The following is a 125,624-nucleotide window of genomic DNA, read 5'->3' on the forward strand; positions in this document are numbered from 1 at the left end:
ATTATTCATCATTTTGTGTGGCGAGGGGTTTTGTGAAGAAAACTGTCTGCATTTGTTTTACTGATTTCATTGATTTCTCATTTTAAAATTGCAGTTATTTTAAGTCCAAATATTTAGGAGAGTCATGGAAGGAAAAGGATAGCCTTTACAGCATTGGAGTAATTTTAATTTTAAAGACCCCAAAGCCCGGTGGTGTTGCTCTGGCCAACGTGGTCAAGGTAAACTCTCACTTGTGGTATCTATGTGTGTATGGGTATGGGTGTGTACGTGTGTATTTAATTGACAAACTTAGTGCGGACGTCTGAGCAAATTGCATTAAAGAGGTGAGAAAAAAAGCTCAGAATCTGAATAATATTGGCCAAAATCGGGAAAAGAGAACATTCAGAGAGAACGCATTATTTCAGTGTTGCGGAATAGGGCCCACTGATATATATATATATGTATGTAATATTTTGTATTGAAAAGACTGTATTTTTCACAGTTTCAATGCACTTTGTGACAGAGTCTATAAAGGGGAATCAATAAGCAATTGATCATCAAGTTTTCATTTAGTGCAGGAATGCTTTTTCTTTGTGCCGATGAACATGCAGTTAAACCAATGATGAATCATTCTATTTTCATTATTTATTTATTTATTTGTTTTGAATAATAACAATGTGTGGGAGTTTTTTCTTTTCAAAACTGATAGATAGCTTACACCCAGACTCTTGAAAGATGCTTGGATTGTATAATATATTCTGCTTTTATTTCATACCACTGATGCAAAGGCACATTCTTTAAAGAAGGGTGGCAAAACAACTGACATCATCCTGTGGACTGATAACTAGAATTCAGAAAGATAAGCAGGGCTGACTTCAAGGGAAGTTGTTACCAGAAAAAGAAAGAAAACAAAGACATTAATTATGTGTTATGCAATACTAACTAAATAAATTACTAGACCTCAATTACTAGGGCTTACTAGACATCAATTTAATTTTTGTGTTCTTTTTTTCCCAATAAGAAGCATGTAGTAAAAGCTTAGAAATATTTTAATTCTTGTTTTAATGTTTTAGTTCGCAAAATGACACTGTTTGGGAACAGACAAATCCCCATGGCTATCCTGCTAAATTGAAATCAAAGTCACCATTATAACACCAGGTTCCAGAGAGGGTCAATCAAATCTGAGGCCAGAAATGTAAAGATGTATGTTTTTTCTTATAGACAGGTGTCCAGTAGAATTTAAGAAAAGTTTTCTGAATGATGCTCAATATTCATTCTGAATCACTGGAAAATCCAACTATCAGGCTTTCCCTACTCATAACTCACATATATCATGCAGAGGTGGTGGAGTGACTGCTATTTATTAGTTCTCCTTCAGCTTAAAAATCTGGAAGTAATTTTTCCTCATTCTTATATGCACTTGAATGTGCACAGCTTGACTTAGCAAAAGCAATTGATTAATAATGAAATGCCATCACAAGAATAGTCCTCCAAACAATACAACTCTCATCCTGAAACAAGAAAATTAGAGCAAAAGTGGCGCAAGGTTCCAGCTCATGCTTGGTAGAGCCGATTCCAACTCAATGGCTAAAGAACCTCTTCCTGGGCGAAGCCAGCATATGCTCAAAATCATTAGCATTTCTGTATTAATAAAATGTGTGCTGCCCTGGAAGTGGCTGTTATTAAGCTGAGACTGAGGAAAGCTTATGTCAGTACTGATATTCTTTAAAAATAGACCTACCACAGACCTCTTTTTCCTTAGAAAAATTCTAGAAAAAGCTGTTGCTAAGCAACTCCGTACCTATCTTAATTCAAACCATATTTCTGAAACTATCCAGTCAGGATTTATATCAAATGATGATATTGAAACAGCACTAGTCAAGGTTGTAAATGATTGTGTACTGTACTCAATGCCTATACTTGCACTTACTGACTTAACTGTAGCTTTTAACACTGCTGGTCATGAGATCCTATTGGACATTATTGGACATCAGACTGTATTAAATCATTCTTATGCGGCAGGAATCAATTGGGTCAACTAGATTAATAATTTTCATGCTTCTATTACTGCTACAGGCTTAGCTTTTGAGGCTGACTTCCTGGTCTTGTTGAGAGGCGTTGCTCACTAGCGCCAATGTGGTTGGCTCCAGTATAGGTTTTTTAGCCATCCGTTTCAGTGCAAGTCAATGGTACCAAAACAGTCAAAATACAAAGTCAGTCATTTTTCCACAAAAACATGTAGTCGCAATTGGTGTTTGTTCTTTGTCTAATGTCTCCCCATCTGTTAAGTTATTAATATAAATCAGGGACCGTTTGCATCACTGTATGTCACTGTGGCTCAGGAGCTTAGTGCATGACCCAGACTTCATGATCATATAAGGGTCCCCCCTTTTCCCCACTGCACAGTCACAGTAACTTTGTCCATATTTTTTGACAGTCTTATGCGTGTGAGCCACTTAGAATTCCAAAAGGGACTTAAAACTGAAAATGTCTTCCAGGCTTTATGCCATTACACGAACAAAGGATCTAAGGAGAAACATAAACTATTGACTGGTGTCGGTCTTTTTTTCCCACCACTGGCACTCACTCATTTAAAATCTGTGGATGTTACTCACACCAGCACAGCTGCACTAGAAACTTTTGTTTTTCCGAAGAGTGGCAAACTATTACAGTTCCCCTAAATTCTTCTGTCTCACAAGCCCTATGAAAGGTGCAGTACTCTCTATACCCAACAAACCCAGATTCGCTGTTACACAAGACCGTTGTTCAGGGCGACTGCACATTGCGAATCACCAACCCAAATGAGGAAAATCCTGCTTAAAGAGGCAATGCCTAAGTAAACAGCAGCACTGCATTTACTAATGGACTTGGTTGCTGACATACCTGCTGGGGAGGAGCTTATGAACTAGTGAGAAACCTTCATATCAAAATATATTCATAAAAAGCAAAAAAAAAAAACAAGCGTGTAATATTTCTCAAAGGTGATATATGACGTCCCACAGGGACCAGTGCTATAGAAATAACCACCACAATGAATATTTTCCTTTCAACTGGACTTCAATCAATCTAGTTGAAATCAATATTCTCACCTGCACTGCATAGTGGAGGTTAGGATGGCAGTGCTAGCTTGTTGGCTACGCTAGCCAAGTAGCTTGCTAGATATTGTACTTCCATTTGTGATGTATGAGCATGGTTTGAAAGAACAAACAAATAAGTGCTATTTATCAGACCATTTAAATGTTACTAGTAGTGGCTTAAATTAATGAATTGGAATATAGCTTTATAAGACTGCATAAACCTTTTCAGTTCCCCAGCTGTTGTCATCCATGGGTAATGGTCAGTAGTTTGGTTCTTCTGCAGTAGTTTATTTTGTTTCATGCAAACCTGTGAATAAACCTTTTTTTGTTTGCATTAGTTTCAGTGGCTATTCAAACTAATTTTACTGATTATTATTTATAATGCAAATGATAATTTCACTTTTTTAAAGTGAAAATTTTACTATTGCCAGAAACATAGAAAACGATAAAGAAACAAAATTGATTTTGTAAATCATTCTGCTGTCTGTCATTGAATACTTGCAATATTCATACTATATATATATATATATATATATATATATATATATATATATATAATTTTTAGTATTATCTATGTAAATACAGGAGATGGATGACATTTAATTGAGGAAATTGATACTGAAAAGAGGTTGAATTAAGGAATTGGTTGTGAGAGGGGACAGAATTTGAGTGAATTGATACTGAACCATTTAATGGGAAACAAATTACACGAATTGATCCTGCCAAGTGTCTCCATTGATCTGGAGAAGGGACTGATGCCAGCCCTGAGGTGAATAATAATGAATGAATGATGTCAATCTTAAAAGAGAGTCAGCTCATTTTTGCACTGTGGCGTAAACCGGCTACACAAAGGTGGGCCCAGCCGATGTGCCAACTGCAACTGGAAAGCAGGGCCAGAGTATTCCCACCCTTTTTTTACCACTATAGCACAGGTTGTACCAATATGGCTGTTCAAGACTTTGGTGACCAAAAACTGACCTCTCACGTTTGACTGGTTTCAGGTTTGATGCCCATATTAAAATGTGGAGTAGCTTTTACCACTTGCAAAATAATTCATTAAAGGACCTTCAGCTGGTTCAGAATGCAGCTGCTCATGTTTTGACTAGAACAAAAAAGTATGAAAGTATGAACTAGCCCCAGTTCTTGCATCGCTTCATTAGCAACCCATTAAGTATAGGGCTGCTTAGATGGTTCTGCTTTAAACTTTCAATACAATGCATGGACTAGTATCCATGTGTGTCAGACATACTTCTACCTTACAAGTCCATTTCATTTTCAAAATGCAGGTTATCTAGTTGTCCTGAGAATTTCAAAGAACAGACGATAGGGCCTTTTCTTATGGAACTCTTCTACAATTGACTAACCTTCCAAACTCTTTAAAGGAATCAGACAATCTCAGTTTTTAAGTCTAGATTAAAAACGTACCTTTACAGTGGAGCTGGAAAGGCATGAAGCATGCAGGCGCAGTGTATTATGGAGCAATACATTTTATTTCTGTAACCTATTAACAGCTGGGACCCCATTTTCACACAGGCTCTTGAGGATGAGTAGGCTTCTTACCTTGTGGATTCTCTATCTCTGTCCTTGTGGTTATGCTGCCATTGGAAACTCTTGGCAGGGTCATATTTTTCTATTCCCAATCTGTATTTGTCTTCCACCCATAGCTGTTCTTTATCTCCCTATTCCTGTTCTTTGTTTACCTCTCCCACCGATGGGGCATCTTTCCCTATAGTCTCAAACCACTCCTGAGCCCTTTGTCTTATTCCTTTAGAAACAAGTTCATTTAAATTGTTGAAATGACAGACTGAAAGATAAAATGCATGAAATTTAAACTGCTGAATGATGACACCTAGTCACTGAAATTAAATCAACATTTGAACAGTGCTATGGTAGTGCTCCCCGATTGAACCCACAACCTTGGAATTGCACTAAGCTAAACAAGCATGCGATTACGATATTCTTCAGGGAAACATTCTGAATGAACTCAAACATCTGTTTTCAACAACTTTAAGATCTGGTTGTAACAAAAGTGTACAGCGACCCCCAGGAACCCAGTTTGAGAACCATAATGGCATGGGGTAGTATATGGTTCAAGGCGACAGTACAATGTAAACTAAGTATACACGTTACACAAGTCCAAGGAAATTATATAATGTATACTGTACGTGTCCTCTTAATGACTATTGTATATGTGCTTTGTAATGCTGACCTACAGCAGCAAAATTAATTTAACTGAAAATGGACAATAAAGTTAGTATATACTATAAGTATATTATGATCTGGCTGGTGAATACCAAGTCAATTCTGCTGTGGTGCTGTGTTTAAACAGTCTTCCCAGTCATTTCAATTTTGAAACAGTGCATCGATTTTGGTCAAATGCAAATCCAATCAGAGGTTATTCTGTAGCCAGTGCATGTATGCTGAAATATCATAAAATGACTTACAGAACAAAGGCATTCTGCCTCTCATAAAATTGCTAGTATTTTGAAAGAAGCAGTTTGTGAAAGTATTGTAATTATAAAAACTCCAGCTACTATTCACATAAACAGCACACAATCACACACATCATGCCATCTCTGGCAATGACATGGAGGCTGGAAAGAAAATACTACAAATGCCTCTTGTACATTTGGAAGATATTTAGCACCTACAGTCACTCAAGGAAAGTGAGGTTTAGCACTTGCGGATGCAGCTTATGATTCTGTGTTTTCTCAGGCATCTTAGTGAAGACATGTAGGGGCTTCAGGAAACCTCAATGGGTGGAGCTACAATGAGCTGTGGATAATGGCTCTGCCACACAAGTTCAAACCAGTGAGTCAATGAAGGCATGTTGGGGTCCACTCATCTGTTTTCATGAAACATTTCCCCATTGCTACAGTTTGGCCCAAAATATATTTTTCCCGCTCATCTATTATGGTAATTATGGGCTTTCCAGTTTGCATGAAAAATGCAAAGCATTTTGAAGGGGAGAAACAAATCTTTTGGTGACCGGTTTGTGAACTGTAAACATTGCAAAATACTACGCAAATAGCTTAATACACAACATCCAAGGTTAGGTACTACTGCTTGATGCAGATTTTAAAAAAATGTTAAAAAAGAAACGGTGCATGATCAGTTTATTCACATTTATTTTTGCTTTGAGTGCTCACAGAAAATTCGAACACTTCCAGCAGGAGTTTAATAGCAATTTTGTAAGCAAAGTTACATTCAAACTCTAAGTCAAATTGGTCAAAGCCTCTCCAGTATTTACAAAAGAAACAAAGACAAGATGCTACACAAACAATGCATGTTCTTCAAACTGTAAAGTACTGTCTGCTGTAATTAAAACATAGCACAGTATGCCAAGGTTGTTCCACTTATCACAGCTTAGTTTGAGCTCAGAATTGCTTCAAAGATTTCAGGAATACTTTATTTTTTTTAAAACTCATCAAATCGAGTGTTGTGGAAAGACAAACCTCGTGTGCTTTGAGATCAAGATTTGTACAATAGTCACAGTTAAAAACACCCTGCCGGTCATACATACTTGTACTTACACTTTATTAAGGTCATAAAACCAGCAATAAACAAAGCCTATACAAACTTGCATTTCTACATAATCACTGAAAAGTACAGATAATGAGAGAAGTGAAAAGCTCCTACAATTTAAATTCTTTCTAAAGCTAGTTCTTCAAGGGAAAGGTTATGGTCTCCCCGTATCACTGATGACCCAGTGTCATTCACCATATGGTGCACTTTACATAGATGACTTCATTTCCCGTTTAAGACTGCATTACCCATCAGTGTGGTGGATTCCCTGGCAAAAGGTATGCCACCTGAAATTGATATGCAGCCCACACATTTACACATTTCAACTTTCTGCCGACCTCTGTAACTGTAGGCACGTCCGTACATTTAATTTTTACACGTATAAAATTCTAAATATGCACACAAAAAAACAATACTGATGCAAAAAGGTACACGGCAGAACAAGGACGCAATTATTTTTTTCTTGTAGTACTCATCCAAGCCGTCCACACCTCCACCAATCGGAATGGTAGTAACACTGGATACAAACTGGGGTGTTTTGGAAGGGGTGGGGGCGGTCAAAACAACTTTAAAATTTCCCCGGCTTGTACATAAGTTTAAAAAAAAAAAAAAAAAAAAAAAACAGCACCTGGCACAACGCCAACGTACAAGCAGGGAACGAACAGTTCTTTGATTATCGGTTTTCATTTTCCGTTTTTTCCGTTTCCTTCGTCTTGTTCAGGGGGAGGGCCCATCTGCTCACTCTGCGCTGGGGGCTGCCTCTGGGCTGGCTGCGGTCTCTTCCGTTGAGGGCGCGGGATCCTCCTTAGCGGCCGCTTCCTGCTCGGCAGCTTTTGGCTCGGCGGCGGGCTCGTCTGTGGCGGCACCGTTCGCTTTCGTCTCCTCGCCCACTGGCTTCTCCGCCGCCGCCTCTGCCGTGGCCTCGGCCTCAGGAGCCGCTGCCGCCGCCTCTTCCTCGGCCCCCTTCTCTTCCTCCCCCTTGCCCTCCTCCCCGCCCTCGTTCTCAGCTTCCTCCTTCTTGGTCTTCTTGAAAGAGAAGCCACTGAGCTTGAAGGGCTTCTTGAAGGAGAAGCGCTTCTTTTTCTTTTTGTCGCCGTCAGAGGCCGCTGCCTCGTCTTCGGGCTTGGCTGAAGTCTCACCCTCGGCAGCGGGGGCGGCAGCCTCGCCGCTCGCCTTCGCGCCCTCCGTGCCCTCCTCTGCGGGGGCCGCCGCAGACTGCCCTACTCCCTCCTCGGCCGGAGCGCTCCCATTGGCCTGCGCCCCGTCCTGGCCCGCTTCCTCCGTGGCAGGGGAGGAGTCCCCGTTGGCTTTCACATGGCCGTTTTCCTGCAGAATCACAAACAATCCATGAAATGGCTTTACCAATCAAGAGTTACGCATTTCTAAAACAGAAAAGGCAATGGCAATCACCCTGTATACAGCTCTGCCATAATACAATCAGGTAAGAGCTATAACAAGCTCCTATCAAAGTCATAGCACACATTTATGCCCCACATAAAATTACACAAGGAAAAGCAGCACAATTGCTCATACCTCCAACGCAACCAGTTTTCATGCCTTTCATTTTCTCACCCTGAATCTTACTTGGTTCCATACATGCTCGCCTTTTAAAATCTCAGCTCCTCAGAACAAACTCTAGACAATGTAAAGTTAGTTTAGCTGGACAGCTGCCACAATTTCACCTGATTAAAAGCACACATATTGTAGTCTCCACTTCTGCTTGATACAAAACCCATCCATTTAAAAAAATCCAACTAAAATTAAACTCTTACAGGCCATGTCCTTCTCCCCGTTTGGTGAATCACACAGGTGATTACATTGTGAATAAGGGGTGGGGGGAATGGGTCATTCATTTAAATTCAAAATTAGCAGTACTCTACCAATGAGATTGGCCAAAAATGGAGCCAATTTCTAAGGCATAGACAAATTGAAGTCGACCATGTCATTTCGGAATAGGCAGCAATTATTGAACCTGAGACCAAGGTAAAAATATTAGAAAATACATACGACCGGCGTTGTTTTCAGGAAACCCTAACAAAATAAGCCTGCTGCCAAATTGGTCATTAAATAAACCAATAGCATTTTGAGAGCTGAATCCCCACCCTTTTTTCCACAGAACTACAGAGGACGGGCAGGGAAAATCAACAGGAAAAACCTTGGAATTAATGGAACGGTCAGAAGTCATTTCATATAATTGAAATGAAAAAGGGAGGAAGGCTGCTACTCGCAAGTACTTGACTGGGCCTAAATTTACTAGCCCATCTTCCCAATCTACCCTCTACTGTGGAGAACAAAAACTCATAATTAGTGCCAAACTAAACAACATCCATGAGTGCAAGCTTTACAAACAAGAAAACAGGAGGGATGGGGAAATTCAAACCCTTTTATTTTTGCTTCCCTTTTAGCAAATAACCAACAATTGCCACCCAAAAATCAAAACACGCTTATCAATTTACACTAGACAGTTATCAATCCATCCAGAGTTTCTCTGATCAGACCAATCATATACAATGAAAACCAACAGGGGCAACTAAATGCCACAAATTCCATTTCTTCTTTTGACCACAACTGACAGTTATGCTCGTTTTAATTAACTGCAAATTCTTATTTATGCAAAAATTATCAAAACAATCCACTTAAATATCTATCTAGCAGGACTTGCTGAAAAGTACCACTAGACAATTGTTCTCAAACAGAGCAGGCTATCAGTTCCTGAGTACCTTTGGAAAGGTTGGCGAATCACCATACAATTTTACACAGAAGCCAGGTAAATGGTAAATGGACTGCATTTATATAGCGCTTTTATCCAAAGCGCTTTACAATTGATGCCTCTCATTCGCCAGAGCAGTTAGAGGTTAGGGGTTAGGTGTCTTGCTCAAGGACACTTCGACATGCCCAGGGCGGGGTTTGAACCGGCAACCCTCCGACTGCCAGACAATCGGTCTTACCTCCTGAGCTATATCGCCCCTATAAACCATTAAACTAGATTTGCAATATAGCCTACTCAGGGTGCCAAGTTCCTCCTTCATTATTTATCCATTTTTGTTTTTGTAGCACCTGAGCCATACCTGGGCTGAATGTGTGGACTTCTTTTCCAGGTAAAATGGTTTCTATTAGTAAAAATCTCTTAATTCGGCTTAGGCTATATGGCAAAACAAGTTGGAATGAAGACCAAGGCAATTTTGACAGAATATGTGCAATGCAGTCAAAGCATGCAGTTTGACCACTGAATGTGTTTTGACACAGGAAATTTTGTTTAAATACAATATCATATTATAATAAACATTGTAGCATAATACCCATTTACACAGTTGGGAGTATACTCAAGGGTACAATAGCAGTGTCATACCTGGGAATCAAACATCACATCAAGTTATAAGCCCAGTTCCCCAATCATTATAATTAGCTTAAATCTATTGGTGAAATATCCCAGTAACATAAGACCTCTGCAATCCTGAATTCACACCCATCACACACTGCTCATTTTAACCAGTTATTGCAAGATAGGACATTAATGGCATTTGCAAATGCATTTGGGATGATTCTGGGTCCCTGGCCAGCAGAATAGACTGCCCATTTGTTTTAACCTGCTTCCGGTAAAATCCGGAATGGTTCAACCTGCTAGACCCCGAGTGCCATTTCCAGCCTGGCAATGAGAAACCAAGCTAGCTCCCTGCCAGGTTCCTGCTCCATAGGGTCCAGCATGGCTTAGCACCAAAAGGTTTCATCAGCTGTTTAGTAGGGATGGGTACAAGTAATAGATTGATAGACTATAGTAGTAGACTCTACCCTCTACAGTCATTATGGAGATCAAGCTGACAATGTTGTAAGTTTAATATTGTAATTTGTGGCTTGCTCTTAGAAATTTCTAACTTTATTTACCAAGTCAGACCAGTTAAGACAGTGATTGAACTTCTGCAGGTGCCACTTCACAGCCTTGCATCTATGGAAAAATAATGCACACGTCCCAGCCAATCAGAATACAGTATTCAGCCAAGCTGTAGTATTTGTTTGTCATCTCAAACAAACCACTTTGACATAATAGGCCAAGCATTAAGATGGAAAAACTTGGGGACTGAGGTGCATTGTGAGCATGCATTTTCTATAGGCTACAATGAGTGGTGCCGCCCAGCCAAGATGCGTTCTAATGACATTCTTCCCCATGTTAGGAATCTGACTTGGAGTACATTTGACTACTCAATCTGTGAAATTGAAAAAATAAATAAAAATCACAATCCCTACCATGACAGGATGTCAACCAGAAGAGACCAGAAATGCAGTTCAATAGATTACTCAATATGTCCACGGAAATTAATGTGAACGTGACGAGAATAAGTCTTACAAGCGGAAATACCACGTGCAGAGCACTAGTGACATTTGCAAACCATCATGACATGGGAGCGGATCAAAGCAGTGCTGAAAAACTAAGTGTGTAGGCTCATGCAGACTACACACAACAAATTGAGCTTTACAATAGCACTCAATTGCAGTACCACAAATTTGCTTAGAACTGGTGAACTGAGCCATACTTCGACAGTCAAAACGAAAGAACCCTGTTGGGACTTTTGCCTAGTTTACCACAAGAGGCACACAGATAATACTAGCCTTGTAGCAAGCAGGCAGCCAGTAGACTAGCTTTCTAGTGCCAACCATCACTTGCCAACTCTAGAACATGAGCCCACACAGCCACAACTATTGGCAAATTACATTGTGTTGAGTGAGTAAATTCTAAGAACCCCTTCAAACTAAGAGGCAGCTGCATGTACAACTATGTAACAGTTTAATAAGCATATGCAAATATGCCAATGCATTTCAGGACAATTTCCCCCATTTATGCTTTCTTCAGTCGTAAACACTGGCTGCCGATCAAACAAATCTAAGAATGACTCAAGTTACAGCAAAGCAATGAGATGTACAAGGTGAAGCAGCAAGCACAATCGTATTATCCTTTTGTAAAGACAAACAAACATGTTAATAAGTGAAAATAGAGCCTGAAGCATTAGAAGGATGCTCAATCATGTTTCCCAAAAGGGGGGAGGGGGGTCAGGGGCTGCAAAATCATTTGAACTAGCTAGCTAAGCAAACACATTTTCACTGAGGTTTTGAAGAATGTAAAATCAAAAATATTGAAACTACAACTGTCAGGTTTATACAATGAATATTTTTTTTTTAAAACATGAACAGCTACTTTGAATGTTTTCCTGGGTGCAGTGAAGTTAGATTGATTGTGCCCCCATCCTAATTCTCTCATCTCTCCGAGGTCCATATCCCATCCTGGAGAGCTGGGGGACATTTCATGAAGCAGAATTCCAGGGTTACCTGGATAACCGCACTGAAAAAAAAAAACCCAGAACCGCTTTACTTCAGTCCTCGTACACAATTTGGGAGGTTTTACTCAGCACAGTTTATCATGCCAACTCCGTAGCCCCGCTTTGAGAAAAAGGGCCCTGTGGTATGCTAGTTAGGCTACTTTTCACTTCCAAATCAGCCAATAAATCAGACCCATGAAGCCAGTTGAGGAGTTACCTGCGTAATCAGCCACTTTAATTGATCAAAAAGTGCCAAATCACAAAAAAATCAGACTCTGCAGCTCCCCAGAACCAGGGTTGTAGACCACTGCCCCAGTACCTTAGAAGTAACAAGGCATTGACATTTCAGCTAAAAGCCTTCAGAGCATGATGTGCGATATGATGAATACTTTCCAGCCAATGTTATTGTTGCAAGTCCTTTGGCCAAAAAAAAAAAAAAAAAAAATATGCAAGAGTGAAGTCCCCATTCCTAATGAATTAGGATGTGCTACCCACTATGCAAGCTAAGCATTTTTAGCAATTAGCACTGCAACTGTTCAGCATTATAAAAAACAGCTAACTGATTCATCTATCAGTCAACCTCATGCCATCTGTAAATAGAAAATGGTACCCAGAGGGATTACTGTCTAGAGCAGTCATGATTGTATTATCATGATTATCTGAGCCAACCGCGAATAATTTGCATACGTTTAATTTCATGAGCAGCGTTTTATTTTCAAGTTGTGCTCTCCATTGCATATTAATATTTATAATTAAATTCAAGCTCATTAATGAACTGCCTTCCACAATGTTTTTCCATGTTAGGTGTGGCCTACAAGAGTTTCAGCTCAAGCCATTTGAAATCTATGCGCAGCAAGAGAGCAGAGGGATAAACTATCATTTCAGAGGGTGAGCACACTCCGAGGTTTAGGACGCTCTACCATTTTGCTGACGACCATATAATTTTGATGTAGGCAGACTATTTAACTGAACAACATGCATTTAACTCCAACTCCAAATACAAATGCACCCATCTTGACACATTTCAGTAATGAAAGAGGAGAGCCCAATAACTCGGATGGGGCGAGTAGCAGTAAGGTGCCAATAGCAAACCTCAGGAACCACTCATGAATCCACCACCCAAAACAATTCGCCGAACTTTGAGTCCTAACAGCATTTACTTCAGGCCCATCACGGCAATTGGGCATTGCATAAGCAGTCGGGTGTTGAAATATGAACAAGTTGGCCCCAAATGGTGCACATTTTCTTAATGTAATGTGACAGTGAACGAAATGTGGCCCTACAATAGTTGAAAAACCAGCGATTAAGCCAATGCTGCAAACATTTGACAAGTAGCATGAGTTGCCAGGGGAAACATTTTCCAAATGGCAATAACCAAGAGAAAATTCTCTGCGACACGACAATTTAAGTACAGCATGTTAAGTTTAAGTGTGCCAAAGTAGAGTTTTTTTAAGTATGTGCATAGTCAATAAATGGCGCTCCATAAAATATGCATTACAGATTTAAATGGGCTTGTACTATAAATTGAATATAAAAACTATTGTTAATCACAATCATTTGTGAATTTATCGTCACTCAATTTAATGATTGTGACAGCCCTGTTTCCAAATGTTAGTTACCCAGGGTAATGTGGCAGCCATTTTGGATAAAAGTTCAATGACCAGCCAGGATGCTGGATTAACAGATTTATACGTCCCACTAATTTCATAAATTGTTGCATTGTTGGTGACCCACTACCTCATTCATGTGTCTTAAACTGATGCGCTCTCTAAACTGGTTAAATGTAGTAGTCATAGGCTAGGTTGGTTTACCAACCCAAGGATTAGGGTTAAAACAGACTGATGTAAAGCACATGCATTGGTGCAAAACCAAGCAGCTATATTTCCTTAAAAAGCAAGTTTAGTGTCAAAAAGTGCATCACATACACAGTATTAAACATGGGAGCTCGTCCCCACACAGCCATTCAAAACCCCTGCTAAGGGAGGCACATACTCATGTTATATTTAATGCCTGTTATTTTACTGAAATGGTTGATTCCGAGACAAAGCGTTGGATTAGAATGGTGAAAGTACCTAACCCTGGATGTTTAGAGGAATAGGGACTGCTGGTAAGATCACTCTTTTTAAATGCATTTCTAATTTAGACAGGAGAAATCATGAAGAAAGAATGACTTCGACCAATTAAGTACTGAGTAACAATAAAAACCAGCAGACACTTGCCACCCTGGGGCAGGGTTGAAGACCCCTGCATTAGGCCTGCTCCAAATCTCAATTTTAGCTCCGAGTATGCAATCACATTCCGTGGTCCGTTTTAAATAATCACAAAGTAAAATTTGTGATCTGAAATGCACAATTTAGTAAAACTTGTTTCAATTCAGCACTACCGCCTACTTCACAAAAAAAAATATTAAAAAGAATCATTGTTATAAGCTAAAATGAGACTTCTGATTGGAAGGTTTAGTTTTAGCACACCTTCTGATTCACCCAACACTTTTGCCGCTCTCCTGAGCTCGGCGATTACGACCCCGTAAATCCAACATGCTAATTTCTGAAATGCCACTAGGGGCGATCTGTCGCAGCCTATGCTCCCTCTTACTACCAAAAAAGCGCCGTCGACACAGATGCTCGTTAAAATAAATAAATCGACGTCGAAAGATCACGTACTACCGTCTGGTCCGGTGGCGGCCCACGGTTCTGGAATTAAGGGACATTTATTTTTTAATGAATGCTTTTTCAAACTTCAAACTAAAGTGCCTCAAAAAGGCGGCTCGTTTTGAGATTACATTATAACCAAGTGCCACAAAGCATCCCTCCGGTACAGTATCTGGAACAAAGGCGTGGTAAACTAGACTGGCAAGCCATTGTTGCAGTTGTGCGCTACGTGCACCTTCTGCCACTCCATTCTAGCTCACCAATGCTCTCGCAAATGTACAAGTATGGGATGGGTTTTTTCATAATCAGTGGGCTACTTACAAAAAAGATGCACAAAACTCCAACTGAGATGTACAAACCTCTAAAGAGAACTGCACTAATTTAGGATCACACCAAAAGAGGTTGCCAATTGAAAACCCATTGGTTATTAGAACACAGGAGGGGGGCATGCAGAACTAGGGAAGGGAAATTAATATTCCAGATTACCCCCCTTTCCACCAAAAGAAGTCATTACTGAACTTAATTAAAAATGTTTGATCTGTCAATCATGAAACCTGCAATAACCAATTTAAGTTTGCTGTTGCTTGACAAAATTAAGTAACGTGAGCCACCTTTGTGCGCTTCACAAGAAACCCGTGTTCGTTTGCTATAGAACACAGACAGTATTGCGTTGTGAGCGTAACCTGTGCAAATTCTTCAGAACAACCCAATTAAACAATATTTAAAAGCTTTCACCTGTCCATTTGTCTTTGAGGTTGAAGCCGCAGCCTCTCCCGGCTTTTCGGCGACGACTTCGCCTTTTGCAGCGGTCTTGGAGAATTGTGCCCCCATGCTTTCGTTCCAACAAAGAAACTCAACCGTTCCAGCAGATGAACAAAGACTACACGTTTCTATCCTTTTAGCAAATACACTAAAAGACCTTTCAAAGTCTTTCTGTGAATGCAAGCAAGATCCAACTGAAATAAGCAAAAGTGGACAAATTGCTAAATATACCGGGTAAAGAGTAATAAAAATTCCAGAATTGTGGCTGTATAGTTTGTGTGGAAAATGGAGAAATTTCCCTCGCCACTAATAAGATGCGGAGTACAACGCCCAAGTCCACAGATGAATGGGCATTCGTACCCGATGACGACATTCACAGACGGATCTAGCCAATAAAAACTCACACCGAAAGAGGGCGAGGCTTAGAAAGGGCGTGAACAATGGACATAGAAGATTGTACAAACCTGGGAAAATTAACTTGCCCGGCAACACAATTCAATTGAATGATCAGTTGACGGAATAAAAGACAACAGCAAATCGTTACGTTGGTTAGAATGATACAAATTAATTCTGTGTTCCTCATAGCCCTACAACGATTATATTCCATGCATGCAGTTTGCGTTTTACATGCATCATATACAATGTTCTTGGTGTTAATGGAATTTATCTGTAGTTATATTTCCTGGCGACAAATCCAGCACAAAGAAGCAGCTGGACCATGGAACAGGCCTCAAGGAATCTTAATTCGTGCCACGGACCGGTTCCAATTATTTTGGAAGTATGATTATTGTTGTTGGGCATACTTTCCTAAACTGTGTGTTTGTAGACTATCTCTAAGTTCTCACATGGACCCACAAATAATTCCAACGCATGCAACGAAGTCTAATTCGAACATGTATTAAAGGCCAATTTTCCATCTGACAACAATATAGGAACAACGGTGCAGAACATTGGTTTTGGAACTGGACTTATAGCCTAACTGGGTTTGAAGCTTAAGTTCCCAGGTGGTCTGCTGTATTCTTGAGCGAAGTAAATGAAGAGAATGTTTTGGTGTAAGTTTTCGATTGGATGAGGCAGTTTCTGTGTGTGAAGGATGTTTTAGCTATTTAGAGAAATTTCTGAAAATACACTGAAAGCAACTCAAGTAGCTTGTATAGCAACATAATGCCTCATGAGATGTCTTTATATTACCTGATTATTCTTCAAGACAAGATTTTGTTTAATATTTTCAGTTAGAATAATTTCTTAGAGCTCGTGCCAACTGAATTGTGAGTTAACGCTACATAATTAATCTTGACGTATGTATGGTCTCTGGAAACAACAACGTTGTGCAAACAGCTTTGGAGTTATTGTGCATTGTCTTGCTATAAAGTTTAACCAAAAAAAAAACCCCTGAATGTCCTATACCTCCCACAGTAAAGCTATCAGGTCATCAAAAACTGGCTAAAATGCCTCTCCTTGCACACACAACTGGGTTCCATTTAAGGCCATGTTGCAAACAAAAACAGTAGCTATAGTTACTACATATTAGAAGGTAAAACAGCTGTGGTGCTCATTTAAGTTTTTGTGGCTTCTCACAGCATATTTTTAGAATCAGAATCAGGTTTTATTGCCAAGTAGGTTTTCACCTACAAGGAATTTGTTTTGCTTTGGTGATGCTTTTAGTCATTTATCCTCAAAATGTTGGGATTGGGTTTGCTGGTTTGAAGCTACTGTAATGTTTTACTATTGAGGCTAAAGCCTTATGAATTGGACTTATGAGTCAGTGATTGACAGTATATAAGCATCTTCAACCACTGGCATTTGAATCAGAGACCATTCCTGTTCATTCCTTTTACTTGACAAGAAAATGTACCAAAGGGTGAGACCACCTCTTCCCACCAGCTTGACTTCCTCAAACTGTGATTTGCTGTTCCTAATGTTCATTGATGGAAATGCCAATTTCTGTCCTAAGCAAAGCAGAGTGATACATTTAATGTAGGAAGAAACTCCTAAATTAATATTTCCTTCATATTTTAACAAATAAAACACACACACATTTGAATTTTAAAAGTGCTTTCACATTTTAAGATTTATTACAGGGATCTGTGGCAAATGGGGCATAATTAATGCAGAAGACGTGCCCTATTAGCACAGAGAGGTTTAAAAAAAAATCAATGTTATATATCATCAAATTTTGCATATTGGCCAGAATTCCCCTGTAAATTGGTCAAGGACTGAGTGCATTGTGTTCAAATTGCATCTGTGCCTCTATATTTCCAATCCAAAGTTACAGTCAACAAACAGCGCCAGCTTCAAAACAGTATTTTTGGTCAATATGGGTGAGACTGTTTGCAAAGATTGTGAGTATTTCCACATGCATTAAGTCCTGGGAATGGGCCAGATGGTTTGCAACTGTTAATGATCTATTTTTCTGAATGGGCTCAAACATTTGTGCTATGTCTTCAGTATCTCTTTACATTTTAACAGTCAAACTCAAAACAAGTGACCTCCACTGTCACTGTAACCCCCAACTAGGATGTGCATGTTACTCCAGTTTTACCCCTGTGTGACTTTGTACCTGCATCTCTGGGAGAAGATCACAGCTCCCAGGTGGTTGAAGGAGAGGCCAGATTCTTGTGTGAGCTTGGAACTAGGCTTTACATACACATTAATTGTAAATTAAATGATTAGCTGTGTAGACTTGCATTTTCTCCTCATTCCGTAAGCAATATCCAAAACTAAAGATGGGTATGACGCTTCTTTGTACACTTTGTTCTATTAATTAATTAAAAATGGACATTTTCTTTTTTAAATTAATGAATAGAACGAAGTGTACAAAGCAGCATCATACACATCTCCAATGTTGGATATTTTACTCTTGCTTACAGAATGAGGAGAAAATGTCTGTCTACACAGCTAATCATTCACAGTTTGGTTTAAATTATATAAATAATTGAAAGCACAGGCATGAAAGATGATGAGTTGTTCATGCTTACTAAGTGTCAATGGACAAAATTGATCCGTTGTGTTTTAAATCTAGTCATTTATGTGCTAGCGTGCAACAAGTAGATCCCTTTGCTGTGTTAGAAAAGAGAAGAAGCTGAATGAACTGGATATGAAGAGAAAAATGATGGGTAGCACCACTCATATTCAACAATAACAAAATTCTTCTAGCTCATGGCTTTATTCAAAACATGTTTTGAACAAGGCCACAAAATAAAGTCACGAGCAAAAGGAATGGCTTATGTCATTGATGGGGGTGGGTTATGGATTATGTCTATCCAGCTTTTTCCATAATTGGAAGTATGCTTTATGATATTTTTTTTGCTCTTTCAGCAATAACTAAATTCTTCTAGCTTGTGACTTTATTCAAAACACATTTTGACAAAGGTCAGTACAGATGTTTTATGTTAAAGTCATGAGCAAAAGCACTGGCTCATGTCATTGTAGAGGGGAATATGGGTAACCTATCCAAGTTTTTCCATTAATGGAAACATTCCTTATGACAAATTATAATTCTTGGAACTGTACATTATTCCATGATTGTCTTGAAGTACCAGCTGTGCGTGAAGTGTTGTCCTCCAGTCCAGTCAAACTAGTGGACTGTGGAGATCAGAGGTGGATGGTCGAATATGCTGCCGAGGACACAGATCTACACTTTGCTTTTACAAAAAAGTAACAGTGATGGGACAATTTCTCACTACTTGGTTGTCACAACAGAGATTCAGAAAATGGTAAAAATAAAAAAATAAAAATTGGAACATTCTAAACTTATTCAGATCATTCTGAACCTCTGTGGCAGATTGGGGATTCAAAACTGGAGAAAACCTTTTTTTTTTTTTTTTTTTGAAAAGGGTGATTAAAACACCTAAATAATGTGCAACCCTCTCTGCCTTGTGAGTTGCACTACATTTCCAAGAGTATGTGGACACCTGAACATTACACCCATATGTACTTGTTGAACATCTCAGTCCAAAACCATGGGCATTAGTATGGAGTTGGGCACTGACACAGACCTCCTCGTTGCACTGGAGAATCCCACTGACCCAGATTCCGCGTTCTCTCACGGAGTCTCACCGCCGGGCCTGCTCCCCGGGCAGCCTTCACTGCGACGCCAGACCCAAAAATCCTCAGGGTGCGGCTTTCGCATGGGTGCTCTGACCCACATCTCCATGGCAACTGCTCTGCCATGCTTGAGCAGTGCGCTGGCGGCTGGCAGCTGGCTACTCTATATGACACGCGAAGCAGCCGCATGGCGAACAGCGTGCCAATCCCTTCTTACGTTGCCTTCAGAGCCCCCCAACGTCTCTCTCTCTCTCATGATGCTGCCTAAGCTTCCTTCTTTTTGAAAAGGGGAAAAAAAGGACAGAATCCTGTGTTGTAGTTTCACGCCCACGTTGTACTGTTGCACGGTGGAGCAAAACAGCACAAACAAGTGATGCAGTCAGGATTCTCTCTCTCTCTCTCTCATTCACTCAGTCATCTTTCCCCATCTTATCAGAGAAATGGTGGAAGCCTTTTTGAACTGTTGTGTTGGTAGGGCACATTAGCCCCTGCAGTCTTATTGACGCTTGGTGTCTGGCCTACACGGCCCTGGATACTAGCAACAGACTTTGTCTGCTATGTCAGTACAGACATTTAATATCTCTCTGAATTTAAGAGAGATATTAAATTTAATGTTCATTTAATATTAATGCCAAGCTTTCACGAAGCCTGTGTTACAAAGCTGTTGATATGATATGACATCTTTTAATGACACATTTATATTTATTTCAATCCATTTTTAAAAAACTTTTATTACCTTATTTTAGATTATTATCTTATTTATGTTGTGTCATTTTATTATTGTATAATTTATCTTACTTTAAATGTTACATATGCCTTTATATCATGAATTTATTCATACATTCTCATGCATTTTAATTGTGTCTGCATCTCTGTGGTCATTTGTGTAAAGTACATACACCACAATGTATGTATTTTTTTATTACTATTGCTGAAGCACTTTGAATCAACAAAACAAGTCTGATGCATTGTTCACATAAGAACAGTGAGATTCCAAAAGCAACTTGGAAGCACCTTAAAAATGGGGTGTTCAGCAATATCCCTGTCATTGATCAAGCTTTTTGGGAAATATTACATTATGTGTACAGGACCACACATTTTTCAAAACAATTACACTTGCAATTTGAGATATTTGGCCCATCAAAGCCAAATCCTCACTTCAGAATCTTTTTTCCCCCCTTTTACTGCAATTTGGAGTACAGTAATATGTGATAAAGTCCATAAATTACATAATTTAAAATTTATAATTTACTACATAATTTACATCACATTGTTTTGCTATTTCACCTGGGAATTGGACCTGCAACCTTTTAGACAGAAGTACCTTTCCCCAGCCACAACCACCATTTTACAGAGGCACTGGCACAAAGACAATTGAGAGAGGGAACAAAAAGGTCACCAGAAAACCAGGCCGGAACCCCAAAAAGCGTTCAAATGAGATTTAAATGATTCTGTCACTCTTGATTACCCCACAGTTTCACAGAAGGCTGTGGAACACAGTGACTTAAAGTTTTTCTTTTTTTACCTGATTCATGAAATATTTCTTCACCTTGTTGAAGCTCTTTGAAATCAGCGAGGTGCAGAAAGACAATACAGCTTTGCTTGAGGGAGACAGCAGTAGTAACACCAAGCATGTTGTGTTTATTTTGTTCCTTTCTCTTAGGAGAGCTTACACATAGCTCATACAATTTCTGTGTTTTTGCAAAGAATATTAAGGGTTTCCACCAAACCCTGGGGGGCATCAACACCCTGCCAACACAACAGCACATAGAATAATAATAATAACTATAACAACAAAAACTAGAGGCTGCAGGCAACCTCAGAGGTGTCCAAACCCTGTGAATTAAAAAAGCAAAAAAGAAATATATAAATAAATGTTTTGAATTTATGTGCATAGTTTGAAGATATGAGCTTCAGATGAGGCAGAATGTACACAAATAATGTGAAATGCAGAATAGCGAATCTTAGAGCATGCTGTACATGCATGCAGTTGCCACATCATGGGACCTGATGTGAGGTGGTGGCACCTCTCACTCTGATTTCTGTGAGTTAATTGACCCTGACGAGGGGCAGGTGTGTGAGTGCTATGGTGAGGTGATGGCACCTCACAGGCATTTGCTCTGAGTTAATTGTCCCTGATGAGGGTCAGGTGTGGGAGGCCTATATCTAGCCCCTGATTTCTGGGGTTCAGCGCAGACTCATTGTTTGTCATGCTCTTGGTGTGTAGGGGTGTAAGAATCGGCAGACGTTTCCGCATTGAGCCTAGCTGCCAAATTTGATCACCATTTAGTTTCTTCTCAAGCTGATTATCTCTTAGTGCTGTGGAGAACATTTTGCCCTCGTCTCTTTAGTTTTCCTTTTGTTTTCTACCCGCCACTCTGTTTTTCTAGTGGGGTTTTTCTTTCTGGGTAGCTACGCTGCGGCGGCGTTTCATTTCTTTTAGTTTTCTGAGTCCACTGACAGAAGTTTCAGTGAGTGGAGGGAGCGATTATTTAGCTCTCTTTATTATTTGGTATTTCCCCTGTCGCTTTCTATTGCTCGGCGGTTTTGTGGTTACCCCTCGGGGTTAACTTTTAGATCCCCTCGGTCCGCAATTGCGTCCCACCCTCCCCAACCGTGACACCTGATATGTTTAATGTGCAGTACCTGTAAGAGGTAACATTAGCTATCTCTGTGCAACATGTGAACTTAATGCAAGCTTCTGATCAGGAGAGATGGCTTGAATTAGAAAAAATGTGTAATCATCAAATTTAAGATGACCTGCAATGTTTGACCATACCCATGGAAATGGGATGACATTTTGAATGCGTGTGCAAAGTTTTAAGATTATATGAGCTTCAGATGATGCAGAACGTCTAAAAATTATGTGAAATTCATAATGGTGAGTTTTGGGCATGGCCAGCAGGGTGCACATGCCAGTGGTTATTCCTTTGCAACGGCTGTTGCCTCTGATGTTTGCTAAAAGCAAAAAAAGTTTGAAGTTTCTGCAAGACGTGCTGAGAGTCGGCCACATGCAGCAGCGAGCACGGTTTTCTTTTTTTCACAGTACAGCATATATTTGTGGGCGTGTCCAGAATACCGTACAAAATGCACACTTTGTTCATATTTCTGGTAGTCCCTGACAAAAGACACATGTACAAAAAGTTATAAGCTCCTCTAATTTATATTGTAGGATATAGAGAGGATTGTGAAAAATTCATGGTAAAAAAAGGCCTGTTTATAGATGGCAAACTTTAGGGGGTGTGGCCAGTAAAGCGGAGGTGGTAAAGCTTATTCCTTCACAATTCTGAAGCCTCTCTATCGAAAGTTTATGCCTGAGGTATTTAGAAAGTTCTGTGATGTATGCTGCAGGAGTCTTGTATTTTTAGAAAAGATAGAAAAACCATACCTTGGAGCATGCTTAAAAGCAAATGATGTACACTGAGGGGCGTGGCTTGAAGACTGTGGAAGCTACCAATGAATGCTTTCCAATTAAAGTTGGCCCATATATCTAGTTTAAGCATGCAAAAACAGAAAAGCCTGAAAAGTTCACTGGCAAACCCATGGGAAAACATTTAATTTGTTGCAGTTGAGCAAAGTGGCAGTATATAAATTCACAACAGATTAAGAAGGTACGAAAAATTATTTTGGCACAAACAATTATAATAATAGCTCCCATTCCTATTTTATTTTTACTTAGCATTTCTCATTTTTAGTTTTATCTAATGTGAAAAAAGGCATAAACTCGAATGAGTTTCTTGTAGCACAAAGAAAATATTTTGTTCAGTTGAATTAAACTGCAAAAATCGCCCATTCTGTTAATCTGTAGCTCTTTACATACAGTAAGAATTCTGTGTACTAAGTTAGTGTTATATTTTGGAGTAGCTGTGTGCAGGCTACGTGATTTCAACAAATAATCATTTTTATTCAACTTTGAATCTGCATTCTCTGTATCTTTACTGCATTCAGGACATAAAACTTTTGAAGAAAAAAACAGTTCAAATGTCATGTATTGAAGTTCCACTCAGTTTTAAAAAAATGTTTTGGATTTCCTCAAATTTCACAATTAAACTACACATTGAAATACCACTTCCACATTTGCAAAATCTGGATTTCCTGGGACTGAAAATATTACACCCTAGTTCTTACCCTTAGTAAAATAGCATTACATTGCATCTGTTTTGGTTACAGTTTGTATGTTAAGCACACTGTAACTCCATGCTGAGTTGGCCTCATGTATAGTCACAGGAGGCAGTATAACAAGCATTATTTGCTCATCTTGATTTTCCCGCTTGGTATTATAATATTCTGAATTGGTATGCACCTATAAGTGGTTTTATTTTCCCATTGCATTCCACCAGTCCCTACAGAAAACATATACTTCCTGTAAAAGCGTGGATGGGCTGGTTCAGGGGAGCAAAAGTCAGGATTATCAGACCCATGGTGTAGCACAGAGAAAAGGAAACAGATGTAATCCCACTCTCATGCCCCTCCTTCCCCTGCTCCGAAAGTATTTCTTCTTTAGAGTGAGGAAGACTGCTGTCGTTGTGTGTTTGAACACAATACTGAGGCATAATTATTACTTTAAAACATTCAACTCTGTATAAATATGTGAAAATGTAAACTATGTAGGGTTAGAGTTTATCCATAATTAAGCAGTGTGTTAAATTTACAAAATAACTAAATATAACACATTAAATAATTCCAGTAATTTGGGTGTGGTTGACTGTGCTTTTGAGATGCAATAACAGGGTAATGTAGGTTACTGTCAGAAATGACTTTTTGGCCAACACACAATAGGATTTAGCATCCTCCTGTGATGGGAGGGTTTAATTCAGCTGAGATTGCACCACCACTCACTAGTAACCCCTTGTCGATCAGTGCTTCTTGGGAAGGGTGGGTGGAAGCGAGTGGAGAGGAGGTGGGGGGTTAGATAACTGTAGTGGACTGTAGGGATGCATGAGATAGCAATAGTGGTGACACCAATGATTATGGAGGCAACACGTCCATTTTTATTATAATTTTCCCCTTTGCTAGATGCCCCCCCTCCCCCCATGTGGATGGTACCCAAGATGACTGCCCTTCTTGCCTATGCCTAGAACCAATCCAGCGATTGGGCCTTCCAATTTTGGGAAAGAAGGGGGAAAGCATAGAATTAAAAAAGAAATGGCCCCTTGCTGGCTTTTTGAAAGAAGCATTCACTTCCGTGGGAAAGTCTTCCATTCAAACAGTCTATCTGTCCTCGAAAGACTGTCTTTCAGGCCATTGCTTATTCTTCCTCTTTTTGGGTTAGATGGTGCAGGGGTGCATACAGAGAGACAAGCTGGCATTTCTGCTCATTTAGAACTTTCATGGTATGAGTTGAGCTGCTTACACTGGGTCAAAAATGTGTGAGAAAGTTTTGAAAGTTCTGAATGTTTTTCGGATGTGATTATGTCAAGAAGTCGTGCAAGAGCTTTAGGAGAGGTGTTGAGCATGTTGTTTTATTTTATGTATAAATACTAGCTCATTAAATTGCTCATATTTACAGCACAGTTCCACCCAATAATGGACCGAGATCCATTCACCAAGATCCATTTGTCAACGGAACAACAATAAGCACTGAAATGTGGTGACATTTTTTGGCTGGACCACAACAGCAGGGTCCGCCCGACAAATGTGAATGTCTGTGGCTGACTGACTGACTGAGTGAGTGATAAAGTTACACCGCGCATGTCTGTGATGTCGGCCATTTCGGTCTAGCCACATACTAGGTTTTAACCTGGTTTAGTTTTAGCTACCATTTAAACTGACTATGATGGGAAGATATCTAAATGAAGAAGAATAAACTAGGAGTTTAAATTGATTCGAGAAACGCATGAAAGAAGCTCATTGTAAGTCGTTTGGTACTACCCCCATAAACAGATTTTCTTTTCTTTTGTGAGAAATAGTTAGCCAGCTAACCGAATTTAACAACAAACATGTTATCGCCTTTATTGAGATCACACATTGTTAGATTTCAGGTAAAAGTAGAGTGGGTAATTTACAGACTTTTTGTCCCGCAAACATTTGTTTATCTTTTTTCCCATTGTGACTGATTCATTTTCGTGGCTTGCTAGCAAACTCTGCTCCGACTGCTACTGATGGGTGTGAAGCCAGGGTTACATAAAGTTAACGTTAGTCTATAGGTCCCAAAGTACCGTTTAATTATTGCGAAATATTTCGAACTCAAATTTTGTGTTTTCTAAAGTTTTCTTTTGTGTTTTCTTGGCTAGGTGGTGTAGTTAGTTGTCTGATGCTATTGTTAAGAGGGCAAGCGGTCTAATTTACTGTTGAGATTAGCCCAGTTTAATTTAGCAGACATTAACCTAATAGTGCTTTGTATTAGTCATGATTTAGCTGTGTACTTAAACCCAAAGTTAGTCTACAATAGATGAGTTTATGAATTAAGTTGGCAAGAATTCCGCAATCGTGCTGGCCTGTATAGATTGGATGGCTGATCTATTTATTTATGTAGACTATTTATTATATTGGAAAAGTATTTGCACTGAACTTTTTTTTTGCCTGGACCGCAACAGCGGGCCCTGCAAACGCGAACGTCTGTGAAGTTACACCATTGGTCGGCCGGTCCAGCCATATACTAGGATTTGACCTGGTCTTGTTTCCAAATATTTGATATGAAATTTCAGCAGATTGGAATGGGTCCATTTCTGAAAGTGACAATAATTTCATGCACACAAAAATTTAGTTTTCCTCACATTATATGTGTTTGTTGTTGTTACAACTTGTCACAACAAAGTCGAAGTGGGCAGGTGTGAAACTTGAATATGACTATTTAAAATGAATACTTATTTTGCACCAAGCAGAATTGCTGAGCTGATCCTTAAAATGGCACATTTATTTTTTTCTTTTACAGATGAGGATGTCTGCTTGAAGACCAAGACAATTGTCAAGATACTGCAGCAGAGGCCATTTTCACAATCCCATGGAAAAGAGGATAGCGCAGACATTTTTGTCCATCTCAGCTCAAGAGATTGGGTGTGGAGACACAGATGTGCAATGACCTCACTCGTATAGAATTCAGGGCCATGCTGGAAGTACAGTATATCTTGGCAGGGGCTATGTGACCTTTGACATCTTTCTTTGCTGTGTCTAATTCATTCTGCTGAGTTTGGGCTTACTCCCAGAATCTCTATTCTTTGGAGAGAAACAGCAACACATTGTTTCTTTAAAACGTGATATCCTGTGAAATCTTACTAATGAGACGGTTACATTAGTCATAGATAATGATGTTTGATATGAATTCTGTCACATTTTTACAAGTGAACTTAAATTAAAAACAGACGACAAAACATTTGGGTTGGTTGGGTGTGGCACATTTTGTTGAGCACTTTATAGAGACTTTGTCATTGTGCAGTTTTTATTTATAACACTTCCTTCTTTGTTGGGGTATGTTTTTGGTTGTTGTTCTGCATACATTGTGTATGGAAGTTTGTAGAGGCCATGCAATGTGTGTCATGCAGTTATTTTTTTGGTTCCATCATCCCAAAGATTGTTTTCTTATGATCATGAAATAACCTCTGACATCTGGATGCTTTGTGTGACGAACTGGGGACAGCATACGCTACAGTGAGCTCCATAATGTTTGGGACAACATTAATCAGTTCATGTGTGGTCACAGTGCACATTCTCAGCTTTTATATTTAAACAATTTAAACAGCTCTTATTTGTATTTTATCAATTTGGTTACACCATGTAGAAATGACAGCACTTTTTTATAAATTGTACCCTTTTTATACATACATAAAATAATGTTTGGGACATATTAATGTCACATAAATAAAAATAGTCATGTTTAGTACTTTGTTGCATATATTTGCAAGCAATAACTGCTTGAAGCATTTTCTCTTCACCATATGAAACACGTTCCAATTGGATTCAGATCGGGTGAATGACTTAGCCAGTGAAGAATTTTCCACTTTTTGGCTTTGAAAAACTCCTTTGTTGCTTTAGCAGTTTGTTGGGGATCATTGTATTGATGTAGGATTAAATGCCCTCTAATGAGTTTGGAGGCATTTGCTTGAACTTAAGCAGGTGAGTTGCTTCTGTATGCTTCAGAATGAATTCTGCTGCTGATGGGGGGGGGGGGGGTGTTTTGGATCTTGGGCAGTTCCTTTTGGCCTCCACAATCTTCTGTTGCCATCCCTCTGATACATATGAATATTGGCCTCATCTGTCCACAAGACTTTTTTCCACAACTCTGCAGGTACATCTTAGCAAACTGTAACTACATCTTGCAGTGCAGCCTCTGTAGTATGATTGGTGAAGTCTTCTGTAGATAGTAGTCACTGACACATCCACAGTTGCCTCCAGAAGAGTGTTTGTGATCTGTCAGACAGGTGTTTGTGGGTTTTTCTTCATTATGCTGAGAATGCTTTGGTCATCAACTGTAGAGGTCTTCCTTAGCTTACCATGCCCTTTTCAATTACTGAGCTCACTAGTGCTCCCTTTCTTCTTACTGATGCTCAGTTGATTTTAATAAGCCAAAAGTTTGTTCATATGTCTCTGACTGTTTTTGTCTTATTTGTCAGTCTCATAATGGGTTCTTTGACTTTCACTGGTACACTCTGGTCCTTATGCTGACAAAAGGCTGATTGCCTTTTAACAGGCTCAAAAGGCAATCAAAAGCTTGGAAGGCAAGACAAGATAATGAAACCTCTAATACCTGCACTAAGGAAGCATAGTTATCTAATCAGAAAAAGTCTGTGAAGCCATTTGTCCCAAACAATAACGTGCCCTGAAATGGGGGGACTGTATAAAAATTGCTTGAGTACAGCGCCAAATCAAGACAAAGATGTGTATTTTGTCTCAAATATCATGGAGCTCATTGTATAATCTTACATAAAATGTATACCTATACCGCAACTAAGCTATATCTCTGTGATACTGAAATTCATATGAGTAGTATCTTTACTGTTTTTTTATTTCATTTTACTGAGGTTGAAGTTCAAATGCAATATTGTGGGTCCCACGTAATTTCACACCTAATATATATTAAAGGTGAAAATAGGTAAAACATTCAGTTTGTTAAAATTAAAATACATATACAACAACAATGGTTATCGCAACCAACTCACTTACTAGGAGACCTCCACTGGACCTGCCATGTGAGCTGGGTGGCAATTGTTCACTGCCCCATCTTTGACTCTCTTCTGGCGTGAGAGTGCTGCGTGGGATCCATTGGCTTTTCAAGTGGGCCTCCTCCTTCAGTGGTGCTTCATTAATTAGCCCATGACTCTTCCAGAGGGCTCAAGTGGTCCCAACGTCCCGACACCACTCCCGGATCACATCTCAGTCTCTGCCGCCGCTCATATCTCTTTAATGTGATGCATCCTCCACTTCCTCGCCAACCAACCAGCTTCTTCCTCATGTTACCGATGATGCTGAGTAGCCTCAGTGGTCTCCACAGTGACTGTGCTGCGAGGCCCCCTGCAACCAACCACCAGGATCTCCAGCCCCTTTCCTGGCTTTCACACACAAGGGGCTAATGCAACTACTTAGTCCTTTCCTCCCATGGTATAGTCAGCCCGATGAGCACCACCTGCCTAGTGCTTATTGACCCCAGGATGATGTCTGGCCTGAGGCTACACAGGAAATCTGACCCATTTTTTAAGATCTGCTTGCAGCTCCTTCTACAGTGGTGAGGATCCCTTTATCTCTGAACTTATCCAAGCTGGCCTTCATGTCCTTCCGTTATCGTCAAAAGTGGTCTGCATATCTTTCCTATGATTAGTCCTACCATACCTGAAGTTCCCTTTGGGAAAAGTTAAGTTCTATTCTATTCTACATTATAGGAAAAGGGCAATTGTGACTGCAACTGGAGAGTCCTGGTCAATTAACATGTAATTTTAAGTCACATTTCTTTTTTTATTAAATGAAAATTAAACGGCATGCAACTTGCAACATGTACTACTATCTGCCAACAAATATGGCAAATATATGGCATTAAAAATTTACAAAATACTCTGTGTAAAATAAATACACAGTACTGAGCTACATTTTCATTCTTAGATATATGAAAAATATTAAATTTTAATAATGTTTAGTAACAATAATTATGTCATGAAATAATTAAATAAAATAACACTTTAATATAACAGAAAATTATTAAAATATTTCTGAAAGGAATACATCACAAATATTCACACACTTGTTTTCAGTACTTTATACACCCTGCAAAGACAATACCACTAAATTGTGTTTTGAGATTGGTGAACACATTTGGAGAAATCTTTGATCATTCCTCCATACAGATCCTTTGATCAGCACTTTTGAACAGCTTGCCCTCTTCAGTACAACTCACAAATTTAGGATCAGCTTGAGGTTTTGAGTTATCCATTGCAAAACACTACCTTTGTGGTCATTTAACCATGTATTTGCTGATGTCAAGGTATGCTTGGAACCAGTGTCTTGCTGAAACATCCATTTGAACTTCAAGCTTCCCCCAGAAGGAACCCAGTTTTTGTCCAAAACGACATGGCATTAGCTTTAGCAAGAGCCGCATGACAGGAGATGCAAAACGTAACGTGTTATTGTAAATGTGTTCATTCATTCATTCATTTTGGGATTTTATTTCAAAGAAGTATTTGGGGTGTGAAAAATTTGTTTGACATATCTTTCTTGAGGAAACTAAATGAATAAAGCTCCACCATCATATTATAATGACAAAATTCATTTTCCCATTTGTTTGATCATAAAATATAGCTCATTACCTGTATTGTCCATCTTATACAGCTCATTTTTATCTTTTTCTGTATTTTCAGTTTTACCAAAAATACATAAATACCAAGAACATCAGAGAGATAATGTTCAAGGTGAACCCTTTCAAGACACCTCCCATCATTTGCTGGTACCACGCAGTCATCATTAGCACACTGAATGATCATGCAGAGTAAATCAGCATAAGATGTAAGAGTAATTCAGTGAACACACATGAGAAGTATCAAAACAAGACATCAACACTAGAAACATAAATTGGCTTCCAGTGAAATCGAACAGCTCAGAGAGTCTCTGATATATGCAACACATTACATAAATATTTTTTAGCAGTGTCCATGTTGACATAGTTTGGACTGCATTTTCCATGTGCCTGGTGGATAATAGTTCTCCTGGAACATCATCAAGAGGTGCTGTCCCAGATGTAGACAACCCAGCAATGTACAACCCCGCCCCTCACCTCCACTCCCACCAAACCCCAGTCAGGAAGTCTGTTCCCTCAGCCCCAACATTCCACCAACAGATGTTTGACAGAGCAAATATTTTCACAGCTGGGAGAAGAGGAATTGCATGAACATAACGTAATACAAATATTAAAAAAGCTCAATGTATAGCTCCCTCATTAAAATCTGCTAAATTGTATGCTGTGCATGTGGCTTTGTGTTGAATGTTCTGCTTTTCCTATTCTTTCCCATTGACCTGTCTCCTTGGAACATCTTCAGTAAGAGTTCATATTCACCTCTTCAATGCACATTGCTAGACCACAGATCATACCAGAAATGCAGAAATTATCTACAGTATAATAATTCACACAGACTTCTTGTTGAAAGATTTAAATTCAACCCCATTGGATATGATTTGCCAAAAAATAACCATCGAATTAATAATGAAAAATCAGGGATGCATTTAACAAACATAGAGGTCTATGCATGAAATCTCCTGTTTTGAATTGACATTTGTAAATCATGTATAGACGGCAGGCCTTTTGAGGCTCTTTGGACCAACACGAGAGGAAAATATTGCTTCTGCAAAAGGTCTCTTTCCCATCTTTTGCCTCCTCACTTAGATATGGTTACCATGGAGACAGAGACCCAGAGACAGCAGAGATGATGCATAAACTTCATTCTTTCTTTAAAGGAAAAAAAGACAACAAAATATGTTATTGTTTAAAAAACAAAATCCTCACAGAGGTCAAAATAAAAACAAAAACAAATTGTCTTCTTTATTTCATAGTTTCACGCCCACATGGTTCTGTTGAATGGTCGACCGAACCGAAGCAAGTGATGCTCAGGCAGGATTCTTTCTCTATCTCTCTCTCTCTCTCTCTAGATCTCTTGCCTATCTCTCTGTCTCTCTGTCTCTCTCTCTCTCTATCATCCAGTCAGAGAGCTCTAAGGATTGCTTTTTGGTAAGCTCAATATGTTCACAGCTTCGTCTACCCACACAGCTGCCATGGCAACCACAGACCCTCTCTGGCTTGTGCTTTGATAACCAGTCTTAACATGACAGGCCCTCACAATAAATTAATAATTCTATGTATTAATTAGACCACAACAATGACATGAACATTTACAGTGGATAACAACAACCTTGTTTTTTTATGCCTGGCCTAAATGATTTTCAGTGCATATAATGTTATGCAGATGCAATAGATTTACAGTCACAGATGGCTCAGGATATGTCACTTGGATGCAAACAGGAGCTAAGGTCAAAAGAGGTTATACCAAATTTGTTTACTTCCGCAGCTGGAAAATACTTACATTACTATGTCTGTTTTTGCAATCACTCCATGAAAAAGATTTGTATGCTCTAGAAAAAAAAGAGAGAATTACAACAGATGAGACTTGAAGCAATTAATCTGTTTAGTCCCAGTGAAAGCTATGGATTTAAGGGGATACTTATGGGTCTTTTAAAAACTAATGAGGAATTAAAGGTGGACTGTGGAAACTGTTTCAAGTTGTCTGTGTTGGTCAGGGAATGGCAATTATTGTATTTCGCACAGACATCCTTCATATACATAATATTAAAAGCAAGAAATGAGTAATGTTCTAGTGTTTTCTCTTAAATCCTGCAACACCAAACTCAGCATGACAAAATATTCACTGCAGGCTACAGGAAAACACAGTGGATGAGACATAAACCTTAAAAGTTATAGACTGACTGGTTAACTGAACAGGTATGGAGCTGAAATTATAATTGCATAAGTTATGCTTTATCAAGTGCAGTTTTATCATTATTGAAAAAATATGGATGTGAAATTAAAGAATGACACTTTTCATTTATAAGAAACAGTATATCGGAGGTAGGTCTTCGCATTATTGTGCTTAATAATGTGATGTGCAAACTCAACAGAGTCTAATATGAAGGGAGGAGGAGGGGGTGCAACAACTTCAAACATTGTACATATGACACCAAAGCTAGGTGGTCATTGAAAAATAAATGTATTGTTTTGTAAGCTGCCGTCAAAAAAATGTATGCATGCAAACTTTTCCCCAAAATTTCTGGGAGCTAAGTCACTGTTCACTCTCAATAATTTTCAAAGGTGCCTCAAGATGTCTTCACAGGGGCCCTCTGTTAAGCTAAACTTCTGCTTTACCTGCTTGCTCTCTAGGTAAGATGAATCATTGGCGGTAAATAGCTGATAATTTGAACTCTGTAATTACCCCACTAATCTAGTCTAATGGACTCCCAAATTTTTCATAATGGCTTGTTTTCCAAAGAAGGTGGGTTCTCGAAGGACACACATGCTAATCAGCAGAATTGGCAGGGAGGACCTGCAATACCATTCAGTGTGATGATCTTGATAATGTGGAATGATGATTACAATCTTGTGGAATTTTTGATAGAAGGAAGACCTCATGGAAGGAAAAATCTTTGAAAGGTTAAATTTGATTGAAACTGTAATTTTTTAATTAGCAGTGTCTAAATTAGTGCTATGTTTGCCATGCTTCATGACATAGATTTCCCAGTTTGTGTGTGTGTGTGTGTGTGTGTGTGTGTGTGTGTGTGTTTGTGTATCCGTGTGTGTATGTGTGCGTGCATGTTCATGTGTGTGTGTTTCTGCATGTGTATGTTTGTGTATGTGTTAGCTATGATGCTGGAGGAGAAAAGCAACTTGATGAACTTCAAAGATAAATGGGAAACTGATTGGGGGGTAAAAAGCAGACCCCTCTCTCCAGGGCAGTCTGTATTGATTATTATTGAATACAGTGGGATTTTCACTATAGAAGAAGCACAAAAGAAGCATTTCCCAAGGATGTAATTAATTAACCACTGCATGAATGTTAGATAGGGTAACTGTCTATAATTTCAACAAAGCTTTCTCAAGCGGAAATTTTCAACAGAATATTTCTAGGGCAGACCCTGTGACGCAAATGAGCCTTCCTGACAACATCCACCCCACCACCCCCACACACACACAAATAAAGTGACTGTCATCAAGAAAAAGCCTGAACAGTCTAAAAAGCCTTTTGTCACAGTTGCTCTTTGCATTGCTATGGAAACCTTGCCAAAAGGCTGTCTTTTTACCGTAAGTGGCTGTGCTTTCATTTTCTAGGGTAATCCACTGAAATAGTAGTATGAGCAATGAAGACATCACAATACCTTCCCCATCTTTTCATAGTAGGAAAATTAAGCTCAGGAAAAGGTCAAACTGTTATGCAGCGGATAAAAGCATTCAATTAGGTACAGTCACTCTCGGGGATGTTTAAAATCATCTCGGAAGGGGTGCCCAAAATTCTGGGCCCATGAAAGGCTTTTTTGAAGAAATAATCCAAAATGGCCCAAAAAGCAATACGATTCCCAAAAGGTGACATTCCTCTTAAATCTCTTACATGCAGAGAAAAAAATGTTCATTTTAACATTCAGATTTATGGACAGTAGACAAATATGAAACAATGTTCGCAGGATTGCCTATTAAAATATTTAAAAATACTTTTTACACTGTTTAAAAAACAAGAAATTGGCCAAAAAAAGATAATTTTGAATAGGGTGGCCTGTTAAATATTTGGGGGCACTATTCCTGCTGCCAAGGTGAAAACAGTCCTGACGTATTATTTTCTGTACAGGAGTACATTCCATTGTGCGACTCAAGTGCCATGGAGCACTTTCATTGTATCAACTGGTCTTTCAGCGTTTCTCCTCTTTGCATCGATTCTTGATTTGGAGTGCTTTTGCCTTTATCTATGTGTCTTTGTTTCTGAAGCACATAAGAAAGCATCGATAGGTAACAAAGACCTTGGATACATTCCAACCACTTATTTTTTTACCTCCTTGCTCACTTTCCTTGCCTCCTTTCCTTGTATGGATGGTCAAAGAAATATAAAAAATTGACATCTGGAATCACACGTTGTCAATATGGGTGCATTCCAATCACTTATTTTAGTCATCCTTTGTCTCTGAGGTCCTTGACTGACCCGGAAATCAACGAGGTGCACCATCTCAGAACATTTAACCATAAGGTTAAATCCTCCTTCAAGAAGCTAGAAGGCTCCCAAAGAATTCTTGAGCAAGAAAGTATGAGTGGATCCTGTAATTGGTGTGGCTTCAAACTGAAGCTTGAAAGAGCAAGGACACTCCTTTTTCATGTTTCCTTCCAGCAAGGAGATAAAATAAGCCAATGGACTGAACCAACTTTGACAATGCGTGATTGCAGAGGTCAATTTTGAATATTTTTTTTACCAGTTTGGCCTTCTATACTAAAAAAGGAGATAAGAAAAGGACACAAATAGATTTGCTCCTGCATGTGATTTAAGCATGTGAGCAAAGAATATATTAAAATATAAAAGATTTTTGTTATAGTTCCTTAGAATTCTCAGAATTAAGTGTACAATGACAGAGTGACAGAATGACACAGTTGGCTAATATGCACGGGTCATGGCTTGACCCAGGATTATTTTTGAATGCATGTGTGACCTCACATACCATTGAAAATCACCTGCATGTTGATGGAGTGGGGTCCCTTATGGGTCACATAATAAGAGCGTTCTCTGCTGGGGCACTCAGTCGCATATGCATGGAATTAATGTCACGGAGAACCCCAGGGAATCGCCATGAACTTCTGTTTAACACGTTCTTGGCTGGCAGGTGGCATGGGGAAATGAATGCATTCATTGGCCTGTCAGTCTTTATGTACCTTAACCGCACTTATGGCTGAACTTACTTTTACATCAGGTTGGGATATAGCTCCAATTGAACTTAGAGGATTCTGGAACGGCCCATTCACAAAACATGTAGCACAGCCACGACTCTCCCTGTTACTCTAACAGTAACAGGGAGTGCGTAGTGACAGCAGGCATTTGTCTCCACCTAATTTGGCAGGAGGTTGACGAATGTTTGTTGCAGCCCGTCAGGATAAGCGCAATTTACAGCGGCATTTTCCTTCGCTGAGGGATAGGTATGGGGTCTTTGGCCGATGGACCCTCTCCTCCGCCATCTCCCAGTACTTCAGGTCCCATCAGGTACTTCATGTGCCTGTCAAAATCAAGAATATATGAGCAAATGCACCAGCATTTAACAACGGAAAAGCTTAACGAGTGACGTTTTGTTCAATTTTCAACTTTAAATTTTTGCTGGATCTTGGCAGATACACTCAACCGGACAAACCTGTTTAAATACTGATGTGCATTTCCATGATTGATCAAATATTAACTTGTCATTTTTACGATTGTCTAATTCGGATCAATATTATGACTAACCATTGTGACATGTTGTATGGTGTGTTGTTTAATATACACAATAATAATCTTTCAGACTGTAATCTCGATATTTTGTATGCATGTATGTGCACATCTCTGTATGCAACAGACAGGAGGATGTACACACACTGTGCACTGACCTATGTAGGCACATTTCTATACCCTTAAAATAACAACAGCGATGTGACTTAAGACCAGGTTTTTGTTGGTCTTAGCGCAAACGCTTTCAGCTGCAGCAAAATAGCATATGCACCAACAATGCGCCTGGCCATGCCTCATGTAAAAACCAACCCAGATGAGTGCAAGTTCATTTGCCGTTTAAACAATGCGGGTGCTAGATGGAAAAATGACAACTATGTCAGTGTTAATCCAACGAAGACACTTGCACTTGGGTTACAATAGCTTAGCGCTGAGTGCAAGATGCATTGCATAATGTTTTGACCTAATTAGTATACACATATAAATGAGCATATACCTACACTTCATGGTAATTCATGCTAAATGAATTGAACATCTCAATGTTCATGTGATTCAGCTCCATCTGAAAATATTGCTAAATTTGTGGCTAGTTGCTTTTGTAAATAAAATTTCCAGAGAGGCTAGCAAAAGGCCCTAGGTGGCACTACTGTATGAATTGGGGCTTCAAGATCACTATTGTAAAAACGGTCAAAATCATGCTATTTGCTGTACCAGGCAGTAATACTGTATATACATATTATCTGTATAATATTATAATTATAATTAACTGAATTTCTAATAAAATAAATCATTAGACTATTTGCAGTAGGCCAACCAGTAATATCAATATAACATAAGTTTGCATAGTTATATTCAATCAACAAGTCAATCGATCACCAATTAGACAGTCAATTTTGAATTTGTTCAATAATTTCATTCTTGTTTACAATGTTTTTGGGAACCCTTTCAATGGTGTATCAGGATCACCCAAGGGACAGGTATGGCAGATTTAATGCTTTTTTGAGGTCATTTAAGTGCCTTTTAGGCCAATCGGTAACCAATTAGGTGACCATTTTGAATTTGTTGAGTAACTTACATTCGTTTTAAATTTTAAGTTTTTGGGAACCCGTTCTAGAATGTCTTAGGATCCCCCAAGGGACATCTGTACTGATGTGGTGACTGGTACTCCAGGAACAGACTCAGGAACCTCATGGATGAGGCGGCCATGACCGGTTCAATAAGTGACATTTATTGACCACAGAGAGAGAGAGAGAGCTTCTCATAGGAAGTCCAAGAAAACTCTTGAGAACTGTCTGATACATCCATTTTTTATTGGCAACATTTCAGAATCCCCACACGTTGGGTATGCCCATAGAATGTGTCCACCAATTACTTTGCACCTCTGTAATCTTAAAACACAACTTTCTGCTGATTTCCTCATCTGGCCTTGAAGCGGCTGTGCCTGTCTGCACAATTGGTCATAGGACAGAGAGAAAAGAATGATAGCAAAAACCAGGTCATGTCTCCTTCAGCCACCAGACCAGAGGTCAGGTCAGTCTAAGGCTACCAGATGAGCAGAATACACAGGGGAATGCATAGGATTACATATTGATGTACCTGTTTACCACTCCGGGCATCTACAAAGCATTCCCTAGGCTGACATCGGCATACCTCTCTCCTCCTAGGAATACTCAGCCTGCTGCAGCTGTGAGTCCCCCACTTCTACCGGTAGGCCTAACCCATCCTTTCAGTATGAGAGTGAGCCCCAACTGTGCCACATCAGGTACCATTTCTCATGCTGCCGCATGCTCTTTTTTCACTTAATTCTCTACCATTAACAGATCCTTCAGTTTTGCTTGCTCAGTTTTAAATGTGATTAAACTCTCTATCAAATTGTGGTCATAAAAAAATCTTTCCTTGCAAAAATAGAGGCCATCACATCTACTCCATTCAGTGACCTTTTAATTTGAAGAATTAATGCTGACTAAAATCAGCATTTCAGATATAATTGAGTTAGAGATTCGTATGTGATATGCATTGCTCTTTTAGCCCTGAAATCAGGAAAATCTAATGAGGTAATCACACTTTGTGTGTTCTGAAATCTGTCAAAAAAAATTAATTACTACAGCACACGTTGCTGGGGGAGGTACTGGATCAGCACCTTTTTATGTTGATTGAAAATGCTTCAGAAACAGATTTGTTCTTAATATGTAAGTGGGCAGCACAGCTTTTAGCACTGTCTCTGTGACTCAGTTTGCTTTGCTGGAATTGCTTGCCTGATATCTTGTAGTGTATCTCCTCAGCTCATTTCAGTGTTAAGATCACCGGTCTTTATTCTGCATTTCAATGCTGTAAAGGGGCACAGTATTTCAGCAGTATAACAACATCGGAGAATGTTTCCCACTGTTCACTTTGATTTGCACATTTATACGTGGTAAAATGGTCGCTCAGTTATACATCATCTTCTCTTCTGGCACTGTGACATTATGTTTGAGGGTCACGTGTGATTAGTGGCAACCAATCACCTCTCACTAGGAATAGGAGGGAACAAAATTGGGTAGGTGTGTATATATATATGTGTATGATTTATATGCTGCTCTTGTTACAGAGCAACAGGTTGCCATGGCAACCATGTCCTCCACCAACTGTTTCTTTGGCAGCAGGTGACCTTTACTACAGAAGAAATTGTAAGAAGCTTTTATTAAGGATTAAGATAAATACAAAGCAAAAGCAATCTTTTGATGGTACACGTAAAGACAGATGACCCAATACCTCTGTAATACTGCTGTGACAGTACGGGTGCTGAGACCCAGGCGCAGAGTGGGGGAAGGAAAACACGAAACTCAAAAAGGGAAAATTAACAAAGATTTTACTAACACAAAAAGGCAAACACAAACAGGGAACAGGCAAGGCCACAAAGGGCAAAACAACAAACTCAAAATATTCTTAGGAACAAAAAATAAACAAGAACAGAACTACACTAGTACAGAAAACAAACGGCAGAAGCGCACAGAAACACACAAGCGGAAACAAAGTAGGAAACACAAACCGGTCAAAAACATAGGCGGGAACAAAACAGATCTCAGGAACAAACACGGGAAACCAGAACATAGACAGGAACGCATGGAGCAGATTTGAGGAGGGGAGCACAGAACAAGCAGACATACCGCAAGAATCCAGCACCTGAGTCAAGGAAGAGGGCAACTTAAATAGACCACACTGACGAGACACAGGAGGGCACCATGAACAATCAGGCCACGGAAGGGGAAGGGAAAACGAGACAGCCAGAAAACAATGATTAGACAATTGGAAACAATCATACAATTAACACAGGGGGAGCAGGACACAAAACAGGAGTGCCGCCATCTGGCGGCCCAACAGGGAAAACGCAGACAGGAACGCAGGACCATGACAACTGCAATCCTTCCATAAACTTCCATACAACACTCACTACAGGCTGTACTATGTAAATACGCAATAAAAAATATAAAAAAATCTGTATTATCTAGAACATGCAACCTATGCATGGTTTGATTTATCTGAAAGTCTAAAATATGTGATTTATTAAATTTGAATAAAAAATCATTCTTAAAAGGGATGTTTTTTTCCATTTTGCTGAAAATCCTCAAGGAATCCTTTGTGGGCCACCAGGAGTGTCTGGACCTCAGTTTTTGGACCCCCAGCTATAGTGGGCAGAATTAAGGTATCATACTGTAAGTGAGGCATTTGTGGGGGCTAGCACAGACACATATATGCACATCAACCCTTGTTTTTTTTTTTTACATTTTTTTGCACATCCTCGACAGCCAGCGAGTCGGCAGTGCCAACTTTGGGCCAAAATTGGCGCAGATCCAGGCCAGAGTTGCTGGAAATCTCAGAATAATATGTGTTTTCTTTTTTGCAAACAAGAGGGAGGGCCCATGCAACAGGATGCAGAAATCAATAAAACAGAGATTGCCTCAAAGCCTTTTTTCCACATTAGAAAATCTGTGATCAACACTGCCATCTGGACGGCCAGCTGAGGAATTACACTGTGGTGGAACTGTGGGACAAACTGTGGTATTATTTTGACACTTCAGCTTTTCCAGTTCTCCACACTTCGCTAGGGGCACTTGGGTACTTACACACTTGTAAGTTTATATATAGTGTGCAAGTATGTATTAAGTGCCCAAGTGCACAAGGATTTTTAAAACAATTGGGACACAGTTTATTACGTGGTCCCTACTTCAATTAATTTATTGTAGTCACACTGCTATTAATAGAATAGCTGTGCAATGCTTGATGTGGGTTTGCTAACTACAGATAATACAGATACAGATTAGCCCAAACTTACTATTGACATTAACAATACCATCATTAAGCTGCCAAATGAACAAAATATAAAGTTATAACACTTGCTTCTTTGCAAGCATCTTAGGTTTTTTTGGCGGCATTTTTCTCCAGTAAACACACAAGCCAGAAACCTTGTGACAGGGGTCAAAAAAAATTGTCACCAATGTGGTGCTTTGTGGGTCTGTGCACTGTGGAGCGCAGAGCGTACATAAGAACTGGAGAGGGTAGAGTTAGGATTATGGTTAGGACCCAGGCAGCGAAGCCTAGCAAGTAATGGGCCTCTACTGCACTTGTTGAGGGCAAAAGAGTGTTCTGCCTATTGAATTCAATGTACAAACCCAAGGTGATTCAACAAGCAAAGAAATCCTCATTGGTCATTTTTTGTGATCATAAATTTCATTATGTGTAGCATGTCATTCAGACTTGCTTCAAGGCCACAGAAAGGATCTAGTCTGTTACATCTCATAAATTGTTAATTCAACACACAGCAATGTCCATATAGAAATGGTGTTGTTGAGAACGGTGTGGAAGAACTTGACTGGCCTGCGCAGAGCCCCGACTTCAACCCCATCCAACATCTTTGGGATCATTTGGAAAGCCAACTGAGAGCCAAAGCTAATCGCCCAATCAGTGCCCACCCTCACTAATGCTCTTCTGGCTGAATGGAAGCAATGGGGTCCAATGTGAAAACATGGATTCCAAAATTCCTGGTGGTGTACTGAAAGAATTTGTCAAGAATTGTGTGTTTTCTCCAAATAATCCAAATCAGAAAAATCTAATCTATTGTCAATTTAGCACCCTCTAGTGGTGAATGTCCTGTCTCTTCACTCAGCCCTTTTTCTCCCCAGTTTGTAATCAATATTTATGCCTCTCAATTTATCACTGTGCCACCGGCACCAACATTCTGGGAGCACTATAGCTGCCCTCCTCTGATTCATTTATCTGCAAACCAGTGACTATTCTTACCCTACAAGCCACACGGTACTCTAGAAGCTAGCTGCAATTGGAAGAGAGGTGTATCTGGCTGATAATAACAGGTAGATACCATGCATTTTGTGAGCAAGAACTAATTTATTGGTAACCACAGCACCGGTAGCTTGTGGATATCTTGCATTTTGTGAACAAGAACTAATTTATTGGTAACCAGAAGATGGCTGTGAATTCACAATGAATGCCTGCACTGGAGTAAATATAAAGTAAAGATTGAGTCATATGACAAACTGCAAAATTGTGCCTTCGTATTTATAACAATATTACCACCTTATAATCCATTTGGAATTATCTGTCATCTATTTGGCCTTTACTGTCAGTGGCACTTTCAATTGCGTTCAACATGCCAACAGGCTTTAGCCAAAAAATTGGCTTTAGTTTATAGTTAAGGCTAGGAATCCTATTTTCATATTTTCTAGGTTCTTTTTTTTAAAAAGGTATGTTTCATCACTGCATCTTGCAAAATGTATGAAGGTATGCTGTACTGATTCCTAAAAGATGTGAACAAATAATGAACAGCAATAATGCTTTAGAGTGAGGGGGGATGCATGTAAGCCATTTTCTCCCAGAATGGTCACCACACTTTAGATGGATGAATTATTGAACCAATTGTACATAAACAGTGGGAGCACATTGTTGCATATTTTCTTCACAATGAATGAAAATCCAGGCAACATCGAACAATCACTTGTATGTAAAACTACATATCTGTTTATAGTAGGGGAGTTAGCAAGAACAGTTTGTGTGTGAAGAAAAGAGGAAAAGGTACAACAAACAAAAAGCAAAAATAATCACTTGTGTTTTTAATTACCAGAATTTATAATTATATTACTGGTTTGAAAAATCACTGATTAAAATTTTCTGTACTGAAAAACAGAGTAGTTATACAAAGTCTAATTTTGAAAAAAGAATTAATTGTAAGTCACTATTTATTTATATGCAAATTCCTTCTCAAGAAAATGGGCTATGGAGCCTCAAGCTCAGCTAAAATAGTTGTCGTTCGCAGTCCTTTTTCAGCGCCATTCCTCTTTTGTTCCCATGCATCTTTCTCAGCAGTCCTACACTTTTCAGGTGTGACTGTTTTTTTTTTTTAATTATTTTTTGAATTTTTTTTTTTTTTGTCAGTATCTAAATGATTATGTAAATCCCCATGTAGGTTTGTTTGCCACCGGCTCATACACGCCGGAGAAAGTTCCTCATTCAATTCGACTACACTGAAAACATTGTAATTTGTTTTCTTAATTCCTCAGAGAATTTATACTTTCGTTCTGACATTGTGCCTTTTCTTTAGTGGCGAGTGTCTAAGGAGTTTACAAAGTCGAATAAGTGACGTGCTGTCCTTGAGATTCTTACTTGCACAGTTGCATAGCAACAATGTGTCTTACCCATACTGAATTGTAGTTCAAGCACACTGGGAATTGTAGTTTATTGATTGAAAAAGAATGTGCAATGTGAAATCCCAAACAATTTTACACATATAACTTCAGGAAGAATTTCGGGCTATGGTAGCCCTTCATTTGTGTTAATCTGTGAATTTACTTATTTACTTAATTCAGTCTCCAGAAAAGTCTTCACTGGCTGTGTTTATGCTGGTTTGTAGAAGCAACTGAAGAAAAGATCTTGCTTCATTGGCTTTGAAGATCTTGGCAGTAAACTTTCAGTCGTACCCTAATGCACTTCAGTATGGGATGTGAGGGTATGTATTAAATCTTTTAATCTGTGTAATAGCAGTGCTGTTGCTGCCTTTCATTCTTTTGTAGTTCCTTGTTGGTGTACTCAGGCTCAAAATGAAATGATAGAACCTACCTTTTTAAAAATCATAGGTTAGATTCCATTCATTTTGAAAGTTATCAAATGTTTCAGCAGCAAAGTTATCTTGTTTGAATCCCTTTTCCCATTGGCAAGGAGCAGGGGAATGTGCCTGAAAACAAAAATTGAAATTTCCCTCCTGTTCCATACTTTAAGAAATATCTGTTGTAGATTTTTTCAAGAAGAGGTGGATATTAATGTCTCAAATGTTTCTATTTTTTGAAAGTACTAATTACAGTAGACAGACCAGTTAAACATCAAAATTATTTGGATGCAACAAACAAATTATGTTGATGTTGTAAATACAAGAGTTACTGAGTCAGATATTCTGTGAAAAAAACAAACAACCTAAAACCTTCTCAATGCAACCGAGTAGGCTACTTGAAGTGAGATTTAATTTGTTTCTAGACATCATTTAGATCAATTTTACAGCTGCAATGGTGAAATCTTTTAAGCTCTGGAAAAAACATGTAGACAGTAAAAGACATGGTGGGCTCTATTTTCGCAGTCAAGTCACAATGATCAATCTCTATAGCAGGATCTCAGGGTGGTGGTAGATTAAACCAGGTCTTACTCCGTAATAAGTTTCCGTAATAACGTGACTATACTGTAGTGTGCCTGCAGTGCAGTGCAGTTGTTGTAAAAGAAGTTGAGTTAAAAACAATAAATTACCTGTGGTGAATGTTTGGTTTCATTTTAGACAATCAAATCTGCTGTCTTCTTTCCCATTAATACCTGCATCAAGGCCATAGTTATCTGCAATTTCTTCACGTCTGATATACTTGTCAGGGACAGAGTTGCCATATGTGCATTTGTGGCACCTCAAATAATGGGAATAGTGAATAATGGGTAAATAAAGAGCAATAAGGGTAAATAATGGTGTCAAGATAACCTGTGAAAAAGATGTAAGGAAGATGTGGACTTAGCTGGATATAAGTGTTAAGTACTGATTTATTACAATTGACTACAATGGATTTGTTGTCAGCTTTCCACCATTCAACCATCACAGTCAGTCTGTGGTGGGGGTTCTGAGGGGAAGCTCCCAAACACATCGGGCACAGTTTGACCATCCTCATCACTGTGTTTATTACATGAGGTCTTTCATTTTTAATAGGAAATTACCAATAATATTTATCTCTCACACTATCCTTGAAAACTTAATTAATTCTTTCTAGTTCATGGCAAAACTGGTTATTACTGTATTTTACAGAGGTAGGACAAGGGAAAGTGCAGAAAAGTGATTTTTCTCCTGAATTCTTCTTGCTCATACTTCCAACCACAATAGCACCATAAATGGCAGTGCTACCTGTTTTTAAGCTAAAAAGATGGGTTTTTTTTCCACAGCAGGTTTTGAATTTTACTTTATGAGTCAATGCATATCAGGTTGACATGAAGCGTGGGCCAGGATTCCATCATCTGCTGAAAATGATATGGCAAAAAATGAATAATCTACTGCCTGGAATATTGTGCACAGAGCACTACACCTGTATAACGGAACAAGGTGTCAGGAAGAAGCTGGGCAGGGTCTCCAGGTCTTCTAGAGTCTCTAGTACACTTAGTGGGCAGTAGAGTATCATAATATGAAATTTGTAAGAAATGGTAATAGTGACATTAAATTCAAAAGTGGAGAATTGAGAAGAAAGGGATGCAATATAAAAGGTCCTTGACAGGGAAATAAGCAGACTGGTGCCCCCACCAGTGACTGACTGACTGGCTGACTGCAGGGGCGTGAGAAAGACATAGGCTGAGGAGAGGGCAGCTGGAGTGGGTGTATCTGGTGTGATTCACTGCCAAAAAGTGGAGGGAGAGCAAGTAGGCCTGGACTGAGATTAAGTCTCTTCTTCTTTACTGCTGACTGGCAGTTCCTGGAGACATCTTGCATCATCAATATATGCAACAGGTTGGGGAGGTCATGGTTATGAGGTGCTGCACCCCACCTTCTACCCATGGAGGAAGGACAAGGATAGGATGATAACTCACATTGTGAGATGTGATGTGTCTACTGTTGATTAAAATTAGGAGATAAGAATATAGGAGAAGATGACAACAAATGAAAGATGAAAAAAATATCAATGTAACTCATGATGACAGGGATGAGAAGGAAGTTAAATAGATAAAAAAATAAGATTAGATCAAATAAAAAGGGACCTTGGGCTGCATAATGTTGCCTTCCTTGGTGCACTCCCAGAGGTAGACTTTTCGCTTTTTGAGCAAGTCTACATCTGGTGAGGCTTGGAATGTGAAGCTTATAACGCCTGCCGATAAACTGTCATTAACTACCCAGTGTTTTTAAATATGCCTACTGCTTCATCTACATGCTACTGCATCTAAAATGCACACAGATATAATCCCTGCCAGAAAACTGCACACACCACCTGAAGAAAGCTTATAATCTGATTTTAAAGAACCACTCAAATAGTCCACCCTGTGCGGAAGCTAAAATGCACATGGACAGTCTTGTTTTGCTTCGAAATTCAAAATCAACTACTCACAAACAATCAAAACACAGTGGCTTAGACTAACGCGGAAGAATGGCTACCTCAAAACACAGTAAAACACAAAACAGAGCAGGTACCGAACAGAAACATAAAATACATTTGCAAATTTTTTCTTAATTTTTTTCCACAAATTGTATTCCCTCCCAGGAAACTGCACACACAGTTCTAAGACTTCTTCTATCTTCTCTGTCCAGTCACTTGGCTCTGCTATTACTTGAAGAAATCAAGGACTTCATTAGCACGTAGAGGACTGAGCTACCTTACAACAACTCCATCTCGTCTGCTCAGACAATAGCCTAAACTTCAACACATACCATTAGATTTAACTAAGGGTGTCTTTGCACTATGAAATTATCTCTGGTGGAATATTTGTGGTTTTTTTGTGGTGTTCTGCTATTTCCTGTCTTAAAGTGTCTGCAATAAGTGTGTGCAGTACACAGCTGCTCAACACTGCTAAAACTGATGGACAACCAAGCTAATGTACCTCATTATTTCTTTGGGTCATGTGACCCGGCAATGCACAAGGAGAATGGGGCCCCTCCAGCTCTCTCATAATAGCAAATTGCCCCCAGAAAAGTTAGGATCCTAGTAAAGAACTCCATGAGCTGAAGTTAGGCACTACTGTACTGTTGAAGCTCATGGAAATGCAGGCTGATACTCCTCATAACACCAGCTGCGATGCTAGAAAGATGTTAAAAGTCTGTAATGTCAAAAAACACATTTCGAAATTTGCATACTTTGACTTTAAAACACACCAAAAACAGAATTTATGGCTTAAAAAGTGCTAAAAGTTTATAGTTGCCACTGAGTGTATAAAATTGTTAAAACAACAAGAGAAACATCTTTAAAAAGTGGTTTTGGTGCCTGCTTTGGTTTCAGTGGTACTTATTTTAATTCAATTTTTGGATTTGTGAACTCCTTTTATATTCTGGATCTTTAAATAGGACAAATTTTGCAATCCAGCTATATGAGTCATATCTGTATATGTACAGTCCTGAGTAGGTTATTTTACTGCTTCGCAATAGAGAATCATAAAGAATATTGTACTGCGGGGGGCTTATGGAAAATAAGGCTCATACTCTCCATTGATTTATTTTATGACAGAATGCAGGAAAGGCAGAAATACACTACTCTGTGCTTCAGTTACCTACTTTTAGTCCTCAATATTGTGCTGGCTTGGTTGCATATGATGTGCTTATAAGGAGAGGGGAGCGTGGGTGTAGTGCATTAACCACTCATCAGGGGGGCACTTGTCTCATGTCTCATGAGGGAGGGAGGATGTAGCAAAGGCTTCAGATTCATATATTACTCTTCCAAGGAGAAGAACACCAAGGCTGTGACGGAGATGAATGGCTGCAACATGGTCATCAAGGCCTCTGTACGTGGAGAGGAGCTTAACAGCAAACTCTGCAATCAGGATGGCACAGTCATCTACTTCTGAAAATTCTCCTAACTGCTCGGTATTCCACAAATATCATTGTATAAAAGCAGGCTGTCCTACAGTTATAATTTTGCATTCTAATTTGGGGAGATGAATACGTTTTTTTGAAAAGTGGCAGGGTTTGCATTTGTTTCACAATGGGATTGGCTTTCACTTTAATTCCTGTACACATATAATACACAATACATATTTTTACTATGAATCTTTAAGTAAGAATAGTGTATTGACTCTGTGTTATATTAACACAGCCTTCTGGGTCTTATCAGTTTTCACCCCGTCAGGGCACCTGGTTACGTTGATTTACTTTTTCTCCGTCGTTAATAGTGTTCTGTGATGTAGCAAGACAATAAGACCTGGAGCAGGGCCTTAAATAATCCACTAGGGCCAACCAATGAGTTTGATGGGAAAGACCACAGTTGTATACAGAGGTTTAAGAAGCTGTCAAGAGCACAAGATAAAGCTCAACTTCTGGACCAAACAGTGTGTCCTTCAAGGAGTACAAGTTATGCCCAAAACTGCAACACTGGGTCTGGAGCATCCTGAAGGTCATCTGACAGAAGAGCAACAGTAAAGATCCACAGGGGGTGTATGTACTGTCCAAGGAGAACTAGTATGTATAGAACAGCTAGTCGGTACATCTCTGTTGTAGCTTTAATTGATACATTTGTTGGAAAGGCCTGGGGAGTGGGGATAGTGCATGCTGTTCCACTTAGTCACAAACAAATGAAGTTCCACCCCTCTGGTGCGCAAGACCTTCAGCAGTGCCGCAAAACAGCCCCAGGTCACCATGCTGCAGTAAGCCCATACACCAAATTTTAATTTAAGCCTTGACATATGACATTACAAGGCACCTACAATTAAAATAAGAGGTCAAGTTAAACCCTAGGAAGTGTCATGCACCGAAAGGCCTGTTGTTTGTTTCAGCCCATCTGAGATTTGTGCTACCCGTGCATCACTAGTTCTGACTACAGAATCCTGCTAGGGAACAGAGATTTTGCTCAGTAAGTACTGTCTGTCTATTGAGCCATTCTTATTTTCAGTGTAGTATTCCCTTGAGACCTGGCCGAAAAAAGTATTTTTATTTACATAATAGAAGTGTCTCAGATGAAAAATACATGCTGCTGTGAAAATATTTTCAAAAATATTATTCATTTCATTTTCATGGAATGTCCTTTGTAGAGCAGGTTTCAGCATCATAGAATGCATGGTCCTAGAGATTAAGATCAGAGATTCATGTCATTTACAGGGGACAAAAAATGAATTATTGGATCTCAGAAGGATGTCGCTTCTTTCTGCAGAAATGCAAAAATGAACACTTGCATTTACAGGGGGCACATGGAGTATTCCTATAACTTTGTAGAAGCTGCAGGTACTGAACTTTTTCATGAAAAGATCATTCACTCCCCTATGGTGTCATCTTTAAAATTTCCCATAAAAAGCATGCCTACAAGACAAAGGCTCACCAGGTGCCTTGTCACCCTCCTGAGGTCCCCCAGGAAGTTCAAGAACTGTTGGTTAGGGAAGTGTTGGTCATATCGAAGGATCGGAAAGAGGTCGCTTGTGTTTGTCTCCACCAGTCAGCCTCTCTGTTCTCTAATTTGAAAAGAAATTCTGTGATAACACCATAGGTCAACAAGAGCCACAGCAGAGCCACTGTTGGTCCTATTTTACTGACAGCAAACTTAACCACCCCCAGGTCTCCCTCCTCAGGTAAGAATAAAACATCAACATATACTATATCTACGTGACAGGCATGATCCTCACTAGCTGTGATTGTGTAGCATTAAAGGTGCCTTAAGTAAAAACTATAGAAGACATAACCTGCCCTTATAGAAGATGCATTTTTAATTATTCTAATCAGTAGCTTCCCAAATATTAAGTTTAAATAACACACATAAAACATGCATTTGTCATTCTACAAGAAGTAATAGGAAAATGCTTCTTATTCAACAGAAGAACTGATGATAATTAATCTTACGCTTAATTCAAATTTCAATTGTGCAAATGCATGCATCTAAGTGAATGAGCTCTGGTGTGCTTTTTTCATTTTCAAGTGTGAACATTTTGAATGGCACTGTGAGTGAAAAATGCTCCAAGACCCCATTGTTCTGAACAGAGATGTATAAAGCACAATTGCTGGTTTCTACATTGACTTCCCTTGGCTATTATCAAGCTGCTAGCATGCATTTATTTAACCCAATTATATATAATCACATTTACATTACTGAAAATATTCAGAGTTGGTATAATTTTTGACAGGTAATAAAAATGTAATGCTCTATCCTTTACGTGTGAGTAGTCCACTTCAACAGAATGATATAGTATGGGGGTGCTGGAGCCTATCTCAGCATACTTTGGGTGAGAGGCAGGAATGCACACCGGACAGGCTGCCAATCCATCGCAGGGCACACACACCATTCACTCATGCACTCAATCCTACAGGCAATTTACAGCCTACCTGCATGTCTTTGGACTGTGGGAGGAAACCCGGAGTACCCAGAGATAACCCACACAGACCCAGGTTGGATTTGAACCCAGAACTATCGCTGTGAGGCGACAGTGCTACCCACTGACTAAATTACATTGTTGTAAGTCATTCATGGTTTGAAGAATTAGTTGTCTTGTTCCACAACATGGCATGAATCATGACCTCATACTGTGGTTTGAAAGTCAGGCAGAATTCACAAAAAACTATAATAAACTAGAACAAGTTAAAAAAAAAAAAACTTAAAAAAAAACATTTAATTAAGGCACAGAGAAGCTCAAACTACTTTTCTTGGTGAACATTTTAACTGCTTGTCGCATTGCATAATACAATGCAGTAAGTCCAAAGTGATAAAAGTCAATGGAAATAAACATAGCTTATTTTGTTCCTGATTGAGAATTGAATCATCAACTGAAATTATTTCTGCAATTAACCGGATGATTGCGTGATATGTTGTTGGAAATAGACGCTTCATTGATCCCTTGGTGGTAAACTGAAATACATGAAAAATAATGAGCACACAACACAAAAGGGAGGTTTTAAGACAAATTTTTAATAACAGCAATTAAATAAAAAACAACCAAAGAAACTTGCACCAGTCAGAAAATCACCATTTTGTTCTGAGGACACATCCTAAATAACTGAATCAAGGTATGCAAATCTAGGAATAATAAGAGTTCAGTTGTTGGCGCTCAAATAGTCTACACCAGTCCCTTAGAGTTTAGACTGCAAGGGGTAATCTGACTCTTGCCAGGCTCTCATTGTGAAAAGAAATTTGTGCATAATCAACCTCTCTGGTTAAATAAATGTTATAAGGTTTTTCATTGTATTCGTTTGTATTTACTTGTCCTTCATAAATTATTATTTACATTACTAACAAAATTCCAAGACTTACCTTTCAAAATTCATTGGCTGTTATAGTGCCACCGCATAGCCAACTTGTGCCACATATTGTTCCAAAATCCCAACAATCACTACTTGCCTGCAAAGCATTGTACATTTGCATGGTATGCCTACTGTCTAGAAGTCATAGCAGTTCATAAGGATTATTATTACAGAAACAATAGGTTGGCTGCTTTGCCACCCCTGGCGCCATCAACACTGCAGATACGTGGGTGGATGGATTCTGTAAAACAGCCTCGGGTTAGCTGATTTAAAGCGTAGACAAAAGATTTCCAATTTCCCGATTCTGAAAAGCAATACATAGCTTTGCAGATGGTAAACATAGGCGATATTGAATACCAAGCGCACATTAGACGCATAAATAGCGCGCTTATTGCTCCAGAGTCCTGTCGTAAATGCGTAATTTAGCCATAGTCTGACAATGGATGCTTCTGCTGCCCGCTTTCATCGCACATAGGCTACCACACTCGTAATAGAAGCATAGGTGTGTACACATGTACAAAAAAACAGAACACATATCACTATACCTGGTTATAGGCTACATCGAAGACACCACCTAACATGTTTACAAATCATTCACCGACATTCGATGACAAAAATGCAGTCAATCCATTGGAGTACATTAAATCGGTATTGTCCCTGATTGGCTGCGGATATTGTCTATTACATCTCTGGTCCTCGTTGCTTTCGTAGTGGTCCGCAGCGTCTACGCCATCATCTGTTACGCTTAGCGGCAGGGGCTAGAGAGGAGTACCCCTACAATATTGATACTCTGTATCGCTGAAATATTCAACAAAACATAAATATTATCGATGCATTCGTCTGTACATCAAAATACATAATGTATTAGAAGGCTCCGATTCAGGTAAGGAAGGTTTTTTTTCACTAATGCATGGGTACAGCGCTGCATCTCGGTTTATTAGGACTATATTTTTTATATTATTGAATTAGCTTGCTATTTTGTTAATTTAATTTGGATTTCGTTCCAAGTCAGTATAAGAGATTGCGTGCATTTCAGTGAAATTCAGTGTCTATTTTCCACAACTAATAACAGATTTGTAGACAAACATGTGCCGTGAAATGAAGTAAAAAGAGTGGCTAGCTAGTTAGCCAGCGGCTATCCCGAGGACGCTGCGGGGTGATCCACTGCTGTGATTTTAAAACACGGGCTTATTGCGGTTGTGGTTTAATGAATCGTAGATCAATACAAACGCATTGACTGTTAGACTAGTTTGTTATTACCCACCCGCCTTTCAATCTAGAAAGGTTTAGTCGAAATTTGTAGTCTACCTATTCATTCGCAGACGAATCAATGTGCTTCGTCGGCAAATGCAGCAATCCACGACTACCAGGATTCCAGTTCAGCTAGCCCATTAAGCAAAAACCATTAAATTGATTCGTCGCTGTAGTCCCAGTAACCTTGCCAACAACGAATTAATTCATGTAAGGAAAGTCACGTTCGTGTATATTTTTCTATTGTAACTCCTGATTTCCACGCGTTCTGTTTTGCTTTGTCTCCGACATGGTCAATTCAAGACAGTATTGTTAGTATTGTAACAAGCTGCAAGTCCGCTGCAGTTTGAAAATAGAATTTGGTTTTGACTCTGCTGTCGTCTCGAATTCATACAATGCAGTGTACTTTGTTCAAAAACGGAGCTATTAGTTTGTAAAAAGGCAATCCTGCGCACCTCTTCTCCCCCCCCCCCCCCCAAAAAAAAAAAAACAAAAACAAGAGAGAACTGAAAAAACGAAAACGATTACACACTTTCAACTGTAAATTGACTCCAGAGTACAGAACATAGGTTAACAAGTTCCAAATTGCAACGCAATTTGTAGCCTCATCTGCACAAAAAGTGTAAAACTGGATGTGAGTTATGGGGGTTAAGTGAGGCGACCTTTACGAAAACTATAAATATAAATATATAGGTCTACGCCTAATGAAAGGCCTATCCAAATTGTTAACTTAAACGTTTACCAGTTTCCTGAAATGTGGCCCAGTTTTTCCTCTCAGTTCTGCAAATTTTAAGATTGTAGAAGTTGACACCCACCTCATAACATTTATTTTTCAGAAGAGACTGCATTCATATTCATTTAATACAACAGATTTGTAAGAAACATTATCTCATGGTGTGGTTTTATTTTTTCTTTATCTTTTGAGATGGGTTATGTTCTCTACTGAAACATGCTTTTCAAGTTAGAAACATGCTTTTCAATGCTTCTGTTTCTGTGTGAAACATTGGATGATCCAGAGAAGTATCTGTTTTAGTTTATGATTAAACACATTGTATCCATTTGCTGACAAGCAAGCATAATCTGTTTTGAGTACGGTCCTCTTCATGTGGCCCCTGTTAGAAGACCATTGATATATTTATTTTGTGCCTGCTTGAATTAAAATGTACACAAACCTGACAAGTCATACTCAAAAAGTAGGGGGAAGAAATGGCACATTGTTTTACCAAACAATATAAGAAAGATAATGTTAAATGTGCAATGTATGTAGTGTTCATGTATATTTAGTATTCATATACTTTAATTGATACTTTTATTCATATACAGTGAGCTCCAGAATGTTTGGGGCATACATATTTTTTGCTTGATTTGGCTCTGTACTCAATTTTAGATTTCTAATCCAACAAGTTTCAGCTTTTATTAATGTGAAGTTCTATACAGTTTGGTTTTACCATGTAGAAAATACAGCACGTTTTATACATAGTCCCTTCATTTCAGGGCACCACAATGTTTGGAACAAATGGCTTTACATGTGTTATTGATTAGTTATATGTATTCAGATGCTTCCTTAGTGCAGGCATAAGAGGGCATTTAGTATCTAGTCCTGATTCTAGGTTTTTGATTGTCTTTGGAGTCTGCTATGTTTGTCAACATGAGGACGAGTTGTGCCAGTGAAAGTCAAGGAAGCCATTTTGAGGCTGAAAAATAATGAAAAACAGAGACAGGCCAAACATTAGGCTTATCAAAATCAACTGTTTGGAACATCATTAAGAAGAAAGAGAGCACTAGTGAGCTCAGTAATCGCAAAGGGCCTGGTAGGCCAAGGACGACCTCTGCTACTGATGACTGAAGAATTCTCACCGTAATGAAGAAAAGCCGCCAAATACCAGTCCGACAGATCTGAAATGTGTTTCAGGAGGCAGGCAGTGACTACTATCCGCAGAAGACTTCACAAACAGAACTACAGAGGCTAAACTGCAAGATTTAAACCATGAGTTTCCCACAAAAACAATATGGCCAGGTTACAGTTTGCTAAGAAGTGCCTAAAAGAGCCTGCAGAGTTCTGGAAAAAGGTCTTGTGAACATATGCGACCTAAGTTTAACTTGTATCAGAGAGGTAGTGAAAGAGCAAAGTGTGGAGGCTAAAAGAAACTACCTAAGATCCAAAGCACCCCCCACCCCCCTTATCTGTGAAACATGATGGGGGATGCTATGGTTTGGACATGTATGGCTGCCACAGGTATGGCTGGTCATTTGTCTTCATTGATGATGTTACTGCTGACAACAGCAACAGAACTAATTCTCAGTGTCCACTCAAGTTCAAGCAAATGCCTCCAAACTTATTGGATGCTGCTTAATCCTACAGCAAGACAATGATCTCAGACATACTGCTAAAGCAACATAGGAGTTTTTAAGGTGATAAACTGGAAAAGAATTGGCTGGCCTAGTCATTCACCTGTTCTGAATCCAATTGAACATGCACTTCATATGCTGAAGAGAAAACTTAATGTCTTAAACATTATGATGCCCTAAAATGGGGGGCTACGTATAAAAATTCTGTAATTTCTACATGGTGATGCCAAAGAATATAAATGAAAAAAAACCTTTAAATGAAAGCTGAGAATGTGTACTTTACCCACATGTGAATTGTTTGATAACAAATATAATACTGTGGAGTACAGAGCCAAATCAAGAAAACAAATTAGTCTAAATCACTGATAATTAGAGTAATAATTACAGCAACATGAATACATATGAAAAAGTTTGCATATTTAATGTTCTGAGTGAGAGAGAATAGAGAATTTACCTGTGTAGATGATACATGCAGAAACAATGTGTGTAATGCCACATTAATATCATTATGGAACTTGGGGAGATCAGGTACTGAATTAATTGGATGGCTTCTAAAAGTGGTTGCTAAAACATGTCACACAAGCACAAATCAGAAGAAACCAGCAAGCAGGCTTTCTTTGTGTTCTTCATACCATGAATCATCAGGGTGTGCTCTAAAAAAAACTAGGTTACATCCAGATTGTGACATAGTGTTTCTGGAAAAAACTGCTTGAGGAGAGCAGATCCAGTTCTCTTCACATGCCCATATCTGTGAGAGGTTTGCACCATAGGAGGATGGAAAGACAAGAGTGCCAGCATGCCTGCCGTTTTTCCTCATGGTGCATGAGAAAGCATTTCTTCGGCATCAAGGTAGACCTGGCTCTACAGAAACACAACCAGTGAATGAGTAGAGGGAGCCTATTTCTGTATGGAGCGTGATGAAAGTGGCCTCTGAAAAGATCTTGTTGAATCTATTGTCTTTGATGTACCTGTTTCAGCTCACAGTTTTTGATTTGCAACTGTTTCGGAGCAGCTAACGCGACTGATTAGTGTGCATCTCCCCCCGTACCAGTATCTGAGGGCATAACATACTTTTCCGTTTTTTTAAAGGATTTGTTCTTTTAGCTACATCTCCTTATGTAGAGTATTTCTGAGCAATGAGCTCCACAGAGAAAATTTCACAAAAAAACATTTGAATGGTGTAACCATTATCTTCTTGTTCCTGAGAGGAAAGGATCCCTTTGTAAATAAAACATGGAAAAACATCAGAGTACAATGAAAAATAGTATGAATTGCAAAGTTTCATTTGAACATTATGAGATTAGCCAGGCATGTGTTTGTAGCAAGTGTCAACCGAGCATGTAGTAGGCTACATTATTTCAGACTCCCACATGTTGATTTTATGTACAATTTATCGATTTTATTTGAAACGCCAAATCATGGTTTGTTCACCATTCGATCACTGCAATAAAGATATTCCAAAAGCAAGTGCAAAATCAACAGTTATATTTTACTTTTTTGACCTCACTTTCTTCTGTTTAGTCCTTGGATTTTATTATTTATTTATTTATTTTGTTGGTTTTTGGGAGATTAGCAGTTATTGTTGTTTTGCATTTAGCTAATGTTGTGATTTAAATAAAACCTCAACCCAAGAAAAGTGGCAATTGATTTGGCCATCTTGGCCAGCCATGGCCATGGCCAGCTACGACATGTGTCTTCCCACTAAGCATAGGTCACTGTTACATTACATACTGCCTCAGAGAAGCTATTATGAAGGTGGACCAGCATTGGTCATTATAAAGGTGGATCAGCATCATGCATTGCATGAATTCTGTGAAAGTTGTATCATTTTCCCCCTGTATTACAAGGGGGGAAATACAGTAGACCTCACACATACAAGAGCTCACTGTCTTTTTTCCCACTGTCACAGTTTCCACTGGTTTTGATGATTGCCCAATATTGGCAGTGTATCTGAAAAAGGAGAACTGTTCCAAAGCTTGTCTACCATACTTACATATGCCAGAGGCTTGTTTTTGGGAATGATAGCTCTGTTCTCAAGTTTAATTTAACACATAAATAATTTAAAGCTTTAAATTTGTTTTTAAGATTTTAAGAATAATTAGCCATTTCAACAAGTGTCTCCTTGGCTATGGCAAATGCAATATCTATCAAAAGCAGTTCTAAGCCAGTCTTACAAGTACATGGCATGCCTGTAAACAGGCACTTTTCCTTCAGTTTATTCTCAAGTGGAACAGCCTTAAGTGACTTTTTAACTTATTATATTAGTTTTGACAGGACTGTGTTATACAATATTCCAGCCTTCCCCCATGGACTCAAAATGTTCATGGTGTCTGAAGGTGGTTACTTAATTGGATGGAAAATGAGAAAAATAAGTGTTCACCTTTTTGGCTTGGCTACGCACTGGAATCCTCAGTTAAACTATTGTGTCGCCTTGCAGTTCTACTACAGCCTAGAACTGCTCAATGATAATACATATTCAGGGTTTACAACTTCCTACCAATTGTCATTTAAAGGCGCAGGGATTTGTATCCAAGTTGCTTTTGTTATATGCCAAAAGCTTAAACGAGAGAGGAAATAAAGAACACATATTGGTAATTCTGGGGTAAAATGGGTCCTTCTCAGTCTTGACCTCAGATCTTTCTAATATTTGACACCCATGGTATAACCTTGGAGTAATGATCATTGATATACTTTTGAGAGAGAGAAAAAAACAATTGTAATTCAGAAAATCTTGGAAAAAGTGTCAATTTTCGCTCTACTTTTGGTCTACCCACCTCTACTTTGAGACTCTACTTATATTGAAAATTATAAATAATAAAAACAATAGCTTAATCTCACTGGGATTGAGGGGTACTTTGCAAGGATTCATCTCAAACATTGAGCTACTTTTTTGTGTATACTGAATGGATCAGAGAAAAAAAATCTTTGCTTATGCCCAGCCATTTCTAAATTTATCTGCACTATGCATTTTCTGTCCAACTTAAAGATGAAGCTCAGGTGTTCTGTTTTATAGGAATTTAAAGTCTTTAGCATTTTTTTCCCGCAGTTTTCTTATTGGACAAGCAATGTGTGTTACTTGTTGCAAAAAACTTCAAGACCAGCAGCCAAAAACACAAGAATCCAATGAAGAAGTGCCAGAAGAATAGTTATATAATGTGGAGCAAGGTGATTCTCGCCATATTTTGTACCCTATACATTTTGGAAGTATTTCAATCCAAGTTAGACAGATTGCAAAACTGTATGTGTAAGTGCAATGACTCAACATTATAAGGACGTTGAAAATTTGCATAGACTTTGAATATTTGATATGACAGTTGAGAGGGTTGATGGGTAGGAGCTAACATTAGTGTCCTGTTAGGCTGGTACCAAATTTTTATTGAGTCTTCACAATAGTAATGAACAGAAGGGTCTATCTTCACCTTTTATGGAAAAGTTTCAAGTGTGAATGTATCACACAAGAAGAATTTCATTTTATCTCACATCTCAATTTCAATGTGAGATTTAAAAAAAAAAAAATCAGTATGACATTTCAAATGTGAAGGATCTACACTTTTCAGTCAAAGTTAGGTAAATGATATACAGCAAATATAATTTTTCATACATTTATCAATCACACCAGCTCAGTTTTTATATAATTAATCTCAAAGTATGTAGAAGTGGAAACTTGGGTACAGTTTTTGGTCAGACATGCCACACCCACTGCAGGTCATTGTCACCTTTAAGAGATCTTTTTATGAATGTGTGCCTAAGGGCCCAACCGGATATCTTTCCTGGCATTTCCTTTACTGCACAAAATATTAGAATATTTGATAGCAAGTTCAGTCCATCTTGGCTAGTCATTTGCCTACTCACTAGAGAGAATCCAGTGTGAACTTACACATTTCGTAGTTTCTGCCTCTATTACGTGACCTGACTCACTGTTCCACACCTTCACATCTCTCTATATAAAAAATAATTTCTGATATCAGTGCCAAAATTATCTAACTAAAGTCCCTTCTGTGCCCCTCAGAACCAGCCTTATTTGTGCCTTTTTTAACAGAAGATAGTGACTCAGTTGAAACAGGAACTGTGCAAAATACCTGCCGGATATTATCGCACGGGGCGGATTAACTGTGTCACTTAACAATAGATTTCCTAACTTTTTTCACCTGAACACCATGTACATTTGAAATCTCCCCCCAAAATATCCCTCTTAGTGTGATTGAACTGTCGGGAGAACAAAATGCGATGGGTCCTTCAACCGTGATGTACGTACCGCATAATTAAATGAAATGCTTTCTCACAGATGAATGAAAGTTTAACGCTTAGCTCAGCTTGAATCTGAAAGGATGCAAAATGTGCTATTTGGGGTCTTCTGCTGACACAGGGAACCAGGAAGAGAAGCCTAATTCCTTCTCAAACAGTGCCTCCAAAAGTACAGTAAGCATTTTATAAGCGTCTGAAAATAAGCCCAGATCTCAAAACTCCTGCCTGATCCCCTGACAAAATCCATAATGCCACTGTAGCTTGCTTATGTGTCTGTATCTTTGTAGTATAACTTTATGAAGGTGTTGCACCCTATTGATTTAACAAAATTTGCACATTTACTTTTATCTAGGGTTACCTGCTGGAAAATATGTATTATTCGTGGAGGGGTGGGGGTTAACCTGCACATGACAAACAGCATACCAAAGATCACTGGCTTGGCTGGTGTGATGGCTGATTAACTACTTAGCTAGCCAGGTATTTTAATAAATAATGCAAACATTACCCCTATATTTATACTATTATATTGTAGCTGGTTAATCCTCCTGAACTGTTGCAAAGGGTTTTAATAGCCCAACTATTGGCACAGACAATATGTCCTCTTGAAAATACCCTATAGAAAATATCCAGTTTCTCAATTTATATCAGCAATGTCATCCCACACAGCTGACGTATGATCAGCATGGCAGATCTGAGATAAAGAACACTAACGCAACTTCTATATTGGCAAAACGGAATACTGATTCTAGCTCTGTTCTTGGTGCAGTTCCTTCTTGTTCTCTGTAACGTTAGTCACTATGTTGTTTAATAACCACCAGATGTTGAGTTTTATTTTTGAGCAGTAAATCATATTTGATCACTTATTATCAAACTTATTATTATTATTATTTTATTTAATTTTTTCCCCCTCAAGTTTAGTCTTGATGTCGCAAGAATACAGTCCTGGCACACAGTCTGTGGGACAGCCTGATATCATTGTTTCTGCGTGACAACTTGCGTGTGCATTTAAGGTTTAGACTTGGTAGGCATATATAATATATTAAATTTGCGAGCTAATGCAAATGTTTTAGTTAGTGTTATAGTTATGTGCCTTGTAAGGTACTGGTAAGTCTATGTTTAGAATTCTGTGAACACATGGGAATCATGTAGCAACTCATAATATAATAACTGTTATAATCTGCCTATAATGTAATAATGTTGAGCTCATTACAATAACTTTCTGCTTGTAATGTAGAGCACAAGTGGCCAATCTTTGCCCTGGACAGTCATGAGGTTGACTAACGTTTTGCATGTAATGTAATAAGTTATTACAATATACATTTTTTTTTTTAAACTATTACGTCGTGCTCAACATTTTTATTACTTTATAGGCAGATTCCATTATGGGCAGTTTTTACATTAGGATTTGCAACAGATCCCTACTCTGGGAAGGAATTGAAGTTACTACATTTTACATAAAATCATTACTTGAACTATGCAGTTAAAACATTTTCCAACTACAATGGAATTAGACATTTTTCCATAAATTGGAAAACCAGGACATCCTTAGTAACTGCATGCTCTCTGCTCCTCTGAAGTTACAGGGCACATTGATTGTCATTTCGTTGTGAGAAGAGGTCCTGTGATTTATTCATGAAATGTTTCCCCTAGCTAAGATTTTGTGGATGTCGTGTTGATGCTTTGAGGTAAACAAACTGTGTGTTCGTGTGGTGTTCCTCTGAAGAAAGTCATTCATATTTAATCTCACAAATCTGTTGGCTGTGTTTAGTGTCACGCATTATGTTGCTTTGATACTGTGCTATTCCAGTGGAACCTTAGCAGTGATGTATCACAAACCACTGACAGTGCTTGAGTCTTCCCATTTTGCAGCTTTGTTCATTGAATGTTTTTGTTGACGTCGCTGTTATTGATGGGTCCTTGCCTTTGTGATGTCATCTGCTGCACAGGACAACAAAGTAAACAAACACACAATTAGTGTATTTTTGTCTGATTAGTTTGCTGTGCTACTTTTAATTTTCAACAGAATCTTCATTATTTATATTCCAGTTCTTCCTTTTAAGCTCGACGTACCAACTACTCAACCATGAACTTCCTACTCCTATTGTGCTGCTTGCACTTTGCTAAAGCTTTAAGCAGTCGTCTCAGTTGAATTAACATTAGTGTAACCGACTTTTCAGGGTCAATTCACTGGTCAACAAAGTGGTCTATAACAGAGACCAGGGATCCCCAGTTCTGATTCTGCAGAGCCAGTGTTTCAGCTGGTTGCCAATTTCAAGGTATGAAAAAACCATCGGGCCCTGTGGCTCTCTCCGGAACTAGGGCTGGGAACCTCTGACGGGACTAATTCATGGTTGCCAGAAGGTCAACACACCCTTTTCTCAGAATGCCCAATGGATCCAACACCAGTATCTTTTCTTGTAAATGACAGGATATGAATGCGGTTATTTATATTTAGAATGAAATATGACCACGTGCATATCCTGGTCCCAGACCCTGAGTCATTGTACTTGAAAGTAGACTGACCAATTTGATTAAGCTCTAGATATAGAATACGCATGGTAGGCAGTTAGAAGTGGTAAATAAATATCCAATAGGCTCATCCTCTCTGCCCTGTTTTCCTTCCACACTTAGAGGGCACAAATAGGTTTGCTTATGCACGGAGTCTTGTGTGGGAAGTTTGCTTCCATGAAAGCCACTGCTGCAGGCTGACAGGGGAGGTGTCCACACACCCTTTCAGTGGGATACAGTGGGCCCTGAAGCTCAACCCAACTGATGCATGCCCCCTCACTGACATTAGCGCACGAGGAGGAAATATTGGCTAGAAAACCTCAGCAGCAAAAACACAAGCAGTTATTGGAGCGAATCACAGGAAGGAGTCAATGGCAGGCAGGCTGCTGGAGACAGCCGGGGGTTACACAAAACTACTCCTGCAGTCTCTGGTGTATCAGCTCTTTCTCTTCAACAGAGGGAAATCTGTATTCGGTATTTCTGGTTAGTTAAGATCCCTATCACTTTTATATTCTTGTGTGTTATTATGTAAATATAATGTGTTGTGGAGGTGTGGGGGTTATTGTTACAGCAAACTACAGCTTCTGTAATGTTCTACATAACAGTAGTAAATTAAGATTGGGGTCAAAAGTCTTACCGTTATAGCTACCTAAGACTGTTAGTGCTGATGTATTGCGTACCCCGCAGCTCCTGTCCTTTTTCTGAACTAATGATTGTGGATGAACCAGAACCTAGTTGGTGGTCCATGGCTAGACCAAGATCTCCTGGGAACCTTGGCGAAGTGTGTGATGGTGGAACATGGGCTGGAAAGTTTGGAAATGTTTTTTTTATTTGTTATTTATTTATGTGTGGAGAACATACAGAGAGTGACTGACAGAAATGGAAGATTCAAGTGTAACATCAGCGTTGCAGGGAACTAGTTATTTACAAAAACAAGCTGTTGCACTGACAAAATGCCTTCCAACCTCAGAGATCACAAGCTGTAAAATTTATAAAGAAAATACCATTTCCTAAGTATTCTCTTGTATATGTATTCAACAAGTTCAGTTGCTGCTGAGTTTACTGAAAAACATAGTTTGTTTTACTCAAATAAGGCGGCCTAGTTATTTTGTTCTGGATTTCGGCTTTTCCCCAAAGACTCACTTGGCCCCTCTGCAAACCTGCAATTAAAGCAGTGCTTCTTCCCAAAATACCATACAGGGCATGTATTATGTACTCACAAAAGATGCAGAATGTTTTTGTTTTTTTTGCTTTGGTCGTGTTAACAGTTGAATGGGTAATATTTTTGATTTTTGTGGCTTGTATTGCAAATGGTAAAATTATCATTGTTATTATAAGCTACTGCAGTTGTGATTTATTATGGAAGGGTTTTGCACATGGATTTGACACCCCCTATGGAGCCAGGACTGGCACTGGGAGTCCCTGTTGGCCACCATTTATTCAACCAGCCCTGCTAGAACAAATTAAATGGATGTGTCCTTTCCTGAGTATGTTGTGAATGTGCAGGGAGAATATGAGTTCTTTCTCCTCATAAATAAAAACTTATTTTGGGAAATTCAGGTGCTGTTGAAATTCACTCTTACTCATGTCTTTACAGTATGTGGTTTAACAATTTCAGAATAAATCTTGAAAGTCTTTTTAAAAAAGCTCAGATAAATTACAATTGTCATAATTAGTCACGTGATTGGTTGCCAGCAGCTGACTAAAATCATGTGTGTGATTGGAGAAAACGTTTCTGACCAACATCATTTTTTGACAACCTTGTGTGAAAAAATGGGCGATTTTCTGAGACAACTGTCTGCCTATCAATAGTCAGTCCTACATGTAATTCCTATTAGCCTTTAGAGAGGGTGCATGTTCCTGTTTTTAATCTTTGGCAGGAATTTCCTCCTATCGTCCCATTTTGAATTGCTATTCCACCTGCTCATGGAGCTCTGCAGCCTTGTTATATCCTCCATAGTGACAGCCTCTCTATGTTCATTCTTGATTGTTGGAGATATTATCTACAGTACCTATATGCTTGATCGACCCTTATTCTGGATCTCTGTATTATGCATATTGTTTACTCATACCAGTTATTCATCTAGCTGCAAACCTACAAGGTTCAGTTGAGGTTAATTACCATGCTCTACAGTACCTCCAGCCAGGATTCAAACCTGTAATCCCTAACCACTGCTTCACCACACATTCTTACCAGAAAATTCAGGGGGCAGTCCATCTGTTGCTCACAGTCTTTCTGTCCATTTTAGTGACATGCTTACAAGTCCAACTTGGTTTCGAAAAAAGACCTTGAAGAAGCTCATAAAATGTCTTGTCGTCTCCTCTCTTCACCGTCTCACATATGGAATAGCCGTCGTCTCTCAAAAGAACAACTGACTGATGAGTTTCTAGAGAAAGCTGTTTCTTTTTGTTTACCCAATAGCTGTTTCTTTTTTTTTTTTTACCCAAAATTGAAGTATAGCAGTGTACTAGATACTGTAGCAATCGAAAAAGAAAGGTATCTTTAGCTTAATTAAACAGCACAAATGTTTTCAGCTGCGCTTAATATAATTTGAGTCTCTGGTACCAAATTAGCACATTTGCATGAGTGTTTAAGTATAAGGTAACACAGGTGTCAATACACTGGAGTAATGGCTGCAGAAAATGGGACTTTGCAATCAAAGACTGAATAAAAAAAGAAAAACAGTTATTTCAAACAGTTATAGTAATTTGTAACATTATCAATTTCTTGGCTGTATTTTTGAATCAAATTAATGCTACCTTGGTGAATAAAAGTATATGTTTCTTTCAGAAATTTCTCTGTGATTCCAAACTTTTGAACGGTCAGTGTATGTATGCTAAATGTTTTCTTGTTACCATGGTGCTATGCCAAATCCATGCATAACAAGTCAAATTAATCTGGAACAAGACAGTTTGGATCAGCCTGTTGGGCATTACACAGCTATGGCACATTTAATTGGATTAGATAGACTGTTCATTTAAGCGAACATCTGTGATTTTCCGTTGACTAAATGATTTGGCTCTGGAGTATTGTAGATAAAATCATCATTTTTTTGTAAATGATCTCTTTTCCCCCACCCCTCGTAATTCAGTGTGACAACCAGAAACCCAGTAGGCCCTCGATAAAACTTTGTTCTTTTCAAATATGGAGGCACCACTGTGAACTTGTAGTCTTCCTATTCATTTGAGTACAGAACTCAAGGCTTTATTCCCTCTGAGGAGTGAGACACTGGCGTTATGATGGAATGGCAATTACAGGTAACACTTAGTGGGCAGGGCAAATCACCTCACATCATAAATAATAATTGTTGAGGATGATGGACATGTACACAAGCCAATAATGAAAGATAATGAAATCTTACATCAAACAGTAGCAATACAACTTCAAAGAAAAGGTAGAGGGAAAGGAAACGTTGCCTCCTACTAGAAAGAAGACACAGGAGAGAGAAAGAGAAAAAAGAAATGGGTGAGACAATAGATTTTTGCTTCCAGACAAAAGGAGGAGAGCATTAGAGATAAACACAGTTAATAAGGGCTATATTACCCACAGCCAGAAGGAAAGAGGGAGATTGGAAGAGAGATTGAATGCAGTTGGGAGGAGAGAAAAGAATCACTGAGAGGGTTAGAAAGTGAAGACAAATCCCGCCAAATAATAATGAAAAATGGATACTAGCTCCTTTTAAAGTAAATGATTAAAACCATCAATTAACTAAATGGTAATAGAAGTATATGCATATCTTGGAAGTAACATTTTTTTTTTTAATTGCAGCTGAAGCAGTAAAACAATGCATCATCATAGACAATGCATAAGAAGTACATTTTTCAAATTGTGCTGCTCGGATTGTCTCAAAATTCACAAATAAATACAAACGCCAGGCAATGCACAAATGTGAACCAGCTACATTTATTTGTGGATCGGCTACATTTATTCACGGATCAGTTGAATTTATTTGTGGATCAGCTGCAATTATTTATGAATCTGCTGCATTTATTTCTGGATCAGCTGCAATTATTTGTGAATCTGCTGCATTTATTTGTGGATCAATTGCATTTATTTGTTGATCAGCTGCATTCATTTGTGGATCAGTTACATTTATTCATTTATTTTTGAGACTATAATACTCCCATACTAAGTTGATCAAAATAGAAAAAAATCACTGTACAGGCTGTCACAACTCGGCCGAAGTTGGTTTGTAAAGAGCAGGATAATTTTAGCAGTTGTATCAGATTGGTTTGAATACATAGTACTTATCCATCAATCAAGAATAGGGGCGGAGATGGGGCGTTGACTTGCTTACGCACAAGCAGGTTCGTCCGTACTTCTGCATCACTGATGTCGGCTGTGCTCCAGGCAAAACAACGATTTTCACCTTTGGGTGTCAGTGCATGGCTCTTTTTCCACAAAATGTGATGGCAGGGCTTAATTAGATTTTGGTTTTTTTAACAGTAGGACTAACATGATGTATCACATTGGGACCGATACTCTGCTTTAGAACTAAAACGTGATTTCGTGTATTTTTTACCCCTTTAAGTGTACAGAAACATCTTAACATCTTATGTCCTCAAATCCAACCAAATGCCTCAGAACTCATTGGACAGCACTTCACCTGGAGTTTTTTTCGTGGCCAAAAAATTGAATGCTCTTGACTGGCCAAGTCAATCACCCTTTATGAATTCAACTGAAAATTTACCAAATTGAAAATTGAACTTTGAACAAAGCCATAAACAAATGTGTGTCGTGTGTTCATGGTTTTGATTTGGCCATCTCTTAAAAGTTATAGATATCTCTCCTTTTTTTAATGCATCTGCCCACTAAACCGTTTGTGTAATTTTAAGACCAAACAAGACGTCATAAATGCTGGCTGTATTATCACCGTCCTCAAATTACATTAAATGCAACTGCTGTGGTAATCTGTTCTGGCACATTATACTGACCGCATCTGTTTGCATTTATCAAACACATGTAGGCCTGTTTCTCTGATGTGTCTGTTTGCAGTTGGATTTCTGTTCAGAATGAGAGACCAGGGGCTGTATGTTTAACGTAATTTTGATAATCATGTTAAAGAGCTTTTAAGACTAGAATATGTATAGCTACATTCAGATATACATAATAATACATAGTTATAGTACATTAGAGCATGTTATAAACCTGCTCAAAGTAACTTTCAGCAATAAATCAGCAATTCTTAAGTGTGACTCATTAGTAGTAGTAGTAGGAATAGTAGTAGGAGTAGGAGCAGTAGTTTTATTTATAAGTAACTGCACTGTCTAAGAAGAATAGACCATCTTTCATAAAAGGTACTATTCTGGCTTCTTTAAAAAAAGATAGCATGTCTCTTCAGTTCTTGACAAGAGTTCTTTAAGTGCTAAAGAATATTTCAGCATAGCTCTCAGTCTACTGTGAGTAAAAGCAATTTCCACAGTTCTTTTTTTTTCACTCACGTAAGGGTAGGTTTTCTCTTTGTGAAGCTTTATGCATATGGCCTCAGAACTATGTGTCAATTTGAGTGAGGCTTGCTTTTCACCTGCAGAACAGAAATTTGGAGCACTTTCTAGAACATTCAGATGTCACAATGACAAGCAGGTTTTTTCTCACCAGTTATTCTCCTCTCAGGTTTAGACTTTGTCCTTCTTGCTGGCTTTCTCGTGGACCTGAATGAACTGGTGTTATGTGTCATGCCAGTTTGACTGTTTGATGTGTGTTGTGAGGATGAGACAGCGTAAACACACTGTCGTCATGCAGCTACACATGCAGCCTTCTTTCCCTGTCTCCTCGCCAGTGAGTCACTCCCTCAAATGTTTACTCCGCTCCAGCAAAATTAGAGCTCCAACACTTGTGAGCTGCTGAGTGAGAGGCACAATGAATGTGGGAAGAGCTGACTGTCACTTTCAAGGAACTGCTCCCCAGGGCTAACCTAGCAGGCTAACCCAGCACCACCTTACAGCTCCAACTCAACCACCCAGGTAACAAAGTCAGGCACCGTAGTGGAGAGGCGCAGGGTGCAGGTCTCAGTTGGGCGTACGTAATATATTGTGTAAGTTAGCGGTGCTTCTTAACTCTCTGTTACCATTAACTCACTTAAAAGTTTCAGAAAACGCATCGTGGAAATGGACACTGCCAAAAGATCTCCTCACCCTCTGAATCCCGTTCTCCTCTGACTCATTTTACAGAGGATCACACTGCCTCCGCCCCTCTCACTCGCATTGTCCTCACGTTGCCTCAAGGTAGGAGACACCCAGATGGCCTCGCGCATGTGCGAACACGCACAGGACAGGGGGTTCCTGTAGGAGACGTCTATGGGATGTTCTCTGCAAGGTGACACCTGGACATTCCTGTCTGGTCACCTGTGGCCTGTGCTAAAGGAAATGAGATGAAAGCAGCGCACATCTGTCAGGGGTTACCCGTACAACTTGACTTTGTTTTTCGGCGATTCTGTCATAAAAATGAGGACATGGGTCGAAATTCTGGCGGTATATCATTACTTGGGGGAAGATGATGAGAAGAACATAGAAACCTCCAGGTTCAAATCCAGGGCATGGTGCTGTTTTTGGCCCGTTGACTGAGGTATTACTCTTACTAATCCAATTTGACCTCAATTGCATCAGAACATGTCCAGCTGTGAATTTGACAGTATGCAAAATCGCATGCAAGATTGTCTGCCAAGGGAACGAGTAAGGCAGCACGATGCATGTCCTTTGACGAACCCTCCTCCCATCTTGTCCTCGTTCCCAAATCTGGTCCTGAGAGTTGCAGTCCTCAGCTTTGACCTGACAAATTTAAATGGGAAATACCTCAGCCACTTTACCATTTAGTGAGTCATTTCTCGATAACGAGGGCTGCAGCAGTGAATGTCGTTTTAAGTACACATTTATTTTTAATTTGTAGTGTATCTTCAATAGGTTTCGTCTGCACCATGAATGATTAACAGCTGTCATAAGTAGGTCACCCATGCAAGTGTCTGCCCTGTCTTTTTTTCTGTTTTTTTTTTGTTCTTTTTTTGCTTATTTTGTGGAAGAAAGCAGAACAAAGCACAGCAATGACTGTTTTTGAAATGGTGCCTCGAAAATTATCATGAAAACTGCATGCTTTCGGGGATTTTAGTTCTGCTTTGTAGATTTTCGTTGTCTTGTTTTGTTGTCTTTTGAGGGTGGAATTGTCCCCTGCTGTTGGTTTGCAGAAGAACAGTAAGAACACTAATTACTGGTTCCAGCTGCTCGTCTTTCTTTGTTCACAAATAGCAGACAATCGGGCTTTTTCTTGTGATTTGGTTGAAGGCTGCGTCGAGTCCTCTCATTGACTCCTACTAGGGCTGGGCGATATACCGCAAAGATAATTATTGAATTGCCACCACGTGTATTACCATTTTTTTCATCATTAAAAAAAAATATATATATATATATATACCTATATATACCTGAAGCGGTAGTAAACAACCAAACTAAAGAGGCTGTATGAAATTCTTATGTAGAGGGGAAAAAAAGAATCCACTGTTAAGACTGCCAATCAGCATGAAGGTCGTACAGGTCATGTGATGTGTTTTTCTCAATCACATTGAAGCTGCAAGGTTTTAACGCTGATTGGTTACGTTTTTGCCGGAAGTGTTTCACGCAGCCTCTGAAGCATGGTTGTTTATTGACTGCATCCGATTAGTGACTGCATCCAATTCAATTAAAGAGAAAAAGATTAAAAGAAAGGCAATACACCACATTGTTGCAGTATATTGCCCAGTTCTATCGAGTACACTCATTCAGGGTTTCCCCCAGAAAAGTTGTTAGGCCCGGTGGCAAGTATCTTTTGACAGGGCCCAGCGGCCCGGCGCGGGCCGGCAGCCAAATGTCATTTTTGATGGGGGCCAGCGCGGGTCAGCGATAGACTGATGGCAGCATTGAGTTTCTATGGTAACAGAATCGCAGAATTGAGAATTTTAAAAAGCTAATAACACAGATCCCATAGGGCCCTACATTAAGTCAGTGCTAAAAGCTGACTGGAGATTTGAAAATATGACTACGTAATGTGAATGTTGTTGTAAATGAGTCATTTATTCAACACACATTTAAAAAAATCAACAACTATTTACAGCATAGCAGAGTCTTACGAAGAATCTTCCAACAATGTAGTCTTGGAATGCTGTGATTTCAGGAACAACAAAAGAAATTAAATTTAATTTAATTTAAATAAATAATATCAAAGGTTTTGCACTATACAAAAAACTTGAAAAAAGTCCTGATTAGCTACTGATTCTTACAGCCTGGGAATGCTGGGCACATTTTAACAACAACAAAAGAAATTAAAATAAATAATATCAAGGTATTTGCACTCTACAAAAAACTTGTATTCAAGTCCTGATTGGCTACTGAATCTTACAACAAGCATTGGAATGCTGGGCACATTTAAACATTTAAAAAACTGTCTAAGGTTTTTTGGCTTTTACAGTAGGCTACCTTTCCTCCTTGACATTATCCCTAAATGGCACAAAATAAGTATCTGTGTTACTGACTGTTTGGCTAGCTAGCTAAGTTAGCTACATGACCACGTTGTCAGAAGATTTTGCCGAACTGTGAAAATTGGCTGACTTGTTTACATTTTGGACAGATGTGGCTCCTCAGTCAATCAATCGTTGTTTCCGTCGCAGCACTTTAAACACAAGCAATATCGAAAAAATCCAGAAATTTCTTCTTATCGTGAAGAGTGCCTGACCCTTAACCGTAGCGTTTTTTCCCCAAAGATGGTATTTCTAGATATAGCCTAATTTTGCCGCTGTGTTAACACATTTTTACGGTTGCCGGTCAAGCAATCTTCACCATAAGAAGAAATTTTAGGATTTTTACGATATTACTTGTGTCGAAAGTGCTGCAATGGAAACAACGATGGATTTACTATGTAGACACATCTGTCCAAAATGTAAACAAGTCAGGCAGTTTTCACGGTTGGGAAAAATTTTATAACAACGTTGTCGTGCAATGTCATCAAGCTAACGTTCTTAATAAACAAGTGAAGTTGTTATTTTGATGGCAATGAATAAGTCATGTAATGTTACAATATATCGAACGTTACATTCATGCTACTATTTTAACGTTACCTACACACTGCTTAAGTTAATATAAAAAGAATGTACTTACTGACGAGATGAAGTGATAACGCAGTTTGTAACAAGGTTAGTTACTAAATAAGAAATGGTGGCTTGCTAGGTAACGTTAGCTTGTGTTAGTTGGAAGCGCCAAGTGTTGAATGTCACTCTATGCACAATGAGGGTAAAGAACACTGATCTCAGACCTGCTTTCCTACAGTGCGTTCACGTTTTAACCAACAGATGTCGCTAGTGAGCTTTTGAACCGAGCTATCCCACTGTAACTGTAGTTAAAAAACATCTTAAAAATACATTTTTTTTTTAATTAAAAAAAATTAATTCCCTGATGATTCCCTTAGGCCCGACAGGGGGGTCATCTTAGGCCCGGCAGGCCGCCGGGCTTGCAATACACTGGCGGAAACCCTGTCATTGTAGAGGTGCAGTGTAGTGTGCTTGTTAAGTATCTCTACTTGTTACTTTAATTTATTCTGTGTATAACTTGCGAGAAAGAAAAGAATATGCTACAAGCTTGTCTTCCTGAATCCTGTAATTATGATGTGCAAGAACAGCAAAGTGAGTGGTTGTTTCTGTGCAGGGTGTCTGGCTATCTGCTATACCGTTTCACTGGTGTATTTTTGTCATGAGTGCTTAGTAGAAAGACTGAAAGAGAATGAGGGGAGGACCTAGAGCTGTTAAACCAACAATTACAGTGAGAAGATTGTAGACTGGTGTATTTTTGTGTTTTGTTTTGGTTTTGATGGGAATTTCTTGGAAATAGTGGTCTTTCATGATATCTGGTGGCAGAGCATGTGGCCATCGCATTGTGGGGCGTCACTCTGTTAAAAATTCTCATCTCTGTGCATTTTCACTGATCTTCATGAATTGTCATCTTACTTTTATGGTGGCCACGGGGAAAGCTTTCCAGAAGGGGGCGAACGTCCGCAAATCCAGCACGGCTCCCTGGGAAACGAGCGTCGTCTCCACGGCTCTCACTGTTTCCATGGCGCTCGTCTTTCCGTCCCCCTGTCCCCCACCTGCTCGCTTTCTCCAGCTAAATGATCAAGGGAAGAGACGAATGTCCGCAAATCAGCCACCCGAAACGTTGTTTGCTCCAAGTGTGGGGGGTCATCCATTTGTCATATTGTTCGGTGGATTTAATGGAAACCATAGGCAGGTATCCATCTGTTATATTATTCTGTGGATTTAAAGGACTCCATGAACAGGTATCCAGTTCTTATATTCTTCTGGGGAAAGGACACCACAGATCTCTTCCTTTTTTTGTAGGCAAAATATTTTTTGAGGAAGAAATTATTTCAGCCAATTTTTGGAGAGAAATGAAAGTGAAGAATGTCTCTATTGTTAAAGCATCTTAAGAAACCACCATGTTCTAGCTGTAAGCCTTCATCAGGGTGATGCGAGAAAGACGGGACACAACGTTTTGTCTTCACAGTTTGTTCTTGTCGCAGAATTGTGATGCGGCAGAATATTCCATCCATTTTAAAATGCCCCCGTGAACAATAATAGCTAATCCTGTCAGATTGGCAGGGCACAGAACAGTATGTGCCTCCTCCAAAGCACCGGTAGCCAAGAAGACCATGCCTCACTCCGAAGGCAATCGGTTGACCACTTGAGTGATAAGCTGGGGAAAATCCTGCCAACTGTGCCCTACTGTAGCAGTGCTACAGTCAGTTATGCTGACCGCAGTCAGCAAAGCTACAATAAGAATTTCAGTCTGTGGGGCACGTCTCAAGAGCAACTGCTTTACAGAGCATGCCACCCTATTGGCCAAAAATGGTAAGTGCTTTGTTTTCCAGGTAGGATTTAACATGCAGAGATTCTATAGTAACCCCAGGAAAAGAGGCTAGTCAGACTCACCCAAAAGATACAAGTAATTGGCCTCTACAAGTTACTTGTTAATAGTACTTGTTTATAGGTGTGACGTCTATTGGTGGTAGGTAGGGGTATTAAATAAACAGTGCTTTACTGTATGAAAAACGAACAACTAATGGTGCAGGCATTTAACGTCAATTTTTTATTAAAAAATGAATGTATCATCAGAAATACTGTACCTACACTCCCCATAATGATGCCCTCATGTCAGAGACTTTGTAAATATACAGCTAGTAATTTTCTTATATCAAGTAATCTGTAATGTATTAGAGCAGGCAGGAGTAAAACAGAGGTGGGGTTTGGTGATACCAACTTTTGTTAAAAACTTTTGACTTTTGTTGTGTGGGAATAACTGAAGTTCTACTAGTTCCCCTCAAGTCCCCCCCTCTGTCGAATAAGACAGAGAAGATCCATTGCAGTTTTCTTTCTCATATTATTCAGTTCACTTTAATTGACTTGATGCAACCAGACCAATTAAAGTGGAAAGTTTTGTAGTTTAAGGGTGCCTAATTTTCTATGCATACTTTTAATCATTGCATGTTTTTACTGAGTGTGTCAGGCAGGAAGCTTGGGGAGGTGGTCAGTCACAAGATCATTTAAGAGATTCGGGGCTTATCCTGAAGGTGCGGGCGGCCATTGTCTAAAGTGTACAAGGTCATCTTGCGTCAGGCTGTTGATAATCAGAGAAAGGGGCTTTCCTATTTTCATGATTTTTTTTTCTATAGTTGATGATGAATTGAGTGGGTGGGGGTGGTCATCGGGGGTGAAATTCCTTCCCCTCTGCATGGGCCTCGGATGACTGTTCCCTAATCTTCTTGAGAAACGTTTGACAAGCTCCTTCCAGTGCCAAGAAGTGCGTGGAAGAAAAGGGCCTGTTTCGGGGGGCCAGAAGACTGCCATCCCTTAGATCTGCCCTCAACTCCCCCTTCAGAATCAGAGTCAAAATAGTCCTTCATTCTGTCTGTCGGTGCTGCTTTCAGTCCATTTACTTGAGCAGATACTCAGCCCTTGGTTAGGAAGTTTTGCAAAACGGAAATTAGGGTTAGGTACAAGTCAGCTGTTTGTCATGTGGAATTCGGTCTCCGATATTCATCATCTTTTCTGTTAACAACACTCATTTCCGTGACCTATGCTAACAGTACCGGTGCATCAATGCTGAAAGAAAATGGTCTGTTCCTCTTTACACAGGGAGTATGTATCTACAATTGCCTTTTTTGCGAATATACATTTTCAAAAACTTTTTTTGACACCAAAGTAAATGGGCAGTATGATCTTATTTTTCAGGGTAATCCTCTGTAGTAACTGTGTATTGACATGCATGTATGAGTAGCTTGTTTTTTTTGTATGGTGTATACCTCTCTGCCGCCTGCAAAGCAACCAGTGCCATTAGATAATATTTTATTTGAATGTGTAGTAGGCTAATATCGGGGTTGTCTCTTTATTGGCCAATAATAGCTTAAAACAAATTTATGGGTTTGAGCTTAATGCTAAGATTATGGCCGATATGATAAATAAACATACACTTGCCAGAGCAGCCATGTACTTGATGCACCTATGGTGTAGGTGAAGCAAAAAGCCCAAAATGTAGCCATAGTCATCTAAACCTCTTTAGACAAGCCACACTCGCAAGTGAAGCTATAGAGAGAATGTTGGTCTCCAGGTCTCTGCTTAATAATAAAGTAAAGAAGAGATATTTTGTTAAATAACTAAAATTTGTTACATTTTTTTATGTCTTTCCTCATCTACTTCTTCCATGAATGTGGATACTTGGCTGCAGTTTGCATTTGTTCTGTAATGTAAAGCAGGGGAGGCATTGGCATCAGCATCAGCCAGTATGACCAGACAAATATCAGTAATTGATATCGGCATCAGACTTTCCATAACACGCACCGCTAGGAGTTTATGAATACATTTATTTGGGAGGGATCCCTGAAGATGATTCAGTGAAAATGAATCCTATTATGAGTATATGTGAGCAGCATAAATCCATAAAGTCTTGACCTAATTGTTACCTTTCCTCGTTATGATTGCATCATTTTTCCCTCTCTCTCCTCTGTCTCACAGCATGTATTTGTTTTCCTCTCTCTCCTTCTCTCCCTGCAGAGATAGATAATGGGCTGTGTACAATGTAAGGACAAAGAGGTAGCGAAACTCACGGACGACAGAGACACCAGCATCGCCCAGAACTCAGGGTACCGCTATGGGGCTGACCCGACCCCGCAGCACTACCCCAGCTTCGGGGTCACCGCCATCCCCAATTTCAACAACTTCCACGCGCCGGTCAGCCAGGGGGTGGCCGTCTTCGGCGGGGTGAACTCGTCCTCCCGCACCGGGACCCTGAGGTCTCGCGGCGGAACGGGTAAGGGTCGCGACCCTTATGGCCTTCCAACCCCGCGTCCCCAAATTGGCCCATCCCCGCCCCCTGTCCACGTTGGACTGAGGGACACGTTGGACTGAGGGACTGGCACTTTGTTTAGGAAGAGAGGGGGCACTGGGTCCAGGAAATCCTCCCTGCTTTATTGAGGCACTGAAAGGAAATCGCTGATCGCACCACACTTCCATGACAACCAGTTGAGATCTTTGTTATTTCGTTCCCTCTCACCATCAGTGTCTAAAATAGCATACAGTGCTATTCTCTAAAAAGTACATTAAATAATAGTAATAATAAAAATAATACACTCAGTTACAATTTTACTTGATCATCTTAAATGTAATGTAAGTGTAATGTAAAAGAATAGTGACTTCATATCATATCCAAGTAGAAGTTAGGACTAACTTTTAGGACTTTAAAAATCTTTTACAAAATTTCCTTTGTCTACCTTTGAAACCTGCCAACTTTGGTTGAATAAACTTGCCAAAGGTAGTTGCTATCTCTGAAATGTCTCATTTTGTCATGAAATGTCTGTGTTGAAGAGGAAGTGGGACTGTCAGGTTGGCAAATGGAGGGATTGTTGCTGAATGTATTGTGTAAGTTGCTCAACAACATTGATGGGAAACTAAAGTAAAACAAAAAAAGCTGATCACAAAATATTTCTGATTAATAAAAGGCATGATCCCCAGGAAATGAGTGGAAGAGCACAGGAAGTTCATTCACATATTGTCTTTACCTCATAGGTATTTTGCTTAGCATGCTTAATACTATTTATTTTCTAGTTCATTGTTTAAGGAGCATAGATATCTTGGCTACATGAATAGCACTAGAACCTTACTGTGGCATTTGGTCAGCCAGAGAGGCGGTTTGGTCTCAGCTGTGCCGGCTGGTGGAAAGAGCACACACACCTGGGTTGCATTAGCTTATCAGCCTTGGTGCTTAAAGGTGTGCTGCCCTCCACAGTTCGGGGCCGGGAGGAACAAGTCAGGTGAAAATCTGGCCAGCGAGGAACTGAAAAGTTGACGCTCTGTTTTGCTTTCTTTTGTCTTTGTTATTTTAGTTTGTTGTTTTAGTTAATTGGTTTTGCCTGGAACCCGTGTATGGAGTCAATTTAGTGCCAAAAGTATTGTCCGCGTAGGGAAAAAAATTGCACGCGTAGGAAAACAAAATTGCACGCGTAAAAAAAAAATCGCATGCGTAAAAAAAAAATTGTAGGCGTAGATGTGGAAATGTTTCTCGTGATCAAAAAAAATAAAATCAAACACATTTTTCTGAATTGTAAACGAAAAAGTTATGTTCACAAATGTAGAAAATAAAATTGCAATTGTTTTTTCTCACTCATGTTTACGATGTAATTTTTTACGAGTACGATTTAATTTTTTACGATTACGTTTCTGTTTTTCTCGCACTTGGCATGATTTTCCTATGTGTGTTTTTTTCCCTACGTGGACAATACTTTTGGCACTAAATTGGGGGGGGAAGGGGGGTGGGTGAAGGTGAAGATGGTGTTTATTTTATTTTGTATTTGTGTGGGTGCGCTCTCTCTCTCCACATTTGGCAACCAACGGTGTTCCCCGGCACTGCCGCATCTCCATTTCCAGGGGTGTCATGCTGGATTGTGACACTTACATTGCAAGCTTACAAGCTATCTGCGGTACAAAGTTCAACATCTTTTCAGTAAATTGAATATTTGTGGTTAGTGTTCTGTAAATGTTTCTGAAGCGAACGCCTTCCTTGGGTTTCATCTCCCTGTAACATGACAGTGAAAGTGAAAGGTGAGTCTTCTTTGTCCCTCCGCTGTGAGATTTTTGAGTGCTGACTCATGCCCCTGGTCTGCTTCCGACAGGCGTGACTCTGTTTGTGGCTCTGTACGATTATGAAGCTCGGACAGAGGATGACCTCAGCTTCAGGAAAGGGGAGAAGTTTCAGATTCTCAACAGCGCGTAAGTATGAAAATATGCGGATGAAAAAATATTTTAGTAAAATTCTGTATCAACTGCATGACTTTTGTCTGTTTAATGTACATTTTGACACTTTTAAAGATAACAAATCCAGAACCCCCAGAACTTCAGTGTTTTGTAGTCCCATGTCTCTCCTTCAACCGCTTTGCCATTTCTGGAAAATGGGCAGGGGTAGGGGGGTGCTATGATTTTGGAGCAACACCTGTCTGGATGACAGCTGTGACCTGATAATTTATTCATTTATTTTTTTGTTATTTCTTGGGTCTGATTGTTGCCTCAACTGATTGTCCATGTATCATTGCATACCAGTGACCACCTTTGCTCAGTTGGGCACCCACAGTTCATCATTGCCCACCCTGTGCATGAAGTGTATTCCTCTGACGGCAGTGACTGCATCGCACACCAGGCTAACTTCAGCGTGACATGCTTTAGAGCATGTACTTAAGTTATCTGTAGTATCCTGGCACAGAATGTAGCAGCAGTGATACAGGCCAACAGATACAATTTGAAAGTGTGAAATAAAAAAATAAGAAATCTAAGTATGAAATTGGGAAAGGGAAAAAGAACACAAAAACATTCTAGAGAGGGGTAAGCCCAAGCTGTTGTTCCTGGCATCCAAGAGCCTTCAACATCTGTTCCTGCTGTGACACAGGTCAAGATGAGTGTGCCCCCCCTAATGGACACATAAAACACTGCAGGCCATCTGTGCTCCCCATTTCCTTGTCCTCCATCCTGCCTATGTTATGATTTTTGCACTGAGCCTATAGGTATATATTCCACCTAACAGTAGCGTGTTGCTGTTAAAGTGGGACAGCACATTTGAGCTTTTTTGGTTTCACAGTCTAGTTCATTTGCAGGTTTTTAATTAATACGTGATATTAATTTTGAACTTTTTCATTGATTTATCATTTGTTTAATTCTGATTGGAGTCGATACACTTTAGTCAATTCAGTAAATCTAAATTTAAGTCAGTTAAATTTATAAATATTTATAACGTTTTTGAGAATTGAAATTAAAGTCTTGTCTATGAATTAACAATGCAAAATGGAGATTTTAATTGTTATTTATGAAATATATTTGAAGTGATAGTTCAGTTATAGTTCAGTTCACAATTGTGAGAAACATCAAGGACAATGTGGAAAATAAGGGTCACTGGAATATTGTTGTTGTCTGCTCAGTCATATTTTTGCCCCAAGCTCAATGTGATTTGCGGCCTCTGGAATAAGGTGTGAGGGAGTCCACTCCCGGCCCCTAAGGAGAAGTCGGTTGCTGCCAGGATATCTGGTGATTTTGATGCTGTATATGGTCCTGCGTTTTGTACCAAATTTATATGAAAGACTTGAGGCTCCTAGCGTGTGTTTGTAAGGATCTGCTAATACACTTACTGTATGAGCATCAAGTGCCCTGATCGTACACCAGGCTGTTTCCCTGGAACGTCACTCAAGGGCTTGACTGTTTGTGTCACATGTAGTATATAATGGTATGGACATTGCTGCCAGGTGCAGGACAAAGTAGAGTTTTATTCATAAACGAATAACGAAATAACGAATGGTTTTTTCATTTTCCGATTTTGGATTATCAATTGAATATGAAAAGAACAAATGATACATGGATTCATCTCAATACTGTATATTTCAAGACAAAGCATGGAGTGACACTCTCTCTCTCTCTGTTTATCTACAGTGAAGGGGATTGGTGGGAGGCTCTCTCTCTCACTACAGGTGGTACTGGCTACATTCCCAGTAACTACGTGGCTCCAGCCGACTCCATACAGGCTGAGGAGTGAGTGCATTTTATAACCATTCCTGCATCTACCAATACAGACAAACACCACACTACTTCTGATAATTCTTGACCAGGGCACTTAACCTGAACCTGCTTCTGTAAGCATCCTCCTGTATAAATGAAAAATATTACAACATAGTGTGTGTGTCACTGTGATTAATCTGGCTGAGGAAGTACTTACACACGTCATTTAAGAGGGCATTACAGTTACATGATCCAGAATTTACTTAAACAGCGCTACGTAGACTTGATTTTTGGATGCTGTTTCAGTGGCTTGGTCCACATCAGGTGCCACCCAGTCCACTGCTGCTTTTGTCTAGGCCCCCTCTGTGCCAGTGCATGCTGGGAAGAGGCTTGCTCTCACTTTGGGGGCCGTGTCTCTTTGTTCCCGCCTCCACAGCTGGTACTTTGGTAAACTCGGCCGAAAGGACGCGGAGAGACAGCTGCTCTCCAGTGGAAACCTGCGGGGTACCTTCCTTATCCGGGAAAGTGAAACCACCAAAGGTGACTACCCCTGATATGACCCCTGAAACTGAGCAATGACAAAACTGTCCAGACGATTTGAAGATCAGTGATTAGCACTGCACATGCTCTCATGCCCAGTATTATTTTTAGTCTCGTAAATTCTTAGGGTATTGTTGCCAGTTCATGATTTCACAAGAGATTTCAAGAATTTTTCAAACTTTTTCCTGATCATTAATAGCTAATTATTTTGTTAATATACTTAACTAATATGGACTAATATCATTATCGGACCTAACAACAGATGATGGATATGCTGGAATTACTTATTTTATAAAAAGATGGCACACTTCTTTACACCCCTATACACAAAATCTTTCAGTGTTAATTTAACTGGTTTAACTGAGTCCAGGCGGGACTCTATTAGAGTCGATTTAGCAGTGAACATTTCGGTTTGCAATAAATACATTTGTGTTAACATGCTACCCTCATCCAGGTGTGTGCAGTTCATGTCAACTTTTTTTTCAGGCATTTTTTTAAATGTATAAGAAGTCGGGGATCACACCTCCAAAATTATTTATTTTCCAATTCTGTCAGGGGCCTTCTCATTGTCTATACGAGATTGGGATGACATTAAAGGAGACCACGTGAAGCATTACAAAATCCGCAAGCTGGACAGTGGAGGGTATTACATCACCACCAGAGCCCAGTTTGAGACACTGCAACAGCTCGTCCAGCATTACTCAGGTAAGATTAAAATTATTATTATTATTATTATTATTATTATTATTATTATTATTATTGTTTATTTTACTATATTTTTTCTGTCATTCTCTCTCACTCTCTCAATCTTTCTTTTCTTCTTCCATGCTGTTTCTTTTCCTCTCCCTCTCTCCATCCTGCCCCTACAGAGAGGGCCGCGGGGCTGTGCTGTCGCCTGGTGGCCCCCTGCCACAAGGGCATGCCTCGCCTGGCCGACCTGTCAGTCAAAACCAAAGACATGTGGGAGATCCCGCGGGAGTCGCTGCAGTTCATCGAGTACCTGGGGAACGGCCAGTCTGGGGAGGTCTGGATGGGTAAGCTCCTCCTTGCCACATTAAAGGAGGGCTTCCCAAAACTGGGAAGCCCCAAAGCTGCAAGGGGGTGTCAAGCCGGGTCGTGAGGTACACATGAGAAAAATAACCAATTGTACATATATGTAATAACGATATTAATGAACTAAATTACTTTTATACAATATGCTTTATATTGACGTTCACACATGCAAAATTGCATCGGGAGGTTGTATTAAATATAATTTGCTGCATGTTGTACTTCCCATAGATGTTCACGAGTCAGATTAAACACTACACTAGACCATTAGCTACGGCATACATGCAGCTGCATTAACACTTTCACTCCATATTCAGGCATATCATTGGATGTATGTTTAGATGGTTTGAGGTACAGAAAGCCTTGGTCATATGTGAAAATTACATTTTTACAACTATGCAAACGTTTATAATAATAGCATTTATTTAACTCCCTGGAAGTAAACCAGGAATTTGCATGTTGCCTTCACATGTGGAGGCTGAGCTAGAACTGCAACTTATGGGATCTGTTTCTTTATCATTTTGATGTTTCTTGAAACAAATAAATATATAATAATAATAAAAAAAATAACCATTCTTGAAAAATAAAGTTAATTCTTGGAAATTTAGCTCACTTGCATGTTGTTCCAGTTCTATGCATATCAGTAGAGCATTATAAGACTGATAAACTGATTTAGTCAGTATTATGAAACCCTGAAAATTTTGTCAATTGAAGGTACGAAACACACACCAATCATAGGCCCTTTACAAATTGGATCTATACATTCTTAGCATATCTGACCTGGCACTTTACATGGATGTACATCATTCTGGGAAGACAGTTCAGTTTAATCTGTTAAGAAAACTGTAGCCAGAAAGAATGCCAGGATGTATTTTATCAATTTGAGGAAAGTTTTACAATACACGATTCATTGAATTTAAAGTTTACAAAGCCTATGAGGTTACCTTGATTAACAAAAAAATAAAAGAAGGACAATTCTGAGGTGTGGGTGCCTCAAGCGTTAGGATGTGGTATCGCCGGAGCTGCTAACCCCAGATCCTGCTTGCCCTTGGCAGGGACGTGGAACGGGATCAAGGTGGCGGTGAAGACGCTGAAGCCGGGCACCATGTCGCCTGAATCCTTCTTAGAGGAGGCCCAGATCATGAAGAAGCTCCGGCACGACAAGCTGGTGCAGCTGTACGCCGTGGTGTCCGAGGAGCCCATCTACATCGTCACTGAGTACATGAGCAAAGGTCAGAGGTCACGGCTTCAAGCCTCCAGGGAAACAGAAGCTGAATTAATTTGGCTTGGCTTAGCTCATATATTTGCCCTGCCTATTTGTCACAGGGGGCATGCACTTTAACCACCATGACCCTTTGATCTTAACTTTAAGTAATATGAGCATGCTCTGAAAATGTCAGATATTTATTTTTTTCATTTGTGACTGACAATCTTGTAATGATATTTTTCAGCATAATTTAGAGTAAAAATGTATTGACTGAAACTGAGTTATCGGTAAAGTGTTCTAGAGGAATAGAAAAGAGTAAAACTGTGACATAGTGTTTATTGGCATCAGTCAGATTTTACAGAATATTCTTATGTGCCTGATTCTGCATCTGTAGGATATGCACAATAGGTCATAACAATTAGTACCCGCTCCTTTCACAGGAAATTTGTGGGATTTTCTAAAGGATGGTGAAGGACAGACACTGAAGCTACCCAACCTGGTTGACATCGCGGCACAGGTAGGTTGTATAACTGCCTCTGTTTTAGGTCCACTGCTTTTGGAGCAGCCTTCAATTTTCAAGTTCCCCATTGATTTTCACTATTTTTAAGGGACCCGAATAACTTCTTGAGTTCCCTCTGCTTGAGGACCCTTCAGTTTTCAGGTCCCCTCTTTCTGGGCTTCCTTTGATTTTGAATCTGTTTGCATCCCCAGCTGTTTGAGCTCCCCTGTGCTTTCAGGTGGCCGCAGGCATGGCGTACATCGAGAGGATGAACTACATCCACAGGGACCTCCGATCTGCCAACATCCTGGTGGGCGACAGCTTTGTGTGCAAGATTGCTGACTTCGGCCTGGCCAGGCTGATCGAGGACAACAAGTACACAGCCCAACAGGGTAAGAGGAGGATCGCCTCTCATACAGGCGGAAGGTTTCAGCTTCTGTGTGAACATGTGCGGTATTTTTCAACCACATGGAAGTGGCAAGGCCTTGCTGCTGATTGGCTGTCTTATCAACACTCAGTAGATACCAGTCGTGAGGTTTTTTCCCCAGAAGTATTTCATGTGGCCTCTGAATTTTGGTTGATAGCCGATGTGCTGCATGGCAGCAATTATTTTGATTACGCTTAAATCTGTGATGTGTTATTTGTATTATACAGCCCTAGTCATGACCCATTGGTGAATCATGGTGGAAATAACCAATATGTTTTCAGTAGTGTTTCAGGGGATTGGTGAGAGTCTTCCAAGATTCTTTGGCGTGTCCTTTGGCTTATGGACTGCCCTCTTAAATTCAATCCAAATTCAAAGTAGCACTAAATGCAAAACAACCCCATTCCATAATTTCAACATAGGTGTGACGTTCTATTCAACATAAGAAACCTTTTAATGCCAACACATTATCAATGTATGCACCTAAAAAGTTCAATTCCAAAATGCCTACTGGCTTTTAAAGTTAAGTTACACAGCTTAGCTAACTTATGCATTTATTGCATAGCTGGCAAAGAAGTTTGCAGTGAAAAGACATCAGAGCAAGTGGGTCTTGCTTGAGCGTTTCAGTGGAAGTGACTGTGGTGGGCTTTCAGAATCTAGATGGGCGATTCAGCAAAAAAAATTGAACCTAAAGCAGACAAGACTGTTATGCTTTTAACTTGAAAGCTTTTTCTGATAAGAGTAACAGCTGATGCCCAATGACAGAGTGAAAGAGCGACGTGCCTGAGAAACGTGATTCATAATTGAACCGCAATTATTGGTTCGTTGGATTTAAATGTAGAGGACCCTTTGTTAATAAGCAAGTGCACAAAGGCCAGTCAGATAGGGAACCGACAAAACTGGCTGTATTGGTAGTTAAGTCTTGAAGGTTACTACAGCCACAATCCAGGACAGCTACAGCACTGGTCATGGTGCCACAGGAAAAACCCAGCCATCGTCTTCCTTCATTCCAGCCCACTGTGACTGTGCAGCTGTAACTTTTTGAGCAAACCTTTGGTACTAGGAGTCCTGGACAGGCTCCTTTCTTAACTCTGACTCTTTCTTCTGGGGCTGCTTTTAGGCGAAGATTTCCCCATCAAGTGGACCGCGCCTGAAGCTGCACTGTACGGAAAGTTCACCATCAAATCGGACGTGTGGTCGTTCGGGATCCTGCTGACAGAGCTGGTGACCAAGGGGAGGGTACCATATCCAGGTGAGAGACCTGGGTCAGGGCAGAGGAACTCAGGCCTGGGAGACAGTTTAATGGTTGAGTGGTAGTTTTGTGCAGTGATTCACTGGTTAGGAGGTATCTCTTTGCTTGTTTATGATGTTGTCTATGATCAATGTCAATTGTGGTGCAATTGCTTGTTTATGTTCTATATCAGGGGTGTCAAACGAGATTCCTAGGGGGCCGCATTGTTTTTGTGGTTTCCTTTCCAATCAGCTGCTAATTAAGTCCTTGAGAACAAGTTGTGTGGATTCTTTAGCCAATTCAAGTGACTTAAATGAACCACCGGTGCCAAGAGCACCTGAAAAACCAGCAGACACTGCAGCCCTGAAGGACTGGAGTTTGACACCTGAGTTTTATACAGTACAGTTCTGACCCTCTTTCTTTCCTTTTTCTCTGTTACTATTTTGTCTGTGCGTGTGTGTTTATGTGTGTGCGTGCTGGCATGTGCGTATTTTGTTGTATTTTGTATGTATGTGTTTGTGGGTCGGTGTCCATGTTTGTTTGCATTTGTGTGTGTGCATGTGTGTGTGTGTGTGCGCACGCACATGCTTTTGTCTGTCATTCCCCATGTCTCAGGGATGAATAACCGGGAGGTGCTGGAGCAGGTGGAGCGGGGATACAGGATGCCCTGCCCTCAGGACTGTCCCAGCTCTCTGCACGAGCTCATGCTACAGTGCTGGAAGAAGGACCCTGAGGAACGGCCCACCTTTGAGTATCTGCAGGCCTTCCTGGAGGACTACTTCACCGCCACAGAGCCACAGTACCAGCCTGGGGACAACCTCTAAATGCAATGCAGATCGGCCTACTGTATGTAGGGCTGTTACCATAACAGTGTACAGACTATACTCCAGTACAAACTTCCCTATGCAGGGCTGTTACCACAGCAACAAATGTACTGCCCCCCCCCCTTTCCCTCGAATACAAACTGCCCTATATAGGGCTGTCACCACGGCAGCACACAGACTGCCCTCCCAGTGCATACTGCTCTACACACGGTTGTCACTGTGGCAACACACAGACTGCCAGCTGGATGTGTCCCGAACTTTCAAGTATTTCCACTTGCTCAAGGCTCATACTTAAGTCAGAAGGCATTTTGGTGTTACTGGTCTTTGTGGGTTGGGGTGGGGAAAGGGTGTATTCAAATTAAATGAATAACGATATGATATTGTTAAGCCTGTATTTATTGTAAATATGAATTGCTTGTTTACTTCTCCCCTGTTTTATTTGTTTCCTTATGATGTTTTTCCTATTCATGTAATGTGAGGATTTTTTCCCCCCTGAGGACAATAACGGTAACAATGATAATGATAACAGTGGTAATCCCCAAAATAAATGAATTAAACCGGATCAACCCCTCAAGGTTTATAATGTTGATTCTGTGTTTTTTTTTCTCCAGGAAACGCAATGGTTTTCATTACAGTGGGAACATGGGTTATTTTACCTGACTTGTCAAGCCCAGTGATACTTCAACAAAGAAAAACAGAGAGGGAACCAGAGGGAGCCCTGTTTATAAAGGAAAAGACAACCCCACTGCCCCTTAGTCCCACCAATACCCCTTTCCACACATGAAACCTTACCCAAAAATCATTTAACAACTTTAACATGTGTGACTAAGAGACTCAGAATTATGGAAAAGTTTCTATAGCCGTTTGCAGGCTCAAGACCTAACAGATATGTTCTGCATGCAAAACGACTTGCTTCCTAAAGATGTACATTCAGCAACATTGTTTATTACTCCTGGAAAAAAAACCCAAAGTGAACTGAGCAGGAAGCCAACCCAAAATAAGTTACACAATATTTTTAGAGTATTTAAAGTCCACTTTTTCAGACAATTACTAGTACCTTCACCTGTAAATGTTATGGACATGGTAAAATAGCAGATAGCCATTGGTTGTGTGAGCAAGAGCTAGCATAGCTGGACAGGTTAGTATGACAATGTTGCGTAATACATGTGTGAAAGCAGGTAGTGTGTGGGTTGCCTGTCCTCACTCAGGGCACTGTCAGCAGTAAAATGCAGACATAATCATTCTCCATCTTTGAGACTGGTTTTGCTCCACCAGTTCCACAGGCCTGCTAGCAAGGCAAAATAAAAATATTTATTTATTTATTTATTCATTCATTTGTTTGTTTGTTTTTTCCTTTGATCTGGCTAGGTACTGCACAGTGTCACATTTATAATCAAACAATTCAATGTGGTTAAAGTGCACATTCCCAATTTTTATTTTAGGGTATTTATGTATATTTTTGTTTCACTATTAGGAAATTACAACACTTTTTAGACATGGTCCCCACATTGGGCACCATAATGTTTGGGACATATTAATGTTACATTAATGAACGTAGTCATGTTTAGTCACATATTGGCATGGAATGACCAGGTACTGAGTATCTTCTCTGGTGGTACTCTGCCAGGCCTGTACTGCAGCCATCTTGTTTGTCTCGGTGGCTAGTTTTATCTTCAGCATATGAAACACATCTTCAGTTGGATTCAGTTTGGATGAATGACTTAGCCAGTCAAGAATTTTTCAGTTTTTCAGCGTCCAAAATACTGTCCAAATACTTATGGACTGCTGGAGTGGTGCGTGGCAAACAGCGCTCAGAAAATGGTGAACAGGCACATGCTTTCCTGGGCACTGGACGAAGAATACCTCATAATGCATAGTCATGGTAGAAAGCCAAGCTCTATAAAACACATGTAACTTCTGTTTCCCTTCACATAACCCATGTCTGGGCCTGTAACTGTTGCAGGAGGAGCCCTATCAGTTTTCTCTGTGTTAGTCAAAATTTACTTTCCCATGGTCTTGCTTTTTTGGTGTAATGCCAGATAAACATATGATACAGGAAAATTAGGATTGGATATATTCAACATATTTTTCATGTTTCGATGCAAACAGATTTGTTTAATAATGCCGACTACTGAACTAGCGAAACTTAATGAACGAATGGCAATGATTTACTTTAGAGCCAAGTTCATGTTGATGGAATACTTACGGATTAAGGAGTACTGTTGCTACTTGTTGGTTGTTTCCTATAGACAGGTGTGAATTCAGGGCAGGCAAAATGGTAGGTTTTGATGCTTAATATGTATGAATATGTATCTGTCTGTATCTGCATATGTACATATACACACTTGTAATATGACAACGTGTAAATACGTCACCTATTATAATTAAACATTTGCTGTTATTAATTATTATTACATTGTCTTGCAGGTGCAATTATGTCAGCACTTCTGTTGACTATAAACGCCATTTGGCAATGTCTCGAAGATGTGACCTGTGAATAATATAGCTGTTCCCTGGTGAAGTCATAGCTTCCAGGCTAATTTTGTTGTATATTTACAAGTAATGCATGTTGAATTTTATATAAATAGCTGGAAGTGTTTAAATTACACAAAAGTATCTCTCACAATGAACGATGGGTATAAAAGTAAATTTACCATAATTCAAACTGGAATGATGGAAAATTGCATCAAGTATTACTGCAATGGCACAGTAGTTATTTAAGGAAAAAGGTATTTATTGCATTTAATGGACATACCTTCCAGTGAAACATATACAACTATTCCCAATGTGTCTCATGTTCCTTCTTCATTCTGTCTTAGTTCTATTTTTCGTCCCACCCAGTTGACCATGGTTATGGTCAAGTTTTAAAAATGTATGTTTAACTTGAAGATATATTGTCTTTTATTTAATTCAGTTTTTGTTATTCTCAATTAATTGGCTGCCATAATTTCCCCTCCAATTTTTGTTTGAACATGGAACATTTTGAGTCAGTCAGTGACAAATAAATTTTTTACAAGTCCAATTTGCCATTTCACGTCTTCCCACAAAATGCAAGCGCGGCACGTGCCTTGCACTTACGCAGCAAGGGCACATACACAACACCCTTAACAATAACTGACTGTCTACTGCTACGCTAATGCTGGGCGAGCTAGTGCGTGCTAGTGCTTTTTAGTTTGCTAAACATGACTCATTGGTGTCAGGTTAGGAAAGGGGAGTTGTTCCCAGGAGCCATTACAGGTGTGTCTACTGTGCAGGAGAGCAGCTTGCCTTGTACAGGTTGTACAGGAGGTAGGGAATGGAAGGATAAAACCATCTCCACATTGACTTCAGCAGGTAACCTTTCTTGCTTTATAAACAGCAGTGTTGGTGGGGGTAAGACATGAAAGGATTAGGGATCACATTACAGAAATTTCTGCATTGTTACATCTGTATACTCTGTGATGTGACTGTAAAGGTCTTTATGGAGGAAACTCTGATTTCTATAGCCGAAGTAAATTACACAAACTGTCATTTGCTTGGCAGGCACCAAAATGTAGATGATTATGTCAATTTGGCCCATGTCTGATCATGCTCTCACTCTGAGTTTTACATCAATAGTTCTACCTCAATTATAAGTGTCTTTAAATTACGTTACCCTCAGTAGTTACCATTAGTTTTCAATGATATACCTTGGCTGATTTGTTGGATTACTTATATTAGTTCTGGTTCACTTGAAATTTTTATTATATCCTCACATGACTCTAATGCCTGATGAAATTATGATTATTATATTTTTTCTATTTTGGATTGATGACCTTAAAACATGTTAAGTTGTCCTTTTTGTTTAATTTCATTTTTTTTAGTTTTGGTTGATTCATCACAAGTATTTTCTGTTAGACCTCATGGTGAATAGGCTTGAAATGAATTTCAGATCATTTCATCCCACCTTTAGGTCACGAAACCATGTTACACTTGCAAGCTCTGCTATTTTGGGGCTAATTTCCCACTCAGTGATTAAAAATACAAATGTATGTTTTTGACTCTGCTTGTGGAAGAAGTGTGCAATGTGAGCATGAAATAAAATAAAATGAGAATAGGTTCCGCCCTTGTTTTATTTCCCCTCCGATTGTTCTACTGCCCTTGTTTTATGGGCTGTTACATAGGCCTAGGCCTATATACACAGATTGAAGTGCAGTGTTTTGTCCCATATATCAATGTCCCATATTATATAAATAGCTTAAAGACTACAATTGATAAGATATTGACACATTGTAAATAGTTTTTTTCAATCAGAAAGTCATTCCACAAAGGAAGGAAAAGTAATACTGTAATTACTGAGCTAAAAACAGACTCGACGGAAGCCCTGAAAGGCAAAGTGAAAGGTCGGCCAAAAATTTGCGTTAAAATTCACTCAGAAAACCATACTAGATAACAAGGACAGATCCCTGCTTAAATTATGTATGATTTGATTTATTTCAAATGAAAACAATTCCCTATATCAGATAAATGACTTCTGGAACAGATTTTTACTTACCTTGCTCAAAAACATTTTTCTTTTTTCAAGAAATATTTCCGACATTGGTCATCGAATTGCTCCGTTCTTTTGGTACGCGATAGAGGACTGAATGGCTTGTCTGCAAACCGGAAACGGCTACTGTAGTAGCCGTATACAAAAAGTTATTCACTGTGTTACATTTATAAAGCGTTACATTCATAGCGACTATCTCCCACACCTTATCAGAATTAAAATCAGAAAATTTCTGAGTTTATTTACTTATTCGTTGACTCTTTTGTTTAATTCTAGTTTTTAGTGAGCACCCACAAATCTCCTAAAAATGGTATTCTGTAGGGAAATGCACCTATCCTCATTTTGTTTTCGACATACAGGCTATTGTGTCTTGGTAAGCAGACTGGTAATTGTAATGTGTTGTTGTTGCTGTTGTTGTTATTGCTGTTATTTAAAGATGCATATATTGGATTACGGATTTACATTTTTGATTCTTTTTTTTCAAATCTCATGAAATAAGATCCCAATATTAATAAATAAATAATATAAAATAATATATCAATACTTTCACTTGTCAACAGCCCTGCATACTATAACAATTCCCATCATTCGCGTATTGCCTGCTATTAACTAATTGATTTAGTGAGGTAAGATGTGTTTATTTCGGCCATTACGGTCACTACAACTGTTGACAGCTCGTTGTCGGCTGTATCGTTGCTGTTTAACTTCTCATGAGCTTTATGGCATTCCCCAAGTAGCCTACTACGGAAGAAATCCTTCAGAGCCTACGGCGTATGTGATTGGTAGTTTAGATTTGGCTCACCCCTCTGTATTTGCATATACTGAACTAGAGAATTCCCTGCTTTGCATGTACCTTTTCCCAATGAAAAAAAAATGCAGCATTATTTCCTCGTTTGCAATTCCGGGCAAGTTTCCTTGTAGGCGGAGTGCCAGTCGCGGTAACCGCCAGAAGGTATCTAAAAAGTACTTTCCTCTTTATGTCTAGGCTACGTACAGTCTTTTTTAAAATAGTAGAATTGAATTTAAATACCCTTTGCCCTGTCAATAAACAAACTATTTGGCACTTGAATCAGGTACTCGACAACGGTAAGTCATTATGTTTCGCCGACCTCTCAGGGCAAGAAAACCACGTTCGACCTGCGGAATCGGACTGTATTTGTGAGGTTATACTGTTGTTTCAGGGCCGATGCTATTTCTATTTTACCTGTGAAACTATTCATTAATACAATTATAAATACATCTCTGAAATTACGCTGGTAGAGCAATACAAGTAGCCTAAAATAAATGAAAAAACATGAAATTAAATTGGGACTCTTAACGAAGTTAAAATGTGTAGCCTGTTACTTGTGAATAAATCCATGTATAAATGTACGTTTGAAGAGTGGCATGGTGTTTGCGTCCCAGTTATGCGCAGTAAATTCGGACTTTCCCACACAATGTACGGTTATTCGGAGTATGTGGATACTGGAGACAAATGACTCTCGTTTCGAGCCGTTTTTTATTAAACGCGTTTCAGCAAATCAAAAGTTCCTGTGGGTCACCCTTTCTGTGTTGTAGGCTAGCCTCCGTGTATCCATACCTGTGCAACTCTACGAACAATATTTTAGAATGTGTTCTCAAACTGTTTAAAGGGGATTGTTTTGTAGTCGCCTAGTCGCTCATCTGTTTTTTGTTTGTTTGTTTGTTTGTTTGTTTGTTTTTGTTGTAGTATAAGAAACCTGGGTCGCCCGCGGCGAGAATAATGAAACGCTTCACTGGTAAGATCCCTTCAGGGAAACATGCCATAGCATACCTAATGTCTAAAACAAATATTGTTTTTTTGTTCTATTAGAAAAAGCCAAAATAGACCAAAAGTTATGACTTTCTGACAAATGGCTTTGTTCAAATAAGCCTGCAAACCAAACAAAATATTTAGTTAAATTTGTTTAGTACACTTCAATTAAAAATGGATAAATTATGGAGAAACATGATCGAGAAGTAAGAGATCTGGGAGCTTAGCTTCAATGTGTTATAAATGTTGAAGTGCAGTAAAAATAAAATAAACAGCGTTGTTAGGCTGCTTGAACATAGCTGTTTAGAGAACAGTTTAATTGGAATTTTCAGTACAATACTGCTTTCAGTTGGAAATAAACTGGTGGAAAACACAAATATGTTTTTTCATGTGTAGTATTCTGTTTTTTATGAAATGTCACCAAATGCATGTTTTCTTCTTCATTTTATTTTAAGGCTTCCGTTCTATTCCAGTAGAGGTCGATGAGTCAATGAATGTGTTGGACCTGGTCTTAAAGTTGAAGCAGGAGGAACACTCAGCTTGGGGCCTGAACGAGCATGGCGGGGTTTACAGTAGTCGGCCCGATCCCGGGGCTACGACAGAAAACCAATTCCGACTGATGGATTACCCGCAGCCTCCCTGTGACAGACACAGTTATGAGAGGAGCGCTTACGGTGGGGCAGATTGGTGGATGAGCCCTAACGCAAACTGTTGTCCAGTCACCGCGGCACCCGGCTCACAGCATCGGGAGTGGACTGTGGGAAGTTTGCCTCCTGACGCGTCACAGCTGTCCTGCGGCCCTCTAGAAGCCAGGCTCCGCCCAGTCAACAGCAATCTCCGGCCCATGCCTGGAAAAGCAGCGGGTCCTGAGGATGACGTCAAAAGCTGTGCACCTGGGGAGACGGACGGCCAACCCAGGCAGGGCAGGTCAGAGAGCCTCCCCAGTAAGGACACGGGGTACGAGTCTCAGGATGTGTTGGAAGCTCCGCTGCCACTGAGGTCTGACATTGGCTGCATGATGGGGCCCCGGGACCCCTACGGCAACAGATCAGGCTGCGGCCCCCCCATGGCAGGTCCCAGTGAGTGAAAATGATTTTATTATTTATACTTATAGAAAAAGCACCTGTCAGGGTGACTTACACATTCAAACTGATTGCAAATGTATATGCTGGTCTCTCTCTAACTCTCTCTCCCCCTCTATATATATATATATATAAAATAAAACCAGAAATATCAGTGTTTTTCACAGGTTGAGAATTTATTTGTGCCAGTCGACTTTGTGTACGTGTACATGTTTGGGGCTGGCGGAAGGATTGTTTGCAGTGTTTTTTAAATTGTATTGTAACTGTCTAGAGGTTACTAATTTTGCTGCACATTGTTCACATTTTGTGTGAATTTTACTGAATTTGCAAAACTTTAAATATTTGTTATCTGGCACAGATACGGTCGGATGATTACTGTTTTCCTAATTATGTTGACGTTCAGGCACTGTCCTCCCTGCTCTGCTCTACATGTGCCAAGAGGGAGGGGGGAGGGCCAGCTCACACAGCAAAACAAGTCAGCTGTATATCACTTTGACATTTAAAAGAAAGAATAACGAATACAAAAGTATAGTGTGTTGCTTAAATACCGAAAAATCATTTTTGGCAGGGAGAAATCTATTTAGGCTGTCCAACCAAATAAATTCATTGTATAGGAAACACTGAATATGATGGCAATGTATACTGTGCTCCAAATATGTGAGAAGATCGTTTAATATCCATGAATGATAAATAAGCATTCACTTATTTTAGATTAGCTTGACCCTCTTTTTCTCATTCACAGACATTCGTCCCTTGAACTGTGGGTGCCTTCACCCTCAACACTGCCTTGATCTTCCAAGAGGTGCCATGGATTCTAGAATGTTTTTGCATCATCAGCCTTTTGGCCACAGCCCCCACCTGTGTAATCGCCCTTTGCAACAGGCAGAAGTCAGACAGCAGGGAGGGCCTGAAAGCAGGTAAACAAAACTCTTCTGGGAATTATTTTATGGGTTTCCTCACTTTGTATCTTACTCCCACCTTGTGTTTTATTTAAATGGCTGATTATATAAGGTTTCACAAGAGAGTACAATAAAATGTATTTAGATTGTCTTCAAATAAATAGACAAAGCAGGCTCATTATTTTGCATAGACTTAAAAATGGGTAACGTCAGTCCATTGTGTCTTAAAAGTTTCCTAGTTATTCACAGGTAATGTTACCCTGTTAAAATATGTTGAATGGCTGGTCTTTATAATTTATGTCAGACAAAGAGCACAGTGTGTTAGGATCATTATCCACTACTTTACTGGAATACTTTGATGAGCAGCAGCATGTGTTGGCCTGATGCTGTGTTCTCTCACACGCTTGATAAAGATTAGCAAAGAAGACTTTATAGTGTAAACAAGACAGGTCCCCAAGTATTACAGTACTAGTGAAGTTCATGTACCTTAATCAAAACAAAGATGCATTAGGGAAAAAAAAAACAGATTTTATAATGAAGGTAATAGACAACTCCTGTACACTGGATCTCCTGCCAACATGACCTTAAACTATTTAATATAGTGATAGATTTAATATCAGAAACATCCAAACGTTCTGATCTATTTGGCCCAATTTGCACCTACAGTGAAAAGAAGAATTGTATTTATTAACTTGTATTTTGCTTAATACATTTTGACCATGGCAAACAACGTAATTCAGGGAAACTACCCTGAAAAGCAGAATTCAATTTTCGTTGATTCAATACATTTTTCAGATTAACTTTGAGGTGCGCTCTAAAGCCACTTTCACATGACAAGAATCAAGCTATGTGTTCAGCGCCAAGTAAGGCAGTGACTACACAAGAAGAATCGAGTGCTGGCAAGTGGTTGAAACTTGACGTCATCCATCCAGGAAAGCCATTGGTTTGGGAAACTGTAACAAGCGGTGATAGAAGTAGGTTGTCTGCCATATTGTGAATGCAAAAATCCTGTACAATGCTGGACGTGCTTCGAAAGGTCAGCTTCCAGCAAGTTTAAAGTTCAAATCACATTTAAACTTTGAGGATCGTAACTCGGCATTAATTGTGAGCTGTGCGCTACGCCAGGCTTAGCATTGCTGCCAAGTCGGGCGTCAACTCTCCCTCCATAGGAATGTAATAGTTTGACGCCGTGTTGGGCTTTTGGATGCGGATCATGTGCAAGCAGCCTTAAATGTGCCACTACTGCAGGATTTCTGGAAGCTTCCTTGGCCCACATGCGCCCAACGCAGAGTGCAGCGTTAATGTGCCACGCTATGACACCCCACCACAGGAGGTGATGTCAGAGGTCAATGTACTCCCATCATCGTCTCCTTCGAGGGGCTCCACTGCACAGGGCACCAGGAAGACCATCAGCCTGCCGGATGAGTGCCGTGAGTGTACACCAATGTTAAAAAAACAGCACCGCTGGAAATCGTCAAGCATACACAAGTCAGGAGGCTGACATGAAACCAATCATAAATAAGAACTTACATCATCATCATCATATTCATTCATTTTGCTAGACTAGAGACTTCCAAGGGCATTGTGGCAGACAACCAAATAACACATTTTTGAGGAAGCTAGACCTAGCCACCAGTATCACTCCTCATCTTTCATTAGCCAGTAACGTGGGTCAATGTGGGATTTTCATGGGCCTTTTGACTGAGCTAAACCATCTGTAACATTTGGCATCACGATCAACAGATCTTTCTTTCCAAAATGATAGTTCAATATCGAAAATAACCACCAGAGCATACCAGTTTACAAGAGGAGACAGCAACACCACAGATATTTAATGCAAAGCTAATCAGACTCCGGCACTACACAAGTGAAGGAAATTAGACACTACAGACACAAGTACTTGACCCTCTTAAGAATTAATCAATATTGCAGTAAATGATCCTATATAAAATTGGTAAGGGCTTTGTAGCTGTTGTAGAAGTGCAGTGGTGGGTTTTCCATGAATGCCTGAAGACAGACAAAGACTAACAGGCCGGTCTGATACAGGCAATTCACTGAAGGGTCATAGTAGAGACATAGTAGGACATGAAAGAGGGGGGGTCTCCTAAGCAACTAAAGGTGAAAGAACGGAGTGAAAACCTAGCTGGGGTGTAGGGTCTGACAAGGGCTACACGAAAGAAGCCATGCCACAAGTTGCAGAGTGGCAGTGTGGAGTGGCAGTTAAAGACATGGGCCAAAAGATTGCACAATTTTGATCCAGGGTACTGCCGTTTTACCCTTGAGATACTTACTTAACCCGAATTGCCTCAGTAAATATGCTTTAACTGTAAATACATAACGTAAATATACTTTTTTTTTTTTTGTAACCATGTATCTGCAAGCTTAAATGTTTGGAGTACTGTACATAAATAGTCGTAGGTCTTGTAGCAACATAGGGTAGAATCGTGGGGCTGTATCACATGTGTCACTTGTTTTTATTCTCCTATTGCTGTTAAGATGTAGTACTTTTTTGTTCAGATTGGGATTTAGCTTTTTTTGTTTTGGAATTGATTTTAACTTTTCTCTAAAACTTTTAGGCAATGTTTTTGTCACCTACTCTGTGGATACTGCGTCTGAAATAGTTCCTTTTGTGGAATTTATGACCAATCAAGGATTTCGTCCTGCTGTAAGTTAAAAGTCCTTAAATTGGTTCATAAATAACCTCATTTAAAACTGGTTAAAAAAAAATAAAAATAAGTTTCTGATTTACCTTTTTCTAGATTGACATATTTGATAACCCAATAAGACGTATGGACATCACAAAGTGGATGGACAGCTATTTAAAAGATGTATGTATATGGATTTCTCATCTTTCTTTGTTATTTTGAATGTTCAAATTACCTTTAAAGCATACTAGGATATTCGCATAAATTACTGTGTATCAGTATGATGAGAAATGTTCAGTCAGCAACTGTAGAGGTCTCAGCCTACCAGGCCCTTTGCGATTATTGATCTCACCAGTGCTGTCTTTCTTCTTAATGATATTCCAAACAGTTAATTTTGGTAAACCTAAAGTTTTGCCTATTTGCATTTTTTTCTTATTTTTCATTTTTTCATAATGGCTTCCTTGACTTTCATTGACACAGCTCTGGTCCTTACGTTGACAAAAGCCAATAACAGACCACAAAGGCAAACAAAAGACTAGAATCAAGACAAGACACTGAAAGCTCTCTCATACCTGCACTAAGGTAGCAATTGAGCACACCTGACCAAACAGAAACACCTGTGAAGCCACTTGTCCCAAACATTATGGTGCCCTGAAATGGGGGGGGACTATGTATAAGAAGTGCTGTAATTTCTTCCTGGTGAAACCAAAATGTATAAAAAATACCATTTAATGAAAGCAGAGAATTTGCACTTTAACCATGTGTAAATTACAAATATAAAATAAATTACATTTATATGGTTCTTCATAAAACCTGTGCTCATTTTGAAGGTCTCTTGTAACGTGGAATAAAGAGCATAGGATAGAGAATGAACCCTGAATTTTCTGGAGGCAGTGGATCCAGGACTCAGCATCATCTTTAACAGTTAAGTTTGTTCATAATTAATCATAACATTGTCGTATTTCCAGAAATCAGTGCTGATCATCATAGCCATCAGTCCACAGTATAAGCTGGACATTGAGGGGCCTCGGCAGGATGAACATGGCCTGCACACCAAATACATCCACTCGATGGTAAGGTCCTCGGCTTACTGAAGTCTTTCAGTCTGCATATGAGTGGGGCTATCATATGCCATCAGTGATGCACTGTTTTAAATCCCTGCAGAGCTTTGGCAAACTTTTAAATTATAGAATGAGTAGCAGCAGAAATTTGTAGAAATCCATCTCTCTAAACTCGGTACTTAATTTATGAGTTTGATTCCCAGGTAGGACTGTCCTGAAGTGCCCTTTAGAATGATACTTAAATTAAGCTGGTTAACAAATAAATTGATATTAACTATGCAATGTAATAGGCAAATAGCCAGTAATTCTCATAGAAGAGGTTGAAAAATGTTTGATGTTCTAAATTGTATTTTTTTTTCTCTCACATCTTTCAGATGCAAAATGAGTTCATCCAGCAAGGCAGCGTAAACTTCAGATTCATCCCCGTGCTCTTCCCAAATGCAACCCAGGTGAGTCCAGTCTGCATCAGCACTCCATTAGCCAGGATTTCAGGAGAGAAAAACATTAGTTATTAAGAAAGCTAATGTTTGAACAAGCTTATTGAATTGTTCTGTTAAATATGTAGACTCATCTCGCTCATCTGGCAGCATAAAAAGAAAACACAGACACAATACAGTGCTTTACAGTGGCTATACGTTTTGTACTCTTAAAAATGAAACTTGTGAATTCTGACTGATGTACAATTCTGCCAGTGATGCAATTTACTGTAAACAAAGTGGTTTGTTTTGAGATGTAGTGAAGGTGGGACTTTATAAAAATCATTGATTTACCAAATTATACAATTTACCTACATATAATTCCTTATATGTTCCTTCAATTTTTTTCCTCAAAAAAAGTTATAGAATTTTGTATTAGGAATGCAGTAAGAACACTGCAACATAATTTCCCTACACAGAGACATGTGCCTGGGTGGCTCCTCAACACAAGGATCTACCGGTGGCCCAGGGACGTGGAGGACCTCCTGCTCAGACTACTCTGGGAGGAGAGGTACATCCTGCCACCCCTGGGCAAGGAGCTAACCCTCAGCATCTCCCCCATGTGACCAATGAAGGCCCTGGTATCTGTCCTGACGGAGCACCTCCAAACCCTCTCTGCTCATCCTGTTGCCATTGTACCCCCCCCCCCCCCCCGCAACAAACGGCTCTGTGGTATCAACACGCGTGTCCAGTTACCATGGGTTAAACCTCAAAAATATGACGTTTTTAAAAATGGGAAAGCAAAACCTTTGTCAGTTCTGTTTAATGTGAAACAGAATATCGTGTGAAAGTATCAAAAAATATGTTCGCTCAGGGACATGTGGGACCCACTGCATTTCTTTTCAGGCTCAATGAACCATCAGCAGCAGTTAATTTCACCTAGCATACATGCTGGAAATGGTTTTTAGCGGATGAAGGTTTGGAACATTCAATTGTGCACATTAAAGGCTAATTGTTTGTGACAGAGCTGGACAGACCTCAGGAGACAGTATTTGATTATACTGGTATAAAGAAAAAGGTTCAAAAATGGGGTTAATTAATCATTTTATAGCAGTTTTTTTCTGAGGGAATTTATCACACAATGGCTTAACATCTTTATAGAAGAAATTAATTTTTTTATTATATACATGCTATCACCCAAAATTTACTACAGAATGAAATTTACCTTACTCTGATACAAACCTGGTGTGTACTTCTGCCCTTCTCACCAGCTTGACTTTACACTGCCAATGATTCTCAGGTTGACGTCCTATATAGTGTATTCACTGAATAATGGGTTAACTATGTACAGGTATGTGACTGAGGAGCAGATTAAATGTATGCCATATTGTCAATAATGTACTGTCATTATAAACTGTGTGACTGTATTTGTGCACACTTGCCTGCGTGTATCGGTATGTGCATGTGTATAACTACTCCTGTAGCCTGCCACTGATCTACTTAAACTGATACCAAGCCAGGGAAAATAAAGTTATTACTGTGCATCGACTCCTCAAAACTTCTGACTGTGTTTATCAGAAACCATGAAATGGTGATTACAAGCCAACATGGTTGTATAGCAAAAATAAACACAATGAAAATACTTAAATTGTAAACACAGGAAGATTTTAACCATGTTGGTTCAAAGCATTGGTGGTCTAAGCTTCCCAACAAATGATAAAGATCTGCAATGGTCTTTAATCATTAATTAGATTCACCACAAGGGGACACCATTTAGCTGACTTCTATCAGCAGATCTGAGGTGTTTTTTTTTTCAGTCATTCCCCACCACTACCTTGGTGTGAATGGGCCCATTAGTTAAACCCTGTAGTAGTGTTGACAACCTCACTTATTGATTACTGAAAAGCATTCCCTCTAGCTCTTGTGTGTATACAGGTTTGTGTTCAAGTTGAGGGCACTCTCCTGCATTTAATTGAGAAATCAATTCAGACTTGGTTTATTTACAGCCGATTAGACGGTTATCCCCTCATTGCAAATTGGCAAAACAAACTTTTCTGCCATTGGATGTAATCAAACAGGACCCCCGTTTGAGTGGGGCAAAGTATTTAGCTGCAATGAAGCCACAGTGTGTGTACATTCTACAAAACTAAACAGGTCTGCATTGGAGTCCTCTCCTCTGAATAATAAGTGTAAACCAGATTATGGTGTTTTCAGTGTGGGCATGGCCTTTCACTCAAGGTTTTGACAGCCTAAGTGAGAATATTTAGATACTGGTTTTATCTGTATTAAAGTGTAATCACAAATTCACAAGAGTAATAAATCATTGTTTAATTGGACTGACTTAAGACCACTGGTGGAGTCAATTCAAATAATGTATACACAAAATTTTATACCTTGCAATTTGCATTTTAAATTAAGGAGACCAACTTGGACTACACACAAAGCACTTTGCAAAAATTGGAATATATTTTTACCATTTACATAACCATTTGTTCTAAAGTAGTCCCACAGGGATATATCAAAATTTGCAACCTGTCATTCTGTTTATTTAAAGGTGAAGTCTGCTCAAAAATCCAAATTTGATTTTATCATATGTTTCAAGGATATACAAAACAGCTAGATTATTGGACCTAATGAGTCCTTGAACTTGTCACCATGCGTAAAGCAAACCAATATACTCGCTAGGTTGTCCACATTGTCCAAGATGTGTTTAAGTGGTCAGAGAACTGTTACTGGGAATAAGTAGTGCTTTGACAAGCAATCTTATTTGTGTATTCACTGAAAAAGCTTGGATCCTTTTTTGACCAGACTTCCTGTTTAAAATTTGCAAAGGCAACTTATTTCATAACAGAAGCTTTATAAATGCAAACATTCAAGCACAAGTTCATAACACTACATAATTATTTTAAAAAAACACATTTGAATTTAGTGTTCAAGAGCTAAATCATTTTCACAAACTTTAAAAGCAGCCACATTATTCTAAGTAAAGACGTGTGGTGCTTTCAAGTACGCCAGACAAAGAATCACCAATACCGTTAAATGTTTGGAGAGAAACAGTGATGCATTATTCAAAAATGCATCAATCTAAAAACTTGTCAAGTTTTTAGATGATTTGCAGCATAATATCAAGTCCTGAGTATGAGTCTTTGACAGTGAAATCATTCCACCTTTGCTGCTCAACTATATAGCCACTTTTTCAGTATCACCATAGGTCTCATCTCTTGTAGCTGCTTCAGCAAGAGATCAGCACTGCTGGAAAATGTTGTGTCAACCACAATCTTCACATTCTTCACTGACTTCAGCTTGAGAGGGTTTCTAAAATCAACCAAGCTCTGATGGTTCTTTGCACGCCTGTGCAAATTAGGCCTCTCGCAAATGATGTTCACAGTCCTTTGTTGAAGAGTGCGACGCCGTTTGGATGGCATCTCATTGGAGTGTCTTTCACTGGCTTTCCTTTTTGCTGGGTGTCTACGCTCTGCAGATTTCTCTAAAAACTGGAGGAATGACACCTCAAATCCCATGGGCTTGAAGGAACTCAAAGACATGGCCTTTTCTGGTTGCCCCTTTTGTTCTTGGACTATGTTAAAGCGGTCCGCACTGTCATCCACTTGGTTGACTTTATTAGTGCCGTTTCTCAAGCTCTCCCTCCGGCTCCCTGAAGCAACTATTTTCGGCTCTGTAATGTGCACCTTTCGGGGTCGACCCCTCTTACGTTTGATTACCTCAGATTCTGCCGATTTGGTTTCCGTACTTTCATTGGACAGCTGCTTGGCCTCGAGTAGCTCAGGGCTCTCCACTTTTCTGCAGGTGCGTTTGGAACTCTCAGTCTCTCTCTCCTCACTTTCTGACTCATCTACATCCGAGGTGTCTGTGGTGTCATCCTCAGACTCATTTGCGTCCTTTTGTCTTGAGCGCGGGTACTTCTTGCAGAATATGAAACCACTTCTCCGCTCCTCTATGTATCGCTCGGTAAGACCATGAGAAGCATAGTGTCTCAGTACGTTCCGTTCAGAGCTCATAACAGAATCACAGCCCTTCAGCATGCAAGGGTATTGCAAGGCAAATTTCTTGGTGCACATCCCGGAGGCTTCCTCTAGGGATTTCAGGGAGGGCTTTCCGAAACTGGTCCAGTGGCATCTTGGCCTTGGATTTCGCCTTTTGTTGCTCCCCTTTTGCCTGTGTTTTTGGTTCTCTCTGTTCTCTTTCCCACCATTTGTTTTAACTCCAGTGATTTTTAACTCCTTTGATCTCTTCGCAGCCTGTTGCTCTCTTTCACGCCTTTTCTGTTTCCGCATCATGAGCTTGTACAAATCCTGGTGTTTATTCATGATGTGCCGCACAACGTTTGAACGCGATGAATAGACACGGTCACAGCCAGCATACTCACACTGGAAAGTTTCTTCTACGCCATCAGCCTTGGATACCTTTGCAATCTTGTGATCTTCTTTAATATGCCCAATGTATCTCTGGAAATCACAGAAAGATGTTGTACATTCTGGCTGATCACACTGGAACCTCTGGAAATTAATCTTGGACATCAGTGCATCGGCTTTGTCCAGGGAAAACTCATGAAGCTGGAGGTAGTGTTGCAACAGGCCGGTTATTTGTGGGAAAATCCTCGAACAGTCTTTAACCTGACAGCGGAACTCGCTAATCCTTTCCACTTCGTCCTCCCCCTCACAACTGATATCCTCACTGTGGTCAGTATCCTCTGTGTCAAATTTTGGCAGAGCAGAGTGATGCACAGCCTTGTAATGAAGGATGAGATTTTGCTGGATGGTGAAAGCAGCAACACATCCCTCGTGAACACAGCGGTATGGTCTATAGGGGCTGAAAGCATCTTCCACTTCATTGTTTTCCACCTTTTTCTCTTTAGTTTTTTGTGGGCTTTCAATTTGGGATTTTACCGTTGTGGGTTGATTAAGTTTAGAAGCCATTTTTTCAAGAGGGGAACTAGTCTCAGCTCGACTGGAACTTGCTTGAGGAGACACTGATGCAGCTAATCTCACAGAGGCTCTTGCAGGTCTTCTCAGCTGCCTCTCTAAGCATGGGCCAGCTGCACATGAATGTTGTACATTAGGAGACTGGCCTGCATTACTCATCTGTTGAGCTGAGGTCTGCTCTTTAAAAGAACAAGAAACATATTCCTTTGTTATTGCTTTTTGTTTATGCCCTGTATTTTGTTCAGACGGTAAATGTAATTGTTCTTGCCTTTTGTCTATAATTGTTTTAGATGTTGCATAGTTTAGAGGGACATTCTGGGAATGGGATGGATTCATTCTACAGATGCCATTTTGACTACTGCTAAATTCCTTCTCAAGAATATCTTTATCTGCCTTTTTGTTAGACCAAAAGCGCACCTTCTGCTTGGCAAACTCCTCTCGTGACATTTTGTGAACCGACTCGCAATGCACTCTGAGATTTGTGTTTCTGGTGAATGTCTTCCTGCATATTGGACAACAATAAGGAGAAAACTTTGCTGGGCTTTTCTTTAGTTCTGTAATCATATCATTAGTGTAGCTATGTACCCTGATAAGGTGTTTGAACAGTGCTTCCTTCGTCATAGCCCCATACTTGCAACCCTCTTCTTCACACAAGAATGGTTTTGAGATGTTTTCCAAAATATCAATTTCATTTGTTCTCTCTACATCTACAGTTTTCAAAGATTCAACATTATTTGGGAGTTCTTCGTTGCAACCAGAAACATTCGGAGGGGAACAGCTATCTACAGAAGACTGATCTTCAATAGTTTCCTTATCTAGATCCAATCTCTGTAGTGCTTTCTGAATTTCCATCACTGTTTCATCACCAGCAGACAAAGCAGGGCTCTCATTATTTTTCATAGGTTCCCCTAATACTAATTTTTCACAAACCACTGAAGAACCCTCTGCCAGTTCGGTGCAACTTTGCATAGGCAATGTTCCATCAGTCTGGGAAGGGGGTGCAGTGGTTGTTCCCCCACTGCTAGATTGGGCTTTGCAGTCATTGTTAGTCTTCTGAATTACCATAGAAATGCCAGTGCTCTGGCAGCTTTCTGCAACTTCAGGAACACCAGATAAATCAGGACCAGTGCTTGCATCAGAAACTGGTTCTTCATAAACATTGCCCCTTCTGAGAATATCCCCAGCTAAAATCTGATCGCGTAATTTTTTCTTTATGTTCTCATCACAGTTTTTGTTTTGATTAAAGTCCAGGGGGTTCCTCAGCTTCAGTAAAAATTGCTGAACATCAGGTGAAGTTAACTGTGGTGATGGATTTCTTGTCAGATTTTCAGCAAGACTGGAAATGGTGGCCAGCAGAGTATCATTTGATAGCCCAAACCTCTGGGATTTCCCAGCATTCTCCTTTAGCTCTCTCATTTTGCTCAACGCTTCAGCTCTTAGGATTTCATTTAGATGATCTGTGGGATAGCCATTTTCTAAACTGGCATTTTGTACTAGTACCGAAGGGAGAGGTTGAGACAAAAGACTGCTCTCCAGCTGCGGTTCTTCGGACTTGTTGAAACCCTCCTCACTGTATTCTTTTTCTGTCTTGAAATTAAGATTCCCTGTGTGCTGTATGACTGTGCTCTCTGGCAAACGGTCATCGGATGAGTATGACTCACAGGGTTTGTGGAATGTCCCTTGAGCAAACTGAGAGGACTCAAAAATGGAATGGCTTCGAATGGGGAGTTTATCAAAACATTGCAGGGATTCACCATCTTTTCTACCCTCACATACTAAAGTATTAGCTTGTGTTAAAGTGACATTGGGAGAGCGCTCCTGTTCCATAGCACCACTGAATGACTGCGCTGGCTGGTCTTCACAATGCATGTTTGGATTTATAGTTGAAGCTGCTGGTTGGTTATAGACATCAGTAGTCTGTGGAGACTTGTGAACAGTCAAGCCAGTCTGAGTAAGATCTTTACAAAGGGATCGCTTTGATAAATGACCCCCGAGTGATTTGGGGCTTTGGAATTCTCTAAAGCATCTACAACATAGATACTTCCCATCCTTAAAAATAGCTGGCCATTTAGATCTTTTGCTAGGTTTCACTCTTTTCATTTGTGGGGTCGTGCCTTGTCCTGAAATATTACTACTTTCTAAGGATTCAACATCAACTCTGGAAAGTAAGGCTTCTCCCATGGATGAGATACTCATTTGTGAATGAGCCGTTTTTTCTGAAGTGATCAAACCTAAAGATGAACCACTTTGCAACTGCAATGGCAATACACGACTTGCTGAATTGCCTGGTTGATCTTCCAAAATGTCTTTTGCACCATCAAGGACATTTTTAACAGCCGATACCAGGTCAGACCTGCCTACTGCATGCTTATTAGGTGATGTGGTGTGATTGGATGAGGAAATATTTATCAATCCTTCATCTGTTTTCTGGGGAGGTGCAGCAAAAGATACACTGGTAGAGAAATGAGACGGACAGGAACTTTCACCTAACAAGAGGGCAGATAGCTGTGAGTCCTGGTCCATGGGTGACTGGAAGATAGAATTAGTACTTCTACTGTTAGTGGTCTGAAAAGCAGGCCCACTGTTATTCATTGAAGACCCTCCATCTACTGAATTGAATGTTATTCCAGAATTAACATTGTCAGCCTGCTTTAAACAGAAAACTGGATCTGCATTTGTCTGAATCTTACTCTGCCAAGTTCCACTGCAAATCTGAGTTGTCACAAATGAGTTAGTATCATGAGCAGCTGAAATCTTATCTACACCTGATATTCCATTATAAATTGGATTCACTGTACCTGATGCGTGAGCAGAGCTCACCTGTGAGGGATAGCCAGCATGAGATTTGTTAATTTCAGAAGACAAAACATGACTATCAACAGACTGATGTTCTTGGGGCAAACGCACTGAAGGGTGGTTGGTCTGACGGGAATTTTCAGAATGGTTCCCAATAAGTAAAGGCAGAAGTGAGCTATTAGCAATGTCAGCCTGCATTGGTCCAGTCCGGGTAAGTGCAGCTGCACTATGAGGATGTCCAGGCTGAGAAGGCAATACAGCATTCATGACATTTTCTGCCAACTTTCCAGGAGAAGCGGGTGGATTTTTACAACTGGTTGCATATGGCATCTGTTGGTTTGTGATGCTCTGAGCATCTGTTACAGGAAGTACTTTCTTTCCTCTTACAGGCCGCACCCTTGTAGGGCCTTTTGAGACTTTACTGTTCTCCTTTGCCAATTTCCACTGTACATAGAACTCAGGATGCGCCGTTTTCATATGCTTATTGACGCTTTTTGTGCAGCTGTAATTCCGAGAACATGTCTCCAATAGGCAGTAGTGCCTCTCCTTTGCCCCCTCAGGTGCAGCAAGACCACTACTGGATTGATGAGAAATATTACCTATTGTCTTGTCCCTGACAGCCAGGCCTGTATCAAGTTGAGCAGAAACCGCTGTAGCCACAACAGATTTGGCAGCAGCAGAATTCAAATTAGACATACTGGGAGGGATCTGCTGTACAACTAGTTTTTTGTCAAATGTGCACAACTGGTTTGCTGGTCCTGAGCCTATGCAGTCATAAGTGTTTTGACTTACATGATGGGCAAATTCAAGAGGTTCACTTTTACAGGAGACACTACAGGAGGTTACAGGATGATTCCATTCACATGAATATAGCTTTGGGTCCTGCAAATCTGTTTGAGTTTGACTGCAGGACCAATCTAGTGACTGAGTGGGTAAAAAATCCTGATTACTTTGATCTGAAGTAGTGAATAAAACTGGATTCTGAGCGTGAGGCTGCTGAAGATCTAGGGCAGATGGCGCCTGCAAATTCTGGGTGATGGTCTGATTCAGAGTACAAGCTTGACCCTGTGAGTCTACTTCCATTAGATTATGATAAGATGGTAATATATTCTCCAACTCTGGTTGCTCTGAGTGAGACACATACAAGTTCCCTGAAGACTGAACCATAGGATCATCAGAATTTAATATCTGTTGTTGAGGTTCAGCACCTGGCTGAACCTTTACAGAAATATTGTGCTCAACCCCGCACGTGGAACTACTCGTTGTGTTCAGCATACTCTCAACCGAGTGTTTTATCTTGATAGGGCTGGCTTCCCGAGTCACCAACTCATTGGTTGAACTGGTTGAACTGGATGAAAGTGGCTGCACGGCATTTTGCAAGGAGTGATCCTCATCATTTGAAAGCAATGTATTCATAGAAGGGCAGTTTACCTCCTGGTCAAGTTGGATTTGAATTGGTGCTTCAGTTTTCACATCTGCCAACACCCAAGTTTTCTCCTCAGTAACAAGGAGATCCTGTTTTGTGACATGGTCTTCTTGATGCAAATCCAGCTGCGACTTGGCATGAAATATCTTACCACAGCCAGAAACTTTACAAGTGAATGTGTTGTAATGCCGTGCTTCGTGATCATACAGCATGTAGGCTTCGGTGAAAATCTTTCCACAGTTTGGAAACAAGCACTTCGCTTTAAAGGTAGTATGCTCCTTCCTGTGCATGAGCAGCTCAGTGTTGGAGAGGAACCTGGCCTTGCAGTTCAGCTGCACACAAATGTAAGGCTTGTCACTGCAGTGCATTTGTAAGTGATCATTGAGGTGGGCAATGCTGACAAACTGCCGACGGCAAAAATTACACACAACCTTTTTGCTTTGTATTTCAAGAAAACATTTAGCTTCTTCATTATTGCCATGGGTTTTCACATGGGCCATCATGTTTCTGAAGAACTTGAAACCCTTTTGACAGTTTGTAACAGGGCAAAAGTGCTCCATGCTCTGTTCTTCCTCAAAAGTTTCAATCACAGACTCTGTTTTCAGGCTGGAAGCAGGGTCAGAAATTGTTTTTTTAGAAGTTGCCAAAACCCTACTTGTTTTCATGGCAGCAAGTCGCTCTTTGCAGGACTGTTTCACATGCGATGCCACATGTGGAATGAGCTGCTCCTTGGAATTAAAGTTTGTAGTGCATATTGGACAGCTGTAAACTCCATCACTATAATGCTTCTGCGCATGTCGAACGATCCTATGTCCAAGAAACTCCTTGTCGCAGAGCACGCAATACTGAACATAAGCTTGCCAGTTCCTGAATCTTGCAGATATAAATCCTTTCTCTCTCAGTTTCTTGATTTCCCTCTTTTTCAGTCTTTCATCCTCAATTTCATTCAATTGGTTCATAGTGTCCAGAAAACAGTCCGTTGGGTCTTTGAAGTCGTCATGACTTTCGCCTCCCTCCTCATCACCATCAGTCTCATCCAGGTTTTTGCTGTCGTTGAGCTTGTCGATGGAAGACACAATGGATGACTGCTCACCCATGAGCACCAAGCAGTGATGTTTCAGAGCCTTCCAGTCCAAGAATTCTGGATCAAAAGGCCACAGGGTCTTAAAGACCAAAAAAAGCTCACAGCGCAGGGAATACGGCACTGGGGAGTTGTTCTCATCCTGCTTCTGGTCAGGCTCATTGTAGAGTGCTTCTACTGCATAGTAGGAGTCCACTGTAGGCTCCAGAAGGAACTCCGTCAGCTGGCATGCTCGTTTCACTTCCAGGTCAGTGGGCAGCAAACAGGAGATGGTTTTGCATATGGTGGCCTTCACATTTCCCTCATTGCTGGATGCCATTCGCAGGGCTTGAATGCACATTTCAATGCACACAGGTAGACCCTCATCTTGCAGCTGTGAAGCAAATGCAAACCAATGAGAAAATTCTGAATATGAGTCAAAGGAGGTTTAGTTCATAGAATTTAGTATTAGTGCCAGGATGCTGGGCTCTAAGAAGGAATTCAGCATTCTAAAAAGCTGTATTTAGAACAAACTTATTTTTAAAAAATAAATTTTTGTATGAAAAAATATATATACAATTTTAATCATTTTAAATGAAATAACTACTCTCCATATGAAATACAGGACCGGGTATGGTTCTCTGCGGAATGGCTTTTCTGCATAACCATCACCGTACTTATCTCAAAAAACTTACATATTCACAATTCAAGTAAATGCCCGATTTTATTACAGTAAAATTATAACTAATTGTTGAGTCCTGCACACAATCACCAGGCTCCATACATAATTTGAGAATGGAAAGAAATTATTAGAAATACAAATTCAAATAATGTACGAAATACGTTAAATTAACTTGCAAACATACAAACAGACCTGTACCAAAACTGGCTGTTATGTGACCAGAAAAATTTTATCCAAGAGGCTCACCTCGGCCTGAACAACTTTGATAAGGAAGAGGATGTGGTAGACAGTTTTAGACAGTCGCGACAACCGACGGCATCGGTCCAGGAACACCTGCGCCGATGGTTCTACCCGCTTCAGCAGTTTGCTCCAGAAGAGAGTCAGTTCCCTGTACGGAGGACAAGTTATCACTGATACGGTCTACAATGCCAATTAAAAACGTATCTATAAATCATGTTAAAAAAATGATTTCTCTTAATGCAACTATCATGAGAGAGATGTGCGAGGGCGGAAATAAGGACACACCAAGCACAGTAAACATCACTCTGGAGAAGCTGGCGGGCGAGGAAGGCGGAGCACAAACTGAGGGCTCCTCGGTCATCTCCGTCCGACTCTAGGTTACAGACCATCTCCAGTACCTCTTTACAGTCCACCTCAGAAATCTGCCACAGAGAATACAGAACCAACAATTACACAAACTACAGTTGATGGATAAAGACTCAATATACTATATACAACTGCAATGCGCAGTATAGTGGCTAAAAGAACTGGGCTTGCAAATCAAGAGGTCGCAGGATTGAATCCCAGCCAGGGCACTGCTATAACACTTAGTAGGTTTGGGTACCGAAACTGGGTACCGCTTGCGTCCCCAGACAGCCAGTGGCTACTGGACCGAATCTCAACGCAGATTTTGGTGCCATTTTAAAATGCATAGCACCAGAATATACACCATTTTCCATTTCCCTCTGGTGCCTTGAAACGAAAGTTACAGGCAACAGAAGCATTTCCCACCCATGCCTCCAATGCACGCCTTCACTAACGTTACACTCGCTTGGTCGACTACAGCAGGTACCGTTAACAAGATAGCTTGTGAACAAAAGTGAAACGGTATAAATTATAAGTAGGAAGTAAAATTTTAACAATTAAATAAAACAATGAAATAGTTTCATTTCTTTGCCTTTTCAGTAAAAAGACTTTCTAGAATGTTGTTACTTGCTCTTTATTTTAAAGCAGGTATCAGTTCAGGCACCAATTAGATTTAGTTTTAGCATCGGTATTTGAAAAATCTAAATACACACCCCGTACTTATAAGCAAGGTAATTCAACTGCTATTTAGATATCACTTCAGTATGTACTCATGTAGCATGTATAAATGAAGGCTGCATAAACTACTAAAAATAACATTACTCAATACTATTAACAGGCAGCTTTGTTCTTTTGAAGGGATTACTCACCTTTTGCATTAGCTGTTCTTGCGGTTCAGCAGCACACAGACAGACCAGGTACGTCTGCGTGAAGTTGCCCCTTCCTCCGAACTCAGGATACTCTGCACACTGCTTAGCCAGCAAAGCAGCTTTTTCAAAATGGTTGCTGTTTTTCAGCTGCTTCACACGCAGCTCCAGAAGAACGGGTCCTTCCAGTGCAAGGAATTCATGAACTAAACCGAGAAAAAAGGGATGGCAATCTTGATCTTGTAAATGACTATTCATTTTTCTTCCAAACCTCAGTTTAAAAGCTTCCGGTTTGCACCAAGCTCACTGAAATGCAATACACTGATGCGCTTCACCATAGTGATAATTACTAGCCAATGTTACACAATGTTGCAGGTTTTTAATTATGTGCACAGCAATAGTTTTCCTTTTAAATAATTTTTTTTTTTTTAAATCTCCCAGCTGAAAATAACAAACTGAACATCTAGGTTGGTCTCATCATTGCAACTTCCTTCATCAATTCAGATTGACACCAGCCATCTCTTCTTTTCACTTTGCAGACCACTAGCTATGCTGTGCAGTCACAGTGCAGGTGGGGTACACTGAATGTGTAGGCTGCTGACAGGTTCCTGAAAGACCAGGTTAGTTTGCAGCCACACAAACTCTCTGACCATAACCCACCCCATGCCCAGAGAACACTGTGGTAATTTATGCGGCGCCCTATGGAGCTGTCAGCCAATCAGCAACAACGTGGTCAGGATTCGACTCGCATCTCACAAGTGCAATTGCGCACTTTGCACTTTTCATTCCTACGCACTTCTTTCCTGCCTGCCGAACTTTTCTTTTCCAAAAGTACAGAGAGAAGCCAAAAATAAAGGCTTAATTCAGGCACCCTGGCCGAACGAACCTTTCTCCGTCTGGAGTGCGTCATTGGCGAGAATGTGACACAGCGTGCGGTTGGACCACACGCCCCTCTCCTTCGACAGCGCGCACAGCATGCGCAGCTGAGAGTTCCCATTCTGCTGTAGGAGACTGTGGGATGTCTGAAAAGGGAACAAAATCCAGTAATCACAACTTGCCACTGTATGCCGACTCCTCCAACTTTCACAACAGCATGAAAATGCTATTTCTCCTCAATAAATGTTCACAGGAGACATTTGTGGGGCGACATAGCTCAGGAGGTAAGACCGATTGTCTGGCAGTCGGAGGGTTGCCGGTTCAAACCCTGCCCTGGGCGTGTCGAAGTGTCCTTGAGCAAGACACCTAACCCCTAACTGCTCTGGCGAATGAGAGGCATCAATTGTAAAGCGCTTTGGATAAAAGCGCTATATAAATGCAGTCCATTTACCATTTGTGATGTCATTTGCACTGTTTGACATACACTTGGGCAATCGCAATTTCTTTGTTTTTCCATCAGGTAGCATGAGTCAAACCATAGGAGTGATCTTTGAGAGACAATCCTGAATTTCTTTGATAAATGCATATTAAGGGTTATAATTATCCATCCATCCATCCATTACCTATATGAGCAGGGTCACGTGGGGTGCTATAGTCTATCCCAGCATACACCCTGACAGGCTGTCAAGCTATCGCAGGGCACACACACCATTCACTCACACCTATGGGCAATTTAAGGTCTCCAATCGGCCTACCTGCATGTCTTTGGACTGTGGGAGGAAACCGGACTACCTGGAGGCAACCCACGCGGACACAGGGAGAACATGCAAACTCCGCATAGAAAAGCCTCAAGCCGAGATTCGAACTCACAACCTTCTTTCTGTGAGGCGACAGTGCTACCCACTGCACCACCATGCCCCCCTATAATTATCCATGTAAAGCATAATTGCATTAATTGTGTCACATTTTGCCAATTTCACTGTCACATTTTACAAGCTGAATAACACCACTACGTAACGACAGATGGAAATGAGTAACGGAGAAGGTAATCACACGCATGGTTTGAGCCAGTCCTGGTTTAGCCATTTATTGCCAACACATTGTTTCCGCATTGGTTCGAAATGCTACGTAGTACATTTTCATCCCTGCCCGAAGCTGCAGCTAGTGAAGCACATAGTGCCACTTGTTAGTAGGTTATAGTTATTTACCAAAATAATACTGTTTCTTTTAAGCAGTCAGTTGGCATTTGCTAACTTTTATTACTAAAATAATGGTAAATTCTTATTACGGTGTTTAAGAGATTAGAAATCTGACAACAGCTGATGCCTCCAGGTACATTTACAGAATTAAAATTTTGAGAGCATGTACAACTGTAGATTACCTCGTTAAATGACTTGTTAAACAACCTTCTAGACCCAACAGCATATTTCTGTGAATGCTGGCAGCTACAACGAAACCGGTCTTTTCAACATTAAAGCTTGGCTCAAAAATGGATTGAATATTCTCCAAGTGTGAATGCAGCCCAACAGCCCAACTGAGGAGAATTAGCTATTGTATTCATTTAATAATGTTAACGTCGAAGCTCTGCAGACTCACTTTTATTTTTATTTTTTAAACTTTATTTTATTTTAAAATTGCAATTACAAAATGTATTGACACTGTGGAGATAACTATACCAGCGTAGACACGTGCAACTTGACAAGCCTACTTGGGATGGCAGTAATGGGCGCTCACCTGTACTGAGGACTGGAACCTTTCCCACAGTGCACTTGGGACCAGCTCTGTCTGGGCTAGCAAAAGCTCTGCGCAGCTCCTGTACCAAAACACAAGAGCACATTTCATTAGGGGCACCCTGGCTCAAAATATCACACGTTCACAAACCGGAGCACACGCACATGTGCACTTAGTGCAGAAAGCCTTTGGGCAGCAGGATATTCAGGCAAAAATAAAAAATATAAAAAACTGCAAACATTCATCCCAGCTAAACAATATTAAACCTGCAGACCAGGGCACTCTGGTTATACACATTTTTATCTATCAAGTATTTATTTTTATTATTTTAAATGCCAGTGCAATTCGTTCACAATGTCATGGGTAGGTGCTTGCCGCTTCACAGTGCACAGTAATATGAAACCTGCTGGACTATGACGCACCAAGGCCAAGAGTGTGATGTCCGTGTAAGGGCGGTACAAGCACTCACAGTGTTAGACGTTCAAGTATGAGGGGCACGTTTTCACACTCGGAGGACAGGTAGGGGGTGGCTCTCGCGTAGCTTAGTATGGCCTCTGTGTACACCTCCAGCAAAGGCAATGGATCCACGTCCACTTTCCACTGGGCTCCAAACTCCACCAGGACCTAAGAACGAAAGCACACACACGCACACAACCAAGTTGGTACTACAGTATTCATTCACACAGCCTTGTTACAACTTATTTTACTGGGCAGTCACAATGAGACTACCATCTCTTGTAAGTGAGATCTAGTGCATGAAACGCAGCAGCACAGCACCATGTGATGTCATGGTTAGAAAAGGACTGCCATTGTATCTTTTAGTACTACATTTCAGTAGACAAAAAGGCAAGCAAATATGGAGTTGTAGACTGATAAGCTAAAATGTATAGTCAGCACTATGTGCAGAAACACATTTTTTTTTATTTTGACCTGTATCAACCCCTCCCAAAATCCAACAGTGGGTCCCAACTATAGACTGCAGAAAAACTATGCCCCAAGTCACTATGACGTCACCAATTAACTCTCCATGGGCTCAAAGAAAAGCGTTCTGAAATCGTGCAAGTGAAGTTTTTTGGGTGCCAGCATGTTGTGCAGAGACAGCGCAGTAGGGAAAAGGGAGACCCTTATATGGGCATGATGTCCGGCCAAGTCCAGGCCATCCACTAAGCGTATGAGATACAGTCAATCGGCAGTGACAAATTGTCCCCAATTCATCCACACATTTATTCAAATCTTTTCCAAATAACACTATAAATCAACAAATCAGCACATGGGGAGACATGAGATGAAAAAACCAAAAAACGTATCGGCCTTGTATTCTGACTAGTGAGCACGTGAGCAAGACTAGGAATCAGGCTTCAAAAACGAAGCTCGGTTCTGGCCGCTTGATCCAAAACCAGTTTTGGACCACTGTTCTACACCGACCTGCCTCTACTTAAGTTATCTGCATTCACAACTAGAAGATGAATTAAAGAAATAGCTCTACATTTCAGAGAAGACTTCTTCACAGTGAAATGGGTAATTGGTGTCATCAGTCACTGATCACACACCACATGCCTTCTGTCCAACTAGTGCCTCTAGTGGTGAAATGGCATCACTGTGAAAGTCACTACTGTATGGCAGGGCTGGCTTCTTAGATTCTTGCAGTCAGACAAATCTTTTCTTAGCATTCCGGAATGTACTGCTGGATACAGTAAATCAGCTCAAAATTCAGCTTTGCTACATCCCATCAATGCACATGGCCCGAATCCAAGCTGGTCTATCTAACAGTTCTGACTGGTAGAATGGTATTCCAAAGCTGCGGTACACATTCAAGAGTAGCCTATATGTGCATAACTGGTATGCATAAGAAATCTTCCCTCTGCACAAACCCTACAAATAGGCTACATACTGAGCCAACACTTAAAACGCATCACACTGCAAAAAGCCCAGAAGTCGCTCTCACTTTTTGATGGTATTGAAAGTCTAACTGTTAGTTCCCCATCCAATATAACTGTGAAAGCCAAGGACACAGCCGCTCCAATGCTACAGTGTTTGATGCTACAGATAGTAGGAAAGTGAATCCTTCTCGAAGCAGGCAGGCTGACCTGGGTCACAGTGGTATCTACGTGTGGATTAACTGGCCCTGCTGGCCTTCGCGGTGCCAGTAATGCAATCGCAAACACAATATCCGCGGATGTAAAAGCAACGCTGTGAAATCGACTGATAGAGACTGTGGAAACCAGAGTGTGACTGTCTTGCGTGTATAACTGTGTGTGTGTGTGCGTGTGAGTAACTTAAGGAGTGTGCGTGCACCCCCGAGCTATGCACAAAAAATGTTCCCAAAGAGAACAGTCTAGTTAAAATGTAGGTTGACATTCAAAAACTCAGTGGCCTAGCCTCACTGAAGCATGGCCTACACTAAACAAAGCAATTTCCATACAATTTGTATCAGTTTCCTCCCCATCCACCCATTAGTGCTTCACCAAACTATTTGTATGGTCTACTTACAACGTGTCTGCGACTCACAGCACGGACTGGCCCTCAGAAACTGCTTTTGTGCAACATCGAAACAGGGCACATACACGCATCGACACTCATATTTACTCATTACATAACAGAAACAAGATCCATCATCGTCCATTGTTGGCCCTTGCTTTGGCAGGCATTTCTCTGTGGTCTAACACATTTTTTTAATCAGTCACTACATTATCCCCATAAAACCAATCACTGCAGTAGATGCTATTGTTCACTGCCGAATGTCACCTAAGTCGACGCAGCGTTTGCTTTTAATTTACTTGGAATTGTTTCTTGTGACATGGGCTTTCCTAAATTCAACAATGTGGTTCTTCAGCACCCCCCCCCCCCCCCATCTATGGGTTTCAATTTACACACAACTTTGGCCACCACACTCTGGACTGATGCAGGGCGGATCTGCACGGCTTACTACATCATAAATTAGGCTTAACACATCAATCACCAGTAGGCTTCCCCATTTCTCAGCTGCAGACGATATGAGAATACGGAACACAGCCTTGAGTGTTATTTGACCATCTTGCTATATGGAAGCTATAGTCCTACTTCTTCTACAATATTCACAATAACACAAATCAGAAATTTAATATTGTACATTTTTTTTGGCGGTCAGCTGACATTCAGGCAAAAAGCATTCAACCGCAAGAAAAAACCAACCAGTGTGTGCCGACCAGTACGGTGTAGCCTAATAGCAGATGTAGCAAGTCTTGCAAGTCTTCTAGCAAGGTTTTTATATCAATTACCATATTTCCAACATTAGAACTGGATCAATCTGTGTTCCTTCGCCAGAAAAAAATTATGCCTGAGACAACACAATAGGTAGCAGAAGGTTGCTCTCCTATTAGTGCAAACTTGCACAGAATTCAGCTAACTTCAGGGGCCTGAGTACATCTGCTCTATTGTAAGCGCAGCAGAATCCTTCAGGGGCCATCGATTACACTGCGGACTACAGCGGAGACACAACTGAATGCAAAATGACCCTATGGCCCAGGAAAAAATAAATAAATAAAGCAATATAATCAATTCACACATTTCAATCGAAGAGAAAATCTAACAATTCTTCTTACTCAGGACACGTTTAAATTGAAAAAATCTGCGCTAGGACAGGTGTATTATAAAAAAATAAAAGAGCTACCAAGTACAAGGAAACATAAACAGTTTACGAGATGATGGTATACACACATGCACACAGAGACAAAATAAGAGGTACGAACGCATGAATACAGTGCGTGCATACAGACATACGCAAACACATGTGGTAACAGACACGCACAGACACATGCACACTCGCACACCACACATGCGTCCAGCCTAGAGGACGTGTGCCGTTTAGCTCGAGGCAACTGGTGTGGAAAGGGCCTCCGGTGGAGACACCCCTTAGGTGTAAGCAATGGCTGAGTGAATAAACTGTTGGCCAAGCCCCATAGTTCTAAAACAGTGGGGTGTGCCCCCTAGGAGGATGTCAAGGTATTGCTAGCCTCGCGAGCCAGTCTCTTTTTTCACTTCGTTCAACAGAGCCTGGCTGATGCCTTGTCTTTCAAGGCATAAACGAAGGAGGCAACCTTCCCGGGATACTTGTATTTTCCCAACCAATCAGAGTGTTTTGGCCAGGCATGGTCTGAAACAAGCACCGGAAAACATTACCGGAGGCAAACTTTTCAACAGACCCGCATGAGTTTGCCACTATCTGGGGAAAATTATTATATTGATAGTAACGGGCAAACAATCAGAACCATTGCTTCTTCTGGCCATTTTTCTGGGTATTTATTTGATAGCGGACTGCATACCGTAGGCCACGCTTGAAAAATTAAACTTTTGCCAAATCATGTAGGCAAGCAAGCGAGTACATCTCTGTTCGATAACAGCGAATCCAAACATACGTGTTGAAGTCACGCATTTGGCAAGTCTGTGATATAGCCTAACAATTAAAATCTTCTTTGAATTTGTCCACAATTCTGTTTTTAGCAGATCATTTGGATTAGCTCGATAGCTTTGACCGTTTGACCGCAAGATAACATTGTTTGTATAAATAAACTTTCTGAACAAACAAACGCTATGCTTAAATAAACATTCTGCACACCAAACACTTATCCAAACACTATGCATCGGTTTGTGGTTCTGTAACAATTACCACAGACGCATGGACACAGCTATCCCAAGGAGCATATCTGTCCCTTCCGAAAGGGCAATCAGTGAGGCAAGACAGATTGTAAACAAATTCAAGTCTGAACCCAAAGAATGTGGAGCCAACTCTCTTTCTGAACAAAAACAAAGATTCTTAGTTTGGATATGGCAGTGACGTTTTATTTGTTTATTTGTTTTTATAAAAGTGACTGTGAGAAAGCTGTTGTCAGGTCATGCTGTTGTCTCAGTTTAAGAAATAACAATGAAAAGTTGTTTTCTCCTCGAGTCAGTAAAAGGTTATATCTGTTTATTCAAACAAGTTTTACATGGCGGTAGTTTTCACGGAGAAATTTGAGTGATCAATGAAGTAATTACAATAGGCTATTTAAAATCGTATGGCTTAGCCTCGCACCACCATGGAACTCTAAATGTTAACGGAACATGTCTTAACCGAATACTTCAACTGAATACATTGTTATTTTAATATTTCTTCTAGTTTCACAGGTTTAGGAATGGCAACTGCTTAAAATCATGTCTCCATGACAGCATGGAAACTTTTCCAGCAAAAACGAAGCAGTTAGGTCTCTCCTCGAGTTAGTAACAAGTTCTGTTCAAATAAGTTTACTTGCCAGTAGTTTCCACTGCATTTAATAATTCTTTAACAGAATACGATATAGTTTTAATGAGATTTTTTGTGTTTGTGGTGACTATAATGCCTCTGGTGCAAATGAAAACTACAGGATCTTAACCTAGACATATTTCAACACAGAACTGCTGAATGCATTTTCAATTAAAGTGATAAAAATGTAAATATTATGGATAATTTTGTCCATATATATCGATTCCTCAATTTTTCTCATTCCATCCCTAGGCAATTAGCCTAGGCTATATCTTGTATCTTGCAAGGACGTACAGCTTCTGATGATGGGATTTGTTTTTTTCCCAAATCACATGGAAGCTGCAAGGTCCTTGCTGCTGATTGGCTGTCTTATCAGCATCCAATAGATATAGTAATTTTTTTTTTTTTTTTCCTGGAAGCATTTCACATGGCTGCTGATTTGGTAGTTTACTACCACATCATGTATGATAAAAGAAAAAAAAAGACAAAATATCACCTATACAGGCGGTTCACTTAAAAAATAAAAACCCACATTTGATATATCGTGCAACCTTACCAGGCAGAAAAGCTGCTGGGTCTCAAACAAAATGAGACATTGTCTGAAGTAATTACCGTAAATCAATTTAATCAAAACAAGACCCCTGAACAAAGTGTGAGACTCTTCTCTGAAGGTTGTTTCTGTGAGGCTAGATGACTCTCCTGAGGGAAAGTGTTGTCCCAAGTGCGTGAGCTCAGAAAGGAAATTCAGATTTTTTTTGGAGGAGGAAAGCATGGGCAGCATTGCCAGCAAGCTTAGTAATATGCTATGTCTAATGAAACTGGCCTCTCAGTGACATATTTGCAAAGAAAATGAATTCAGTCTGAAGCTCCGGGGCAAAGATAAACACCGCACCAGACGGACAAGGTCAACTAGCACAAAAGCTGGAGATGTGGGGCAGGAGAATTGACCAAGAAAATACACAATGCCCTCCAAAGGTATGGGAACAGTGAAGAGAAATTTAGAATTTTTTTGCGATATAGGCCTAGCCTACATAAGGCATTTAGATTTAAGATCAAAAGTTGAATACGAGGAAAAAAGTGTAGACGATCGGCTTTTATTTCATGGTATTTGGATGCATAGCCTATATGTTTTACCATTTTACAGAAAGCTACTTATTCTTCTGTTCAATCCCTCTTTCCCACTTTCAGCAGGGAAAAACAAAGTTAATGAATTAACTTAAATGTAAATCAATGCAGCAACTGTACGGTTTTTCCTGACTCAAAATAGGCTTAGGTGGTGACTTTGTGACAGCGACCATTTCCTATTCATACCATTGCAGATATTGCATATTTGCATAAACCAATAGCGCATATTTCAGATATTTTCATTATGTCCAATTACATTGGATAACGATTTATAAATATACATTAAATAAAGATAAAGACACAAAACTACAAAAATCTAGGAAGGTTAGCGGCTTCTGTTGAAAATCACGTCGATAGTGGACACCTGAGCGGCATGCATGGTCGTCAGTCCTCAGTTTTTTACGCAATTAAGCGTATTCTACAGTCGATAATTTTGCATGTTTAAGGTTGTACGTAAACTTGAAAGCAGTCAAACCTTTAAAAACTTGAAATGTGGTATCATTCACAACAAAATTGTACCAATACATTCATGTCCCATTTCTATTCATTTTATCGGTTATTTGCACGATTTCTCCTACACACAGCTTAGATAGCTTGAAAAAACACACAAGCAGCCCATCTAAGACATTTCATTAAGTAAAACCCAGGCTCAACGGGATTGAATTCAGGCGACTGATTTGGCGAGTCCAAAACTTTCCACTTTCCAGTGTGTTTGCGGTCACTTTTGCTGCAGGATGATACACCAGGTGATGAGTTGAAGAATTTATTTATACATAGTCAGTCTCTCAGTACACTCCGAATTCATCCTAATGCTGCCATCCTTCATTACATCATCGATAAAGAGCCTATTTCAGAAGCAGCCATACATGCCCAAGCCAGGACATTACCTCCTCCACATTTCACAGGTGGGGGAGGGGCGGCCGCCTTGAATCATGGGCTATTGCTTCCTTTCTCCACACTTTTTCCTTTCCATCATCGAGATAAAGGTTTATTTTGGTCTCATCTGTCCATAAAACTTTTTTCCGGAAGTCTTCTTGCTTATCTCTATATTTTTTGGCAAATTCTAATCTGGCCTTTTAATTTTAGATGATGAGGTTTGCTTCTTGCCTCTATAATTCTGCTCTCAAAGTCTTCTGTGTATGGTGGCATGTGATATTTTCACCCCAACCCCCTGGAGACTACTGGTGATGTCACTGACTGTTGTTTTAGGATTTTCTTCATAGCTAGGATTTGTGTGTCATCAACAGTGGTTGTCTTCCTTGGCCAACCTGTATGGTGTTTATTTCTACCAGTAGTTTCATTCTTTTCCCAAGACTTTCCAAACTAACTGCTGTTCTTGCTATACCCAGTTTCTGTGCTGTCATTCTTAAAGAATTCTTCTGTCCAATCACCTTACAGATTAGTTGTTTTTTCAGCCTTAGTTAGTTCTCTGATCTTCATGATGGTGTGTCTTCTGACTCCAAATGTAATCTCCACAGATGAAAACAAAAGCTAACACCAAGACCAGACACTCACTCTGTGTGAACTATCCATGTAAAAGTAAACAACCGAGCAAGAGTTAACATCCATCAGTAATCCATCAACGTACTTTTGCACAGCTGAAAATGGGGAGGGACTCAACACAAAAACAGCTGTTTCTGTAAAATCTTAAAACACATACACTGAGCATCTATATTTGTCTCAATCATCTTTTGATCTCAAATCAAAATGCCTTAAGTATGCACCAAAAATAACACATTTCACTCCACCATTCCCATGCTTTGTGGAAGGCACTGCAGATGCATTTGAGAATAAGAGTTAAACCACTGAGCTCACAGAGCAGTGATCCCATCCCTTAGAGCACTTCTCAGTGGACAGTTTCAAAAATCCTTCCTAAAAATACTTCAAAAAAATAATTGGCAATCTCGTCCAACTTTCATAATTTGCTGTGTTTCTGTGCATAGTGCATAACAACCTATTATTGTTAGGTGCTATACACTGAAACAATCACTAATCTCCAGGTGCACAGTAGTAAAAAAATATATATATAACATTAATTTTACTAAATACTGCCCCAACGGCAAGACATTGGTGACGAATAGCATCCACCGCTCAGCTTTGCTATTCTCGCAAAGCAAAAAAAAAATGAAAAAGACTCAATAAAACACGCTAAACATCTACTATAATTAATACAAAATGTACCTAATTATGCCTAATCTTATTTTATTTAACCGTCTTGCCTACGTTAAAATTAACAGTTCTTCACCTACTCTCATTTATGCGTTTCTTTGTCATATCAGTGCTTCAATGAGGCAGCGGCCACATGCCCATTGCCCAGGATACCCTGCATTTCAGCCCGAATGCCATTTTTAAAAGAAGTATATGCACAGTCATTTGTGCCTTGCCCTCTGGAGCACTTTATATATATATATATATATATAAAGTCTAAGTGCCTGCCCCCGCTCATGGCTAAAATTCTCAGCCGCTTTTTACAGCGTCAAACTGACACAGTTTGGCAACATTTTCACATGGCATTTCAATTAGGCCTACTTAACAGTGAAATGTGTTTTTTTAAAACTGTCTACATCGCGATATTTAGTAATGCTGATGAACAACTACTATGAAGAGGATTCGGATCTTCAGTGATGAATGTTTTTTGTTATCGATTAGCTAAGCAGTAGCTACAAAGAAGAACCCTACAAAGGCACTGCAATAGGTTTTGGTCATTTATAGAAAGTAAAATCATTTTATGTATATTGATATTTTACATAAAATAATTTTGATCACTTTAATAAAATGTATTTGATATAAAATGCATTTATATAAGACATTACAAATACAACCTAAAAAAGTGTTGTTGTTACGTATTACTAAAACGTTACTAAGTATCTAGTAGCACGTGGAGGAGCATTACTAGCTAAAAAGAAAAAATAGTAGCCTAAACATGTCTTCTGGGGCATAGATTCAACTTTACACAGCTAACAACCATTTCATTTATTTTGTAAAAGACGTACCCTGGTAGGGTATTTATGTAGTGACAATAACTAGCAAATTCTTCTATAAATATAGTCATAAACATTTTCCATGCAGACTCAATACATCAATATTCATTAGCCGAGAAACCCTTAACTATAAAGGACTTCCATCTTCCATGCATGTGATAGCCAATTCAGTGAACCAGCTAGCTACTTATCTTGGCTTTATGACAAGTATAGGTCAGCAGCACCCTACAGCAGAAGGACCAAAAGAACAAAAGCTTAGCCCTGGCTACAGGGTCGAAACCAACCTTCCTCTCTAGCAAGCCAACTCGTTATTATCTTGCAGTTCACAAAGGCACACATTAAACAATACACAACGTTTAACAAGCTAGCCAGCTAGCTTATTCAAGAAAACATTCTGCCAGCAGGATAACGTTACACATACTTTATTCTGAATTAGATAAATAACGAATCCAAACAACTTCTGTGGTTAACGTTGGCTAACGTTACCAATCATGAAGGGCAGGGACAGTAGGCTAAATAAATCTATTTTATTTTGTTTAGTTTGCAACCAACTAAGCCATGGACTGTATATACATCCACTTTAGTTTACAACCAACTTTGAAAAGCATATACATTATACGTGAGCGAGCTAGGACGACTAATCACTGCTGTTACAGAAAACAATCCACACAGTAACTAAACAGTAGTGCTAGGTAGGAAACCTATATAACTATAGGCTATAACTAGCTAAATAAAGTGCACCAGCAATGCTGCCCCCAGGAAACAAATCAAGTATGCCTATTCCCTTTGCCATAGCTATTTCCCAACGATATCAAATCGTAATATTTCATACATGGGCACACACTGGTTAAATTAGCATAGTTAGCATCATTAGCCATTTATGGCTGACTTAGTCTGTGCTAACATTCGCTGAACTAGCCGACTGGCAAACGAATATCCACTGCGCACATAATTTCCCCCAGGGCTTTCAGTACAAAAAAAATAGGAATGCTGGATACTAGTTCAAGAATAAGCACACAAAACAATCAATGTCCAGCAAGCTGAGCTACAACCGATAACAAATAACCAAAATGAAGCAAAAACAGCTTGCTCGCCAACTGTACCACGACAGCTGGCTAGCTAGCCAAATAAAATCGCCTACTGTGCACACACAGAGAACGAGAAAGGTCTCGACTAACCTCACAAAATTTCTGGCAATACTCAGTGGCAGAATGAAAGGGAGACTCCGGACTGTCCTTCAGTGCAGTGTCCAATTCTTGAAGTCGTTCTCTTAGAGACAAAATCGTTTTTTCTGTACCGATTTTCGTTCCCCTTTCTCGTTCAGCCTCCTCGTCCGCCATCTTCACTTCTAATTCCGCCGCGTACGCACACTGTCATGTGACCTCATTCGTTCACGTTCACGTACTGTGGGATTCGGCGACGACTTTTACTGTTGTTGCTTTGCGTCAAGATAGTTCGAACATTTTATATATTTACCGTCTGTGGCAAAAATGTCTAGATTTTGTGATATTATTACATAATAGTATTTATTGCAGGTTTATGTAGCATTATCGTGAAAACCCCCATGTTGTTGAAGGCATGAGGTTTTCACCATTTTCTTTCGGCTGACTGTCGATATCAGACGATTGTGTATGTTACACCCAGTTTTCAAATATTAGATTAAACTAAGGCATGAGAAGGCATGCCTGTGGGAACCAGTACACCAGTGTCGGTAGAACTAAAAGATGCAACTTCTTTTTCAAGCTGATATAAGACCACAAATATGTTGGCCATCTTTGGCTGTGATTTTGGCTGCTCCATGTGATAGCATGGATCCTGAATCCATACAGCATAACTTCAGTCCGTGTTGAGCTGTAACTCATCCCTCGTTAATTTACATCTGACATTACAGTGTTTGCCTAAGATTAAAAACTTAAAAGAACATTAAAGCTCATTTAGTATTTCTTATGTAAAATGTATTCTGAGTAATGTTATTTAAAAGTGTCTAGTGAATCATTGAGGGTAACAATAGCATTTCCCCCATCTTGCTCTGACAAGGCCAAATTGTATGTGTTTCAAAGACCCTTTTGCTATTATGCAACTAAATGAGCAATGTGTTTTGAAACACTTTGAACACAGTGCTTCAAACTCGCTGGTGCCAGTTCAAAAACCCCTCTGGGATTTGGGATAAAGAATCAAAGCAGATACACAGGGATGCTTTTTGGCAGGGGTGCTGGGGCTACTGGTATGGCCAGGAATTTGACAGGAGGGGGAATCATTGTCTGATGTAGCCTATGTAATTTTGCACTTTTGAAAAAAAAGTTTGGAGAAGTGATACAGTGCAAATACAGAACACGTTGTGAGGGTGTTTGGTGTGAGCATCACCTGGGGGTCTGAGATGGCTCAAACAAAGAAACCCCACTCCAGCACACACATTGTACCCTCCTACATCTCACATTTTGATTTTGATTTAATCTATAAGCACTATATTTGAGGTTACTGTCAGGCCACAGTAGATAAAAGTGTCCCGATTGTTATTACTGACCCTGATATTTTGTACATTATTTGCCTGAGTTTGCCAACATAGTAGCCCAGCAAATATTTCTGTAAAAACCAAACTTGTCTTTCCCAAACCCCAGCACAACTATGTTTGGCATCTCTAAATTATTCATTGTGAGAGGATCCTTTCAAAGATATCTAGTGGTTGGTATGTGACCCCAAACACATTTTCTAAAAATGGGTAAAACCAGACCTTCTCTAGACCTCCTTAAACATAAATTAATCTGATTAAAAACATATTTTCAATGTACAAAAATGCCAAGTTACTCTAACATATAAAGCACAATATATAAGCACTATAAGTCATTCATTCAAACTGGAAAATCTAGGCCTGCCATTAAAAGTATTGATATCAAAATTATGCCAAATTACAAGAACTTGGCCCTGCGTGTTCAAGCATACAGTACATTAATGGGGAAAACATATGTGTGCATACATTTGTAAGAGTCAAGATTTATTTAATAGGCCTCAGTATGTCAAATGTTTATTAGTATTTATGTATTTATCCGCCCAGCCTTTCTATAGCGTGAATAAGTATGTTTCTTGATATAAATGTCTGTTTGTAAATGTGAAAGTTACATGCTGCTATGGATATGGAAATGTCCCAATGGGGATAATTAAGTATTCTATATAGAATACGTAATTATCCCAATGGGGACATAATTAATTATCCTGTAAAAAACAATATGGCCCCCAAAAAGGTTCCTTTTGTTCCGTTTGTAATATGTAACCAGTAGGCTATTCAACTTTGCTAACGTTAGGCTTCGCTTTGAGTCAAGTCTTGATGGCAAAACATATGGACGCTAGCTAGCTAAGTTAGCTACATTCCCAGTCATTACTTTAGTGACGTTTTTGCAACACGTTTTAATATGAACAGGCTTGCTAACAAATAATGATCTTAAATAAGTTTGTTTTCTTTGTTATTCATTGCTGGTTTGCTTTTGGATTATTCCGTTTCTCTATTTCTCTTCTCTCTGTCTGTCTCATTTTATGACAGTTAGTGTAGGAGCCAAATCTTTGTTATTTGATATATAAATATTAACATGTAATTTCATTATAGTATTCTTAAGTGATAGTGTTCAGACCTATGTTTCTATGGTTTAGGTAATTAGCGCATGTCTTTAAGAAAGATACTTCTGTGTAAACCTGTCAATCAAATAGTCTGGAAGTCTCCCGGGTTATGTTAGAGAGTGGAGCCGCACGGTTTTTGGACCGTGTGTCAAGTTATTAGTTTAAAGAGAAAAATATTAAATAAAGTCTAGATTTAGTTTTGAGTTATCTATTTCATTTGTGTACTCTTTGTTTTAAATCTTAATTTAATGATTTTAACTCTACGATGATTTTGAGAAATCGGGCCCTGTTCCGTTGCCTTATAAGTTACGTATAGATAGCTAGCATTTAGCTAGCCAGTTGCATGTTAGCTATGATGTATCACATGTAATGATAGCCAGAGCCGTAGATAGTCTTTTTTTCTCTCTCTCTCTGTGAATATTCTTGAACTTCAGTTACTTACCGGTCAGCTTTATTCAAGTCAAAACTAACATTAACTGTGCTAACAGTTAAGTCATGCATTAACAGTTGGTTAATCACACAAATTAAATTTCACATTTTCATTTCATTTAAGTTAATGTCGATGTTACAGACGATACAATCTGCTCACTCACTCACCGTGTCAAAATGTAGATTGTAACCGTCGGTGACTCTTTTGTCTTCACGTGCCTGGGTTTTAAATATGTTGTACTTTTAGAACCACAAGTGTTCTATTATTTCACAATTGAACCTTTTTAGAACCCTGAAGGTTCTATTATTTCATGATTGAATCTTTTAAGTACCCTAAAGGTTCTATTATTTTTATGATATAATCTTTTCTGAAATATGGTTCTAAAATACGATTCAAAGAATTTAAAGGTTCTATATAGAACCCCAATGAACCTTTATTTTCAAATGTTAAAGTTAATATTATCATGATAGGCATATTGAAAGTTTCAGTTTACATATGGCCAAATATGGAAATGTTCTGGCCAACTAGGAGTAACATTTTAAATATGTTTTCCCATTCTGGAGTCACATGTTCATTTTATTAAGTGTGTAGTAAACTATAATTTGTTGGGTAATGAATGCTTGCGGAAACACTGATAGCCCCACAGGTGAGGCCAGGCAACCTGCCAATGCCTCTCTTGCCTGTTTGGTGAGTGTAAGTAAAGATAAAAGTGTCTCAACAGTTCTTCAGGGACAGATTCTTGACTGTGATGCCCAAATGCTATGCATCGTCAATGTCCTATCTTCTTTCATTTCAAAGTAAACAATTTTAGGGTTACCAAATTTGTTGATTACATGAAAACAGTATGTATACAAATTCGACAACACAATTGGTTCAAAGTGACAAAGTTTTTATTATTGCATTGAAACAGAAGGAGAGAGAACTAATAATTTGGTTTCTGCCAAAATGATACATTTTTTGTTATTTCCCCCAGGTGCCCAGTTGTCGTTCCGGTTGTTGGTGACCTGAGACCTTTGTGTTACTTGTTGGTATGTTGCCAGCCATGTCTCTTTCTAGGGTGGAAAATGTTTCAGGAAGAAGTAAAATTAATTAATTCTTATTAGGATTAAAATATTTGTGTTGTTTTTCAGATTTCACTGTATAAGCATGTGCAAAGATGAGTGTTGTTGAGTGACTTAAAAAATTTAATTTAGAAAATTTTCCAGATAAGAGACATTGACATTTGAAGAAAAGAAGAAGAAAAAACAACAACATTTGAAACAAGTAGAAAAAGACACTTTAAAAGAAAGGATTACTGAATTGTTGGTTACTAAAGGAATTTGGTTATGTAACACTGTTAAAATTTTAAAAGAAAGACAGTGCTACTTTAATTAAAAACAAAAATACTTTTGAAAAATGAAATTAAAAGCCAAATTCTTAATATTCCAACAGTCCAACAAGTCCAACAAGTGTCTTTTTTCAACAAATTGTTATATATATTCAATCACACATGGTAAAAGTTGTAAAAGATGCATATGTTTAATGTATGAAG

General features: G+C 39.6%; 4 protein-coding genes across 8 annotated transcripts; 2 read left to right on the forward strand and 2 right to left on the reverse strand.

Moving 5' to 3' along the window:
* Positions 1 to 6,166: 6,166 nt before the first annotated feature.
* LOC135253739 (myristoylated alanine-rich C-kinase substrate-like) lies at positions 6,167 to 15,640 on the reverse strand. Its single transcript, XM_064333415.1, has 2 exons — positions 15,277 to 15,640; positions 6,167 to 7,907 (listed from the first exon to the last, which is right to left on the reverse strand). The coding sequence occupies exons 1-2, from the start codon at positions 15,370 to 15,372 to the stop codon at positions 7,320 to 7,322; spliced, it is 684 nt and encodes a 227-aa protein (XP_064189485.1). The 5' UTR covers positions 15,373 to 15,640; the 3' UTR covers positions 6,167 to 7,319.
* Positions 15,641 to 50,879: 35,239 nt separating this feature from the next.
* Positions 50,880 to 83,928, forward strand: LOC135253745 (tyrosine-protein kinase Fyn-like). Of its 3 annotated transcripts, XM_064333437.1 has the most exons (13): positions 50,880 to 51,061; positions 66,703 to 66,847; positions 73,593 to 73,848; positions 75,707 to 75,803; positions 77,505 to 77,603; positions 78,007 to 78,110; positions 78,666 to 78,815; positions 78,980 to 79,144; positions 80,216 to 80,392; positions 80,808 to 80,884; positions 81,105 to 81,258; positions 82,411 to 82,542; positions 83,137 to 83,928. In XM_064333437.1, exons 3-13 carry the CDS (start codon positions 73,602 to 73,604, stop codon positions 83,343 to 83,345), a joined length of 1,611 nt encoding a protein of 536 aa, XP_064189507.1. In that variant the 5' UTR covers positions 50,880 to 51,061; positions 66,703 to 66,847; positions 73,593 to 73,601; the 3' UTR covers positions 83,346 to 83,928. The 3 variants fall into 3 exon arrangements, with proteins under 3 accessions (XP_064189507.1, XP_064189499.1, XP_064189518.1); XM_064333429.1 differs by lacking the exon at positions 66,703 to 66,847 and having other exon boundaries at positions 50,881 to 51,061; XM_064333448.1 differs by lacking the exons at positions 50,880 to 51,061; positions 66,703 to 66,847; positions 73,593 to 73,848 and adding an exon at positions 75,349 to 75,514.
* Positions 83,929 to 88,664: 4,736 nt separating this feature from the next.
* Positions 88,665 to 97,274, forward strand: traf3ip2a (TRAF3 interacting protein 2a). Of its 3 annotated transcripts, none has more exons than XM_064333475.1 (10): positions 88,665 to 88,804; positions 89,561 to 89,609; positions 90,079 to 90,702; positions 91,448 to 91,622; positions 92,853 to 93,034; positions 94,181 to 94,269; positions 94,364 to 94,432; positions 95,218 to 95,322; positions 95,685 to 95,759; positions 96,206 to 97,274. In XM_064333475.1, exons 1-10 carry the CDS (start codon positions 88,700 to 88,702, stop codon positions 96,350 to 96,352), a joined length of 1,620 nt encoding a protein of 539 aa, XP_064189545.1. In that variant the 5' UTR covers positions 88,665 to 88,699; the 3' UTR covers positions 96,353 to 97,274. The 3 variants fall into 3 exon arrangements, with proteins under 3 accessions (XP_064189545.1, XP_064189556.1, XP_064189563.1); XM_064333486.1 differs by having other exon boundaries at positions 88,708 to 88,938; XM_064333493.1 differs by lacking the exon at positions 88,665 to 88,804 and adding an exon at positions 88,959 to 89,010.
* A 765-nt stretch (positions 97,275 to 98,039) lies between these two features.
* Positions 98,040 to 121,434, reverse strand: LOC135253754 (zinc finger protein 292-like). The gene is made up of 8 exons (XM_064333462.1): positions 121,233 to 121,434; positions 111,161 to 111,315; positions 110,695 to 110,773; positions 108,971 to 109,106; positions 108,088 to 108,290; positions 107,159 to 107,295; positions 106,880 to 107,021; positions 98,040 to 106,345 (listed from the first exon to the last, which is right to left on the reverse strand). The coding sequence occupies exons 1-8, from the start codon at positions 121,392 to 121,394 to the stop codon at positions 98,903 to 98,905; spliced, it is 8,457 nt and encodes a 2,818-aa protein (XP_064189532.1). The 5' UTR covers positions 121,395 to 121,434; the 3' UTR covers positions 98,040 to 98,902.
* Positions 121,435 to 125,624: the final 4,190 nt, after the last annotated feature.

The sequence above is a fragment of the Anguilla rostrata genome, chromosome 1 (assembly GCF_018555375.3).
Source record: "Anguilla rostrata isolate EN2019 chromosome 1, ASM1855537v3, whole genome shotgun sequence".
Lineage (NCBI taxonomy): Eukaryota > Metazoa > Chordata > Actinopteri > Anguilliformes > Anguillidae > Anguilla > Anguilla rostrata.

Excerpts from the sequence above, each read along its gene's own strand:
- LOC135253739 (XM_064333415.1), bottom strand. The coding sequence starts at position 15,372 with ATGGGGGCACAATTCTCCAAGACCGCTGCAAAAGGCGAAGTCGTCGCC. Across the intron at positions 7,908-15,276 it reads CCTCAAAGACAAATGGACAG|GAAAACGGCCATGTGAAAGC; the intron begins GTGAAAGCTTTT and ends GTGATTCTGCAG.
- LOC135253745 (XM_064333437.1), top strand. The coding sequence starts at position 73,602 with ATGGGCTGTGTACAATGTAAGGACAAAGAGGTAGCGAAACTCACGGAC. Across the intron at positions 80,885-81,104 it reads TGGTTGACATCGCGGCACAG|GTGGCCGCAGGCATGGCGTA; the intron begins GTAGGTTGTATA and ends CTGTGCTTTCAG. Across the intron at positions 82,543-83,136 it reads GGGGAGGGTACCATATCCAG|GGATGAATAACCGGGAGGTG; the intron begins GTGAGAGACCTG and ends CCCATGTCTCAG.
- traf3ip2a (XM_064333475.1), top strand. The coding sequence starts at position 88,700 with ATGTACCTTTTCCCAATGAAAAAAAAATGCAGCATTATTTCCTCGTTT. Across the intron at positions 90,703-91,447 it reads CCCCCCCATGGCAGGTCCCA|ACATTCGTCCCTTGAACTGT; the intron begins GTGAGTGAAAAT and ends TCTCATTCACAG. Across the intron at positions 93,035-94,180 it reads CAGCCTGCCGGATGAGTGCC|GCAATGTTTTTGTCACCTAC; the intron begins GTGAGTGTACAC and ends TAAAACTTTTAG.
- LOC135253754 (XM_064333462.1), bottom strand. The coding sequence starts at position 121,394 with ATGGCGGACGAGGAGGCTGAACGAGAAAGGGGAACGAAAATCGGTACA. Across the intron at positions 107,296-108,087 it reads AAGAACAGCTAATGCAAAAG|ATTTCTGAGGTGGACTGTAA; the intron begins GTGAGTAATCCC and ends TCTCTGTGGCAG. Across the intron at positions 106,346-106,879 it reads TCAAAGTTGTTCAGGCCGAG|CTGCAAGATGAGGGTCTACC; the intron begins GTGAGCCTCTTG and ends TTTGCTTCACAG.